This window comes from Hyla sarda, chromosome 1, assembly GCF_029499605.1.
Source record: "Hyla sarda isolate aHylSar1 chromosome 1, aHylSar1.hap1, whole genome shotgun sequence".
NCBI lineage: Eukaryota > Metazoa > Chordata > Amphibia > Anura > Hylidae > Hyla > Hyla sarda.
Genome location: NC_079189.1, coordinates 239,120,730 through 239,264,908, shown reverse-complemented (window position 1 = coordinate 239,264,908; position 144,179 = coordinate 239,120,730). Strand labels below are relative to the sequence as shown.

The 144,179-nt window shown below is 41.1% G+C and overlaps 1 protein-coding gene across 1 annotated transcript; it reads left to right on the top strand.

Moving 5' to 3' along the window:
• Nucleotides 1–34,723: 34,723 nt before the first annotated feature.
• LOC130366969 (pro-neuregulin-2, membrane-bound isoform-like) lies at nucleotides 34,724–118,009 on the top strand. The gene is made up of 2 exons (XM_056569359.1): nucleotides 34,724–37,310; nucleotides 117,612–118,009. Exons 1-2 carry the CDS (start codon nucleotides 36,290–36,292, stop codon nucleotides 117,668–117,670), a joined length of 1,080 nt encoding a protein of 359 aa, XP_056425334.1. The 5' UTR covers nucleotides 34,724–36,289; the 3' UTR covers nucleotides 117,671–118,009.
• The last annotated feature ends 26,170 nt before the right edge of the window (nucleotides 118,010–144,179 follow it).

The following is a 144,179-nucleotide window of genomic DNA, read 5'->3' as shown; positions in this document are numbered from 1 at the left end:
TTCACATATACAATATGTCTACTTTATGTTGGCATCATAAAGTTGACATGTTTTTAATTTTGAAAGATATCAGAGGGCTTCAAAGCTCAGCAGCAAACTGCTGTGTGGGCATGCTAGAAGTTGTAGTTTTGCTAGATCTAGAGGGCCACAGTTTAGAGACCACTGCACAGTGATTTCCAAACTGTAGCCCTCCAGATGTTGCAAAACTGCAAATCCCAGCATGCCCAAACAGCAAACAGCTGTCTGGGCATGCTGGGAGTTGTAGTTTTGCAACATCTGGAGGGCTACAGTTCAGAGACCACTGTGTAGTGGTCTCAAACTGTAGCCCTCCAGATGTTGCTAGGCAACTCACCGGTTTCCATAGGATCCGGGGAGCCGCATCGCCGTCCTCTTCTGCTGTCGATCACCGCCGCCGATCGCCGCCTGCTTCCACCACCGATGGGTAAGTGGGCTTTGGCGCCGGTCCTCGTTGGTTTCCCTGTTCTGCCCAGCCTACTGTGGGTGGGCAGAATGGGGGAACCGAACGTTAACCCCCCGCCCCCAATCTGCTGTTGGTCGTCGCTTGTGAACGACCAAAAGCAGGGATAGGAGGGGTGGCACCCCTGCCACCTCACTCCAATCCCTTCAGGGGGATCATGGGTGTCTTGGACAACCCCGATCCTCCTTATTTTTCTGGGTCACCGGAGACCCGTATGACCCGAAATCACCGCAAAGATTTGCAATGATCGCCGACATGGGGGGGTCTCAGGACCCCTCTGGGCATTTGCACGGGGTGCCTGCTGATAGATATCAGCAGTCAACCCAGTCCGGTCCCCACCCGATGCGCGGCGGGGACCAAAATTCCCACGGACGTCCTTGGTCCTTAAGGGGTTAATAAGGCACTGTCATAGAGACATATTAAAGGTTTTGATTGGTCGGGGTCTGAGTGTCCAGACCCCGACCAATCACGAGAACCAGCCAGCAGAAGTATGCTCTTAGTGTGATCCCTTTCTTCTCTGTGTCTCTTGCCTGAGACAGACTTATGTAAATATAGACACAAAGCGGAGAGAGGAATGTGTGGCCTCGTGCCTCTCTATCTCTCTCTCTCTGCTTGTTCTTGTCATCTGTAAACAGGACATGTCAAAAGTTTTTTTAGAGACAACAATACTTTGAAAAAACTTTGTACTGCCCAGTGCCCCCACACCCTAACATGTGAATACAGTATATACTGCATAGTGTCCCATGCCCTATCAATAACACCCTTAACCTCTGAATAAAGTTTGTACTGCCAATTGCCCCAACATTCTAATAATAGTGTCATGACCAGGGGGGTGGACAGGGATAGTGAGACCTAAGCTGTCCCTAGAAATAATCTCCCTGCCTACTTGCACATCCGCCCTAAACAGCAGATCGACAACCACGGTGCTGGTCCCTTCCTGTGCTAAAGTGCATTGGGTGTAAAGGTACACAATTATACTGAACATAGTTTGGAACAGGTCAGAAACATAACGGGAAAACAACCAGATAAACCAGACATGATATGAATACACAAACAGGGCAGGATATAGCATAACAACATACAGTTCAGGAACCGGAATCAAGATAAATGGTAGACATGAATAAATGAACAAGAGTACATATGGAATATGCAGAAAGAAATGGAATATGGAATAAGTTTACAGCAGAAACCAGGAGATGCATGGAATGAACAGATGAACTGAATGTAAAACACTAAACAGGCCAGGAAACATAGAACACTGTTCACACTGGACACAGAACACTAAAACAAGACACCCCACGCCAAACATGGAGGGACATCAAAACTAAAGCCAAATAAACTTCCAGCCAGTGGGCACACTCCTTCGTGTGATCAGTATACTGGCCTAGAAAGAAACAGAAATAAAATACATGGAACACTAGACTGAGAACGGGATGAGTCTGACTAGACTTCAGAGAAAACATCAAAAGCCAAACTCCAAACATGCAGGAATATAGGTCAGGATACCAAACAGGAAAAATACATTAAAAAAAACTCCATAACATGGAGGAATATGGGTCACTCTAAACAGGAATACTAAATACAGAGCACAGGTCCAAGCAAGACTCACAGTGTGAACACATACTAAGATAACAAGGTTAAAGCAGAACGGACATACATATCCTAAAAACCAATATGTACTAAAAAACAAACAAACTAGACTATGTCATAAACAGGACTATTAACCATGGTTAAAACTCACAAATATCACAAGATAAATACAAGGTGCAAGATAAATCAGAATAGCAATAATCACCAGCTCAAAGTTGCAACAGAGCTTGGTTTTTAAAACCAAACCAAAGCTGTCATAGGTTGATAGCATTAACTCTTCCAACCAAAGGAAGAATTAGCATAGAACACAGTTCATACACATCCTAGTGTCTGAACAGACACCAAACCAAAAAAACAGACATTACAAATAGCACCCATAAACTCTGAATAAAGTCTGTGTTTTCCCTTTTACTTCTGAATAAAGTATATGCTGCCCCTTAAAGAAACACTCCAGGCACCATAACAACTTCAACTAAATGAGCTTGTTGTGGTGCCAGGAAGCCCCTGTTACGCCGAGCGCTCCGGGTCCCTGCTCCTCCCGGCGTTCTCCTGTCTGCAGCGCCCCGGTCAGACCCGCTGACCGGGAGCGCTGCACTGTTACTGCCGGCGGGGATGCGATCCGCGTAGCGGGACGCGCCCGCCCGCGGGTCGCATCCCAATCGTCTCACCTGTCCCGTTCCCCGGCTGTCACGTTCCGGTGCGCGCGGCCCCGCTCTCTAGGGCGCGCGCGCGCCGGCTCTCTGAAATTTAAAGGGCCAGTGCACCACTAATTGGTGCCTGGCCCAATCAGTTGTATCACTTCCATTCCTTATAAAAACCCACTTCCCCTTCCTGTCCTTGCCGGATCTTGTTGCCCTAGTGCCCTGAGAAAGCGTTTTGTGTATCCCAAGCCTGTGTATCCAGACCCTTGCCGTTGCCCCTGACTACGAACCATTGCTGCCTGCCCTGACCTTCTGCTACGTCCGACCTTGCTATTGCCTTGTCCCTGTGTACCGCGCCTGTCTCAGCTGTCAGTGGGGTTGAGTCGCTATCGGATGGAATGACCTGGGGGTTACCTGCTGCTGCAAGTCCATCCCGCTTTGCGGCGGGCTCTGGTGAAAACCAGTAACCCCTTAGATTCCGTTCCCCTGGTACGGCCATCACCTCACTGACACAGAGGATCCACCTCCAGTGTCCTCTCTGCATACCAATCCGAATCCTGACAGCCCCTTTGCTATCTTACCTTAAAAGACATCTGCAGCCTAAATACATTTATCCCCTAACCACAGGATCCCCTGCGATCTCACGAACGGGGCCCCGGAATTGCCATGCTGTGCTGCAGCTAATGCGCATAGTATCGACCTCACTGAGATCGACGATATGCCCCCTCCACGCCCTCTCCCAGCTCTATGGGGAGGAGGGGATGCACGAATACTGCATCCCCACCTCTTCCATAGAAATACATGGAGGAGGTGATCAGACACTTATCCCCTATCCTGTGGATAGGGTATAAGTGTATTTAGGCTGCAGATGTCCTTTAACCCCTTAAGGACATGTGCCGTAAATGTACAGCGCTGCTAAGCGCATCTTAGCTCACAGCGCTGTACATTTACGGCGCAGTGTTCCAGGATCACCGCATCACCGGATGCGGTGATCGGGCCGGGATGGCTGCTGTTATCTAACAGCAGCTATCCCGGCATATCGCCCAGGGGGGTCCTGACCCCACATATCGGCGATCACTGTGATTCACTGGTCAATTCTGACTGGCGAATCACCAATCACCCGGGCCAATCGGGTCTCTTTATTGCCTCCGACTCCAAATCCCCCTCTCATCATCCAGTGATGATGAGTCCCCTAGAAGGTGGGGCAGCAGGGCAATGCCAGTAGAGGCCCCTCAAACTAGCAGCTCTCTTCCCAGTACCAGTTTCCCTGTCCCCATACTAATGATCCTGTCCCCCTTACAGATGACTCTGTCTGGACCCCAGTTCTGGACAATTATGAGCCACGGATTCCTGGGTTTGTGGGACACCCAGGAATCCAAATTCCAAATTTTTTTTCAGTGAGGACTTGGGCAAACAAATCTTTATGCTCAAAATTTTTTGACCCAGAACCCTGACTGTTTTTGGCTAGGCCCAACAGATAAGCCCCCACCAATGCAGCTGAGATGAGGACATTTTGGGGCCTTGTTCTGCATATAGACCTAGTCAAAAAGCCAAGCGTTCTACAATATTGGAGTGTGGATGTTCTTTACAACACCCCACTTTACCGTATGGCCATGAAAAGGGCTCGCTTTGAAGCTCTCTGAAAATGTTTGCATTTTGCAGATAATGCAACATGTCTGCCTAGAGATGTTTCCATCGATTACCGCCTGTTCAAAATGCAGCCGGTCATAGATCATTTTACCACTAAATTTGCAGAGGCCTATTTTCCCCAAAAATATATTGCCACTGACGAGTCCCTTATTAGTTTGAAAGGAAGTTTCCATTTCTGCCAGGACATTCCCAGTGAAAGGGCAAGGTATGGCATAAAAGTATACAAACTCTGTGAGAGTAACTCAGGGTACACTTACAGATTTAGGGTGTACGAAGGGAAGGATTCCAGCATTGAACCCCCAGAATGCCCCCCCCCCCCCATCCTGGGAGTTAGCGGAAAAATTGTGGGGAAATTATGTACCCACTGCTCGATAAAGGTTACCACTCGTGCATGGATAACTTTTATACAAACATCCCTCTCTTCAAGTCCCTTTCTGCCAGAGCCACTGCCACTTGTGGCACTGTGCGAAAAAATCAGAGAGGCCTTCCAAAACAATCTATCCAAATGCCAATCCCTAAGGGTGAAAGTAGGGCCCTTACTAGTGACAATTGTTAGGATCACAGAGATGGTGGATCCTCAGGGCCTGTGTGGATGATGACGTGAGCAGTGCCAGGAAGCGGAGTCTAAGGTGCCGCTGGTTTTCACCAGAGCCTGCCGCAAAGCGGATGGTCTTGCTGCGGCAGGCGGCACCCAGGTCGCTACCCCTGGCACGACCCGTCTACACAGGTTGCTGGGATGTGCTTGGCACAAAGTAAACAAGCAAGATGAGGTCAAGGTAGCAGTAGGTCAGGACAGGTGGCACAGGTGCAGGGTCAGGTAACGGAGCAAGGATCAGGAACACGGATATCAGGAACACAGGAACACAGTATGCTTTCACTAGGGCACAAGGCAACAAAGATCCACCAGGGAACAAAGAGAGGAGCTAATACTTAAAGACAGGGTGCAGGTGTAAATACTGAATTAAGTGAGTACTGGCCCTTTAAATGTAAGAGCTCCGGCGCGTGCCCTAGGAGGTAGGGGCACGCGCGTCGGGGCTGCGAGCACAGGAAGACAAGGGAGGTGAGTGACGGACTGGGATTCGCATGCGGGCATGTCCCGCGATGCGAATCCCAGCCCCGTCGGCAGCGGGGACATGAAAAGAGAGCGCTCATGGCCAGGAGTGCAGATGTTACAACAATGGCCCTGATTTACAAAGAATGGAGTGTAGGTTTCTTTGTGGGTTTTAATTTCCTTAAATTTTTTTTCCACGGTATTAACTAAGGTTTCCCCACATTTTCCACTTTCCCTACACTTTTCTTTTTTTGCATATGCTCTGATCTGTCTGGTTTTCCTCAGATCAAATCCATTAGATTTTCTGTGGAAACCTTAGTAAATATGTTGGGTTTTTGCAAAAATATCAGGAACACGCCCCTTTTCTGTGACCACGCCCCCTTTCCCCATGCCTCTTTTTCGGGTTATCTCAGTAAAATGGAAAGTTAGTCGGGTTTTTCTCAATTCTAGTGCAAATTCTGGCGCAGGCGGAATTTCTGGCACAATGCGCCAGAAACTGGTGCACAGCCTGACAAACCATGTTGGGTTTGCAATAGTAAATTAGGGCCAATATGTTGCTGGTCAGGTATAAGGACAATAGGGATGTACCCCTGTCACTCTACGAGGTACCACAACACTGGTCCTCAACCTGATTGTATCATGGACTACAATCAGTATATGGGAGGAGTTGATCTCTCTGATCAAGTCCTCAGACCATATAGCGCCATGCGCAAAACCAGAAGATGGTTCATAAAAGTAGCGGTGTACATGGTCCAGACGGCATTGTACAACGCTTTTGTACTATTCTGGAGCGCTGGCAACACGGGAACATTCCTTCATTTCCCAGAGGTAGTGATTAAGGCCCTGATATTTGGCTACCAGGAAGGAGCGGGCCCAAATACCTCTGGAACTGAAGGCCCCCATATTGTACCATATTTTCCAGGGGAGATCCCCCACACTGGAAAAAAGAGATGGTCCCAAAGAAGATGCCAAGTTTGATGTAAAAAAGGGATAAGAAGGGACACCATTTTCCAGTGTGACACCTGTCCTGAAAAACCAGGCCTCTGCATCAAAGAATGCTTGAAGGTGTATCATACGTCTATAGAGTATTACAATTTATGATTTACGCCATTTTTATCCTTTCCCAAATTAACTGCACTTTGTACATGAGCCATTCGGCATTGTACAACGTTTTTTTTCTTTTCCAATGCATTGGTGACGTTGTACATGACCTTGGACCAAGGCTATGTACAATGCTTTTCTGATGCTTTGTCAACACAGGGACATTCCAGTCCCTAGTTGTAATAATCCCCCAAAAGTCCCAAGAACGTTGATCCAGGGATATATTCTGATTGCTATATTTGGTCGAGAAGGAATTTTTTCCCTGGCATGGGGCAAATTGGCATCCGCCTCATAAGGTTTTTTTTGGGATCTATACAGTAGGGCAGTGTTTCTCAACCAGTTTACCCCCAGATATTGCAAAACTACAACTCCCAACATGCTGGGAGTCACAGTTTTGCAAAGCTTGAGGCACCCAGGTTGGGAAACACTGCAATAGGTGGAGATTTACTAACTGGGGTGTTTTGGTACACCGCATGTAAGTAAAGCTCTGCGACTATCAGCCGCCCCTGTGCAAATCACTAATTTAGGCCTCAAATGTGCATGGAGCTCTCTCACTCCTGAGCCCTGTTGCATTTGCCTGGCAACAGTTTAGGGACACATATGGGGTATTTCTGATCTAGGGAGAAATTTTGGGGGGCTTTTTCTACTTTTACCTTTTGTGAAAAAGAAAAGTTGGGGGCTATACCAGCATGTTAGTGTAAAAAAATTACATTTTCTACACTAACATGCTGGTGTAGCCCCATACTTTTAACTTTCACAAGAGGTAAAAGAAGAAAAACATCCCCAAATTTGTAACACATTTTCTTGTGAGTACAGAAATACCCTATATGTGTATGCACAACATGGCTCTTGAGTGAGAGTGCACCATGTACATATTAGGCCCAAATAGGTATGTGCACTAGGGTGGCTAAAAATTGTAGCGTTTCTGACCTAAACCCCCCCAAAAAAACACCCACATGTGACCCCCGTATGGAAACCACACACCTCAAGGAATGTAATAAGGGGTGCAGTGAGCTTTTACACCCCACAGGTGTCTGACGAATTTTTGGAACAGTGGTCCGTGTAAATGAAAAATGAGATTTTTCATATGCACAGCCCACTGCTCCACAAATCTGTCAAACTCCAGTGCAAAGTAAATGCTTACTGCACACCTTGTTACATTCGTTGAGGGGTTTCTTTTCCAAAATGGGGTCACATGTGGGGGGTGTCCACTGTTCTGGCACCATGGGGGCTTTGTAAATGCACATGGCCCCTGACTTTAATTCCAGCCAAATCCTCGATCCAAAAACATAATGGCATGCCTTCTATTATGAGCCCTATTGTGCACCTGCAGAGCACTTTACGTCCACGTATGTGGTGTTTCCATAATCAGGAGAAAAAGCCCTCCAAAATTTGTAACCCAATTTCTCCCATTACCCCTTGTGAAAATTAAACATTTGGGGGTAAAACCTGCATTTTAGTGTAAAAAATTTAATTTTTCATTTTTACGGCCCACTGTTCCAAACACAGTAAATACTGGGTGTACCCCTTTTTAAGTTCCTTGAGGGGTGTAGTTTCCAAAATGGTGTCATATTTAGGGGGTTTATGCTGTTTTGACACCATGGGGGCTTTATAAACGCACATGGCCCCTGACTTCAATTGCAGCCAAATTCTCTCTCCAAAAGCCCCATGACACTCCTTCTTTCTAAGCCATGTTGTGTGCTCGCAGAGCACTTTACATCCATATATGGGGTATTTCCTTACTCGGGAGAAATTGGGCTACAAGTTTTGAGGGGCTTTTTCTCCTATTTGCCCTTGTGAAAATGAAAAAAAAAATGGGGTAACACCAGCTTTTTAGTGAAAAAAATCTAATTTTTCATTTTCACATCCAACTTTAACGAATATTCATCAAACATCTGTGGGTTGTTAAGGCTCACTGTACCCTTTGTTACGTTCCTTGAGGGGTGTAGTTTCCCAAATAGTGTGCCATGTGGGGGGGGGGGGCTTATGCTGTTCTGGCACCATGGGAGCTTCCTAAATGCAACAAGGCCCCCAAAATCCTGTCAGCAAAATTCTCTCTCCAAAAGCCCAATGTCGCTCCTTGCCTTCTGAGCCCTCTAGTGCGCTCGCAAAACACTTTACATCCACGTATGAGGTATTTGTATACTCGAAAGAAACTGGGTTACAAATTTTGGGTGGATTTTCCTCCTTTCCTTGTTGTAAAAATGAAAATAAAAAATGGCGCTACAATAGCATGTTAGTGTAAAAGATTGTGATTTTGAGTTTTCTCCTGCACTTTGCTGCTATTCCTGTGAAACACCTAAAGGGTTAACAAACTTTCTGAATGTGATTTTAAATACTGTGAGGGGTGTAATTTCTATAATGGGGTCATTTTGGGGGTATTTATTACAGAAAGGCCTCTCAAATCTTCTTCAAACTGAACTGGTCCCTGAAAAATTCTGATTTTGAATTTTTCCTTAAAATTTGAAAAATTGCTGCTATACTTTGAAGCCCTCTGATGTCTTCAAAAAGTGAAAACATGTCAACTTTATGATGCAAACATAAAGTAGACATATTGTATATGTGAATCAATATATAATTTATTTGATATGTCCAATTTCCTTACAAGCAAAGAGTTTAAATTTCGAAAAATGCTATATTTTCAAAATTTTGATGACATTTTGGAATTTTTCACTAAGAAATTATGCAAGTATTGAAGTAAATTTATCACCATCTTAAAGTAGAATATGTCACGAAAAAACAATCTTGGAATCAGAATGAAAGGTAAAAGCATCCCAGAGTTATTAATGCTTAAAGTGACACAGGTCAGATTTGCAATTAAACAGTTCTCTTAGGGCAGCACTGGGGGCCTCCTGACTCTATAACAACTACATTTAGCCAAACTTATTATTGTGACTGCCCTTAAGTGTTCCTTTAACCACTGAATAAAATGGGTACTGTTCTTCTATTCCTAACTCTAAATAATGTGTATGGTGCTCCCTATCAAATTTTAACTTATTGAGGAGTTTAGTTCCAATTAAGGGTCCCCTCCTTTTATAAGTTTCTTCATACATAACATTTGGGTTCCAGCTAGTTCCAGCTGGGTTCCAGCTAGAGGTAATTGTATAACCATGACCACCAGACGGGCACCCAAAACAAACCTGCACCCAGGAATCCATGGCCCAAGGCTTGGCCCTGGTTTTCAAACATGCCATTATTAAAGAGTACCTGTCACTAAATAAACTTTTCTAAACTAACTCAGGCTATGTTCCCTAACTACTCCTAACACTCCTCTCACCCTTAGCTTTAAACAGCTCTGTATCATACCTTTCTTCTTTCTCACATGGGGAAATCTCCCAGCAGGAGAAAGTGGGTGTTTCCCAGCAGGCATGACATCACTGAAGCCTGCTGGGGGACCACTTCCGCCCTCACATTGTTGCAGTGCTGTGATGAATAGAAGACCTCAGGCTATGTGCAGCAGCTTTCAGTCTGTGCTTCTTTCAGTGTGGCTCTGCTAAGCTTTCAGACTGTGCAGCTTTTAGTCTGTGCAGCTGCTTTCAGTGAAGCACTTTGCAGCTGTCAATCAAGCTCAGTGCAGAGAAACACTTCCTGGGTTTGGTCTCCAGCCAAAATCTGAGATTTTGACCAGACAGAATGGGAAAGATTGATCAAAGTTGTCTTTTTCCTGCATCAATGTAGACCAACCTAGAGCGTTAGGCTGGTCTATTGTGTGCTTAATTTATCAAAAGTCGCAAGGCTCTTGGTAAATTCTGTGCACAGACTTCGGGATATATGATTTAGACTGTATTTAAACCTGCTTCAGCATGGTCTGACATTTCAGTGTACTTTCGGCCAATGTGACTTTTTGATGAAAAGTCGCTATTGATAAATTCAGCACCAATGCATTTTTCCATCTAAAATAGATTAGAATGCATCATGTTCTAAAAATCCTCTAAAGCAAAAGTCACAAAAAAGGCGCACATATTTAGACTGCGACTTTCTGTGCGACAAATTTAGACAGGAAAAAATTGTCTAAATCCTTTGATAAATCTCCCCCAATGTGTTCTGGCCAAGAAGGGAGACCCCTGGTGGCCAGAAATATACAGAATAAAAACTAACATAAAAATTTTTTTTTTTATGGAAGCCATTTTCAAAAGTTATTTATTTGGCATAAAGAATTAAATATTAAATAATGTTTAATGACAGTACCCATTTAATGCTTTTCCTATTTACCTTATGTACAAAAATGGTACTAACCCCTTAACGACAATGGACGTAAATGTACGTCATGGTGACGTGGTACTTATCGCACCATGACATATATTTACGCGCCACCATGATCGCGAGCACCGGGGTGTTCCCGGCATGTCCCGGCTGCTATCAGCAGCCAGGGACCTGTCTATAATGGCGGACATCCGTGATCATGAGGATGTCCGCCATTAACCCCTCAGATGCCGTGATCAATACAGATCACGGCATCTGCGGCAGATCCAATCATCCAGAATGGCAGCCGGAGGTCTCCTCACCTGGCTCCGGCTGTCTCCTGGGGTCTTCTGCTCTGGTCTGAGATCGGGCAGACAAGAGCAGAAGATCACCGATAATACTGATCAGTGCTATGTCCTATACATAGCACTGAACAGTATTAGCAATCAACTAAATGCTCTGAATGGGGACATCAAAAGTGTAGTAAAAAAAAAAGTTCAAAAAATTTTAAATAAAAAAGTAAAAAAATTTGAAAAATCCCCTCCCCCAATAAAAAAGTAAAACTTAAGTTTTTCCCATGTTATCCCCAAAAAAGCATAAAAAAATTATGAATACACATATTTGGTATCGGTGCATGTGTAAAAGTCTGAACTATTAAAATATATTGTTAATTATCCCGTACGGTGAACGGCGTAAACGTAAACATTTTTTTTTAAAGTCCAAAATTGCTGCTTTTTTGTCACATTTTATGAAAGGTAAAACCTAAGGAAAAGTGGTACTGATAAAAACTACAGATCATGGTGCAAAAACGGAGCCCTCATATCGCCCCATATACGGAAAAATGAGAAAGATATAGGTGGTCAAAATAGGGCAATTTCAAATATACTAATTTTGTTAAAATAGTTTGAGATTTTTTTTAAGCGGTACAATTATAGAAAAGCATATAACATGGGTATCATTTTAATCGTATTGACCCACAGAATAAAGAAAACATGTCATTTTTACCGGAAAGTGTACAACGTGAAAACAAAACCTTCCAAAATTTGCTAAATTGCGGTTTTCTTTTCAATTTTCCCACATAAATAATATTTGTTTGGTTGCGCCGTATATTTTATGGTAAAATAAGTGATGTCATTACAAAGTACAATCGGTGGCGAAAAAGCACAATCGGTGATGCAACAAGCCCTCATATGGGTCTGTGGATGGAAATATAAGAGAGTTATGATTTTTAGAAGGCGAGTGTCACGATGCCGGCTGGCAGGTAGTGGATCCTCTGTGCCAGAGAGGGATTAGCGTGGACCGTGCTAGTGGATCGGTTCTAAGTCACTACTGGTTTTCACCAGAGCCCGCCGCAAAGCGGGATGGTCTTGCTGCGGCGGTAGTGACCAGGTCGTATCCACTAGCAACGGCTCACCTCTCTGGCTGCTGAAGACAGGCGCGGCACAAGGGAGTAGACAGAAGCAAGGTCGGACGCAGCAGAAGGTCGGGGCAGGCAGCAAGGATCGTAGTCAGGGGCAACGGCAGGAGGTCTGGAACACAGGCTAGGAACACACAAGGAAACGCTTTCACTGGCACGATGGCAACAAGATCCGGCAAGGGAGTGCAGGGGAAGTGAGGTGATATAGGGAAGTGCACAGGTGAACACACTAATTGGAATCACTGCGCCAATCAGCGGCGCAGTGGCCCTTTAAATCGCAAAGACCCGGCGCGCGCGCACCCTAGGGAGCGGGGCCGCGCGCCGGGACAGGACCGAGGGAGAGCGAGTCAGGTACGGGAGCCGGGGTGCGCATCGCGAGCGGGCGCTACCCGCATCGCGAATCGCATCCCGGCTGGAAGCGGAATCGCAGCGCCCCGGGTCAGTGGATCTGACCGGAGCGCTGCAGCGGGGAGAGTGTAGCGAGCGCTCCGGGGAGGAGCGGGGACCCGGAGCGCTCGGCGTAACAGTACCCCCCCCCTTGGGTCTCCCCCTCTTCTTAGAGCCTGAGAACCTGAGGAGCAGACTTTTGTCTAGGATGTTGTCCTCAGGTTCCCAGGATCTCTCTTCAGGACCACAACCCTCCCAATCCACTAAAAAAAAGTTTTCCCTCTGACCTTTTTAGAAGCTAAGATCTCTTTGACAGAGAAGATGTCCGAGGAGCCGGAAACAGGAGTGGGAGGAACAGATTTGGGAGAAAAACGGTTGAGGATGAGTGGTTTAAGAAGAGAAACGTGAAAGGCATTAGGGATACGAAGAGAAGGAGGAAGAAGAAGTTTGTAAGAGACAGGATTAATCTGACACAAAATTTTGAAAGGACCAAGATAGCGTGGTCCCAACTTGTAGCTAGGGACACGGAAGCGGACATATTTAGCGGAGAGCCATACCTTGTCTCCAGGGGAAAAAATGGGAGGGGCTCTTCTTTTCTTATCCGCGAACTTCTTCATGCGTGATGAAGCCTGTAAGAGAGAATTTTGGGTCTCTCTCCATATGATGGAAAGGTCACGAGAAATTTCATCCACAGCGAGCAGACCAGAGGGCAAGGGGGTAGGGAGGGGGGGAAGAGGGTGACGGCCGTACACCACGAAAAATGGGGATTTGGAGGAAGATTCAGAGACTCTGAAGTTATACGAGAATTCGGCCCATGGAAGGAGATCTGCCCAGTCATCCTGGCGGGAGGAAACAAAATGTCGCAAATAATCACCCAAGACCTGGTTAATTCTTTCTACTTGTCCATTGGACTGGGGATGATATGCAGAAGAAAAATTTAGTTTAATCTTGAGTTGTTTACAGAGAGCCCTCCAGAATTTAGACACGAATTGGACGCCTCTATCCGAGACGATCTGCGTAGGCAACCCGTGAAGACGAAAAATGTGTACAAAAAATTGTTTAGCCAACTGAGGCGCTGAAGGAAGACCAGGAAGAGGGATGAAATGTGCCATTTTGGAGAATCGATCAACGACCACCCAAATAACAGTGTTGCCACGGGAAGGGGGTAAATCAGTAATAAAATCCATACCAATCAGAGACCAAGGCTGTTCGGGGACAGGCAGGGGATGAAGAAGACCAGCGGGCTTCTGGCGAGGAGTCTTATCCCGGGCACAGATAGTGCAGGCTCGCACAAAGTCCACAACATCCGTCTCCAGAGTCGGCCACCAATAGAAGCGGGAGATGAGTTGCACAGATTTCTTGATGCCCACATGACCTGCGAGATGGGAGGAGTGACCCCATTTGAGGATTCCGAGGCGTTGGCGTTGAGAAACAAAGGTCTTTCCTGGAGGAGTTTGCCTGATGGAGGCTGGAGAAGTGGAGATCAGGCAGTCAGGTGGAATGATGTGTTGCGGAGAGAAGGTCCTAGAAAAAAAACCACAAGTGACAGCATGCCCGGAAGAATTTTTTTGTAGAAGAACAGCTCCAGCTCCCACTGAGGAGGCATCAACCTCCAATAGGAAGGGTTTGGAAGGGTCAGGTCTGGAGAGCACGGGAGCCGAAGAAAAGGCAGACTTGAGTCGTTTAAAGGCGTCTTCCGCTTGAGGAGGCCAAGACTTGGGATCGGCATTTTTTTTGGTTAAAGCCACGATAGGGGCCACAACGGTAGAAAAATGTGGAATAAATTGCCTGTAATAATTGGCGAACCCCAAAAAGCGTTGGATAGCACGGAGTCCGGAGGGGCGTGGCCAATCTAAGACGGCAGAGAGTTTGTCTGGATCCATTTGTAGTCCCTGGCCAGAGACCAAATATCCTAGAAAAGGAAGAGATTGGCATTCAAACAGACATTTCTCAATTTTGGCATAGAGTTGATTGTCACGAAGTCTCTGAAGAACCATACGGACATGCTGGCGGTGTTCTTCTAGATTGGCAGAAAAAATTAGGATATCGTCCAGATATACAACAACACAGGAGTATAACAGATCACGAAAAATTTCATTAACAAAGTCTTGGAAGACAGCAGGGGCGTTGCACAGGCCAAAGGGCATGACCAGATACTCAAAGTGTCCATCTCTGGTGTTAAATGCCGTTTTCCACTCATCCCCCTCTCTGATGCGGATGAGGTTATAGGCACCTCTTAAGTCCAGTTTAGTAAAGATGTGGGCACCTTGGAGGCGATCAAAGAGTTCAGAGATGAGGGGTAGGGGGTAGCGGTTCTTAACCGTGATTTTATTAAGACCGCGGTAGTCAATGCAAGGACGTAGGGAGCCATCTTTTTTGGACACAAAGAAAAATCCGGCTCCGGCAGGAGAGGAGGATTTACGGATAAAGCCCTTTTTTAAATTTTCCTGGACGTATTCAGACATGGCAAGAGTCTCTGGGGCAGAGAGAGGATAAATTCTGCCCCGGGGTGGAGTAGTGCCCGGGAGGAGGTCGATAGGACAATCATAAGGCCTGTGAGGAGGTAGAGTCTCAGCTTGTTTTTTGCAGAAAACATCCGCGAAGTCCATATAGGCCTTAGGGAGACCGGTTACTGGAGGAACCACAGAGTCACGGCAAGGGTTACTGGGAACCGGTTTTAGACAGTCCTTGGAACAAGAGGGCCCCCAACTCTTGATCTCCCCAGTGGACCAATCCAGGGTTGGGGAATGAAGTTGAAGCCAGGGAAGTCCAAGGAGAATTTCCGAGGTGCAATTGGGGAGGACCAAAAGTTCAATCCTCTCGTGATGAGATCCGATGCTCATTAGAAGGGGCTCCGTGCGGAAACGTATGGTACAGTCCAATCTTTCATTGTTTACACAATTGATGTAAAGGGGTCTGGCGAGACTGGTCACTGGGATGTTGAACCTGTTGACGAGAGAGGCCAAAATAAAATTTCCTGCAGATCCAGAGTCCAAGAAGGCCACAGTAGAGAAGGAGAAGGCAGAGGCAGACATCCGCACAGGCACAGTAAGACGTGGAGAAGCAGAGTAGACATCAAGGACTGTCTCACTTTTGTGCGGAGTCAGCGTACGTCTTTCCAGGCGGGGAGGACGGATAGGACAATCCCTCAGGAAGTGTTCGGTACTAGCACAGTACAGGCAGAGGTTCTCCATGCGGCGTCGTGTCCTCTCTTGAGGTGTCAGGCGAGACCGGTCGACCTGCATAGCCTCCACGGCGGGAGGCACAGGAACGGATTGCAGGGGACCAGAGGAGAGAGGAGCCGAGGAGAAGAAACGCCTCGTGCGAACAGAGTCCATATCTTGGCGGAGCTCCTGACGCCTTTCGGAAAAACGCATGTCAATGCGAGTGGCTAGGTGAATGAGTTCATGTAGATTAGCAGGAATTTCTCGTGCGGCCAGAACATCTTTAATGTTGCTGGATAGGCCTTTTTTAAAGGTCGCGCAGAGGGCCTCATTATTCCAGGATAATTCTGAAGCAAGAGTACGGAATTGTACGGCATACTCGCCAACGGAAGAATTACCCTGGACCAGGTTCAACAGGGCAGTCTCAGCAGAAGAGGCTCGGGCAGGTTCCTCAAAGACACTTCGGATTTCCGAGAAGAAGGAGTGTACAGAGGCAGTGACGGGGTCATTGCGGTCCCAGAGCGGTGTGGCCCAAGACAGGGCTTTTCCAGACAGAAGGCTGACTACGAAAGCCACCTTAGACCTTTCAGTGGGAAACTGGTCCGACATCATCTCCAGATGCAGGGAACATTGGGAAAGAAAGCCACGGCAAAACTTAGAGTCCCCATCAAATTTATCCGGCAAGGATAGGCGTAGACCAGGAGCGGCCACTCGCTGCGGAGGAGGTGCAGGAGCTGGCGGAGGAGATGACTGCTGAAGCTGTGGTAGTAACTGCTGTAGCATAACGGTCAGTTGAGACAGCTGTTGGCCTTGTTGCGCTATCTGTTGTGACTGCTGGGCGACCACCGTGGTAAGGTCAGCGACAACTGGCAGAGGAACTTCAGCGGGATCCATGGCCGGATCTACTGTCACGATGCCGGCTGGCAGGTAGTGGATCCTCTGTGCCAGAGAGGGATTGGCGTGGACCGTGCTAGTGGATCGGTTCTAAGTCACTACTGGTTTTCACCAGAGCCCGCCGCAAAGCGGGATGGTCTTGCTGCGGCGGTAGTGACCAGGTCGTATCCACTAGCAACGGCTCACCTCTCTGGCTGCTGAAGACAGGCGCGGCACAAGGGAGTAGACAGAAGCAAGGTCGGACGCAGCAGAAGGTCGGGGCAGGCAGCAAGGATCGTAGTCAGGGGCAACGGCAGGAGGTCTGGAACACAGGCTAGGAACACACAAGGAAACGCTTTCACTGGCACGATGGCAACAAGATCCGGCAAGGGAGTGCAGGGGAAGTGAGGTGATATAGGGAAGTGCACAGGTGAACACACTAATTGGAATCACTGCGCCAATCAGCGGCGCAGTGGCCCTTTAAATCGCAAAGACCCGGCGCGCGCGCGCCCTAGGGAGCGGGGCCGCGCGCGCCGGGACAGGACCGAGGGAGAGCGAGTCAGGTACGGGAGCCGGGGTGCGCATCGCGAGCGGGCGCTACCCGCATCGCGAATCGCATCCCGGCTGGAAGCAGAATCGCAGCGCCCCGGGTCAGTGGATCTGACCGGAGCGCTGCAGCGGGGAGAGTGTAGCGAGCGCTCCGGGGAGGAGCGGGGACCCGGAGCGCTCGGCGTAACAGCGAGGAGGAAAAAACTAAAATGCAAAAATTAAATTGGTCTGGTCCTTAAGGCCAAAATGGGCCTAGTCCTTAAAGGGTTAATAGAAATCATTTTACTACTGACCAATAAGGTATTTTTTGCAGCTTATGCCTTTTATGTCTTTTTGCATGATATGATATGAAAATGCACAACAATAAATGAGGATGTTTTTCCTTAACATAACGTATATTAATGTGCGATGATGGAATTCTTTGAGTTTCTCTCCTGTGAATTTTGTTTCTTTTCAGTTTTGTAATATTCAGCACAGGCCTTCGCTTTAACAAGACAATACAGCAATTTAGATGCTCCTTTTGGATATTTTTTGGCTCCTTGGTCCCTTGGTGTCATTTCTGCTCACTGGCCCGCTTCATTTGAAAATAATGGCTCTCAGTGTTGTTCCATAGCATCTCAGTGTCTTAGAAATGGCTTTGGAAGACTTTCCAGGCTGTTATATTAATAATTTTCTCTCTCCAGAGACTTCTTTCTATCTTGGCACAGCGTACTTGTAGAAAAGTTGCTGTGACTACTCCACTGCTGTGGGTAGGCTCAAGATGGCAATTTTTTGTCAAATTAGATTTGAAAGAATGTTGAATGTCATTTAGCAAATCTCAGCCAAGGACTTGTACTTTTACTCTTTAACACCCTTCTAGTGAAATATGCCTACATTTAATATTAATGGTTACAGGAATGTGTCTACTGTGTGTGTGTAGGTATATGTGCACTGTATAAGTGTGTATTTATTGTCCTAGTACCTATACTTCAGCTCCTACCCCTAAAGATGATGATTGGTTGTGGAGAACTTTTTGCAAACTTCAGAAATGTTTTTGGGGTATTATGCGCTTACTTGCAAAACTGGTTTTGTGCATTGCCCTGCACTTATAGAACACCCTTAGGGGAAACAAGAGTTAAAGGGTTAAAGGGGTACTCCCCCCCTGGCATCTTATCCCCTATCCAAAGGATAGGGGATAAGATGTTAGATCGCCGCGGTCCCGCTGCTGGGGAACCCGGGGATCGCCGCTGCGGCACCCCTCCATCATTACTCCACAGAGCGAGTTCGCTCTGTGCGTAATGACGGGCGATACAGGGGCCGGAGCAGCGTGATGTCATGGCTCCGCCCCTCATGACATCACGGCCCGTCTCTTTAATGCAAGTCTATGGCAGGGGGCGTGACGACTGCGATGCCCCCTTCCCATAGACTTGTATTGACGGGGACGGGCCGTGACGTCACGAGGGGCGGAGCCATTACATAACGATGCTCCGGCCCCTGTATTGCCCGTCATTACGTGCAGAGCGATCTCGCTCTGCGCAGTAATGATAGCGGGGTGCTGCATCAGCGATCCCCGGGGACCCAGCAGTGGGACCCCGGCGATCTGACATCTTATCCCCTATCCTTTGGATAGGGGATAAGATGTCTAGGGGCGGAGTACCCCTTTAAAATGTGCATTACTGTTGTATCAGATGAAAAATGCCTTGGTCACATTATGTTCCATAGCCTATGGTTTTGCATGGAAACCTCTAGAAGGGAGAAGTTGCTAGTCCAACCTCTTCTCAAACCTCAAAGTGTGAACACCTCCTAGCTTTGCTTTTGCTGGACATACAGTGGGTCGCAAAAGTATTTAGTCAGCCACCAATTGTGCAAGTTCTCCCACTTAAAAATATGAGAAGCCTGTAATTTTCCTCATAGGTGTACCTCAACTATGAGAGACATAATGAGAAAAAAAAAATCCATAAAATCACATTGTCTGATTTTTACAGAATTTATTTGCAAATTATGGTGGAACCTAAGTATTTGGTCAATAACAAAAGTTCATCCCAGTACTTTGTTATATACCCTTTATTGGCAATGACAGAGGTCAAATGATTTCTGTAAGTCTTCACAAGGTTTTCACACACTGTTTCTGGTATTTTGGCCCATCCCTCCATGCAGATCTCCTCTGCTGGGCAACTCAGACTTTTTACTCTCTCCAAAGGTTTTCTATGGGGTTGACATCTAGAGACTGGCTATGCCACTCCAGGGCCTTGAAATGCTTCTTATAAAGCCACTTTGTGGCCCGGGCACTGTGTTTGGGATCATGTCATGCTGAAAGACCCAGCCAAGTTTCATCTTCAATGCCCTTGCTGATGAAAGGAGGTTTTCCCTCAAAATCTCACAATACATGGTCCCATTCATTCTTTTCTTTACACAGATCAGTTGCCCTGGTCCCTTAGCAGAAAAACAGCCCCAAAGCATGATACAGTAGGTATGATGTCCTTTGGATGCAACCCAGCATTCTTTCTCCTCCAAACATGACTAGTTGAGTTTTTATCAAAAAGTTCTACTTTGGTTTCATCTGACCATATGACATTCTCCCAATCCTCTTCTGGATCATCCAAATGCTCTTTAGCAAACTTCAGACGGGCCCGGACGTACTGGCTTAAGCAGGTGGACACTTCTGGCACTGCATGATTTGAGTCCCTGGCGGCATAGTGTGTTACTGAAGGTAGCCTTTGTTACTTTGGTCCCAGCTCTCTGCAGGTCATTCACTAGGTCCCCTCCGTGTGGTTCTGGGATTTTTGCTCACCGTTGTTGTGAAAATTTTGACACCACGGGGTGAGATCTTGCGTAGAGCCCCAGATCGAGAGAGATTATCAGTGGTCTTGTATGTCTTCCATTTTCTAATAATTGCTCCCACAGTTGATTTCTTCACACCAAGCTGCTTGCCTATTGAAGATTCAGTCTTCCCAGCCTGGTGCAGGTCTACAATTTTGTTTCTGGTGTCCTTCGACAGCTCTTTGGTCTTGGCCATAGTGGAGTTTGGAGTGTGACTGTTTGAGGTTGTGGACAGGTATCTTTTTACTGATAACAAGTTCAAACAGGTGCCATTAATACAGGTAACGAGTGGAGGACAGAGAAGACTCTTAAAGAAGTTACAGGTCTGTGAGAGCCAGAAATCTTGCTTGTTTGTAGGCGACAAAATCCTTATTTTCCACCATAATTTGCAAATAAATTATTTTAAAATCAGAAAATGTGATTTTTTGGCTTTTGTTTTCTTATTATGTCTCTCATAGTTGAGGTATACTTATGATGAAAATTACAGGCCTCTCTCATCTTTTTAAGTGGGAGAAATTGCACAATTGGTGGCTGACTATATTTGAATACTGACTATATATGAATACTTTTTTTGTCCCAATGTATCCACACTTAGGCCAAAGTGATTCTTCTAGGTGAAATTCAGTTTAATATAAAACTTGCTACAAGCAGGTTACTCTCCTATTCTAATAAGAAAAAGAAATGGTACAGCTCACAATTTCTACACTGACCGAGGTCTAATGGGCATACACCTATACCCAAGGTGTAAACAATATAAATACAAATAAATCTATTTTGCCCGACCTCAAGGAAAGTGTACAGGAGTTTTTGAAAAATATGAAGAATAATTGAATTATTGAAAACCGTGCTTCAATTGTAATATATATTCTTTACTTTATAAAAGCGGTACTCTGCCCCTGGCATCTTATCCCCTATCCAAAGGATAGGGGATAAGATGTTAGATCGCCCCGCCATCATTACTGCACAGAGCGACTTCGCTCTGTGCGTAATGACGGGCGATACAGGGGCCGGAGCAGCGTGACGTCATGGCTCCGCCCCTCATGACCTCACAGCCCGTCCCCTTAATGCAAGTCTATGGCAGGGGGCGTGATGACCGCCACGCCCCCTCCCATAGACTTGTATTGACGGGGGCGGGCCGTGACGTCACGAGGGGCGGATCCGTGATGTAACGATGCTCCAGCCCCTGTATTGCCCGTCATTACGTGCAGAGCGATCTCGCTCTACGCAGTAATGATAGCAGGGTGCCGTAGCGGCGATCCCAGGGGTCCCCAGCAGCGGGACCCTGGCGATCTGACATCTTATCCCCTATCCTTTGGATAGGGGATAAGATGTCTAGGGGCGGAGTACCCCTTTAAATTTAACAGTATCTAATAAACTATCTTCACACAGGGCCCTTGTGTGAAAAATAGAATAGACAGTTCACAATTATTAATAAAACATTAAACATAAAATAGACATAAAAATTGTTGCCACTAGTGAATAATTATTCATTTGAGAATATTCAAATAATGTTATAACAACCAGCGTCCATAAATGTCACTAAATGGTTAACACAGGTTGTAGCCTGGTTATTTGATCTTAAATGTTCAGATGTTTCAAAATGTTTCTGAATGTTCAGATGTTTCAGAAATGTTTCAAAGTTATGACAAATGTAGCACTGTAGCCTAAGTGTAGAGCACTAAAGCACAGGTGGCAGAATGTTTTACCAGTCTCTGGATAGCCGTCCGCTGTAGGTGGAATTAGGATGCCAGCGGGAGTTGAGCGCTGGCTTGCGCTGGCGATGGCAGGTCTGCGCCGGACCGATGGAGAGCCGCTCGCTGATGGTGGTACTCACTGCTGTTGGTAGTTGGCAAAACCTTGTGGGATCAGCGTGTGACGTCACTGGTAACCGGCTGGAGGCAAACACTGGAGACAGAGGTTGGGACCAGAAGCTGTGCGTGCTCACTTGATGGAATAGGCTGGGCTACCAGGTAGCGATAGCTGTTATGATGGCACAAATCCAAATTAATGTATTGGCGCTGTGTTCAGGATCGCTAGTGGCAGGTAAAATCAGAACTAGACGCATTTCAGGGCACTGGGGTCACGGCCCTTTCCTCAGTAGTCAGGAACTGACTACTGAGGAAAGGGCCATGACCCCAGTGCCCTGAAACACGTCTAGTTCTGATTTTATATGCCACTACCGATCCTGAACACAGCGCCAATACATTAATTTGACCCCCACAAGGTTTTGCCAACTACCAACAGCAGTGAGTACCACAATCAGCGAGCGGCTCTCCATCGGTCTGGCACAGACCAGACCTGCCATTGCCAGCGCAAGCCAGCGCTCAACTTCTACAACCCTGGGAAGATCGCTGACATCCTAATTCCACCTACAGCGGATGGCTATCCAGAGACTGATAAAACATTCTGCCACCTGTGCTATAGTGCTATACACTTAGGCTACAGTGCTACATTTGTCATAACTTTGAAACATTTCTGAAACATCTGAACATTCAGAAACATTTTGAAACATCTGAACATTTAAGATCAAATAACCAGGCTACAACCTGTGTTAACCATTTAGTGACATTTATGGACGCTGGTTGTTATAACATTATTTGAATATTCTCAACAGGATCAAATGAATAATTATACACTAGTGGCAACAATTTTTATGTCTATTTTATGTTTAATGTTTTATTAATAATTGTGAACTGTCTATTCTATTTTTCACACAAGGGCCCTGTGTGAAGATAGTTTATTAGATACTGTTAATTTTAATAAAGTAAATAATACATATTACAATTGAAGCACGGTTTTCAATAATTCAATTATTCTTCATATTTTTCAAAAAATCCTGTACACTTTCCTTGAGGTCGGGCAAAATAGATTTACTCTCCTATTCTGTTCTATGCTGTGAGGAAAAAGTATTTTATGTGTTCAGCTCCAAGAAAACGTTTTATTAGAGTTAGTGCTGGGTGACTATCATGTTATCGACGGTTTCTGCGCATGTCTTTCTGGGTATTGAGCCCCAACAAGAGTTCAGTAAAGTATTACAGTTGTTATACTGAAAACTAATGTCCAAAAGTCTCATTCCTGTACTTGGAACTATGCAACCTGCACTATGGAAACAAATCAGTTGAAAAAAAATTGTTGGGTTCACAGGGAACATCAGGTTAGCTACACCACCTTGCCATGTGACAACACCTAAAGTACCACTGCTCCTAGCTGACCTGCATTGCAATTGTGCCCATGCACTGTGGGGGAGATTTATCAAAACCTGTGTGGAAGAAAAGTGGTGCAGTTGCCCATGGCGACCAATCGGGTTTCTTCTTTCATTTTTAACCCCTTAAGGACACAGTCCATTTTGGCCTTAAAGGGGTTCTCCGGTGCTTAGACATCTTATCCCCTATCCAAAGGATAGGGGATAAGATGCCTGATCGCGGGAGTCCCGTCGCTGGGGACCCCCGTAATCTTGCACGAGGCACCCTGTTTGTAATCAGTCCCCGGAGCGTGTTCGCTCTGGGTCTGATTTCCAGCGACCACAGGGCCTGCAGCATGTGACGTCACGTCTCCGCCCCCGTGTGACGTCACTCTCCGCCCCTCAATGCAAGCCCACGGGGGCGGAGGGGTGACGTCACACACCATCGGCCCTGTGGTAGCCGGTAATCAGACTGATTATAAACGGGGTGCCAAGTGCAATATCACGGGGGTCCCCAGCGACGGGACTCCCGCGATCAGGCATCTTATCCCCTATCCTTTGGATAGGGGATAAGATGTCTAAGCACTGGAGTACCCCTTTTAGGACGCAGCCAATTTAATTTTAGCATTTTCGTTTTTTCCTCCTCACCTACTAAAAATCATAACTCTTTTATATTTTCATCCACAGACTAGTATGATGGCTTGTTTTTTGTGCGACCAGTTGTCCTTTGTAATGACATCACTCACTTTACCATAAAAATGTATGGCTAAATAAAAAAAAATGCTATTTGTGTGGGGAAATTGAAAAGAAAACCGCAATTATGAAAATTTTGGAAGGTTTAGTTTTCACGCTGTACAATTTACGGTAAAAGGACATGTTTTGTTTATTCTGTGGGTCAAATATGATTAAAATTATACCCATGATTACAAACTACATTTATTTTTGTACCGCTTTAATAAAAATCTCAAACTTTTTAATCAAATTAGTGCATTTAAAACCCCTCTATTTTGACAACCTATAACTTTTTAATTTTTCCATATAAGCGGCAGTATGAGGGCAAATTTTTTTGCACCATGATCTGTAATTTTCCCTAATTTTCCCTTTCTTTCCCTACACAGATTTTGATAAATCTCTCCCTATATGTATATGCATGTGTGTTTATTTTCTAATGGGTGTGTGCATATGCATGTCTGCATTGGTGTACATAAAAGAAAAGAGGTCCCAAAGCAAAAAATAAAATGGGATTCCTACAGTGGGGATCAAAAGTTTGGGGACCCCAGGTAAAAATTTGTATTTATGTGCATAAAGAAGCCAAGGATGGAAAAATCTCCAAAAGGCATCAAATTACAGATTAGACATTCTTATAATATGTCAACAAAAGTTAGATTTTGACAGTCAATGTAGTAGAAGCAAAGAAGCCTGGCACTAGTAGTATAGAGCTGGAAAGGTATGTACATGTTCCTGTAAAATGTGGAATAGGCGTAGGAAGCAATGTGCCTGCTGCGGGTGGTGCTCACACTGTGCGGTTCAGTCCATATGAAAATGACACAAGAAGAAAGATGAATAGGAGCAACTCACCCAAGACCCGAGAGGCGGTAGCAAAATCTTTACTTTATTGCATATCGTGCAGACATAGATGCAAGCCACGGGGGGCAGATGTCACGGTGGGGGAGTAGCAGACAACGGCGGGCCACGGTCCGTATCGTGCTATCAAAGCACTTCGTCAGGCCCCACCGTGAGGGGCCTGACGAAGTGCTTTGATAGCGCGATACGGACCCCACTCCCCCACCGTGACATCTGCCCCCCGTGGCTTGCATCTATGTCTGCACGATATGCAATAAAGTAAAGATTTTGCTACCGCCTCTCGGGTCTTGGGTGAGTTGCTCCTATTCATCTTTCTTCTTGTGTCATTTTCAAAAGTTAGATTTTATTTCCATCATTTACACTTTCAAAATAACAGAAAACAAAAAAATGGCGTCTGCAAAAGTTTGGGCACCCTGCAGAATTTATAGCATGCACTGCCCCCTTTGCAAAGCTGAGACCTGCCAGTGTCATGGATTGTTCTCAATCATCATATGGAAAGACCAGGTGATGTCAATCTCAAAGGTTTTAAATGCCCAGACTCATCTGACCTTGCCCCAACAATCAGCACCATGGGTTCTTCTAAGCAGTTGTCTAGAAATCTGAAACTGAAAATTGTTGATGCTCACAAAGCTGGAGAAGGCTATAAGAAGATAGCAAAACGTTTTCAGATGTCAATATCCTCTGTTTGGAATGTAATTAAGAAATGGCAGTCATCAGGAACAGTGGAAGTTAAAACAAGATCTGGAAGACCAAGAAAAATCTCAGACAGAACAGCTTGCAGGATTGTGAAGAAAAACTATTCAAACCCCACGTTTGACTGCACAATCCCTCCAGAAAGATCTGGTAGACAATGGAGTTGTGGTACACTATTCCACTATAAAGAGATACTTGTACAAATATGGTCTTCATGGAAGAGTCATCAGAAGAAAACCTCTTCTACGTCCTCACCACAAAAATCAGCATTTGAACTTTGCAAATGAACATGTAGACAAGCCTGATGCATTTTGGAAACAAGTTCTGTGAACCGATGAGGTTAAAATTTTACTTTTTGGCGGAATGAGCAAAGGTACGTTTGGAGAAGAATGGGAACAGAATTTAATGAAAAGAAACTCTGTCCGACTGTTAAGCATGGGGGTGGATCAATCATGCTTCGGGGTTGTATTGCAGCCAGTGGAACAGGGAACATCTCACGAGTAGAAGGAAAAATACAATAAAATTTCAGCAAATTTTGGAGGCTAACTTCATGCCATCTGTGAAAAAGCTGAAGTTAAAGAGAGGATGGCTTCTATAAATGGATAATGATCCTAAACACACCTCGAAATCCACAGGGGATTACATCAAGAGGTGTAAACTGAAGGTTTTGCCATGGGCTTCACAATCTCCTGACCTCAACATAATTGAAAATCTATGGATAGACCTTAAAAGAGCAGTGCGTGACAGACAGCCAAGAAATCTCAAAGAACTGGAAGACTTTTGTAAGGAAGAATGGGCAAAGATACCTCAAACAAGAATTGAAAGACTCTTGGCTGGCTATAAAAAGTGTTTACAAGCTGTGATACTTGCCAAAGGGGGCAGTACAAGATATTAACTCTGCAGGGTGCCCAAACTTTTGCAGACGCTATTTTTTTGTTTTCTGTTATTTTGATAAATAAGTGTAAATAATGGAAATAAAATCTAACTTTTGTTGACATATTATAAGAATGTCTAATCTGTAATTTGATGCCTTTTGGAGATGTTTCCCTCTTTCCTTAGCTTCTTTATGCACATTAATACAAATTTTTACCTGGCGTGCCCAAACTTTTGATCCCCACTGTATAATGGTATCTAATTTTGTAGGACAGAAAGATCAGCTGTTTATTTTCCCTTGCTTTTATTGGGCAATTAATAATATACTCCCTCCATTTATATTATAATGTCCATTTTTGTGTTATGGTGTTTTTCTGGTTTGGTTTCTGTTCAGACACTAGGATGTGTGTGAACAGTTTTCTGTGCTAATTCTTCCCAGGGTTTGGAAGGGTTAATGTTCTCACCCTATTGCAGCTCGGGTATGGTTTTAAAATCTGAGCTCTGCTGGAACTTTGGGCTGGTGATTATTTCTTACTCTGACTGTTATTAGTTTTACCTTTGCTATGTTTGTTTGTCTGAGTTTTAACCATGGTTGATTCCTGTTATGATATATTTCATTCTGATTGGTTTTTTGTACAGTATCTGTCAGTTTTTAGGATTATGTATGTCTGTTCTACTTTAAACTTGATATCTTAGTCTGTGTTCACAATGTGAGTCTTGCTTGTACCCGTGCTCTGTATTTAGCATCCTGACCTGTATTACTCCATGTTATGGAGTTTGGTTTTGCAATATTCATGACCAGTATACCTCCATGTTATGGAGTTTGGTTTTGTATTATTCCTGTTTGTGATCTTGCACGCAGCACCCCGGTTACAATAAGTCCCCGGAGCATGTTTGCTCCGGGTCTGATTACTGGCGATCACGGGGCCGGAGCATTGTGACATCACGGCTCCGCCCCGTGTGATGTCACGCTCTGCCCCCTCAATGCAAGCCTATTGGAGGGGGCGTGACATCACACGGGGGCGGGGCCGTGATTTCACAATGCTCCTGCCCCCTTGATTGCCAGTAATTAGACCAGGAGCAAACATGCTTCAAGGACTGATTGTAACCGGGGTGCTGCGTGCAAGATTAGGCATATTAATCTCTATCCTTTGGATAGGGGATAAGATGTCTTAGCGCCGGAGTACCCCTTTAATACTTTGGACAATTACATATGTGGTGATACCAAATACGTTTATTTATTTTTCTTTTACAGTGCTTCATTTCAAAAGTGGGAAAAGAGGGATGATTAAAATTTTTATTAGGAGGTGGGGGTTATATATTTAAAATCATGTTTTAACATTTTTTTTACAGATTTTTTTGTTTTGCCTCCCTAGGGGCCTATTGTTAGCCATTAGTAGATGGCTAACATAGATAAATGTAATTCTATTTCATTACTTTGATCCATGTAATCTGTGCTCGATTATAAGGGCTACATAAGGCAGGTTTTAACAGTCGCTGGGCAATTGAAGACACTGAGGACCAGGTAAGGTCCTCGACTTCCCCAACAACCCATTCACACCCCATGATTACATCAATAACAAGTGGACTTGCATTGAGGGGGCGGGTGTGACGTCACACAGGGGGCGGAGTCATGATGTCATGATCTTCTGTCCTCATGGTCGGGATGGCATTAGCCTGAGGGCCTCCAGCGGTTCCGGAAGCCGTTACAGGTGGGTGCCGCATGGTAGAATGTGGGGGTCCCCAGTGGCGGGACCCCCACTATCAGACATCTTATCCCCTATCCTTTGGATAGGGGTTAAGATGTCTAGGAGTGGAGTAGCCCTTTAAGTACAACATTTTGATTCCAGCATTTTTTGCCTCAAATTGAGGATATTCTAGCATATTTGGAATATAACATCTGCCACCATGTGAAATTCAAGTCTAATTTTTAAAGGGGTACTCCGCCCCTAGACATCTTATCCCCTTTCCAAAGGATAGGGGATAAGATGTCAGATCGCCGCAGTCCCGCTGCTGGGGACCCCCAGGATCGCTGCTGCTGCATCGCTCTGTGCGTAATGACGGGCAATACAGGGGACGGAGCAGCGTGACATCATGGTCTGTCCCCTTAATGCAAGTCTATGGCAGGGGCGTGATGACTGCCACGTCCCCTCCCATAGACTCGTATTTAGGGGGCGGGTAATGACGTCACATAACGATGCTCCGGCCCCTGTATTGCCCGTCATTACATGCAGCGCAAACTCGCTCTGGGCAGTAATGACAGCGGGTTGCTGCAGCAACGCTCCCGGGGGTCCCCAGCAGCGGGACCGCGGCAATCTGACATCTTATCCACTATCCTTTGGATAAGGGATAAGTTGTCTAGGGGCGGAGTACCCCTTTAATATTATTTTACTTTAAGTTTTTTCTGAGGCATTTTACATTTTTTGAAATCTTTTGCAGGTATTTCTACAGTTTTTAATGGTTTACAACTCTAGAATATGGAAGAAATGCTACAAAAACTAAGCACTGTGAATACAAATTTTTCCTTTTTTACTGTTGACTATATAGGTGAGGGAATGTCACCTATATTTTTTCGAAATTAAATTCAGATACTGATAAATAGTCCTTTTTCTAATCTGTTCTTATTTTCTGATTGTAAATCTTTTATTCTATTTTCTGCACATGAATTTGGTGTCAACCATTGATAAACCTTCCCCTATGTTTGTGAAAGATGCCTAAACACAATCGACTCATCCTTATAGTGTAGTTGGAAATTTGAAAACCCTGATATTTTTATTTTTTGCTGTAAAACTGTGACATTTGGAACCTGTGTTCTTAAGGTCGGCAGTTACTTCTCCTATTTTAGGGCAATGGTGTAGATTTATCAAAACCAGTGCAGAGGAAAAATGGAGTAGCTTCAGAACAACCAATCAGATGCAATCTTAAATTTTTTAGAGGCCTCTTTAAAGTATTATTATTATTAGTATCGTACAAACGTTTTCAGTAAACAGTAGAATGATGAGCTTTACCAAAAAGCTCTATCTTTGTCTCATCTGTCCACAAAACATTTTCACAGAAGGATTTTGACTTATTCAAGTTCATTTTGGCAAAATGTAGTCTTGCTTTTTTATGTCTCTGTGTCAGCAGTGGGGTCCTCCTGGGTCTCCTGCCATAGCGTTTCATTTCATTTAAATGTTGACGGATAGTTCGCGCTGACACTGATGCTCACTGAGCCTGCAGGACAGCTTGAAAATCTTTGGAACTTGTTTGGGGCTGCTTATCCACCACCCGGACTAACCTGCAATTACACCTTTCGTCAATTTTTTTTCTTCCGTCCAAGCCCAGGGAGATTAGCTACAGTGCCATGGGTTGCAAACTTCTTGATAATGTTGCGCTCTGTGGACAATGGCAAATAGATATCTGGAGATGGACTTGTAACCTTGAGATTATTGATATTTTTTTTACAATTTTGGTTCTCAAGTCCTCAAGACAGTTCTCTTCTCTTCTTTCTGTTGTCCATGCCTAGTGTGGCACACACAGACACACAATGCTTTCAGGTGTGATTTTTATATTGACCACACCTGTTTCTTGCCCCAGGTAAGTTTAAAGGAGCATCACAGGCTTGAAACAATCTTATTTTTCCACAGTTTTGAAAGGGTGCCAATAATTTTGTCCAGACCATATTTAGAGTTTGATGTGACATCATGTCCAAGTAGATTTTTTCCTCCCTTTTTTGGTTTAGTTCCAATACACACAAAGGGAATAACCATGTGTATAGCAAAACACGTGTTACTGTAATCTTTTTCTGTGAGAAATACTTCATTTTCTAGAAAAATTTCAGGGGTGTCAACATTTATGGCCACGATTGTATATATATATATATATATATATATATATATATATATATAAAATCCTAATTTGTACAAGTGTTTTGTCTCTTTTGTTTTGTTGTTAGCTCTTTATACATGTCTATTACCAAGATTCCATATTATAAATTCATATTTATACTTCAGAAAAACAGGAAATAATATTGAAGCAATAAAAAGATTTCTTTTAGCACAAGATGCAGATTTATTTAGAATACAGGGTACAAAAAGTCATGACACTTAACAAATGACCATACAATGTACCAAATACAACAGATGATGTGGTAGATACTTGCAAGATTAATGCAGGAAACAACCCTTTCATGTGCATAACCTGTAATAAGGCACAATGATTGGCACTGTTGCCTTGCAGTGCTGGGGTCCTGGGTTCATATCCCACCAAGATCATCTGCAAACACTTTAAAACATACTTATAGGTATAGATTGTGAGCCCAATGGGGACAGTGCTGCGGAATCTGTGTGCGCTATATAAATAAAGAATTATTATTATTAAAATGAGCAACTTTTGTAGTAGCTGTTGTCAAATAAATAGATGAGTTCACACAGCGTTTTTCCTATAGTCCTAATTTGTGAGCACTTTCCCAAGGAAAAAAAAAATAACTTATTTTTAAAACAATGCATTTGCAAATATGTAGCATGATCAGGTTGTGTTGTAGTTGTGTTGCCATTTTTAATACTTCCATTACTTACCATGTAAACTGCCATGATACAGTAACAAACCCCAATGTAACTGCTACACTTGATCGTGAGCTTTAACCCTAACATTTGGCGATTAAAATGTTATTGCCCATGCAGATTCGGCTTATGTACATTTGCTGGGCCAAGTTCAGAGTGAATGTGCTAGTGAGTGTATACAGAAATCCATACAGCATCGCTGCTTATCTCTGGGCAGCTGAGCCTTGCACATTTTTTTTTTGATCAACTCTTCATCTACTGAATAACATTTACTATACAATTCACCATTTCAGTGACATTTAACCATTAAAATAAGTGGTTAGGCTCAAAGTGGTAAGGCTTACAGCATATGCCTAACTAGTGAATGTAAAGGACCAGGGACTCTTGTCTTTGACAGAGGTCCCTGCACCTTTACATAGTTTGCTTAAAATGAATCCTAAATAATTCAAATTCAGGAAAATCATAATATTTTGAGGTAAATATCAATATGTTCATCTTTAGTCATATTATTGATTTTTGGGTTATCCGCCTCTAACTACAATATGTGGATTATTGCACAAATGAATGTTAATTTGCTGTGTAGGATAAAACATTTTAATAATAAAACAGCGTCATTTTATAATGTATTCACTCATTACAGCCCAGTCAGAAGCTTCACAAATTGCATGTCCCTCAGGTATGATAAGATTTCGCTCTACTTAACATACTAATTTGGAACTTGTCCAGAAAAGCACCATAAAACCAGGTGGAGCATTTGACACTGGTGTTAAACATATCTGCTGAATAATCCCAACTGCTTACTTGTATTAATGTGACAAAGCATGCCTCACATTTCAGTAGGGTTAAAGTCAGGCATTTCATCAAGTTTGCACAGAAAATTCTGTAGAAAGCAGTACTTGCATCATCCCCATAGTATCACATTTAGGAAATTGGGAATAGTGAAAAGGAATACAGTGTTCTCATTGTGTAGAAATGATCATTTTCTATACCTGTTAAATTATCATTTCAATATGTCACTAAAATGGCGAATTGTATAACAAATTTTGTGCAGTAGACGAAGAGTTGATAAAAAATAAAATAAAAACCAAAGCTCTTATAGGGCAGTAGGCCAACAAAGAGCAAATAGAGGTATATAGGGTTTCCGGTAGGGATTGCGCTCACCTTATGTTGTGCTGAAGACTCAACAACCTATAACAGCATGTAGTAGATTCAGGAGGATGTAGCAATCCCAAGAGAAGTCATCAGTGAGAGACTCATCGGTGGGTATGTGAAATACGAAGGAGCTGGCCGGCGAGGAATAACCCTGTATTTGATGTGCAAACCTCAGCAGAAATTTAGAAGCTGAAACTGTATGAGCAGTGAATAAAGCAGACTGCTTTAGAGAGTGTGATAGGATGTCTCAGTACAAGCCAGACAGCTCAGCTGAGAATGGAAGATCTGTGCAGCTGGGCAACCCCTTTAATGTAAAACAAGAAAACAAGTGCATAAAGTAATAAATTATAGACAGACATATACTGTTGATGGTAATTACATAAAGGATCCCATGTACTTAAACATAGGGGGAGATTTATTAAAACCTGTCTAGAGGAAAAGTTGAGTTGCCCATAGCAACCAATCAGATTGCTTCTTTCATTTTTGAAAAGGCCTCTGAAAAATGAAGGATGCGCACTATGGGTAACTCATCAACTTTTCTCTGGACACGTTTTGATAAATCTCCCACTATTGTGTTATGAGTCCATCTGCCAGTCCAGACAGTGATGGAGGTAACTGAATGGACTTCCAAATCTATATATGGAAGACTCTCATTATCATTTAGTAGTACAATCCACTGGGTTATAATACTACTTGGCCTTGTTGAGTTAACACTTGAAAGCAGCTCAGTTGTGCACCTTTTCCATGGGGTGGCATTCTAGGGGAAACCAAGCAGGGACAAGCCTCCACTGCTGCAGCTGCTTCAAAAAGGAGAAAGGAAGAGCACCACATACCTTTGGTCCTATCAGGTGGACTCAGTCCCAGTCCCCTGGCCTCCACACTCCTCAGGGCTCTCATCATTCCTTCTGGGATATAAAAAGTGAATGTATTATTTTCATGTTAATGTGCCTTTAAGTGTTGTTACTAAGCCTGTGTAACCAAGGAAGATGCCAGTGACCAGGTGACTTGTAGGTGACCTATGGGAGTCCTAAAAATTGCTTCCTTATAAAGCAAGGAGGAGCTAGCCTAGTCAGAGAAGATTCTAAGCTGAGCTACAGTACAGTCAAGACCTGAGAGTGTCTGGTGTCCTGAGGGAGACCTAGGCCTAACCACGCAGACATGCTTCCACTCAGTTAACCCCCTTCAGGTGAAAGTCAAAGCCTGGTAAGCAAATACAAGGGAGAAGTCTAGTCAGCATAGTCAAGTCTGTCAAATCTAAAGTCAGCGTGGGACTGCATAATTGTGTCCAAGTCCACTACAAGCCCCAGCGAGCCCGCAAGTCTCCTAAAGTCACTGGTCATCTCCTAGGGCCTAACTGAACTGTAAAGACTTTAACATCTGTATGCCTCAGTAAAGCTGCCGCTGTTTGGTAACCTTGCATCGGAATGATTATTTGCTCCACACCTGGCCCAGGAAACGGCCGCCATACCTCGGGTGGTGTAGAGGATAACCACGCTCGCCCTGGCATCCCAAGTATCAAGGGTTAATAACATCTGCCCTGAGGGTAATAACATCTGCCTTCATCACACCCCTCACCACATTTGCAGTCCACCAGGCCAAAACATTTGTTAGCTTTCATAATGGTTTAGACCATCTGTTATCCCTGGCCCTGACACAATGTTTTGCCAGAGAGATCCCAGAGAGCAGTATTTTGACTGCCACACTGCCAAAGGACTATGTGTAATGGTAGAAGAAGGTAGGAAAGTGCTTCTGCCAACCACAAAATTCTGAAACTTACTGTTAAGGCCTTTCCTGCTAGGAGCGCTTTTAGTTACTACTCAAATGGAGGCAGTTTTAATACAGAGGTACCAAAGTAGTGGTCGTAACCGTCAGATTGTACTTCATCAATGGAAAAGAACTGAACTTATTTACCAATTTAAAATTAATTGATCTAACACAGGCGTATTCTCCTTTGGGAAGCTTCCTTTACTGGGTTCTACTAGTCTGAAGGCCATAACTTGGCCTCAACTCTTCCTCCATATCACAGTCTTTGGTCATGGCTCCAACTAACATACAGTGTCAGTGCAGATTGGACAAGTGCCCTGCACAGATAACAATGGTGCAGGGCTGGAATAAGCTGTATATGACAGGAAAGCGGAGTGGAAGTACATGAAGTAGTGGGAAGTAGGTAGAGATAGTGCAGGGTGTACTCAGAATGTTAAATGGCAAGAAAAGGAGGCAGGAGCAGTAGCCAAAATGATTGGCAGAGTTTTATTCTTTCTTTTACGTTGCCACCCTTTGAACATGTTGGAGATGGAATAAATTTCACTCTTGGTTTGCTAGATACTTTGTGTGCTGCGGTCTTTTCTACTATCTATTAGTGTTGAGCGGCATAGGCCATATTCGAATTCGCGAATATTCGCGAATATATGGGCGAATATTCGGCATATATTCGCGAATATTCGCATATTCGTTATATTCTCCTTGTATTTTCGTATATGCGAAAATTCGTGTATGCGAAAATTCGTATATGCTAATTTTCGCATGTGCGAAAATTAGCATATGCGAAAATTAGCATATGCGAATTTTCACACGCCAGTCTCACACAGTAGTATTAGAGCCTTCTTTACACCACACAAGCTGGAAGCAGAGAGGGATGATCACTGTGATGTGTACTGTGAAAAAAAATAAATAAAAAAAAAAGAATATTCGTAATTACGAATATATAGCGCTATATTCGCGAAATTCGCGAATTCGCGAATATGCGATATTCGCGAATAATATTCGAATTGCGAATATTCGTGAGCAACACTACTATCTATGTATCAAACTATTTTATGTAGCTTATTTCTATATTTTTATCGCATAGATAGATATCATTCATTTATCTATTGTATTCATTTACTCATTTAGTTTATGTACTGTGTGTTATGTATGCATCATAAGGGTTATTTCTTATTTCTTATCTATTTATTTGCATATGTACTCATGCTACCTATCTCCTCCTTTTATTCATCTACCCTTGTCTCCTTCAAATACCCTTGCATCCTCTTTTTGTTCTCTCCTTTACACTCATGTGTCAAATCTCTTGTTTTTTGTTTTTGTTTATTTTGCTTCTTGTTATTGTTCTCTATTGTTCTCTGTTATCAAGCAACTTTTTTTTTCTTTTTTCTTGATATTACTCTTTGGTGTTAACTAGAAATCCCTTTTCTTTTTTACATCGTTCTCTCACCAGAACTCGCTGATGTCAACCAATAACGATGATAATACTTAGGAATTATTTGATTGCCCTCAAGTCACTATTGTCTACACAGAATGGGTCTGATCTATTTCTTTTTATGAAAGGTAGAGAATAATCTCTCAGCCTGCGTTTATACCATGCACAAACTTTATGTTCGTTGTGTACAATGGGAAATGCTTACAATATATAGTTCTATGTAGGGGATTTCACAAAAATGTATACATAGCATTTCACTTTTTTTTACAATAGAGGTCATTGGCAATTGTATGTTCATAAAATATATATGCGTAAATTTGTATACATCTGAATTATATTATTCAAACGTTTTCCAAGTGTATTCTATCTACATGAATCGATCTTCATTCAGAACATTACCACCATACGGAAAACCTCTGCATGCCTGATCATCAGTTCCCATATTATGTTTGAACTATTGTGTACTTTACAACCATGCCGTGTGCAAACACAATGTTGCGTGAAATCCCAGCCAAATGATATCCTATCAAGTTAAAAGAAGTGTTTATTGTTAAATAAGATAAAACCACAGCAGTGAGTGTAATCGAAATGTGAAAAGCTGAATGTAAACAGCCCTGGAAGTACACATGGCTTAGGGAAGCAATGCTGAAGGCTGCTACTCCTCCTCCTCCCTGTCTTCTGCATGTGTAAGTGTGTGTATCTCTGTGTGTCTCTGCCTCTCAGTCTGTAGCAGCAGCCTCAGCCGCAGCATCGCTTCACTTCACACAGGAGGTTTGGTCTCTATAAACCATTCAGCAACAGACTCTTGCTCTCCTCCTCCATGCAGAAGCGTCAGGACTTGGCTACAGCATCATCTCCCCTGAAAATCCTACATCTGATTTCTCTCTGATTTTTTTTCTCGCCTGTATTTTTCACCTGAGCTTGTTGGAAACGTGCTAACCTAATTCATCCACCTCCTCTGCTCTTCTCATTTTCATCATCACCACCTCAAGTCTACTGGGTCCTGCAAAACCTCCGCCTCATCAACCTCTTGTTGCTGCACCAAGAAATAACCTCTGCTTCCCCCTCCCAAAAGCCATCCTTCATTCAATCAGGTCTACTGCCATCTCCCCAGGAGCCCCAGCACTGGGGTGAGGGGTGAGGTGTGTAATACACTGCTAGCAAAGACGGCTGGGAGACAGCTTACCATGAGATTGCAATACACATCCTCTTCTTCCTCCTCCACCAGCTCTCTGGCTGCTGGTCTTGCACCTTGCTTGTTGCCTGGTCCAGGGTCTGGTCTTGCAGGTGGTGGCTGCTCGTGTTGTTGGGGTTGTTGCTATGGTGCCCTGCTGTTTTTCCTCTGGACTTCGGCTGCAGTGACTGCCTCCTCCTCTTCTTCTTCGTCTTCTTCAGCTGGAGGTGCTGGAGCAGGTGGTGCTGCAGTGACCGGTGCTCCTGGTAGTGCTGGTAGCTCTGGTGCTGCAGCATCTACTCATTCCCCGGCTCCTCCTCTCCCTGCTGCAGTGGTAGCTGGAGGGGCGCTCCTGGCTGCTGTTGTAGCAGGTGCCGGTGGTGGTGGGGTGCTATCTTCAAGTACAGGTGGAGCCCTATGTTATTCTTCCCCAAGTGCGGGCTCTGTACAGGAACTGGCTCAACGCTCTCGGGTGGTGATTGAGGGCAAAGTGCAGCAACAGCAGGCACCAGAGGGGCGCAAGAGAAAGGTGCCAGAAGAAGGGGACTTTGTTACTTCTGGGAAAAGAAGAGGACAGGTGGTCAAAGGGCAGGTGAATGGAACCATAGACAAGCATCAGACAGTGTCAGTGGTGGTGAGTACTGCATCCCAAGAACAGGTAGCCACTGCCAACAGCTGGACTGCACCTTCTGCAGGCAGCTTTACCACCACTGCTACCATAGCACTCAGTGGCTTTTCTGACTTCACCACATTTGATGGTACATCTTCCTCCGTGGCTCCTGGAATCCCAGAGTCTTACCTGGTGAAGGTACACCAAGTCTGGGCGGTGAAATCTGCAGGCTTGGAGAAAGACTCTATTATAACAGTGCAAGGGGATTTCGGTTCCAGCTGTTTGAAGCTGAAGGAGGACAGCAGGTATATATTCTTCATGGATCCAACCAACAGTAGCTCAGTCTTCAGAGCATCCTTCCCTCCACTGGAGACTGGCAGGAATATGAAAAAGGATGTTGGCAGGGTGCTATGCAGAGGTTGTGGTAAGTTACTGAGTTGTGTTGCTCATGTTATGCTGCTACGGTTTCATACTGGAGATGTTTGGTTTGAAATGACCTTTTAACAGAGTTATATTTTTTATTGGAAAGTAATGAAAAGTTTACGCAGTAGGAAAGTTCGTTTTATTGTCATATATAGAAGGTGTTTATGTGTATAAAAACATTGCATTTAGTACAGTTTATGCATATTACTAGAGAGTCCCACTATAGTAAGGGCTCTCAGAATGTCCCACCAGATCACATTACCTTCAAGGCATGAGTAGAAATGATTTAAAACATAACTTTTGCTTCTGACTTTAAAGGTGCAAAAATATTATTAAAAAAACAATAACCTATATTGGCTGATGATAAGCGTTGGGTTTCTTTGGTTTTAATGCAGTGGTCTCAAACTGTGGCCTCCAGATGTTGCAAAACTTCAACTCCCAGCATGCCCGGGCAGCCGACGGCTGCCCGGGCATGCTGGGAGTTGAAGTTTTGCAACATCTGGAGGGCCACAGTTTGAGACCACTGCTTCAATGCAATATCAGTTATGAAAATAAATATTTGGCGGGTCTATGTATTTAAAAGCTGCATCAGCATTTCTACCTTCAAGATAAGATCGTTACAGACTTTATGTGGGGGAGAAAACAAGGAAAGTATGTTGAAAAACATGGAGCAGTTCCACAAATTCTAGTTCTGTCATATGGTGAGCTTGTTTATTATTATGCCCTAACATAGATGACATCTTATAGCCGACATCCCTAACACTTATGGTAGCAGAGGTAGAATTTAGAAGAGTCACTCCAACAACTAAGTATAAAACCTGATAATAAATATTGCCAAAATAAATGCAATCAATATATAGTCATCAAAGGGAGGGAGAACAGCAGCGCCCAGAGAGAGGTCTGAAAATTAAATGGTGCATCATGATGAGAATGTCATTTTGGGTTCACTAGAGTTAACAGTGCATAGAGACCATCACAGTGAATATTTATATACAGGTACCTTAAATGAACTAAACAAAACTCAAGAAGACAAACGTAGGCCAAACTGGTAAGAGTGCAATGTTTTCATTCAAATTTTGGGATCAGGAGTTCCTGTAAATATATAACTGTGTCCTATTGACATCTAACAGCAGAATTTGTGATCAAACAAAAAGAACCATTGCTCACTATATAAAATCCCCTGCTGCTTCAGGAACAATGTTCTGGTGGTCCCAGCTGGCAATTACTTTTCTGCAGGAGTGATGTTATGTGCATCCATGTGACCACTTCAGCCAATCGCTGGTCTCGATGGTCTTCTGCAGTAAGTAGAAGCAACACAGTTAAATCCAGTGATTAGCTATAGCAGTCATATGGATGTACATAATGTTATTAAAATAAACAAAGACTGGCAAGGACTCCTAGAGCATCAACATTTAAGTGTTGGGGGGAGGGGAGGGGTGGTTGTTATCGGTAAGTAATGCTTTTGGTATTTTTGTTTTACAGTCCACTAAAGGTGTCCACATAGAAAACTTCAATTTTATAAAACTTTTAACTTGTCATCACATATCTTCCAAATTTAAAAATGGATCATTTCCAGTTTCCATATACCGTATTTTTCGTCCTATAGGACGCACCGGCGTATAAGACGCACCCAATTTATAGGTGCAAAATCTAAAAAAATTAAGATTTTGAACCCAATAGTGGTCTTCAACCTGCGGCCCTCCAGATGTTGCAAAACTACAACTCCCAGCATGCCCGAACAGCCGTTGGCTGTCCGGGCATGCTGGGAGTTGTAGTTTTGCAACATCTGGAGGTCCGCAGATTGAAGACCACTGCATAGGAGGTAATACTCACGTGTCCCCGCCGCTCCGGACCCGTCACCGCTGCCCTGGATGTCGCTCCATCGCTGTCGCCGTGTCCCCGTCGCACCGGAACGTCTCTGCTGCCGGCCGGGTATCCTCGCTCTCCGTCGCCGTCATCACGTTGTTACGCACGCCGACGCACGTTCGCGAAGACGTGATGACGAGGAAAGAGAGCGCCGGCCATACAGGGTATCCCCGAATGGAGAAGACACTGAGGAGGCAGGTAAGGTCCCTCCCGGTGTCCTGTAAGCACTAACCCGGCTATTCAGTCGGGCTGTTCGGGACCGCTGCGGTGAAATCACGGCGGTCCCCAACAGGCCGACTGAGCAGCCGGGTTAGTGTCACTTTCCCTTCAGACGTGGCGGTCAGCTTTCGGTGATGTCCTGTATTAGCCACGGGTCCCGGCCGTTGATGGCCGCAGGGACCGCCGCGATAGGGGTGAATTCACCGTATAAGACGCACCGACTTTTCCCCCCCAGTTTTGGGGAAGAAATAGTGCGTCTTATATGGCGAAAAATATGGTAATAATTTATCCTACTTCATATAAGGTCTTAGATTGAAGACCATCACGTTCAACACTTAAATAGACCTTATTCAGGATTTGATCTTAAGGCACCACTGGTAACTTCTTACAAACATTTTTAGAACAATAAAATTTATCTAAATTTGTCTAAAATTGATTTGGTAAGTTTTCATACTTTTTCCACTGGATGAAATGTGTCACCTATAGCCATATAGTAGGCACCGCTTATCATTTATACATTTTACCATTCTGGTATTATGAGTTCAACTGAATTTATATAATTATGTACTATTAAAAGGTTAGGGTCATAGGGGGAGATTTATCAAAACCTGTCCAAAGGAAAAGCTGCAGAGTTGCCCATAGCAACCAATCAGATCGCTTCTTTCATTTTAGAAAAAGGAAAGAAATTATTTTATTGGTTGCTATGGGCAACTCTTCCTCTGGACAGGTTTTGATAAATCTCCCCCATAGACCTGACCATCACATGTTCCACATTATTTGAGATTTGAACTCGGTACCGGTGATCTCCTCTTATATTACACATTACTGTCTGCTGGTAAAAAACAATCACACAAGTTAAACAACAAATAAGTGGTAATGTATAAAAATAAACTGCTTCACCATAAGACAAAAATATGACATGCAATGTTCCAATTTATTCAGTGTACTTACCTTATTTTCATGTGGACTCCAGCCTTTTGAGTAATTCTTCTCCACTTACTCCGGCTCAATATCAATATAAATATTCATCCCAGTTTTACTTAGAGATAAGTTCTGTGCAAGCAAAATTCACACCCACTTTTTACACCGAAGATAAGCAAAAATAGCTTAAAGGGTTATTCCGCTCCACAGCATCCAGAACATTGAGTTCCTGAACGCTGTGTGCGGGCTTCCGTGTTCACGCCCCCCCCTTGTGACGTCACGCCCCGTCATGTGACGTCACATCCAGCCCCCTCAATGCAAGTCTATAGGAGGGGGCGTGACGGCCATCACTCCCCCTTCCCATAGACTTTCATTGATGGGGCAGGCCGTGACGTCATGAGGGGGCAGGTCTGAACACGGAAGCCCGCACACTGCGTCCAGGAACTCAATGTTCCGGTGTGAGATGGAATTTTGCGGATGCTGGGGAGCGGAGTAAGCCTTTAATAAATTTCCTGTATTGTTCTTGGATTGAATTAAAGATTCACAAAACAATATTAAATATTTGCAAATTATTTCATACCCTTTAATGCTATAGGAACTTAGTTTATAGTCTTTTTTTGTTTTGTTTTAAGTCCTTAACATAAAAGTTATGTTTTAAATGTTACCCACTCATACTGTGAAGGTCTAGCAGAAGGTGGCAGCCTTGCTGGTGATCCATATGGATATTTTAGAAGATGCGTGGAATGTTACATTGTGTGAGAAACAGCCTTGTCTGAGATGCTTCCACAATGCCAACAAGTGTAATCCTTAGAATGCTAATGGTATGTGAAGGAACACAATGAAGTACAGTATATTATGAATGTTGAAGGCCTTGCCTCTGGTAGATGTGTTTCTTAATATCTTTCTTATGAAATATCCTCTATAGTGAAGCCTTTAAATGACCTCCGATTGTGCTTGTTTATAGTGATATTAACTGTGTATTTAGTTTAATGTGCATTATTTTGGTGTAGTTTTATATTTGTGTTCACATAATGTATTAAAAATACCTATGGCTATGTATAGGTATGACTATAACTTTTGTTGACATTTCTCTGTGTTCCTGAACGTCTTCATAAAAAAAAATACTATAACTACATCAACCAGACAGGGTGAAACTGTAAAATGCACAATATGGATTGATTGATAATGTTGGTAGAGGTAGTATAATCCATCCTACTGCCTGTTATGTCCTGTGTATTGTGGTGAACTGCAACAGATGACACAAATTGGTGTAAACAATATGCAACTGTATCACGCGTCGACTTGCTGTTGATAAAATAATAGTATATCGCCTATTGTGCTGAGCTCCTTTCGGAATATGATTAGGCCAGTAGGCTGGAGGGAGCTGTTCAGCTAGTGTGGTGCTGAAGTGTCAAAGTGAACTGGGAATCCCCAGCTCTGGCTGATAGATGTCAGTGTAAAACATGGAAAATATCCTTCTGGGACTTTACTTAATAGCTGACATAAAAGCTGAACGTTGTTATGTAGCAAACAGTATTTTTTATATATATTGATGAATATACTTTTTTAATTTACACTTTTCAAGTACACAGTACAGAATGGACAGCATGGACACAGTTAAAGGTAATTTGATTAGCAACATGGCTTTTATATAGTGCATGTGTGTGTATCGCTTCACTGTGATGGTATTTGGTCAATTGATGGGAATTAACAGTTGTGTTATATATAATGCATAACAATTGGACATGTTTGTCATCTTGGCATTTGCCACCTACAGTATCAGAATATTTATGTGACTATGCTGTTTAGCTGCTGCTAAAAATGCTATCTCCATACAGTATTGGTAATCATCATTATGAGTAGTTTGCAACATTTACTGAATTAAAGGGGTATTCCAAGCAAAAACATCTTGTCCCCTATCGAAATGATAGGGGATAAGATGTCTGACCCCCCCGCGATCTCCTTGCAGCAGCTCGCATTCTATGCGTGGCTGCGTCTGCAGTTTCGGAAACCGCCGGGCATCCAAGACGTGAACGTGACATCACGCCACGCCCCCTCTATTCATGTCTATTTTGCCCCATTGAATGTTGCCACATGAATGAGATAGTATGACTACTACCTATGTTATTTAAGTATTTTGTTTGTCAGTAATTCATATAAACATACTTTCACCCTCACCACAAGAAAACCGGGAAACATTTATGGGGCATATTATAGGAGTGAAACAAATTATTATGATTTAGTATTTAGAAGATGTTTATATGACAGCTAATGAATGGGTTTAATGAACTAGAAGAATGTATTTGCTTTGTGTTTTACAAATAGTAGTTTTATACAATGACAGTTAAATGGGGTACTACACTGCTCAGCGTTTGTAACAAACTGTTCCGAACGCTGGAGCTGGCGCCGGGAGCTCGTGACGTCATAGACCTGCCCCTCATGATGTCACGCCCCACCCCCTGAATGCAAGTCTATGGGGGGGCGTGACAGCTGCCATGCCCCCTCCCATAGACTTGCATTGAGGGGGCGGGGTGTGATGGCATGAAAGGGTGGGGCTATGACGCTAGGAACTCCCGGTGCAGGCTCCAGCGTTCGGAACAGTTTGTTCCAAACCATGAGCAGTGGAGTACCCCTTTTAAGGTGTGTAGTATTATATTAAGCCAGATGCTTAAAACTTGGAATCATTTCTACAGTAGTTTCTGGTTACATAGATCAGTCAGTTATATAGCAATACATAGGTATATGTGTGAAGCTGTAATACGCCTTACTGCTGTGTGAAGCAAACATAATCCAGTTTTTATGGCTGTGTTTTTGGGTGTATTATGAATTAAAATATATTGTGATAATCTTTAACAATTAACTTTTGACAGTTTACAATTGAGAGCTATGTGATACAATTTAGTCTGAATTCAATTTTAGTTTGTTTTATTTCTTCCATAAATAATACTGATAAGTAGTTTTAGTTGACCTATTTAAGAATACAAATTCACCCATATTTTTTCAATAGAATTCAAGTTGAAATGCAGAATTGGACATTTTATTCACAGCCATATGGGATATCCTCAATGGTTTTTATGAATGTTCCCCATTATCCCAAAGCCTTGGAAGATAAGTGGACCTTCCAGGGAGAAACTAGCCTGTTAAATATATCTAAGGACGCAACAAAAATGTATCTAGGAAGGGACAAAACATCTCAGAGGTGCACTGAAAGAATTGCAGACCTCTGCAGCCTTATCAAAGATTAATGTTCATGTCTCCTCAATAAGAAAGAATTTGGGTAAATAGTAAAGCAGCAATAGTAACATAAATGGAACCAGTAGCAATCATAGTCACATGACATAAATGCTACATCAAGGAACTGTACAGCATACAGAGGACCTGTGAAATGGAACAACATTAATACTTGATTAAGAAATGTAATCTTTTTCTATTGTGGAAACAATTAGGAGTTTTTCAAAATTCCTGAGAATCTGAGTACACCTCTTTAACCCTTAATTTTACATGATATACGTACTGTCATGGTAAGCAGGCTACTCCTATGAACTGACACAATAGTATATCATGGTAATGGTTTGGGTGCAGCTTCTTCCCCCATACCACCCAGTGCCAGGTGTATATAATCATACTTAGTTTTAATGGCTGGGATATGGGATAACTTTGGTTCCATCTGTCTATCCTCCTAGGCACCATGATAAATGCAGACTGCATTATCTAAGTGGTTTGACAGAAGTCAAACCGTAACTTACCCCTCTCTCATAACATGATTGGGGGTGCTGATGAGCTGTCATAAAATCCAAAGGCCTAAAAGATATGCAATAAGAGAGAATATCTAAAATAAAATAAAATATTTATTTCATTGTCAAATTACTCTTTACATTTAGTATTGTTCCAATTTTGCACAGCGGTAAAAAAAATTATCTGGTTTAACCCCTTAAGGACTCAGCCCATTTTCACCTTTTTGTACTTTCATTTTTTCCTCCTCACCTACTTAAAATCATAATACGTTAAATTTTCCACCTACAGACCCATATAAGGGCTTGGTTTTTTTGTGTCACTAATTGTACTTTGTAATGACATTACTTATTTTATAACAAAATCTGCGGTGAAACAAAAAAAAAGTATTTGTGGGGTGAAATGAAAAAACAAACAAACACCTTTTTTAAAATTTTTAGGGCTTCCGTTTCTACACAGTAAACTTTTCAGTAAAAATGACAGATTATCTGTATTCTGAAGGTCCATATGGTTACAGGGATACCCAACTTATGTAGGTTTTATTTATTTTTCTATTTACTTTTTTTTTTTTTTTTTTATTGTATAACTACATGCACCAAAATTAATATGTTTAAAATTGTCATCTTCTGACCCCTATAACTTTTTTATTTTTCTGCGTACTGGGCTATATGGTCTGTAGTTTTTATTGGTACTATTTTTGTTCTGGTGGGACTTTTTGATAGATTTCTATTAATATTTTTCTGGTATATGAAGCGACCAAAAATGCACAATTTTGGACTTTGGTATATTTTTACGTTTACGTAATTGACCGTGTGGTTTAGCTAACCTTATAATTCAATAGTTCGAAAATTTACGGATGCAGCAGTATGACATATGATTATTTTTTTAAATTACATTATTTTATTTTAAAAAAATAGGAAAAGGGGGTGATTTAAACTTTTATTAGGGGAGGCTTATTCACATTTACTCTTTTTTTAAAACACTTTTCACTTCTTCTTTTTTAGCCCCCACAGGGTGCTATACTATGCAATCTGTTGATTGCATACACTGATCAATGCTAGAATTGATCAATGTTCTCGGCACTCTGCTGCTCTAGCCTTCTGAGCAGGCTTGGAGTAGTAGATCGCTGATTGGATGACAAGGAGGCAGGTGAGGACCCTCCCATTGTCCAGTAAGCTGATCAGGACATAGCGATTCTGTCACGATAGTCCGGATCAGCTCCGCTGAGCTGCAGGGATAGTTGTACTTTCACTTTAGACGCTGCGATCAACTGTGAAGGGTTAATGCCCGGCATCGGCCCGATCGGTGGTGCTCAGCATTAAACCTGGGTCCTGGCTGCTGATAGCAGTCGGGACCTACGGGGTTTGAAGCGTTCTCCGCTTGTGAGAACACTTTAAACCTCGGAAATGGGAGTCAGGACGTACAGGTCCTGATTCCTTAAGTACTCGGGAACAGGGGCGTACCTGCATCCTAAACTGGTTAAAAAGCCAAACAAACACAAGGAAACATAAAAACTCTGTGTAGATGTTGCCCTGTAATGTGAACTCATGGCGCATGACTTTTTATTTAATTTTTGTCTGTTGTTTATTACATGTACTGTAGCTTTCATAAATGGCCGTCTATGACACACACTGTTAATACACTTACAGTAAATGTATATCAGTTATATGTTAACTGATGTAGCATATTGGAAGCAAATATGACGAGCGAAGGTATTAAATATTTATTTTGCATTGATCTTTTTTAGTTTAGACCACTTTAGACCAAAAAGCTATCAAATGATAAACAAAAAATATACACCTTACATTACAACTCACCTAGCTTTATTAGCTTTCAGGCCTTATTCCCTGTTTAGGGTTGGCTTATCTTTTTCCATTAATCTTTTTATAGTGGCCTTCATTCCATTGTAAACCAGACCTGTGTGCACCAAAATGTGTTGTGTCTGTGCCAGAATTTGTGATGCAATGCGACAAAATAAACCTACAAATCCGACAAATCTGAAAATGGGGTGGGGCATGTCAGAAAGGGTGTGATCAACCAAAAAAGGGCGTGGCTTTACAACCCAACCTATTTACTATTGAATTCACAGAAAATTCGGGAATACATTTTCCCTATTTGTAAATCTGTGAATCCCCATAGTAAATAGAGGGGAATTCTGCAGGTCGGAAACAACATTTCACACTAGTAAAAACCCAACAATTGTCATCCTCTGCTTTCATTCACATTATTACAGTTGCATTTTTCCTTTCTTCTTTTCCTTTCTTTCTTCTAGATTTATTCTTTCTAAGTCCAATATGTTTGCAACACCTATTTCTATATTAATATTCTCATTGATTAACCATTGATGCTTTTTATGCCTAGTTGCCAAAACTCTCCTGATCCTTACCGGGTATTGTCTGTTACCCTTGTCCCTATTCTTCATTTTCCCTTCCCTTTTCTCCCAGCTGTCTACTCATTATAGTACACCACTATAAAAGACTGGGCATTCATTCGTATATATTATTCAATATCAAAATATTATTTTTATACATTTATTTTGAATATTCATATTGGACTACTCATTCTATCTACAATTTTTTCACCCTATAGTCTCACATCTCATATACCTTTGAGGCACTGGTTTGAATGACATATTTTTATATAATTTTATCTCTTAGTATATTGTAGACCTATTAGGGTTGTAGGCAACACCAGCTACCTTGGGTATATCACCCCAATGAGCTACATTATTCCTTTTTTGTTTCAAACTTCAGCCATGGCAATGTATTTACACTTTGTAACTAAATGCCGCTTAGAATATCTCATCTGTCACCTGGACTGATAGCTGGACTTGTAGTTTAAAGGCATTAAGGACATAGAAAATGAGAGTTCAGTGGATATGGAAAAGGAATGTCACTATAAAACTATAAAATCTTCATTCTAAATTAGAATATAAAGTTACGTAATGTCTTGTGAGAAATTACGACTTCCAAATAAAATACAAATCTGGGACAACATTTCTTTTTTTGCCAAATTCCAATTTTTTTTTTTTCTTGTTGCATCTTCATAATCATAAATTAGACATACAGATGTAGTGGTGCCCTGCCTGTCAATGTAACAGCGCCTAATGTTCTATTTGGCACAGCTCATCAAGATATCATAGTTCTGCTGTCCACAGGACTACAGATAAATCAACTGCATTGTTTTAAAACATAACTCTAGCCAAAGATTAATCTCTCACATTGCAGTAGAATACACAAAGCAATTGTGTAAATTCTTAAGTTTACTAAAGTTTACATGCTTTTCTTCCAGACCATGCTTTGTAACATTTAAAAAGGTTACCTGTTTGCTCTTTAGGTCAGCAAGGATGGACACAGGCACACACAGGGTCGTAGAATTGCTAACCATACTACCACTAGTGAGTTCTGTGCACAACTCTTATGAATCTTGTGCACAGAACTTGCTAGCTGTCAAATCATTTCCTTGACAATCTGAAGAATGGGAAAGGAAAGTATAGGAAAAAAAGGAGGAGGACAGCGCCTCGCGTAATTCCGTGGGGCAAATCTACCCGAATAAAGGTTAATATAATGTGCTCACCTTATGAAAGCCTTGATTTCATGCATGTCACCCTTACAGGGTATAAATCGCTCGGAGATCTTCTGGCTGCAGCCTGCAGACGTGACCGATCACCACATCGGGGTCGGTAGGAAATGCAAAACAGGAAGCTTGAAGCAAAAAAAGAGGTTCTGCGGTGGCGCTGCCTTAGCTCGTAAGCATGAAGTTGGATACATGGAGTTGAGTAAAGATGCATTTATTTGACATACATTACATGAACATATGAGGATATGCAATATCCTCATATGCAATATCCTCATAAGTTCATGTAATGTATGTCAAATAAATGCATCTTTACTGAACTCCATGTATCCAACTTCATGCTTACGAGCTAAGGCAGCGCCACCGCAGAACTTCTTTTTTTGCTTAAAGGTTCCTGTTTTGCAATCTGAAGAATGGGCAGAAGTTAACCCTTACAGGTACCTTATAATCTTAGAGGAAGGACGGTTTGGTCTCCCTGCCCCCTTGTCTGTGAACAAGCCTATTTTGATTCTATCATTCTATCCTCTCCTATGTCACTGTAATTCAGAGTGAGCACACTCCATTGTCACATCTGGACTTGGCAGCGCTGCCATGTAGATTTGCCCACCAAGTATATCATACAAATTAGGTCAACAGTTTTGACACAGTAACCAGGGTAATATTAAATATAAAGCAGAACAATTTGAGGGTTATCCCCTTTACAAACCCTACAGGTGTCTTTCTGTTGTCACACAATTAGTAGTGTATTCACCAATCCTGCCTGATGTCATATTCTATCACTTCTCACGTCAGCAGGAGATATATATGAAAACTAGAAATACTCTAAAGACATTGAGAAATCTATTTGGCCTATGGCAGTATGTGTGGTGTTGAAGCTTTGAATAATTTCCCAGCATGCCGTGCTGTGTAATCAATAAAGCTGCCTGCCAGCCTCTCTAAGTGCAGTGGATTGGAAAGCAACTAGTTTCAGTTAGTTAGAAGAGGGGAAGCCGATTGATTTCTGGCTGTAAACCGAAATAGGCAGCGCAGCTTTGGATATTAAACTGCTGAACCTGGCTGGAGTTGTACCAATTCCACAGAGATAATCCACCTATTTTAGGGATTTTCTTGAGGTGCAGCTTACTCTATGAAGCCAAATGCTAAATAAATCCTTAAAGCACCTAAATGTTATTTAACATTTTTATAAAGTGCAGTATTGGCAGTTAAGATTGTAATATTGTTGACAATGTAATAGACACATTTCATAGTACACAGCTACCATATGATACAAACATCTAGTCTAAAATATAATTTATTACAAGTCTTACATTAAAAGAAAATGTTCCCCCAATATGGTGTCAAGCTTTGTCACCCAGAACAAGAGGGTCTGATTTCTGTTTCCTTATTCACTCCTTCTCTATGTCTTTTGAGACTAGTCGCAGTATTTACCTACTAATACTGCAAACAAAATGGCCATGCTTTATTATTGTGAACCCAACATGCTTTTGTTGGGTTGTGTGCCACAGTTTTATTAACATTTGACCGCTAAGCGGTCACTGAGACCCTAAATTTCCCACCCAATATAAAACTTAACGTTTAATGAGCCAAGATTAAAATAACCTCACACATATTGATCCATAGTGCATTGATTGGCATGACACTGCATGCTATAGAAGTGAATTGAAAAGATAGACTGTGGCTGCAGTCCGCAGTCTATGGTGTGAGACAATTAAAATCTAACACATTGCCCGCCCGCCCGACGTTTCGCCACAGACTGTGGCTTTATCAAGGGCTAAGAGGCAAATGGCGTGCAAACAAGCCTTGCAGGGGTTTAAATAACCTCCTGTCTCTAACGTCATTAGAACATGTCACTTCCTGTATTAACATGACATCTCATTGGTTACAATCACATGCAGACTAATGATTGACCGCTTCCTGGCCAATAAAATTTAGACCAGGATGCATCTTGCTATATTCGTTTGATTGACAGCATCCTTGACCAACCAGCTGAGACCAATCAAGCTTCTGAACTCCTCATTGGTGCCGGAAGCTGTACACGTATGTGCGCCAACGGTCCTGCGCTAACTGATAGCTTCCCGAACCTCCGATATAAACGCATGCGCAGTACGGATGCGCAGAAGAACGTGCGCGAGTACACTACTCGCGCACGTTCTTCTGCGCATCCGTACTGCGCATGCGTTTATATCGGAGGTTCGGGAAGCTATCAATTAGCGCAGGACCGTTGGCGCACATACGTGTACAGCTTCCGGCACCAATGAGGAGTTCAGAAGCTTGATTGGTCTCAGCTGGTTGGTCAAGGATGCTGTCAATCAAACGAATATAGCAAGATGCATCCTGGTCTAAATTTTATTGGCCAGGAAGCGGTCAATCATTAGTCTGCATGTGATTGTAACCAATGAGATGTCATGTTAATACAGGAAGTGACATGTTCTAATGACGTTAGAGACAGGAGGTTATTTAAACCCCTGCAAGGCTTGTTTGCACGCCATTTGCCTCTTAGCCCTTGATAAAGCCACAGTCTGTGGCGAAACGTCGGGCGGGCGGGCAATGTGTTAGATTTTAATTGTCTCACACCATAGACTGCGGACTGCAGCCACAGTCTATCTTTTCAATTCACTTCTATAGCATGCAGTGTCATGCCAATCAATGCACTATGGATCAATATGTGTGAGGTTATTTTAATCTTGGCTCATTAAACGTTAAGTTTTATATTGGGTGGGAAATTTAGGGTCTCAGTGACCGCTTAGCGGTCAAATGTTAATAATATTGGATTTACCCTCCACTCATAGGTCCCTCTTGTTGCGTGTGCCACAGTTTGGCGCACTGTGCTACGAATTGTGTCTGCAGCAGAATGTGCGGCTGATTGCACCAAAATAAACCTACAAACCCGAAAAAGGGCTGTGGTTGAGTGTGGATGATCAAAAAGGGGTTTGTTTTCAAAATCCAAACTACTTACTATGACGTTCACACAAAATCCTGTGAATTACGGGCTGGAAATTCCCATCAAGACAAGGCTAATCAGAAGAAAGTCTTAAACAACATTCCAAACTAATAAAAATGCAACACTTTTAGGAAACTAGGGCCAATATGGTCTTACCACCAAAAGCAAAAGGAACACCACAGGCTATTTTTCCTTCCCTCACCTGCATGGGCTACCTCTATAGTACATATAAGCATTGTATTTAGTAAATGCACAAAAATCCTTTAAAAACCCATAATAAATGTGTTTCTAATTGTGTTTTTCTATTGCTCATTTGTGTAGGTCTAGTATGAGAGATGCAGGCTGGAATATTGCTCTGAATTTTATATATGAAATCCATTTTTGTATGAAATTATTTTTTCTACTCCCGTGGGAATAAGTGATATTAAAATACATGTCTGGTAACTGCAAAAAGGGTGACAGAATCACAATTCATCATCATTTGTTGAGACTGTCAGGTCATTTGCTGAAGTACCAATTTTTGTTTTTGCTGCATTTTCACATAGAGGGGGATAATCCTGTTTTCTTGTATTAATATAAGGTTATTGGTAAACACACATGAATTATAAGACAACAAAAGGGAGCAATACCAATATTTACACATTGTCACATTAGGTTTTCTTGCAGCAAAATGTATATATACATAGGTCATTGAATCATCATCTAGCCAAGATGCACACAGGGCCTTATGTATATAAAATGTATTAGAGAAAGGAGGCCTTGTCCACAGTAACCAACCCTGTAATTTCAGTGGTATATTACAGAAAGGAGTGCACTAGTGTTTCTGTATAGAGTTCGTATAGAGTTCTAGAGTTGTATATAGAGTTCTTTAGGGTGTATATCTGTATATGTTCTTATCTTTTCTACCACATTCTAAAACATACTGATAGGTGAGTATATATATATATATATATATATATATATATATATATATATATACATACATGTATCTTCCATAAGTGAGTCCATCCCTCACATTTTTGTAAATATTTCATTATTTCTTTTCATATGACAACACTGAAGAAATGACACTCACTCTGCCACTATGTAATGTGGTGAGTGCACAGCCTGTATAACAGTGTTTAATGTATCCCTTCAAAATACCTTTATACACAGACATTGATGTCTAAATGATGTCTAAACTTTGGCAACAAAAGTCAGTACACCTCTAAGGTGAAATGTCTAAATTGGGCCCAAAATGTGTCCACCATTGTTCTAGCACTTTCTTAAAGGGTAACTCTAATTAAAACAATTTTTTGCTATTGCACTCCTTATGGTAAATAGAAAAATATTTCTAATATACTTTGATTTAAAAAAAATGACATTTTCTAAGTTTTATTTGTGCTTAAAAAAAGCTCAAGAGCACATTTCCCCCCATCTTATACACAGACTTTGGACTGAAGTCCAAACACAGAAAGTGCAGCCTGGAGTGCTGATGGGGGTGTGTCCAGCCTCATCCAATCATAGCTCCTCTCACACTTAACTGCCATATGCTGTTGGTTGGACACACCCCCTCAGCACTTCAGGCTGCACTTCCTGTGTTTGGGCTTCAGTCCAAAGTCTGTGTATGAGTGGGGGACAATGTGCTCTTGAGCTTTTTTAAGCACAAATGAGACATAATATTTTTTTTTTTAAACAAAGTATATTAGCAATATTTTTTATTTGCCATAAGGAGTGCAATAGCAAAAATTTGTTTTAATGAGAGTTACAATTTAAGCCTCTTGGACATGGAGGCTACCAGAGCTTCACAGGTTACCACTGCAGTCCTCTGTCTCTCATCCATGACGATGGAGCTTGGGGATGTTAGAGACCTAGGAGGAGATTTATCAAACCTGTCCAGAGGAAAAGTTGCTGAGTTACCCATAGCAACCAATCAGATCACTTCTTTCATTTTTGAAAAGGCCTCTGAAAAATGAAAGAAGCAATCTGGTTGCTATGGGCAACTCAGCAACTTTTCTTCTGGACAGGTTTTGATAAATCTCCCCCCCCCCCCTTGTGCTTTCCAACCTTCCATTTAATGATGCCCCACAGATGTTCAATAGGGTTTAGGTCTGGAGACATGCTTAGCCAGTCCACCTTCACCTTTACCTTCAGTTTTTTGGCAAAGCAGTGTCTTGAAATGTGTTTCGGTCATTATCATTTTGGAATACTGCCATGTGGTCCAGTCTCTGAATGGAGGGGATCATGCTCTGCTTCAGTATGTCACAGTCCATGTTGTCATTCATGGTTCCCTCAATGAACTGTAGCTTCCCAGTGCCAGCAACATTCATGCAGGCCCAGACCATGACTCTCTCACCACTATGCTTGACTGTAGACAAGACACACTTGTCTTTGTACTTTTTTCCTGGTTGCCGCTACACATGCTTGACACTGAAGCAAATAGGTTTATCTTGATCTAATCCAGCCACAGGACAGGGTTCTACTACCGCATGTCCTTAGTCTGCTTGTCTTTGGCAAACTATTTCCAGGCTTTCTTGTGCTTAATGTTTAGAAAAGGCTTCTTTCTGGGAAGACAGCCATGCAGGTCAGTGTAATGCAGTATGTGGGGTATGGTATGAGCACTGACAGGCTGACCCCCCACCCCCACCCCTTCAACCTCTGCAGCAATGCTGTGAGCACTCATATGTCTATTTTCCAAAGACAGCCATTGGATATAACACTGAGCACATGCACTCAACTTTTTTGGTCGACCATGGTGAGGCTAGTTCTGAGTGGGACCTGTCGTGTGAAATCGTTGTATGGTCTTGCCCACCATGCTGCTCCTCGGTTTCAGGGTCTTAGCAATCTTCTTATAGCCATCTTTATGTAGAACAACAATTCTTTATTTCAGATCCTCAGAGAGTTCATTGCATTAATTGCCATGCTGAACTCCCAGTGACCAGTATCAGAGAGTTTGAGATTAATGACACCAGATTTAAGAGACCTGCTCCGCCATTACTCCTAAAACCTTATAACACTAGGGAGTCACAATAAATAATGGCTAATTGGGCCTAATTTGGACATTTCCACTTAGGAGTGTGCTCACTTTTGTCACCAAGGTTTAGACATTAATGGCTGTGTGTTGTGTTATTTTAAGGGGACACAATATAAAACACTGATATATAGGGTGTGCACTCACTACTTTACATTGTAAGAGTGTCATTTCTTTAGTGCTGTTCCATGAAAATATATAAAAAATATTTACAAAAATATGAGGGGTGTAGGCACTAATGTTAAATAGTGGATATATACTGTATATAGGTATGTGTGTGTGTGTGTGTTAGGTGCCATAAAATTAGATTGTGAGCCCCACTGACAACACTGAATTGTTTTGGACAATTCTATTAGTTCTAGCATACAAAAGCATTTACTTTATATCTAGATATTATAGTTCAAGCAAATGATAACTCCATTCTTCTCCAAAATGGAAAGCATACGACACTCAATAAACTGATAGAGAATAGGAAAATACATACAAAAATAGGTGTCCTGTAGAACTAGCTGTATCTATATATGCATGTGAGCAAGATACAGATACAGATTTCAATATTTAGATACAGATGCATGTTTGTATACACTAAATATAAGCAGGAATGCATACATATCTGCTCCAGTACTAGCATGCCCCTATACAGTACATTTAAAGGGGTTCTCCGGTGCTTAAACATCTTATCAACTATCCAAAGGATAGGGGATAAGATGCCTGATCGCGGGAGTCCCTCACCTGGGGACCCCCGGGATCATGCACGCGGCACCCTTTTTGTAATCAGTCCCCGGAGCGTGTTCGCTCCGGGACTGATTACCGGTGACCGCAGGGCCGGCGGCGTGTGACGTCACGCCTCCGCCCCCGTGTGATGTCGCGCTTCGCCCCTCAATGCAAGCCGACGGGAGGGGGTGTGATATTTAAGTACCGGAGTACCCCTTTAAATGAGAACTGTAGTGACATTTTTTTCATTCTCTTTGTGCCGGGGCTGCAACAACTAAAAAAAAAAAGCTTTAGCTCACTTTCCAATGTTCCCTTGTTGTGCCGATATCGGCGTCTCGGTCCCCCGGTGCTGGTCTTCTTGCTGCTTCCTGGGGACGCTGAGCCATACTGTGCTCAGCGTATCCCCAGCCGCAGCAATGTCCCACCTCAGCTGAGCCCACTGTCATGTAGGGAGCCCGGCCAGCAGGGAGAAGGTGGGGCTCAGGCTCCTACATAAAAACCCTAGAAGTAAAAAGGAGTCACTTGAAGATAATAAATATAAAAATGTAATTGATACACAAAAGTACTTAAAACATGGATTAAAAACTAAGCGATGCATCCAAATTCTGGGACAAAAAAAAACCTGACATACCAGGAACTCCACATATACGTGCATACAATATGGATGAACAAATACTAGTAAATATGGGGGTGCATAAAAAAACACAGCACCAGATAAAAATGCCATCAATGAGGTTTTATATATATATATATATATATATATATATATATATATATATATATATATATATTATTTTTTTTTTTATTGGTTGAAGCGTGATGTATATAAACACAATGCAGACATAGTATATCAGTTTATGCAAACACTTATATGCTACTGTACAGGAAATTACTGAACAATAGATATACACACATTTACTGCTGACATGTTTATGCATATCAACACTACATGCTTTCTTATTTGTGTGCTTGCTCAGACCCAAGGTGCAGTCTTTGCCTTCATAGTTAACAGCCTGTGACAAGTTAGGCCCCCTTCCAGCCTGCACTGCCCGCTGCAATCATGACTCCACATCTTCGTCTTGGCAATATATTTAACAGCAGTCAGGGTTACATTTCGCTCCTGACTGCTGTCATTGTCACAGCACTGAGTAGAGGAGCACTGAGGTGGATACAGTATTAGATGTCAGTCGTAGCAGTTTATTGACTTGAGGAAAATGCAGAGGGATGCCTTGCTCCTCTTCATCCTGGCCCATGACTCAGAGACTATTTAATTTGGAAATAAAAAGAGGTGAAAGCCCAAAAGCTCAAGTTTTCTCATAGCATTGTCTTTTAAAATGTAACTTATTTTCCCCCTTCACCTTGGTTTAGAAGACGCCGTGTCCCTGTCGCTCCGGAACGTCCCTGCTGCCCGGTATCCTCGCTCTCCATCGCCACCACGACATCGCTACGCACGCCTCTACACGGCGTGCGCGATGACGTGATGTTGACGAAGGAGAGCGCCGGCCATGCAGGGGATCCCGGCATGGAGCAGACACAGAGGAGGCAGGTAAGGTCCCTCCCGGTGTCCTGTAAGCTGTTCGGGACGCCACGATTTCACCGCGACGGTCCCGAACAGCCCGAGTGAACAGCCGGGTTAGTGTTATTTTCGCTTCAGACGCGGCGGTCAGCTTTGATCGCCGCGTCTGAAGGGTTAATACAGGGCATCACCGCGATCGGTGATGTCCTGTATTAGCCGCGGGTCCCGGCCGTTGATGGCCACAGGGACCGCCACGATAGATGTGTGTATTCGCCTTATAAGACGGACCAACTTCCCCTCCGTTTTGGGGAAGAAAAAATGCGTCTTATACGGTGAAAAATACGGTATTTCCAGACCTGCAGATTCTCATTTCTGTGTGTGCAGCGAATAACGTATAGCAAAGAATGAAGCATGTATGTTTTACACAAGACTTTAATATTCCCTAACACAATGTCTTGGGAGGACCAATATCTAATCTCATTTTCAGCAGATCAATTCTATCAGCCTGAGTGATATAGATTCATGCTCACCGCACTAAATAGAAGCAATTTAAATAGGACAGGTTCCACGAAAAATATCAGCACTTCCTAGCTCCAGCTATATTTATTATGGGGAATTATGATTAACAGGGCACACAAATGATGCAACAATATAAGGCAATTGGTGTAATGTCTTTGTTTTGTTATTTCTCATTGATTTTCAGTCTTCGACATTGTGCACAAGGCAGAACTGAGTGCAGAAGGCCGTACGGAGGTACAAAACATGGAGTCCTTGTGGCTCCGTACTTATAGGCATTAGATCTTTCCATAATGTGCTCTGGGTGATGTCGTATTATATCGCTGTTCACCCCTAGAATAAAATACCACAGTAACATGGAACTTAAAGTAACATGCCTTAGATTTTGTACAGAACAGTTTATACAGCAACTGGTTCATAGCAACTATAAAGTAACAAATGCCTGTCAGTCTGCATATAAGGAACAATGCACAAGAGCACTAAAAATAAGCACTTAAAGGGGTACTCCACTGCTCAGCATTTGGAACAAACTGTCCAGGTGCTCGTGGCATCATAGCCCGTCCCCTCATGATGTCACATTACACCCCCTCAATGCAAGTCTATGGGAGGGGCGTGTCAGCCCTTCCCATAGACTTGCATTGAGCGGGCGGGGCATAATGTCATGAGGGGGCAGGGCTATGAAGTCACAAGCTCCCGGCGCCGGCTCCAGCGTTTGGAACAGTTTGCTCCAAACGCTGAGCAACGGAGTACCACTTGAAAGGCAGTCACTTGGAATGCGCTCTAGAATACCCTCCATACACCTAGTCTAACAACAGCGTATTTTCAGGACATTGCGGGGTATTTATCAATTTTGCCTGTTGAAAGTTTCTTTTTACCCTTTTTTCACTTTGGTTTTCGTGGACATGCACCAAATTTATGATTTGGTGCAAGTTGTTAGTAATTTTGGCTCAAATGTTGAAATCAGCTGTTCACAGCGCCTTTTATACAGAACTTACCACCACAGAGGACGCATATTTTACCCTGTAGAGCAGCCATTTCGGAGTCCCTCCTGCAGCAAGCGACGTGAGTTATTTTCTTGTGTGGGGTTTATAGCCACCATGTGAAATGGATTTGATTTTATTTTTAACTTGAGTAGTTTTTTTTTTTGGTTACTTTAGTGCTTAACTTTCCTGAACCTGTGTGGCCATGTCCAATGCTGGCTACATGGAAGGTGAAGGTCCCTCAGAGACAAAGCATCACTGCTTTCACAAAAAATTTTTTTAAAGGGTACCTCTCATCAAATAAACTTTTGATATATTTTAGATTAATGAATGTTGAATAACTTTCCAATAGCATGTTAATGAAATATATGCTTCTTTCTATTGTATTTTTCCTGATCAGTCCTGTCAGCAAGCATTTCTGACTCATGCTGGAGTCCTAAACACTCAGAGCTGCCAGCCTGCTTTGTTCACAGCCAAACAGGCTGTGAACAAAGCAGGCTAGCAGCTCTGAGTGTTCTCCTTTGTGAACAAAGCAGACTGGCAGCTCGTAGTGTTTAGGACTCCAGCATGAGTCTGAAATGCTTGCTGCCATGACTGGTAGGGAGACCCCTAGTGGTCATTTCTTCAAAGTGGAAAATTAAATAGAAAGAAGCATATTTTTTAATAACATGCAATTGTAAAGTTATTCTGCATACATTAATCTATAATATATCAAAAGTTTTTTTGATGAGAGGTACCCTTTATTGTATTTTGATGCCTTTACATTTTCTGACATTGCTATGTGTGCTTTCCATGTGCAAAATTTCTTGGCGGTGAAAAAAAAACCCTAAAGGCGCAAAATTGCGCCAAAGATCGATTGGCGCAAATTATGAATTACTGACTTAAGTTAAAATCACACACAGGACCGTGTGATTTTGAGAAAGTTGTAAAAATGACAGTGGAGAAAATGCGCCAAACTGTGGGGCAAAAAGACACTGCGCCAAAGTATTGCGCCAAAGTTACGTGAAAAAAACACATCGTAGTTTACATCCTGGCACATTATTTTCTACCTTTTTTTTTTTTAGAGCCATAACTCTTTTATCTTCCCATCTGTGGGGCCATATTAAGATGTTTAATGTTTTTCTGTTGCTCAACACAATTACAGCAATACCTAAATTATATATTTTTTTGTTATGTAGTACTACTTTTTTTTTTAAAGTACAACATTTTGTTATTCTTTTTTTTTTTACTTTTTTTTTATAAAGACCCTTTGCACTGCCATATTCTAATGCCTATAGCTTTTTTTTCAACTACATTTCCGCTTGAGGGCTAATTTTTGGAGTGGTAAGCCATAGTTTTTAATGGTACCATTTTTGGGTAGATGGGATTCTTCAATTGTTTTTGATTACATATGTATTGTAATGTGAAGTAACCAAAAATGCTTGTGTTTGTTTGTTTTTGGCCCAACCATTTCCTGTGTTCACATACAGGATTATAATTGTCATATTTTAGTAGTTTGAACATTTGCGCACACAACAATATCATATTTAATCAAATTAAAATATCATATATATATATATATATATATATATATTATATTTTTTTTTTTTTTTTTTCCTTTTAACTTACATGTTTAGTCCCCCAGGTAACTTCACTATAGGATGTTCCATCACTATTGACAGTGTCATCTACAGTGTTTAGTCTTTAGAGCTGGCTCCGATGCTGGTGGGTGACTGCGGTTGTTAGCTGCAGATAGCAGCCAACAGCCACACACTATAAAGCACACTTAGCTTCTGAGTCCACACCATACTTACCATTTCTTAATGTACTCTGTTAAGTGGCTAAAGGAGTATTCCACCAATCAGCACTTATCATCTATCTTCGTCAAAAGTATAGAGATGGAATTGAGTGGCAGTATGCATTCTTTTCAACCTCATCATTTAAGATCGATCAAACAATTGGATTAGACACTTATCCTATGGATAGGTAAAAAGTGTCTATCTTTAGCTTTTACTTGCTTATACTTAGACTGTCCATCCATCAATTAATCCCAGAGGATCTTTATGAAGGGTCAAAACCATATACCGATAAGTAAACAACTGTAAATAAACAATACATCCTATGCTTACAGCAATGATATACTGTTAAATTACAATATTTTTATAGAATATTTTTCCTGTGACATATTTATACAGAACAATGTTTATTGTGCTTGGCACTGCCATCTGTTAGTGATTATATATACATAGAACTAGTCACGACCAGCCATTAAGATTCCTGAATAAATGTTTAATATACAAAACTTTTAACCTTTTGTTTCTTATTTTGTTTTAAATAAATTGTAAATAAAATATTTTTTCCCCAAGCACTGCACCACTCATGTCTACAGGCTGTGTCCAGTATTGCAGCTCATCTGCATTTAAAGCTATCCCTCCCTACTCCTCAGCCGAGCACACATATGTTTTTAAATAGGAAGCTGCTGCCACCTCAGCCTGAAACTTATCTTCAGGGATAAGAAATCTGGTGACAGTATACCTGAAATTTATTTCCTTCGACATCATTTGGTTCAGGAGAATATGAAGGGCACCATACACATTTTCTCATCTTCAGACGACTTCTCTATAATATGTATGGGGTCATTAGTTGCAATACCTGACCATAGACAAGAGTGGTGTTGTTTCTAAAAAAAACAATCAGATCTACGTTCTTATAATCCCAGATAACCCCTTTAACCCCTTAAGGACAAAGCCCATTTTGGCCTTAAAGGGGTACTCCAGTGGAACGCAATTTTTTTTTTAAATCAACTGGTGGCAGAAAGATAAAGAGATTTGTAAATTACTTATATTAAAAATCTTAATCCTTCCAGTACTTATCAGCTGCTGTATACTACAAAGGTATAGTATGAGTTGTTCTTTTCTGTCTGATCACAGTGCTCTCTGCTGACACCTCTGTCCATGTCAGGAACTGTCAAGAGAGATTTGCTACGGGGATTTGCTCCTACTCTGGACAGTTCCTGACATGGTGTCAGCAGAGAGCACTGTGCTCAGACAGAAAAGAACAACTCAACTTCCATTGTAGTATACAGCAGCTGATAAGTACTAGAAGGGTTAAGATTTTTTAATAGTAAGTAATGCATAATTTACTAATTTGTTTAACTTTCTGAAGCCAGATGATATGAAAAAATAAAATAAATAAAAAAAATAAAATCTCAAACGTTTTAAGCAAAATTATTATGTTTAAAATCACCCTATTTTGACCACTAATAACTATCTCATTTTTCCATATAGGGGGCTTTATGAGGAATAATTTTTTGCACCATGATCTGTATTTTTTTATGATACCACTTTTGCTTATATGTAACTTTATAAAAAAAAAAAAATAATAATAATAAAATGTGATGTCACAAAACACAGAAATGTTGGACTTTATTATTTTTTTTTAACGTTTACGCCGCTCACTGTACGGGATCATTGACAATATGTTTTGATAGTTCGGACATTTACATATGCAGAAATACCAAACATGTTTACTAATGAATTTTTTTAAGCTTTTTGGGTTAAAATGGGAAAACAGGGCCATTAATATTTTTATTGGGGTAGGGGCTTTTTCACATTTTTAAAACTTTTTTTAAAACTTTTTTTTTTACACTTTTTATGTCCTCATAGGGGACTGGTTATAGCAGATACTGAACAGTGCTATGCATAGGAATAGAACTGATCAGTATTATCGTCGATCTTCTTCTCTGGTCTGCTCGATGTCAGACTATAGGAGAAAACCCCGGGATGAGGGCCGGATGAGGTACGGGGACCTCCGGCCACCATGTCACCATGTTGGATGATCGGATCCCCGTGGCAGCGCCGTGGGCGATCCAATCACCCATTCAAATGACTACATTGCCGCAGGTGCTGTGATCTGTATTGACAGCAGCCGGGACCTGCCTTGCATAATGCGAGCACCGGTCCAGTGCTCGTGTCATGTATAGGATGTAAATGTACGTCCTGGTGGTTTAAGTACCAGGGCATCAGGTCGTACATTTACATCCTATGTCGTTAAGGGGTTAAAGGACTTCAAAGCATAAGTTGTATATAAATGCAATATTTAAAAGTACAGACTTTCTGAATATTTAACACAGTGTTGACAATGCTCTCCTATATTTGTTGGTGACAGTAGAGATTGTGTCATACATCATTTTATAGATCTTTGCACATTCGCCTCCTTACATAGCCGGGCTCCCCTCCCATCCTTTTCATGCTGTTTTTCCCTGAAGTACTGTCTGGCTTCAGCTTTTGTAAAGCAATTAGACAGAAGTATAGCTGGATTACAATTGCTTCTTGCTACCCATGCCAGACAAAATCCTGAAGGACAAAGGCTACCTTTTTCCTATAGGTAAAAAAATAGCACCATCAGGCCTCTTGACCTCTATTATAACTCATTGATGTAAATCAAGATGTATTGTTGTGCTATAAACATATGGGCAGGGGAAATCAATATATTACTACTGTGAAAGCAAAAAAATATAATAAATATATTTAACTTACTTTCCTACATCGACAAGATTGTGTTAGTGAGGGCTCTCCTTATTGATATATTCATTTTTAGATTTGTTCACAGTTATGGCTTCTCACCACATTCCATCTCAAATGTTCTCTAGAGCCAACTCGTGGCTTCTATAAAACAATTTAGAGATCGCTCTTCGTAAAGCATTTCTCTATTGTATGAAGATAGGAAACGTCCATTAAAGGACAACTGTAGTGGTTTTCATCAAATTTGGGGATTTTTCACCAAGAAAGGATGCAAGTTACCACAAGAATTTACCACTATTTTAAAGTAGAATATGTCACGAAAAAACAATCTCCGAATCAGAATGATAACTAAAAGCATTCCAGAGTTATTAATGTTTAAAGTGACAGTGGTCAGATTTGCAAAAAAGGGCTTCGTCCTAGAGGTGAAAATGGGCTGCGTCCTTAAGGGGTTAAAGGGGTATTCCAGGAAAAAACTTTAATTTTTTTTTAATTTTTTTATATCAACTGGCTCCAGAAAGTTAAACAGATTTGTAAATTATTTCTATTAAAAAATCTTAATCTTCCAATAATTATCAGCTGCTGAAGTTGAGTTGTTCTTTTCTGTCTGGCAGCAGTGCTCTCTGCTGACATCTCTGCTTGTCTCAGGAACTGCACAATGTAGAAGAGGTTTGCTATGGGGATTTACGTCTACTCTGGACAGTTCCCGAGACAGGTGTCATCAGAGAGCACATAGACAGAAAAAAACAACTCAACTTCAGCAGCTCTGAAAGGTTTAAGATTTTAAATAGAAGTAATTTACAAATCTGTTTAACTTTCTGGAGCCAGTTGATATTTAAAAAAAAAAGTTTTTTCCTGCACAACCCCTTTATGGACCAGGCCAATTTTCATTTTTGCACCTTTGTTTTACCCTCTTCTCCTTCTAAAAATCATATGTGGCAGTACCACATATGATTATTTGTTATTTTTTATTACATTATTTTATTTAAAAATTGGGAAAAGGGGGATTCAAACTTTTATTAGGACAGGTTAATTTACTAATTCACTATTTTTTTTTACACTCTATAGTTTTTTGTCCCCATAGGGGGCTATACCATGCAGTCTTTTGATTGCACACACTGTTCAATGCTATAGCATAGCATAACATAGCATTGATCAGTGTTATCGGTGCTCTTCTGCTTCAGCCTGCTGAAGCTTCCTGGAGCAGCAGAGGACCGATCGGACAGCGAGGAGGCAGGTAAGGGCCCTTCCGCCATCCACTCAGCTGATCAAGCAATTTTACCGCAATGTTCCCAATCAGCTCTGCTGAGCTGCAGGGATCATTTCAATTTCATTTTAGACACCGTGATCAATTTTGATCACGGCATCTTAAGGGCTAATGCCTGGCATCAGCCCGATCGGTGAGGCCAAGCATTAACCGTGGGTCCTGGCTGCTGATAGCAGTCGAGACTCACTAGGTTTGAAGCATGCTCAGCTCGTGAGCATGCTTCAAACACTGGTCATGGGACCAGTGTGTACTGGGACGCCCTTGGTCCTTAAGCACCAAAGACCAAGGTCCTAACGGTACGCCCTTGGTCCTTAATGTGTTAAATAGAGGCTGAATGCACATTGTTTTTTGCATGTGCTCAGAAATCTCTTCATGTTTTATTATAATGGAATGATGGTTGGCTATACTGTTCAATGTCTTGGTAAGTGTATGTTTGTCAAATCTATGGCTTTAAAGGGGTACTCCAGTTGAAAACTATTTTTTTTAAGTCAATTGTTGCCAGAAAGTTAAACAGATTTGTAAATGACTTTAAAAAAATTTAAATTAAAAATCTTAATCCTTCCAGTACTTATCAGCTGCTGTATGCTCCACATGAAGTTATTTTATTTTTCAATTTCTTTTTTGTCTGCCCACAGTGCTCTCTGCTTACACCTCTGTCCATGTCAGGAACTGACCAAAGCAGGAGTGGTTTGCTATGAGGATTTGCTGCTGTTCTGGTCAGAGAAATGGACAGAGGTGTCAGCAGAGAGCACTGTGGTCAGACAAAAAAGACATTCAAAAAGAAAATAATTTCCTCTGTAGCATATAGCAGCTGATAAGTATTGGAAGGATTAAGATTTTTAAATGGAGGTAATGTAAAAATCTGTTTAACCTTCTTGCACCAGTTGATTTAAAGAAAATAGTTTTTCACCGGAGTACCCCTTTAAGCTAAAGACTATGTTGAATGTAGATTGTTATGCGATCATGTGCAATGGATTATAAGGAGGGCCATAATCACAAAGTCAGCATCTTATTCCCAGCCTGAAAAGAAGCCTCAAATCAATAGGAATTCTCACTATTCTAATTTTTTTTTTAATCCTTTCAGATCACTTTTGATGTACTTGGATGGACTTTTACTTCAATATATTGGTGGAAAAATAACATCTTTGTTATTATAACTTAACCTACACATTTCCTACACATGTTGCAGTGACATGCTCATATGTTCTTTGCAGTAAGACTATTGCTCAAATTTCCTGGAATATGTTCCAAAAAATACAGTCAGTCATAATTAAAGGGTTCTTATGATCTGCAGATTTTTTCAATCCAAACATGTATTAAATTTATGCCACTTATTATTATGTACATTTATACTGATCAAACACCAATGAAATATAGCCAGAGATGAAAGCAATTGTGTCGTTTAGAATTTTCTATTTAGAAACAGATATATTAACACCTTAAGGACCCAGCCATTTTACACCTTAGGACCCGGCCATTTTTTGCACATCTGACCACTGTCACTTTAAACATTAATAACTCTGGAATGCTTTTAATTATCATTCTGATTCCGAGATTGTTTTTTCGTGACATATTCTACTTTAACATAGTGGTAACATTTTGTGGTAACTTGCATCCTTTCTTGGTGAAAAATCCCAAAATTTGATTAAAAATTTGAAAATTTAGCATTTTTCTAACTTTGAAGCTCTCTGCTTGAAAGGAAAATGGATATTCCAAAAAAATTTTTTTTTATTCACATATACAATTTGTCTACTTTATATTTTCATCATAAAATTGACATGTTTTTACTTTTGGAAGACACCAGAGGGCTTCAAAGTTCAGCAGCAATTTTCCAATTTTTCACAAAATTTCCAAAATCACAATTTTTCAGGGACCAGTTCAGGTTTGAAGTGGATTTGAAGGGTCTTCATCTTAGAAATACCCCACAAATGACCCCATTATAAAAACTGCACCCCCCAAAGTATTCAAAATTACATTCAGTCAGCATTTTAACCCTTTAGGTGTTTCACAGGAATAGCAGCAAAGTGAAGGAGAAAATTCAGAATCTTCATTTTTTACACTCGCATGTTCTTGTAGACCAAATTTTACATTTTTACAAGGGGTAAAAGGAGAAAATGGATTGTTATTTTTGTAGCCCAATTTCTCTCGAGTAAGCGCATACCTCATTTGTCTATGTAAAGTGTTCGGCGGGCGCAGTAGAGGGCTCAGAAGCGAAGAAGCGACAAGGGGATTTTGTAGAGTACGTTTTTCTGAAATGGTTTTTGGGGGGCATGTTGCATTTAGGAAGCCCCTATTGTGCCAGAACAGCAAACCCCCCCACATGGCATACCATTTTGGAAACTAGACCCCTTGAGGAACGTAACAAGGAATAAAGTGAGCCTTAATACCCCACAGGTGTTTCATGACTTTTGCATATGTAAAAAAATATATAATTTTTTTCACTAAAATGTGTGTTTCCCCCCAAATTTCACATTTTTGCAAGGGTTAATAGCAGAAAATACCCCCCAAAATTTGTAACCCCATCTCTTCTGAGTATGGAGGTACCCCATAAGTTGACCTGAAGTGCACTACGGGCGAACTACAATGCTCAGAAGAGAAGGAGTCATATTTGGCTTTTTGAGAGCAAATTTTGCTCGGGGGCATGTCGCATTTAGGAAGCCCCTATGGTGCCAGGACAGCAAAATAACCCCCACATGGCATACCATTTTGGAAACTAGACCCCTTGAGGAACGTAACAAGGGGTACAGTGAGCATTTACAACCCACTGGTGTCTGTCAGATCTTTGAAACAGTGGGCTGTACAAAATGTTTTATTTGCACAGCCCACTGTTCCAAAGCTCTGTCAGACACCAGTGGGGGGTAAATTCTCACTGCACCCCTCATTACATTCCGTGAGGGGTGTAGTTTCCGAAATGGGGTCACATGTGTTTTTTTATTTTTTTTGCGTTTGTCAAAACCGCTGTAACAATCAGCCACCCCTTTGCAAATCACCTCAAATGTACATGGCGCACTCTCCCTTCTGGGCCTTGTTGTGCGCCCTCAGAGGACTTTACGCCCACTTATGGGGTATCTCCGTAGTCGGGAGAAATTGCATTACAAATTTTGGGGGGCTTTTTTCCCTTTTACCTCTTGTCAAAATGAAAAGTATAGGGCAACACCAGAATGTTAGTGTAAAAAATTTATTTTTTTACACTAACATGCTGGTGTAGGCCCCAACTTCACCTTTTCATAAGGGGTGAAAGGAGAAAAAGCCCCCCCAAATTTGTTAGGCAATTTCTCCTGAGTACGGAGATACCCCATATGTGGCCCTAAACTGTTGCCTTGAAATACGACAGGGCTCAGAAGTGAGAGCGCCATGTGCATTTGAGGCCTGAATTAGGGATTTGCATAGGGGTATTCTACGCCAGTGATTCCCAAACAGGGTGCCTCCAGCTGTTGCAAAACTCCCAGCATGCTTGGAGAGTCAACGGCTGTCCGGCAATACTGGGAGTTGTTGTTTTGCAACAGCTGGAGGCTCCATTTTGGAAACAGTGGCGTACCAGACGTTTTTCATTTTTATTGGGAGGGGAGGGGGGCTGTGTAGGGGTATGTGTATATGTAGTGTTTTTTACTTTTTATTTTGGGTTAGTGTAGTATAGTGTAGTGTTTTTAGGGTACAGTCACACGGGGGCGGGGGGTTACAGCGAGTTTCCCGCTGCGAGTTTGAGCTGCCGTGCAAAATTTGCTGCATCGCAAACTTGCAGCCTGATACTCACTGTAAGCCCCCTGTCCATGTGAATGTACCCTGTACATTCACAGGGGGAACCTCCAGCTGTTGCAAAACTACAACTTCCAGCATGCACAGTCTATCAGTGCATGCTGGTAGTTATAGTTTTGCAACAGCTGGAGGCACACGGGTTGGGAAACACTGAGTTAGGAAACAGACAATGTATCCCAACCAGTGTGCCTCCAGTTGTTGCAAAACCACAACTCCCAAACATTCTCAGGCATGCTGGGAGTAGTAGTTCGGCAACATCTTTAGAGCCAGATGTTGCCGAACTACAACTCCCAGCATGCTTGGAGTTGTAGTTTTGCAACATCTGGAGGACTACAGTTTGCAGACCACTAATACAGTGGTTCCCAATCTGTGCCCTTCCAGATGTTGCTAAACTACAACTCCCAGTATGCCAAAACTGTCCAGGCATGCTGGGAGTTGTAGTTCTGCAACATCTGAAGGGTCAGATGTCACAGAACTACAAATCCCAGCATGCCTGGACAGTAAGGGCATGCTGAGGATGTGTAGTTTTGCAACATCTGGAAGGGCACAGTGGTCTCCAAACTGTGGACTTCCAGATGTTGCAAAACTGCAACTCCCAGCATGCCCAGACGCCAAGGGCTGTCTGGGCATGCTGGGAGTTGTAGTTTACAGGGTCCCATTACAGCAATGCATGTCACTTTACGGCGACGTGCATTGCTGTAAAGGGCCCGACCGCGGCTGAAGATCTACTCACCTGTCGCCGCCGCCGCCATCTTCCTCGCCGGGATCCGGGTCTTCATGGACGAGGTAAGTACCGGGGCCGGTCCCCAGCACTCCCCCGTCCCCCGCAGCGTCCTCCGGTCTTCCTCCCGTCCTCTCCGGACTTCAAGGGGCCGGGCAGGATGGGAGAAAGTAACCTCCCCCCCCCTGCGATTGGTCGGTTAACTAACCAACGGATCGCAGGGGATCGGAGGAGGTGGCATGCTTGCCACCTCGCTCCTAGTCTTCAGCATGGTCCTGGCTGTCTGTGACAGCCGGGATCATGCAAAATTACCGGGCGGTCGGGTCCCAGAGACCCGATCAGCCCGGTATCGCCGCAGATCGCAAGGACGATTCCCTACATGGCCCCCCTCGGCGTTTGCCCTGGATGCCTGCTGAAGCATTTCAGCAGGCATCCGCTTCTGATCTCTGCCCGGCGCGCGGCAGGGACCGGAAACCGCCAGGGCGTAAGTTTACGCCCTGGGTCCTTAACTACCAGGGCGCCGGGGCGTAAAATTACGCCCTGGGTCCTGAACAGGTTAAAAGAGGGGGACATAGTATGAGCTGTGTATTTGCAAGGCTTGCAGAGGTTACAGTAGCACAAGACAGCTGTCACGGCCCCTCCCAAAGACTTGCATTGAGGTGGTGATGTGTGACGTCACACAGGGGGCAAAGTCATGATGTCACGATCTTCAGCCCCTGTGGTCAGGATGGAAATAGCTTGAGAGCCTCCAGCGCTTCCGGAAGCCGTTACAGGTGGGTGCGGCATGGTAGATTGCGGGGGTCCCCAGCGGCGGGACCCCCGCGATCAGACATTTTATCCCCTATCCAAAGGATAGGGGATAAGATGTCTAGGGGCGGAGTACCCCTTTAAGGGAAGGTAGACAAGTGGAGTTCTCAGAGAGAAAGGAGGAGAGCAGCCAGGATATAGAGGAAATCATGCTGATGTGTGTGCAGGAAAGAAAGAGCAAAGCTGTATGTATTTCTCCTTCAGATACTAAAAGATATCTTACTCTTAGCAATGAAGAGTACATATGTATTTATACACTATGCAGCAAAAATGACACTGTGGAACAGGCCAAAAGATCAGCACCAAAATCTGCAATTTAATCTGTCGTGAATAAAACTGTGAGCTTTAGTTTTTGCATAGCGCAGAATCAAAGTTGTGATGAAAATGTGCGGAATTCCCTCAACAAACTCCTCAGGCTAAGTTTCGACTTTTTGTGGCCCAAAAAAAAAACACCAGAAAAAAACGCCTCAGCATTTTCCTGTGTTTGGTGTTTTTTCCAGCGTTTTTTTCTGGCATTTTTTGCCTTTGAGCGGTAATTGCATTTTGGCCCCTTTGACTTATTTCAAATTTGTTGGGTACAAAAAAAAAAAAATTTAAAAAATAAAAAAAGGATGTAGTAGTGATGGAAAAAAAGGTATTTAACAAAATTTATGTTTTTAATCACAACATATTTATTGATTTTTAAACAGGGATCAATTAATGTGGGCGGGCAGGGCACTAAAAATATAGCCGACAATAATGAAAATGTAGTGTGTGGGGGGGGGTTTCAAATTTTATCAACATTTTTTATATTTTTTAGGTAGTACTACTACTTCCAGCATGGAACATACTGTTCCATGATGGGAGAAGTAGTTCCTGTACTAATAGACAGATCGCCCCGGGTATCACTCCTGACACCCGATGCAATCATCCATTATATAGCTTAGATGAAGAGCAGCTCTATAAAGCACTCGCATCTCTGCACTATATGCTGGCCGGCCAGTGAAGTGACTAGAAATTCACCTCACTCATTCATATTTTCCGCTCAGAGTGGGTATTGGCTGGATGGTGGCTGCCAACCCCCGCTCTCAGCGGGAAATATGAATGAGTGAGTGGCTGGCCCGAGTACAAAGCAGAGATGCGAGCGCAGGAGAAAGCCTCTCCGCATCTCAGGGATGAAGGATGAAGGGCGATCGCAGTGGGTGTCAGGAGTGACACCCGCTGTGATCTGTCCCTGCAGGCACTACTGCTCCCAACATGGAGCATACTCTGCTCCATGCTTGGACCTGTAGTACCTGCATTAATAGACAGATCTCAGTGAGTGTCACTTTTGACACCTGTTGCGATCTGTCTATTAATGCAGGTACTATAGCTCCCAGCATGGAGCAGAGTTTGCTCCATGTTGGAAGCAGTAGTACCTGCAGTTAAGGGCAGATCACAGCGGATGTCACTCCTGACACCCGTTGCAATCCTCCTGTTAATGTACAGAAGCGGGCGGCCGCTCTTCTATGGTCCCCTGCACTGATGTATATATACACCTATTCATATTTCTCACATAGAGTTGTGATTGGCTGGAACCATCTGGTCAATCACAGCCCCCTTGCGGAAAATATGAATAGGTGTATATATATATGGCAGTGCAGGGGACCATAGAAGAGCAGCCGGCTGCATCTATACATTATACAGAAGGATCTGTCAATTAGTACAGGTAACTACTACTCCCATCATGGAGCAGTGTGTTCCATGCTGGAAGTAGTAGTACTACCTAAAAAATGTAGAAAAAAAAGTGAAAAACACACACAAACTACGTTTTTATTATTGTCAGCTACATTTTTAGGGCCCTGCCCGCTCACATAAATTGATTCCTGTTTTAAAAATTTATTTAAAAAAATTTCGGTATAAAAAAGACTAATTTCATTAGATACAATTTTTTCCATCACTACTGTATCTTTTTTATTTATTTTTCTAATGGTACCCTACGAAATTTTATTTAAAAAAAGGTATCTTTGTGGTCCAAAAAAGAGTTAAAACCCACATGTCATTTTTCTTTCTTTTTCTTGTTTTTTTACTCCCATAGACTTCTATGGGAGAAAAACGTCATGATTTCAAGGGGAAAAAAAAGGCCATAGGCTCAACATGCTGCGACTTTGCAAAACCGCCAAGGAGCTGAAAACGCCAAAAGAAAGTGAAAAAAATGCCAAAAGGATTTAAGAAATGGCAAACTGAAAAATGCAAAGTGGAAAAAAGTGGAAACTTAGCCTCAGGCTCCACAGCCCAGAATCTGCTTTGCATTTTTTTTAACACTGTGAGTGAATGATGTTTATTAAAAACCCTATTCACTTAGGGCTTCTTCTTTTACACTGCCGTTCTGATACGGCAGTCTGACGTTCGTCAGGGAAGCCGGGGAGAATAGCGGGAGGAAAAATAAATCATGCAACGTTTTTTCTTCCTGCTACTCCCATCAAAAATTGTACTGTACTTTGCTATGGAAGTTTGATGCAGATTCTGCAACCAAAAGCTTGTAGTACCAAAGGGAGCTTCAGTGGCTTACTTTAGTTACAACAATGGAGAAGTGTAGAATTATTTCAATAAATTGTTTGCAAAGACCTTTATATCAACTATAGTTGAATGAATATAAATTTTAGGCCAGTGTCACAAATCTTTAAAACTTGAACAATCATAGGGTACTCTTATACTTTCTACTGTACTTATTCAGCTACTGCAATTTCAGTGTAGATCTTGATATGGCAAAGGACTTTGTGCATATGCCTGCACTGTATGAATTATAATAACAAATGCCTTTTATTGAAATAATATGTTCCATATACACTTAAACCACTGTAAGTGCTCAGTTGTATAATATCACGTTTTTACGGTAAGTACAGTATTTGGTCACAGAGAATGTATTGCTTGTCAGCTGTATGCCAGTTATATTTTTTTCCTTCAGAAATCTTTCATTTCTTCGTTAATGCAAAGCTTGATAAAACAGTGAAATAAACACAATGTTTATTCATCATGTCACAATGGCTGACAGCAGGCAGTAAGACTACATGATACACAGAATAAATATGAGGTGTGTGCACGTCTAGAAGAAACCCAGCTGGATTCCTAATAGTAAGTATAAATATATAATATAGATCTGATTATTTTTGCTTAAAAATCAAGCAAGTTCAGTTATTTCAAAAGATTTTCTGAAAGGGCAGGGCAGTAACTATAGGGCATATGTAACTGAATGCAATCTCCTGGGGGTAAGGGGGTGTCTAGGCGCAGAATAATGCAGGAGAGCAACAGTACTTCAGTACATGCTGGTGTTGTGGAGACATCATAAATTATCAGTTACAGTAAACCACTGAATATTGTAACTATCCTATACATAGACACCACACACTATAATAGAATACAATTTTATTGTGTTACAGTACCATCTGCAACTAGATTTTAACTTTGTAGGTGGATTATGGGCTGATTAAGAGTGGTCTAGGCCCTCCCTTAATAAGAGCTGTGTGATTCCCAACATCTTGATAGGAAAGTGCTAACAACTGTATAAATAAAAGGTTGGCACCTCCAAATTGTGTCATCAATACACTATAGTAATCAAGTATCAAGAACAACGTTTTTAAGGAGTACTTCCTTCCCGGATTGAACATTTTTTTGTTTTTTTAAAGGAAAACTGTCAGCTTGCTCTCCCCGCACTAACCAGTGGTACTGGCTGGTAGTGCGGGGGGCGCTGATCAGTTTGATGCTTACCATGCCCGGATCTGCCCTGCCGTTCGGCTGTAATCTTCTATTTTCTGTATATGATAATTAGGTGCTAACTTGCACCGGCCGGGCTAATTGGCACTCTGATGTCAGCGTTTTTGCCCTGCTGATCAATAGTCCTCCCCATCCTCCACCTCTTCCTTTTCTCCCCGCGGAGGGAGGGGAGGAATATTGATGAGCCAAAAACGCTGACAACAAAGTGCCAGTTAGCCTGGCCGTTGCAAGTTAGCACCTCATTAGCAAATACGGAAAATAGAAGATTTACGGCCGAAGGGCAGGGCGGATCCGGGTAGGGTAAGCATCAAACTGATCAGCGTCCCCCGCACTACCAGTCAGTACTGCTGGTTAGTGCGGGGGAGCAAGCTGACAGTTTTCCTTTAACATCCTGTCCAGAATGTCGACATCAAAAAAACAAACCTAGATCTAGTTCTTATCACTTTCCCGGTGCCTCCAGTATCCTTCTTTCAGCCTCCACTGTGATCCTCTTGCTATTATTTTTTTTTAAATGACAGCATACTGGGCAGGATGTTAAAATAAAGTTTTATTCCAGAGTACCCCCTTAAGGCTGCACCAAATACTTGTGGTTTACAGATGATGCATCATTAGGATGGCTCATACAATTTCATGTTGAAAAACATGGAGACTAGAAATGTTGTGGTTGCAAAATACAATGCAACCTGATTGTGTGATTTCACCCTTTTGCATAAGAAGAAGCACCTTCAATTGGAATCCACTTGTACAAAATCAGCATGTTTTGTCGGGTTGTGCACCAGATTCTGGCCAGAATGTGCACCAGAATGTGTGCCAGAATAAAAAAAATACCCGACTAACTCTCTATTTTACTGTGAGTATCCATCGGGAAAAGTGGGTGTGTCCACCGACAAGTGGGCGTATTTCCAACATTTTCACAAAATCCCAACATATTTACTAAGGTTTCCATGGAAAATGTGGTGGATTTGAGCTGAGGAAAACCAGACAGATCAGAGTATGTGTAAAAAAAGCTAAATGTAGGGAAAAGTGGAAAACGTAGGGAAACCTTTGTAAATACTGTGGAAAAAAATAGCAGGGAATTAAAACCCACAACGGAAACTACACTCCATTCTTAGTAAATCAGGGCATATGTGTGATGGATTTCAACAACATTGCAGCTTACATTCTTTGGATTGTGCCTGATATTAAAAGACGCGATCTGTGGACAGGTGTAATGCATTTTGGGTAGAAAACACAAGCTCCAAGCCTCACATATGTCCAAAAATCAAATAGCACTTATATTACAATGGAGGTAAATATAAAACATGGAGTGATTTGTCCATGTCACTGTGTTGTTACAAGCTGCAGATGGTATCAGGAGTGCACAGCATTAACACCTGTATTTTGTCTAATAATGTTGTGTATCCTACTAAAATGTTACTATTTCCAATCTGTCTGGTGGAGTTCAGAGCCACCAATACGTATGACATGATCCACATGTGATCCTGGACATACATACGGTGTCCATATTAGGACATCCTCAGACATCATCCTGAACTTTGTCCTCCCTCAGGCAAAACTCTGTCCTCCTTCCTCCCTCAGGAAAAACTTTTTCCTCCCTCAGGCAAAACTCTATCCTGCCTCAGGCAAAACTCCATCCTCCTTCCTCCCTCAGGCAAAACTTGTCCTCCCTCAGGCAAAACTTCTTCCTCTCTCAGGCAAAACTCTGTCCTTCCTCAGGCAAAACTCCATGCTCCTTCCTCCCTCAGGCAAAACTTCTTCCTCCCTCAGGCAAAACTCCCTCCTCCATCAGGCAAAACTCCCTCCTCTCTCAAGCAAAACTCCCTCCTCCCTCAGGCATAACTGTGTCCTCCCTTGGGCAAATCTTCCTCCTCTATCATGGAAAACTCCATCCTCCTGTCTCAGGCATAACTCCATCCTTCCTCAGGCAGAACTCCTTCCTCACTCAGGCAGAACTCCTTCCTCCCTCGGGCAGAACTCCTTCCTCCCTCGGGCAAAACTTTGTCCTTCCTCAGGCCAAACTCCCTTCTCCTTCCTCCCTTAGAAAAATCTCTGTCCTGCCTCAGGCCGAGAGGTCTTCAGAGTGAGAGAAAGGCAAAACACTGGAGCATAAATGCATAGTGCAGTGTTTCCCTACTCCGTTGTGAGGCAGAATGGAATTTTGTCTGAGGGAGGAGGCAGTTTGGTCTGAGAGATGAGGAAGGAAGGAGTTTGGGCTGAGGGAGGACAGAATTTTGCCTGAGGGAGTTTAGAATGAGGGAGGACAGAGTTTTGCCTGAGGGAGGAGGGAGTTTTGAATGAGGGAGGAGGAAGGACTGAGTTTTTCTTGAGGGAGGACAGAGTTTAGGATGAGGCCTGAGGATGTCCTAATATGATAAGCTAAAATTATGGAGTGTGTACTTTTTTTTCTTGATCATGTATTACATGGTTATTTTTATTTTTATTTTTGATGTTTCCTGGCTGTCTGCATTTGGTTCAGGTACTGTCCTTATTGGATTACCTGTTTAACAGTATTCAACAGTATAGCGACACTAAATATTATAAAGCCTTATGACATATTGAACCAAACATAAATGATTTCATGTTATGTAAACAAAGCAGAATTCTTCAGCTATTTCATAGTATAAGGGCTTTTTTGCTACAATAAATTTGCAGCATCTAGAAATAGCAATCTACAGATAAAGGCAAAAGGAAGTTATTGAAGCCTTTCTTGTTATTTTTCACAGTCCAGAAGAAATATTTATATTGCCTATATGATATAGTAATTGAAATAGAATTTGAATAGCTGTGAAAGTGATCTATGAATGTGCTTACTAGGGAGGTGTCGATAAATTAGTTACTGTTATAAATAACCTTTACATTGATGCTGCATAACACATATTGATTTTTCAACTGTGTACCTTAATGATGAAGGCGAACGTACAAACCCAAATACAATAGATATGACACGTCAGTAGGTATATCATATGGCTTATTTTACTATACCAAAGAAAGCAATACATTATTTGGATTATGACATTAGATTTAGATTATTTATTTACATACAATATCATCAAATAAAAACACATCGATAAATATATGTGGTGGCGGGAGAGTAACAGTGACTGGGGTGTTGCAGTAGTAGTGTAGGGTCTGGTGGTATTAACCCTTGAATGTCATGATGCCAGGGTGCTGTTTGCTTAATAGTAATGTTCCTACCGCCAACCATCCCACAAACGGCAGGGAAAAATGACGGAATGTCCACAGCAGATTTCAGGAATAAACTGAAGAAACTTTACTTGCGTAATTTATGAAACAGTCTTTAACATAACAGTCTCTTTAGAGTGAACCGGGATACAGGTTCCTCACAAGTTTGCTGGGACTTGGAAGCAAAAAGCTTTTATGCAGGCCACTGTGCTACTAATTTAGAAGATTTGAGCTGGTAGTAGTCACACAGGATTTGATAGAGGGAGCTTTCAGTAACTCACATTTAGTGGCTGCAGGTTCTTAGGCCTTGGGCCTAGTTGAATTGAATTGATGCTGATGAGATGCTTGTGCTTGCTTGATAGTCTGGCAGGAAGAGAGTCAAGAAAGTGAATTGATTGACTACAGCCCTTTATATAATAAGGGGCTGGACAAAGCTCATTGGTCAGCAAACCTGTAAGTTATGAACCCAGTGAACTCTGGGTACATCACATGACCTCTAAGGTCCATTTTATACATCAAAACCATTCATCAAGTGACCACTAAGGTCCTGTACATATACTTTCTATACATTAAATAAATATGAACACACTTTACATGAGGCGACCAAAGGCAAGCCATGCAGGAGAGCCCTATATGAATGGAGGGACTCTAGCTGAGGGGACTTTAGACAAGGGGCAGGACAATGTCCTGTACCGGGACACCGCATATAAATATTTAAAGGTTGAAGCTGCTTTGCACTGAATAGGTTGTACAATAATTATAATATTTATTTACATAGTGCTAATAGATTCTGTAGCACTTATAATAACAAGATCTTAAGGGTATGTTCATGCAGCACAAAGTACAGGAAAAAACATCAGTTGCAGATCTGTGGATTTGAGCTGTGCATAGGACAGGAACTATATAAAATATTTGCACCAGGGGGATTGGCAACAGTTGCAGATTGGTATTTATATGTATAAAGCAGTCCTGTCCTATGTAACTGATCTGGTGCTCATGAACTACTTGAGGTCTGCGCTCTTAATATAGCTAGCTAGAGTGTCTATACTCTCGTCCATTTATATTTAAAACTCCTATAGATTTATAAATATTTTCTAAGTAGAAATTTAGTAAGCTCACCAAACAAGACTGTTAGTGATGATACCGGTATTTCCAGTGGAGCATTTGCTCATGGTTGAATAACGCCATCTGTTCCTATACGTTCCAGGTATATATCTTCCTGTCTACAAGAACAGGTGTCCACTTCAATTTATATTCATACTGCCTAAATGCATTACAATTTATCTCCAAAATACAACCTGTGCCCTTTTCATTGGGGGACGGTTTTATGTAATTGGACCTATTAGTTTACTATAGGCCACTTACACTTGGCAGTATTTGGTCAAACAACTATAATGCAAATAGGTGTACATCCTTTGTGTTTGGACAAACATGCTGATTTTGATCCAATTAAAAATGTCTAAATATGGATTATATACAGAGGCTACAATGGCTCTCAGAGGCCCAAGCTGCTGTCCAGTTCTTCCTTTTGCTTTACATATTATCACTGCTCGCTTGGATACCAAAGGGTGGCACTCATCTCTATGCACATTTGGACCCTTGGGGTACGTTCACACGCGCTGATTTTTTTGCGAGTTTTCCGCTGCGTATTTGAAAGTGGGCAGGCTCTTCTCAACTGTCCGCAGCAGATTTTCCATGGCTACTGACTACTGACTACTGACTTCAATGGGGGATTTTCCACAATGTACATTCCGCCGCGGAAAATCGGCTGCAGACAGCCGAGCAGAGCCCCCCACTTTCAAATATGCAGTGGAAAACCCGCAAAAAAATCAGTGCATGTGAACGTACCCTTACGCCTTTTTCCAAGGGTCACAGGCCTCTGTTAGAGATGCAGTGTAAATCCCAAGATTTTCCAGTGCACATGGTCATTTTATTAGGGTAGACTGATACACATATAGTAAAGGTAAATGAGTCAGTTAGGCAGGAAAATCTTTATTCCAGTGAATAAAGGAAACCATCATATTGCATTTAAGATTCAGGGATAGTGTTTATCTAGCAATGACATAGGTTGCTGCTCTGTCTAAAAAACAAAGCATACAAAGAAGGTATTGCTATTGAGGTGAATGGAAGATGGAAAGAGTTTAGTGCCGGGTAAAAAAAATCCATGGCTAAGTGTTATGTTTTTAAAGGGAAATAAACTATGGCAGGAGCTTATCTTCAGCAGGCATTAAGGATGGGGCATGTTGAAATACAATGTGCCTAAACCTTTTTCCCAAAAATTGCCAACATTGGAGAATCTGGAGGCTCCCATAAAACAGACCGGTAGGTACTCCCAAGTGAACTCAAGGACGATGTTTATGCTATAAACTTTTACTCATACCATAGGAAGAAAATTGCTCAGCTAACACCCCTTTAAGTACCCCTTTAAGGACCAGGCCAGTTTTCGTTTTTGCACTTTCATTTTTTCCCCTCTAAAACCATAAAACCTCAAGAGGGGGGCCATATAAGTTTTTAATACAGACGCCTTATCCTGAATGCGCATTTGTGCAGGTGTTACTGCAGGCACCGTGCACTGTTTGATATATTCACAAAAATAGACGGGCTGGTCTAAATATCTTTCACATCAGGACAATGAGGCGGATGATAATTTTAAACTCTTAATAATGTGTGAAAGTTTGATATTAAAGATTTCACTTTTAACATATTAGGGTGTATGGGAAAATTTGGGGTGTTTTTTTTTGAGTTGCCTAAGGGTGACCTATAAGTTTATGGATTAACTCTCCACCCTTCATACATATGTCTCTAATAAAGTATAATGGTAGGAAGACAATGTAATAGAGCAGCAGGAAATGCTAGCAGAATGCTTGGGTGTATAGGGAGAGGAAGGAAGAGAGAAGTGCTCACGCCAATGTACAGAGCACTGGAGAGACCTCACTTGGAGTATTCTGCACAGTATGGTACTGGAAATAGGTTCTCCAGAAGGATATAGATACATTGGAGAGAGTTCAGACAATAGCTACTAAGCTAGTACATGGATTACAGGATAACACTTACCAGGAAAGGTTTAAAGGGCTATTCAGGGATATTCCAGGAAAAAACATTTTTTTTTATATATCAACTGGCTCTAGAAAGTTGAACAGATTTGTAAATAGTGGATGCATGGAATAACCTTCCTGTATAAGTGGTAGCTGAAAATATGGTAAACGAGTTTAAGAATGCATGGGATAGACATAAGGCTATCCTTCATATAAGATAGGGATAGGCATAAGGCCATCCTTCATATAAGACAGGGCCAGGGACTATTGATAGTATTCTGAATATTGGGCAGACTAGATAGGTGTAATTGTTCTTATCTGTCTAACAAACCATGCCTATAGCTCATTCTGTGGTGACCCAGTACAGAATCATGCGTTCTTCTGTACTCCTGCCCATCCTGTGTGGCAGATGCTGCTTCAATGTTCATCTTGGGCCCACACCCCTTAGAACTCTCCATATTGCATGAAATATTGTAATGTTACATAAGGGTTAATGTATTGTATTTTCTATGCACTTGTTACCTTAAGAAACCTGTTGTCAAGGACCTTGTTGTTAAGGGGGGTATGCAGAGGTGAACATGTGACTTATCTTCCCAATGGGAAGTCTATAAATTGTCCCCTTACATACTGTAGCAAGAGTTCAGAGTTCAGTACTGTGCATACTGAGGTACAGTTTGGTGAGGAGTGAAGTCTGTCTGTGAGGTGGATCTGAAAGGAGGCATGAGTCCTTATCCAGCAACCATGCATCTACTACAAGTTAACCCCACTACCCAGGTGAAAGTCAAAGCCTTGCGGTAAGCCTACAGTTTTGGGGATATCATACAAGTTAAGTCCAACAAGTTAGTCAAGTCCAAGTCCCTAAAGTATAGGGTGGACTGCATTCCAGTCAAGTCAGTCATATACAGCACAACTAACTATAAGTCCCAACAAGCTGATAAGCTTCCCAAAGTTCACACTGAAACTCCTTCACGCTAATATGAGCTGTAACCGATTGTACCATCTTTCCAACCTCAGTAAAGCAAGCTAGTTAACCATAACCTTGTGTAGGAGTGATTATTTGCCCTGTGCCTGGCACAGGTGAAGCTGGTATACCTCGGGTGGTGTATAGGTCAATCACGCCCTGGTATCACGAAACAGTTAATTACACATTACTCCGTCCGACACCACAATTCTACTACAGCAGATTCTGATTGACCATGCATTTTATGGTCAGCTATTGATCTAAGCAACTGACTAATACTTAATTTCCCATGATGCAGCCAGAAAGATTATTTTAGGTAAGAAGCTACCTGTAGGGACAATTTTATATATATTTTTTAAACAGATTGGACATTAAAGGGGTTATCCACCATAAGGTGATTTTCGTACGTAATTGGCAGACAGTAATGGACATGCTTAGGAAGGATCTGCTCTTGTCTTGGGGCTAAATGGCTATGTCATGAGATTACCATAACACTGTGGCTAGCTTTTTGTGAACTTGAATTTCCTGTTTGATTTTTCTTTTGTTGACTACAAATCTCACACTTCAATGTTCCTCCTTCCCACACATCAGCCACCCCACCCATTGAAACATAAATGAGCTGCAGACCTGTGGTTTTCCATCAGGGTGCCTCCAGCTGTTGCATTAGTTGCAGATTGATCCCTCCACCCATTGAAACAGACAGGCTCCCTGTCATCAGCTGACTAGTGAGTCAGGTCTCGGCCGCATTGCAACATGGGAAAAATCTGAGACAACAGTCATTTTATATGCTGGAAAAAATAAATAGGTGAAAATCACTGAAGAATTGTGAGAAAACTGTTACACACAGGTACAGACACAATATTATGAACTACACTAACTTCACAGCCCCTGTAGCATAGTCAAATAAAAAAAAATCACCAAGATATAAAGGTTGACTGTATATGTGTGAGTACTGGTTCTGCCAGAACCCATAGGATTAATGATTTCTAGCCCTGTTGTTGTTTTGGTTGCTGATTCAACGCCTCTGTGCTCCTGGGTGTGGTTTTGCTTGCTGAGCCAATTAGTGTCCTCCTGGTTGTAGCTCAGGCATATATCAGTGATTATCTGCTTGTGATCGTTCTTAGTAACTTACCTAGCTTACTCTGTACTCATTCTGTTTATTTAGGTTTTGTGACTTTTGGCTTTTGACTTCCCTTTGTTATTCTGCAACTGTACTTTGTGTTTTCCAGGTTTTGACTCGGCCCTCTGACTATGTGTATTTGTGTGTGTTTGTTTAGGTTTGTTTTCTGTTAGTGGTGTGCCTCCAGCCTTTCCCGACCTCTTGTCAGTTTTGTAATTTGTTGTTTTGACCTTTTGACTGTCCCTCACTTATTTCGGAAGGGACGGTCCCCGTGGTTACGGACCTGTCGATTAGGGCAGGTACGTAAGTAGGCAGGGATAGCGGAGCGGACGAGATTAGTGTGCACTCCTTCCCTGCCCATACGTGACAATATGGTATTATGATAAATGACTCCTTGACTCCCATCAATCAAATCCACAATCAATCCCCTTCATAGTGTCCTTCATAGTGTATAGTGCCCAGAGTTGTTAAGTGCTGGAAATGTCACTACTTATTCTTGGATTTCTTACTGGGAAAGAGCCATATTAATCTGCCATAGTTTAGATACAAAAATATTCACATGGTGATCAAAAAATTACCAGATGACTTTGTATGGGACTTCACATAATTTCCTTGTATTGGATATTCTGTTTTGTATTGGGTATTCTGCATTTTTTTTCCTATTAGACTTTATACAGATGTAATCTTAAAGCTGCATGTTATTATTTCATTTATGTGCATGCAACTATTGTACAGATTGTGACAGTAAAGGGGTGGAAATGGAGTTAAAGCGGTAATCCCGTGGAAAACGTTTTTTTTATTTTTTATCAATTGGTGCCAGAAAGTTAAACAGATTTGTAAATCACTTCTATAAAAAAAAAATCTTAATCCTTCTATTACTTTTTAGGGGCTGTATACTAAAGAGAAATCCAAAAAAGAAATGCATTTCCTCTGATGTCATGACCACAGTGCTCTCTGCCGACCTCTGCTGTCCATTTTAGGAACTGTCCAGAGCAGGAGAAAATCCCCATAGCAAACATATGCTGCTCTGGACAGTTCCTAAAATGGACAGCAGAGGTCAGCAGAGAGCACTGTGGTCATGACATCAAAGGAAATGCATTTCTTTTTTGGATTTTTCTTTAGTATACAGCCCCTAAAAAGTACTGGAAGGATTAAACATTTTTTTTAATAGAAGTGATTTACAAATCTGTTTAACTTCCTGGCACCAGTTGATTTAAAGTTTTCCATGGGAGTACCCCTTTAAGGCCAGTAGCATTAGAACATAGAAATAGGACAATACTTAAAACTATAACAAGTCATGGTCCCATGCCTCTAAATGACACTGATGGAATACACATATTCAATAGACTGCATATCACATGCATTTTAGTGCTGTGTATACAGATTTAAAGTAAGTCATCCATTAAATGAATCCCATAATTACTGATTTCAATGGTTCGCTATGAAAGATTACTATATTCTCGCTTCATTTTTCATTACTATAACAAGAGAGAATAGATAATGTTGTGGTAAGCGTTTCGTTTTATTGGCAAGAGAAAACGGAGTCTGGAATTTAACGGGGCTACAATGTTTGTTTAAGACAGATATACAAAGTCTGATAGGCTGCAAAGTGGCACTAAGGAAAACAACAGCTAAAGAAATGGAATACAGAATATCCAATAATAACCACTTTTTCCTAGACTCAAAGTCTCATTTTAATGCTACTGTTTCTTATTTATTGTCTCTTTAATTACCAAAAATAAAAATTAGAAAAGTATTTTAAACCTATTATTTGAAAATCTACAGTGAAACTTTTTTAAAAGTCTGCCTCTTTTGAGAAGACCACCCCTTACTCAGACTGGATTTCCTGTGATGAAATTTGTATTCTTTAACCCTTAGAGGACACACAATGTACATGTGCATCGCTGTGCACTGCTACCGTGTTTCTCCGAAAATAAGCCCAGGTCTTAAATTAATTTTAGTCCCAAAAAACACACTAGGGCTTATTTTCAGGGTAGGGCTTATTTATTTATGGGGGGGCTGCAGGAGTGTGGAAGATGGGAGGCTGTGGGAGGATGGGGGGCTGTAGCAGTGTGGAGGAAGGGGGCTGTAGCAGTGTGGAGAATGGGGGCTGTAGCAGTGTGTCGGGTCGGGTCTCCGGGTATTACTGTCAGCCACGGTCCGGATCTGGACCGTGGTCCGCCAGTTGATTACCCCTGCCCCAGGTCTTGTTTTCGGGGTAGGGCTTATATTGCAGCCCACCCTGAAAATACTGCTAGGGCTTACTTTCGGGGTAGGGTTTATTTTCGGGGAAACACGGTACTTAGCGCATAGCGGCATACATGTATGTTGCACGATCATTGTGTCACCCTAGCCCAGTGGTATTCAACCTGTGGACCTCCAGATGTTGCAAAACTACAACTCCCAGCATGCCCGGACAGCCAACTGCTGTCCGGGCATGCTGGGAGTTGTAGTTTTGCAACGTCTGGAGGTCCGCAGGTTGAAGATCACTGCCCTAGCCAGTTGGTGTTATCAGCAGCCAGGACCTTATGAATAATTGTGGACATCAGTGGTATCGCTGATACCATTAACTATTCAGATGCCGTGATGCATGCTGAGTACGGCATCTGAGGCATCTGTGGGGCTCGTGGGTAGTCATTGGACCATCCGCAGCGCAATTGTGGTGGTCTGATTACTTAAGATGGCCGCTGGAACTCCACTTACAAACTGCAGCCTTTTTCTTTGATCTGCATTCTGGCAGACCAGAGAAGTAGATCGCAGATAATAATGATCAATATTGACAATTCATAGCACTGTTCAGGAATAGCAATCAATAGAGTGCTATAAATAGTCTCCTATGGAAACAAATAAAAAGTAAATGAATAGTAAAAAAAAAATGTTAAAGGGGTACTCCGGTAGAAAACGATTTTTTTGCATTCTTTCTTTTCTAATCAGCGGTTCCAGAAAGTTAAGCAGATTTGTAATTGACTTCTATTAAAAAAAAAATCTTAATCCTTCCAGTACTTATCGGCTACTGACTTCTCCAGAGGAAGTTGAGTTATTCTTTTCAGTATGAGCACAGTACTCTCTGCTGACACCTTAGAGGTGTCACAGAGAGCACTGTGGTCAGAACTACTCAACTTCCTCTAGAGCATACAGCAGCTGATAAGTACTGGAAGGATTAAGACTTTTAAATAAGTAAAAAAAACAAGCCCTCATATGGGTCTTTGGATGGAAATATAGAAGTGTTATGGCTCTTAAAAGGTGAAGAAAAAGGCGAAGAAAAAAAAACAAAAAATTTAAAAGGACATTGCTTCCTAAAGTGGTTAAGATGATCACTTTTTGTGCATTTTTGAGTGGACCATTTAAAGAGATTTTTTTTGTAGTTTTTTTTTCTCACATATGATACAATGATAACTAATATAATAAACATGCTGTAAGAAGAAAAAGGAGTCCAGCGTCCGATAACTCAGAGGATGATATTCATTTCACCAGATGGTCACAAACAGGAACACAAGGTACAATGTCGCGTTTCGGCCTTAAAACAAGGCCTTAAATACTACTAATATACATGCTGTGTATGCATACATACATATCTGCACTGGTATATATAGCCCCGATCTTAACTGGATAGTTTTGAGCATGTCTATGATCTGAAATTTCACCTGTTGTAAAAGAGACATTCTTTATGTAAACTGGCATCTATATTAATGCCACAGCAAAAAAACAAATAACTATATAATAGATTTTTATATCAGCAAGAGCAGAATAGCATAAAGACCTATTGTGTACTCCTACACAAAACTGCATAATAAAGAGCGAGATTGGAGACACTTGTTACAAAAGTAAAATAATATTTTATTCATATACATTAAAATCTTATAAAAAATAGATATGTATATAGGGGGATGACAACAAATTCCACTAAGTGGAGAATGAATAGACGTCACTCCTGTACAGACCAACATCAATAGAAATGAACGTAAAGGGGGAGATTTATCAAAACCTGTGCAGAGGAAGAGTGGTGCAGTTGCCCATATCAACCAATCAGATTGCTTCTTTCATTTTCCACAGGCCTCTAAAGAGGCCTGTGGAAAATGAAAGATGCAATCTGATTGGTTGCTATGGGCAACTGCACCACTCTTCCTCTGCACAGGTTTTGATAAATATCCCTCATAGTGCCTGGATATCCATATGTGTACATGCTCTATGCACCCTGGGGACCATGGATTCCTCTAGTGTACAGATAGGCTCACATATGAATAAATACATACCCAGTATAGAAACAAATAATAAACATGGAGGTCCGCTGGAGTGACACCACCCCAACGCACATTTCGGGACGTCCTTCGTCCTGGGGATGGAGTCACTCCAGCGGACCTCCATGTTTATTATTTGTTTCAATACTGGGTATGTATTTATTCATATGTGAGCCTATCTGTACACTATTGATGAGAGGAATCCATGGTCCCCAGGGTGCATAGAGCATGTACACATATGGATATCCAGGCACTATATGTTCGTTTCTATTTATGTAGACTGGAATCTATAGTAGATATGTAGTGGCGGCTTTTTGAATCTAAATATTGTACTATGTACTCGAGTGTTTCTAGTACATTGTTTTTATGCTGCCCTGAGCTCTGGGAATGTTTTCTTCTTCTACAACAGATCACTGAAAACATTAGAGGATTTCTTCACTTAAATAGTTTATGAACTGTAAACTACTGACGTGATGAAAATATGTGTATTGTTGTGTTATTCTAAGTAGACATAACAAAAATGTTCTACTGAGCTGAATAGCAGAAGAAGAAAGTCCTCCCACATTTTACTGCATTTATCATATATTTCTTTGACAATGACAAGAATAGATGATCCCTGATTTAGATTGCATTAGAAAATACAGTGATATTGTAGAGACATCTGTAAAGATATAAGGCAATTCAGATATCTTTAAAGTGTTACTGTCAAACATCAAGAGTTTAGATAGTGTTGCTCGCGAATATTCGCAATTCAAATTTTATTCGCGAATATCGCATATTCGCGAATTCGCGTATATTCGCGAATTTAGCGCTATATATTCGTAATTACGAATATTTTTTTTTTTTTTTCACAGTACACATCACAGTGATCATCCCTCTCTGCTTCCAGCTTATGTGGTGTAAGAAGGCTCTAATACTACTGTGTGAGACTGGTGTGCGAATTTTCGCATATGCGAAAATGTGTCTATGCTAATTTTCGCATATGCGAATTTTCACTTATGTTATTTTGAATATGCGAATTTTCATATATGCAAATTTTCGCACACGCGAATATACGCATATGCGAAAATAAAACGAGAATATTACGAATATGCGAATATTCGCGAATATGACGAATATTCGTCCATATATTTGCGAATATTTGCGAATTCGAATATGGCCTATGCCGCTCAACACTAATCACGATGGGTCTCAGTCCTGAGACCCACTGCGATCACAAGTTATAACCCAGGCTCCCTTATCCGACTCAGCCACTCTGTCATTGTCTCTTGGGTTTCACTGACAGCCAGGGAGTAAAGCACACTGCCACGCAATTCACCGGGTTTTAACTCGCTAAAACAGCGGGTCTCAGAACTTGTCAAAGTTTTTACAAATGACACTTTAAAGGCTATGCACACCTGATGATTTTTACATATGTTATATATCACTCTGAGTTAAAGAAGTACTGCAGCGATAGACAACTTATCCGCTATTCAAAGGATAGGGCATAAGTGTCTGATCACGGGGGTCTGTCCGCTGTGACCTCCTACGATCTCCCGACTAATGCTCGTGTTGTCGACCTCACTGAAGTCGATAGCACGCCCCCTCCATTCAGCTCTATGGGAAAGGTGGGGATGCACAAACGTTGCATCTCCGCCTCCTCTATAGAGATACATGGAGGGGCGTGTTGGCCATGGCGTCATGCTGTGTCCGACACGCTTCCTGCACAGGAGAGCTGTGGAGGAGCCAGGACCCTGTACAGGAGATTGCGGGGAATCCCAGCGTTTGGAACCCCTGCGATCAGACACTTATGCCCTATCTGCACATTATGTCTATCGCTGCAGTACTCCTTTAATAAATGTTGCACTTAATATCAGGCTGCAATCTTCTTTTTTTTTTTATTCTTTTTTTTTTTTTTTTCAACCATCGGGTATGTAACCTGCTTATAGTTTCTATCTTAACGAAAAAGAAAAATGACACTAGTAAGTTGCTCAGGTTTATTCTACTACAATTTCATACAATTTGACAAATGGCAGCTAATACTCTTGGAATACTTTCTGTTAATTATGAAAACTAAACTACTTAAAGGGATACTGCAGAGGGGAAAAAATAATACAGATTTGTAAATGACTTCTATTTCAAACTATTAATGTACTTATCATTTTCTGTATGCTCCAAAGGAAAGTGTGTAGTTGTTTCCAGTCTGACCCCAGAGCAAGCTGCTGCCACCTCTGTCTGTGTCAGGAGCTGTCCAGTGCCAGAGCAAATCCTCAAAGCGAACTGCTACAAATGGTTCCTTACATGGACAGAGAAGGCAGCAGAGAGCACTGGGGTCAAACTAAGAAGAACTACACAACTTCCTGTGGAGCATACACAGTTAATAAGTACTGAAAGGCTTAAGATTTTTATTAGAAGTAATTTCCAAATCTGTTACTTTCTGCCACTAGTTGATTTGTAATTTTTCATGTACCTCTTAAAATGTACATGAACCTATGTGATCCAGCTCACAACACCCTCACCCAGGACACACAGAATGCAGTCAGCAAAAGCAGCAGCAGAAAAAGAAATCCTCACAGGCAGTGGCGTAGCGACCAGGGTGCGAGCCACATCGGGTGACACCAGCCCGATAGGGTGACAATGTGCCGCTCAGCACCCCCCGCCCCCGGTCTTCAGCTGCGCCCATCTGCACCACTGCGCTACAACAAACTCCCTCCCCCCAGTCTTCAGCTGGGGTGACACCATGCCACTCAGCACTCCGTCTCCACCCCCCCCCCCCCCCGTGCTCTTCTGCTTTGCCCGGTTGCGTCCACGCTACCAGTGGCGTAGCTACTGGGGTGTTCCTCTGTCTTCAGCTGCACTCACTCCCATCTTATAGCACCCCATTACCTCTGCCAATCCCCCCTTTGCAGTTGTGCTGGCGGCCGGCCCGGGTCTGATGAGGGATGTCGCGCAACTCACGTCCCTCTGCAGACCCGTGCAGGAGGACGTGACGTCACTCGTCAGGCCGCCTCCGGAGAGAAGTGCTGCTAGGTTAGTGTGTCTATATGTGTGTCTAAGTGTATGTTTTTGTCTCTTTTTGTGTGTGTCTGTGTGTGTCGGGGGGGGTAACTATGCTTCCTAATGTGGGGAAACTGCATTTCCTAATGTCGTGAAACTACTGCCTAATGTGGGGAATCTATTCTACCTAATATGGGGAAACGGCTACCTAATGTGGGGAATCTATGCTACCTAATGTGGGGAATCTATGCTTCCTAATTTGGGTAAACTGCTACCCAATGTGGGGAATCTCTGCTACCTAATGTGGGGAAACTGCTACCTATTGTGGGGAAACTATTCTACCTAATGTGGGGAAACTGCTACCTAATGTGGGGAATCTATGCTACCTAATGTGGGGAACCTGCTTCCTAATGTGGGGAAACTGCATCCTAATGCGGGGGAACTGCTGCCTACCTAATGCTCCCCCCCCCCCGGCAGTGGCACCCACCACCAGCATACTCATGTTTTCATGCAGAGGATCAGAATCAGCGGACAGAGTGAGGAGCCATCTGGGCCATGTCATGGCGGTATGTTCCATCTGAATTTGATAAGGAAAGACTATAAAGAAGATGTCACCTATAGTCACTGATATCATTGTGTATTCTATTCACTATATCCTATCAGAGCTGTAGTCATTTGTAAGTTCTACAGTTATGATGAGTGAAACTACAACTCCTAGCATAACCTTAACACTGCTTAAAGGGGTACTCCACTGGAAAAAAAAATTTAATCAACTGGTGCCAGAAATGTAAAGAGATTTGTAAATTACTTCTATTAATAAATCTTAATCCTTCCATTACTTATCAACTACTATATGCTCCACAGGAAGTTATTTTCTTTTTGAATTTCTTTTCTGTCTGACCACAGTGCTCTCTGCTTACACTTCAGTCCATTTTAGGAACCGTCCATAGTCGGAGCAAATCCTCATAGCAAACCTCTCCTTCTCTGGACAGTTCCTGACATGGACAGAGGTGGTCAGAGTAGAAAGGAAGTTCAAAAAGAAAAGAACTTCCTGTGGAGCATTTAGCAACTGATAAGTACTGGAAGGATTAAGATTTTTTAATAGAAGTAATTTACAAATCTGTTTTAACTTACTGGCACCAGTTGATTTAAAAGAAAATGTTTTCCAGTGGAGTACCCCTTTAAATCATTCTGGGAGCTGTAGTTTTAAATGGTGAAAACTTCTTTAGCGCTTTCCCATTCTGTGGCAATTGGTATATTTGATTATTATACTGGAATTTTTCACAATGCGTTACACCAGTGGCATCTGTCACAACAGGTTAAAAACTTACTTTGGGGGGGTAAGGTATGAGGTAACACCATATTCTACCGCAATGGGGGACACCAACCTAGCAACGCTACTGCTCACAGGTGTGAACTTGCTTTTAAGGCTTTATTCACCAGCATACAACTTCCATCAGTTCACACCTGTAAGGATGCTGGATTTTTTTCTCTGCTACTTACTGTCAGGGTCACACGAGGCACATGCACACACAGGACATACAGAGCTTCCCGGCTGCACCTGGGCGCTTGCTCTGCAGTCCCTCTTATGACTGCCGTCAGTGCATTTGCAGCGTGAAATATGCTTTGGATGTGCCCCATGTGACCCTGCGCTTAACTAGTATTCAAGTATATAAAAATATTATATGCTGCTGAGCCTGGGGTAAAAAAGAAAAAAAAGGAATACTTACCAACCCCAGTCCCTTGTAGATCCTATTGCACCTCCTTCAGGTTCGATGCTGGAGAACTTGTGCCTTTTTCATGCTGCTGGGGGTTCTGTCATCAGGAAAAATGTCACAGGTTCCCTTCAAATAGTTTATTTTACTGTAATTTTATTTCTCTTTTTCATAATCTTGTCATTTTTTTAAAATGATACCATTTTTATTTCTAATCCCATCTAATGACTCATAGTCTCAGGTATAGATCTGAGGGCACATCTAAAGTAGTTTTAGAACTGCAAACATCTATTCACATTCAGACTGTTGTGATTAACATGTATTGATTGTCCCCGTTGTTCAGTTAAACAGCAGCTCAGCACTATTTACAAAACAGGCTTGTTACAGAAGACCACCCTATTGCTGATGAGCATGATACCGCAGACCGCTCTGCTTCTCAACAGCAAGCACATAACAGCCCCATCCAGATCGGAATAGAAAGAATATGTTTTCATATTATAATATACTATAGTGATAAGAAGCTGCTGACATTCCAGACTTACATTCTGTTACTTGGTAAGCGGATATATCATGCAAAGAATGCTGGACTCTCAATCCTTCTTTTACAGAAAGTGACATTGCTTGTACATTACTTTAGCTTTTTTATCCCATTTCATCAATGTAATCAAAGATTATACATTCTTTATATGGCCGAAGTGATGGTAAAACCTGAACATATCAATGTGATTGTTCAACATCTAATGTGGGGTCTAAGAGCAAAGCTTGTGCATAGGTCCTGCTACTACCATAACTCCTAGGTAGCACACCGATTGGCCCTGATACTCTAAGAGAGTTTTCTTTGTGGGTTTTAATTCCCTACAATTTTTTCCACTGTATTTACTAAGGTTTCCCTACATTTAGCTTTTTTTTTTTTTTTTTTACACATTCTCTGACCTGTAGGCTTTTCCTCGGCTCAAATTTACTACATTTTCTGTGGAAACCTTAGTAAATATGTTGAGTTTTTGTGAAAATGTCGGGAACACGCCCCAATTTGGTAACCACGACCCCCATGGCCACGCCCCTTTATAGGTTTTCTCAGTAAAATGGAAAGTTAGTCATCTTTAACAAAGTGCATAGACATAGTAGAAATATTTTTTTATTTACCACAAGGAGTACAATAGAAAAAAAAAAACTGTAATGAGAGTGTAAATGAAACTTGCTTAGGCTGGATTCACACCGCACTTGTGTCTATGTTTAACAAATACATGTTATACTTTTGAAAAGGAAAAAGATATATGAGTTAGTGGATGCTAAACATTATACATTATGCTTTATGCCATCCAGCAGACTTTGTTTCCCATTGACCTACATTATAAAAAAAAATGGATTTAAACAAATGGATTTAAATATCTTAGGTTTAGCTTACTTCTTCCTTCACAGGAGCATCTTTCTAGTCAGTGTATGCCTGTAGGGACTTCCTTTCTTCTGGCAACTTCTTGCTGTTTTGGCACTCAAGGGAACAGACCAACTATGTCATTTCTCACCAAGTTACAGTTCAGTAGAATAACTTTCACCAGTGGCATCCAAAATTGGGGCTCCTCTACCACAGAAGCTATGGTATAGTTGTCTTCCAGATGCCAGAAAGAAGGCCATACTTAAAGGCCTTATTTTCCAGGTAACGTCACGGGCCTGCAGGGCAACCAATCCCCATGATAGATTTTAACCAGCCCACCAATACTAGGGACACCCCCTTTGTTCCCCAAACAAGACCTAGCTGAATTGCCTTAATCCTTATAACCTCAACACTTTTTAGAATAACACAGGTAAGAAGGCAAAGACCGAAACTGATGTGTCAAACAGTCTCTGGCTATCCGCCATATGACACAGCGCTACAAAGAAGCAGGTTCCTAGCTGTAACAAAACATGCATAATCCAAGCATGCATAAAGCATGCATAATCCAAAATACAGAAGGAAAAAGTGAGGAGGCACTCACGGTTAAGGATGCAGCAGGTTTCTTTATTTTCGGTGCAAACTGGAGCAGCATAGCATCAGCGGGACGCCATTGCAGCGGGACGCCATTGTATATCTGCAATGGCGTCCTGCTGATGCTATGCTGCTCCAGTTTGCATCGAAAATAAAGAAACCTGCTGCATCTTTAACCGTGAGTGCCTCCTCACTTTTTCCTTCTGTATTTTTTACTTTTTAGAATAACACCTCTGGTCCCATTCCTTAAATAATTTTTTTCATCATATTAGGAAATGTCTGGTTATTCAGATTTAGCAAAGAAAGGTGGAGGCACCTCTGGAAAAATGGGACATCAAACGGGCACAGAAAATGAAATGATGTCCCATTTTTCCAGAAGCACTCCTTGCCTCCACCTTGCTTTGCTATTATTGACCGGTCTTCACTCTTGGATCACCGGAGGGACCACGAGGCTGCCACTGTTTGATACATGCTCATCCAGACGTTATGCTCTCAGCATAACTCTGCCAGGTAAGGGACCATCTGTTTGGCCCCATTTTGATTCCACTTTTCGACCTGGTAATCTGCACGAGGTGCGCACCTTTTTCTTCCTTTCTTTTGTCTACGGTTATTCAGATTTAGGATTTGTAAATTTAGTCAATCTGTTTAGTCAATAGCATTAGCATACATAAAGATGCCTGCAATTGTTTTATGCCCTGGTGCTAGCATAGTGCTGCAGTTTTTAGATCAACAAGACAAACACACCAGTCTAAAATCCTCCTGCTCTTCCCTTCTTATTACCGAGGAAACTACTTGATATTCTAAAGCGGATTCTGTTTTCATGTGAAGAGATGAGATGCCATATAAATTCAGGAAAGCTTTCTGTAATCTTTTGCACTCAAGCAGATTATGGTGTGAGCCAGAGTCCACATTACAGTATTTATGAAATAAACTTGCTTTACATTCCTTACAGTAGATAGCTAGCCTTCTGAAATCGAATATCTAAAATAGTTTTTAGTATTTAGAACTTTCTTTGATTTTTCATTATTTTAAGTTGAGGCTAAAATGTAGAAACATAGATTATTTTAGAAGCTGCAATTCACTACTTCATACGCATATATTCAGAAAAATACACAGGAATAAAGGGTTTTGACTATATTAACTATGTATTAAATTCACTAGTGTCTGTAAAAGTGATTAAAAAAAAAACTCCCCTGGAGTACTTGTAACAATTCCACTATGTAAACAAGGCTGCCTGCCGCTTTGTTCGCATCTAGTAAGGCAAAGGGGCATATCTGTGATGCAGCACACACAGCCCATCTCTGCTTCTCTGTATCCCTGTACTTGTTACAGACTCTCTGAGCTGTTCTTTCCTGACTGTCAGCTCTGATCTCTCTCCCTGAACAACAGACTTCATCCTCATCATATACTGTAGAGTAAAAGAAAATCTTGGTCTGTGGTCATAAATTACAGAAGACACGCTGCATGCTGCACTGTTTATTTTTCCTCATATCCAATAGAGGTATTTTTCTCTTTATCCACAAATAAATAATTATTTGAATCAGGTTTCATTACAATTTTTAATTCTTGGTTGTTTTAGTTGTATTTTCAACAACTAAAACACAAGAAAAAAACAGCCAAAACAAAAACAATACAATTAAAAGAACAAGGCATATGTTGAGAAACAACAATGTACAAGGTTGTCCGCACAGACACTCGGGTGCAGAGTAAAACAGTGCAGAGTACGGAGAAACAAAGTATTGTAAGACACATAAGTCACCAAACCCACACAGTAAAATTAAAACATGACAGTATTCCCACTGGCCACTAGAGCATTAACAAATGCTTTTTGGCTTTGCTGTGTAGATTGAGACAAAATGAGCAGAGTATGGTGATTTCATGACAGGAGGCTTAGATGAGATGGGATAGCAAAGAAATATGCACATATACCACTCTATGGTCTGTAAGGGAGGGGGCTCTACTCACTTTCAAGGGTTGCAGAAATGTTGCAGAAATACCTGCAACTGTCCTGTTCATCTGAATGAGACTTGCAGGAAACTATGTGCTTTCTGCCAAAACAGCCCAATTCTGAAGAATACAATTGATTTTCATGTGCAACAAATCAGCTGCATGTGAATTGAAGCTAACAGTCTAGGACATTTTTCTGTCATTAAACTCCCATTCATTGCAGCTGCCATAAAAACCACATATACCCTGTACACTATATACACACAACACAGAAAGGAAGTGTGTGCCTCCAACATAGCTGCACACCAGGAAAGTTAGAAAAAATAAAGTAATAATAGATACAATATTTAAAAAAAGAATTAGACATTTTTTTGTCTTCTGCATTTTTAATTCTAAATATTGAATCTAGAATTAAATCGATGAGGCTTTCCTTTAAAAAGTATGGGTCTACTTGTGCTTTCAGAAATTTCTGTGACCGATCCATACATCTGAATAGGCTTTGTAAATATCTATACACATGCTATACAAACAACCCCGTTGACATATATGGAATAGATTGTTTAGGGATAGAAACATTTTATATTAATAAACAAACAAGCAATCCAGCTCACCCGATAAGGCCGAGCCACGGCACGGCCAGTGCAGGATCGTACCAGAGAATGCTGTAGAAAAGAAGACATTATTACATTTAAGTTACATTTTCTTCATGCCATCACATGGAATGACTTTGACATCCAGATTTTCAGTGCAGCTGGTTCATCTGCTGAATGTAAATCCATTATTCGTGCACAACAGTGGCTTCATGGAAGAGCTTTCACACATGAACATACTGTCTATGACAGCTCACAGGCAATGATACTAAATACTGCACAGTGAGGAAAGGCTGGACTGTATGCCTATTCATGGTTGAAAGCTAAATTATTTATATCTTATAATGTTGTAAATGTTGTTCTTTAGCATGAATTGGCTCGTAAAAGGTATTCAACTGAGCGGCTCCCAGAACCATATGTCCTCTGTCTTTATACATGTACTCTGGTATGCTAGATTCACACAAGCAGTAGACATGTACAAAGGCAGCCTTGGGGGAAGGGTTCTGGTGACCATTTACATTTCAATACACACTAAACAGCATGTACACAGATATAAACAATACACACTTATGTTAAGTAGGCACTCACCGTGCACAGTGAGAGGTGGGTGAAAAGGGAGGGACATCAAGATTTGAGAACAGGGCAGCAAAATGTTCTGCTTTTATTTAAAAGTAGAGAAACCTTTAAAGCCATATGTGACTGAAGGTATGACCCATTTGATGGGCGCAGCCTAAGCTCTTGGGATGCAAATATAGTATTATATCTAGCCAAGTGTAGGTAAAAGCTCATGGGCTCTGGTACAGCTTAGGTCCTCCCTATTTCCCTTCCCAGTCTCTGGCCAAAGCCCTTCCATAGCTTTTAGTTGCTGGCAATGTTCCCTCTGCTCTAAACCTTTGTAATTGGTGAGTGTAACAATAGGACCTGGACACTGAAAACCTATAAGCCAAGCAATAGAAAACTGCATCAAATGAATGTTAATATGCAACATCCTAATAATATGCTATCAAGGAGTCATATATACAGGGCCTGCATGGGCAGGCAAACAGTATTAAGCACCATCCAGATCTAGCATCGTCAAGGTTATTGCCCATATCTCCGGTGGTCTTAGCAGTGATGGGCTTACTGTCTATATTTGTTGTATAAAGGGGTATATGTATAGCTGGTGGTCTATGAGAGATCCCTAAAAGATCCCTAATGTTATGTAATGTAATGATATGTTATGTAATGTAAGGATCCCTAGCAGTCTAGGGCAGTAAATGGGTTTATGTCAGAATCCCTTTTGGGGATTATTTTGTCTAGAAACTAGTACATAATTTAGGGAACGTTAGAAAAAAACGTCTGGATTGGAGTTCTTCTGCCAGGCCTGGATGTCAACCACATGGACTGCCAATTCAGAAAAAATACAAATGTCAGTGACGGTCCCAGCATAGATGGAGGTCCTAAATACTTTTAACCTGTGTTCTTCATTGAATCCATGTGCAAAGTTTTGGCTATATTGCCTTTAAAGGCACATGAAACTAAGGATACAATTTTTGGCATGGAAACATATTTCTATATATTCCATTAGACTGATAATCTTTTACACATTGTAACCAAGTATTTTGATTGACAAACATAGTATTTTTTAAAACGAGAATACAAGGGGCGAAAACATATGACACTATTTTATTGAGCAAAAGATATTACAGACATACAAACTGAATATATCTAAGCTTTAGGAGGGGGCAATATAAACTCTAAGGTCAGAGCAATCAGCAATGCCACAAAGAACTATCTTAAAAGAGTAGTCTAGTGAAAAACAACTTATCCCCTATCCAAGGATAGAGGATAAGTTATAGAGCGCTGGACCCCCGCGATCTCCTGCATGGGGCCCTGGCAGTTTGCCGGAAGCTGACGTCCGACCCCGCAGGAAGCCGCGTCCGGCACACCCCCTCCATGTATCTCTATGGGGTACATGGAGGGGCGAGTAGGAGCCAGTTCAACTCATATAAGTGTAGTTTAAAGTTCTGAAACAACTCTCTTTATTTCTTATAAACACATTCGAGGACATTTAACAAAACTGGTGAAAAGGAAAATTGAGCAGTTTCCCATAGCAAGAAATCATGTTATAGCTTTTATTTTTAACGAACCATAAAGAATGAGAGGTGGAACCTGTTGGGTACTGTATTTTCTTTGCAAAAAAATTATGCATTTCTCTCCATTTTATTAATAGATTTCTCAAATTGCACTTAGTGACACTAGCTTAAAGGGGTAGTCTAGGGAGCTAAATCCCTTGCCCCCTATTCACTGCAATCTCCTGTACAAGGCCTGGCTTCTTACCTGTCTTTGTAGTGCTCTGGCCCCCATTTTACTGCATAAGCGCAAATGACAGGGTTCCGTCTCAGCCTGGTGATTGGCTGAGTGGGCAGTCACTCCTGCTCTTCTCAAAGGGGTGGGGCCAGAGCGATGAGTAACTTACACCACTTGGCATATTCATGTGCTCATAAACTATAATTAGCTTGATGTAGTCCAAAACTAAGGGGTGGGGAGGGGTCAACTCACACAGGCCATATATATAGATAGTAAAGCATATACAAGGCAGTCTGCGTGGGAGAATCATTTAGGCTGTGTGCAAGTATAAAGAGAAAATGAAGCTTACACACCAAGCTGCAGATACAAACATAAACAACATTTTTTATAAAGACTTATGAAGTAAATGTCTTTAGCTACATAATCTATATATACATATATATATATATATATATATATATATATATATATATAAAACTCAATGGGGGACATTTACTAATCTAGTCTATTCTGGGTATGCTTATATACCAGCGTACGTGGTAGTCTCCTGTCTATTGTGCTCCTAATTTATTAAAGGTCTCACAGCCCTTGATAAATTCTGTGCTCAGACTTCAGGGTCTACAGCTTAAACTGCATTTAGACCTGCTCCAACATGGTCTGACATTTCAGCGTATTTTGGGCAGATGCACTTGATAAATTCAGCACCAATGCATTTTCCAATGCATTTCCGTCTAAAATAGACTTGCATGCGTCATGTTCTAAAAATCCTCTACAGCAAAAGTCGCAGAAAAGTCGCTCATATTTAGACTGCGACTTTCTGTGCCACAAATTTAGACAGGAAAAAACAGTCTAAATCCTTTGATAAATCTCCCCCAATGTGTGTGTATATGTGTGTGTGTATCATTTCCAAACAGCTAAAGATATTTACATGACACTTGGTACACATGTCATAGGATAGGTAATTTAATAGTCAGGGTTTTTATTTAAAGTCCCATACAAGTCTATGGGAAATATATGTTAACTTATATGCATAACTTCCAAACACCTGGAGATATTTCGACAATACTCGTTCACATGTTACTTATATGTCCACTAAAAATATATGATAGTTAATTTAACCCTAACCTACCCCTCATTTGCGAGGGTCAGGGTTTTTGTTTAAAGTCCAATGCAAACATATGGGAAACGTATGTTCCAGCATAACTTCCATACGGCTGGAGATATTTCATGGCAACAGGATATGGGGACGGGATATGTGGATGGGAAATGGGGATGGGATATGAGGTTGGGATATGAGGATGGGATATGTGGTCTGGATATGGGGGCGGGATATAGGGACGGTGAGGATGGGATATGAGGACAAGACATGAGGTCGGGATATGAGATGGGATATGAGGTCGGGATATGAGGTCGGGATATGGGGATGGGATATGGGGACGGGATATGAGGACGGGATATGAGGACAGGATATGAGGACGGGATATGATGACGGGATATGAGGTCAGGATATGAGGTCGGGATATGGGGACGGGATATGAAGTGGAGATATGAGGACAAAATATGAGGACAGGACATGAGGTCAGAATATGAGGAGGGGATTTGGGGGTCAGGATATAAGGAGGGGATATGGGTTCAGGATTTAAGGATGGGATATGAGGACAAATGCTTTCTCCTTTGTTGCTTTTCCTCCCCCACAAGGATAAGGTAGGAAAAACCGGGCAACACCAGGTACTCAGCTAGTAAGTATATAATAAGCAAGAGTATAACAAAGCCTTTCAAATAAGTCCATAGTCTTTTAAAATGTGATCAATTGCTACTGTGAATATCTTCAAACTTGCAACCTAGGTAGGAATCCGCAATGCCATCAATTAATTCCTACGGTTTCCCCTAAATGTTGTTATGCCATTTTGCCTTTCAATCTAAACAAGAACACTGAATCTGGTCCAGCTCATTTATCATCAAAACATTATTTAGAGCTGTCTGCAATGGGCATTTGTGGTTTAGTTCTTTGAGGCTAACACAGTTCTGTCTTTATTTATTAGGTGGCCATTTGCTCTAAGCAACCTCATCAGATAATTTGTTCCTTCTTTTATAACAGCTTAATATTTTTCCCGAGCTTGGAAAGTGTCATAAATATGTAGATTTTTTTTTAGTTATTGGCTGACATTGTAAGACTTTGGCTGTTTATTTTCAGCCATTCTTGATAGGCCATATATTTCCTGATGGGGCTATTAACTGTACATTTCTAAATATTCAAGATTATCACAGTCTTCACTACTGACTATAAAATTCTAGTGATGGTGTGGATGTTGGAAAAGATGTGTTTGAGTTATGAAGGTCATGAACAATGTTATTAAAATAAATAAATACATAAAACTACTGACAAAAAATCTGGTGCTTGATGTACCACATTCTCATTGTGTTTTAGAAATTTTTTAGAGACATTATAGCGGCTTGCTCTCCACATGGGCGTGGCTTATAGGTGGGTATACATGATGTCACAAATGCACCAAAACGTGCATCATAAAACTAAGCCAGCTTATAGACAGACAGTCTTAAAGTGGTTATCCATCATAAGGTGATTTTAGTACATACCTGCCAGGCTATCTTTTTGTGAACTGGGTATTTCCTGTTGGAGTTTGGTCTCTTAAACTACATATCCCATAGTTCCATGCTTGTAAGTTCCATGTAAGTTCCATGCTCCCTCCCACACAGCAGCTACCCCACTCATTGCACAAATGAGCAGCATCCATTTAAAAGACCAGTGTTTTCTAACCAGGGGGCCTACAGCTGTAGCAAAATGATCTCTCTCCCTCCCAGCGGTTGCTCCACCCATTGAAGCAGGACTGGCTCCCTTTGCACAACTGACTAGTGAGGTCATGTCTCAACGCACTGCAACCTGGGAAAACCCGAGACCTGAGAAATTTTGTATGCTGTTAAAAATAAATATTGGGGTGAAAATCACAAAAGAAATGTGAGACCACCATCACATACAGGTACAGACACCATATTATGAACTACACTAACTTTATGAAAAAAAAAATCCTGGAATATCCCTTTAAGATATTCCACATTTTTAAACAACCATGAGTCACTGTGATAAATCTGGCAGATTGTTGTCTATTGCGCCATTATAGTCTGCAATGAGTCAGAGTGAACACCAAACCTGAAGTGCTTTACCCAGCTATATCTAGGACTGAAACCACATCCTGTCGCAGCCACATGACAGCTTCTTATACAGAGCTGCAAAAACCTATGAAGAGGAGCCGTAAAGAGAGGATGTGGGAGAATTCATTTTACATATGAATCTGGGTGAGGGTGTGACAAAATAATAGCTCGTAGGTGACATCATTTAGGTAATTTATTCAAATGGCTACAAAAAGGGCATCTCCAGCAAACCTAGGAAAGAAAAACAAGGATAAAATGTGAATTTTTTTCCGGACGGTTACGTTTTGATATTGGAGCAAGGAATTGCTTTAATATATTCAGTATTTTGTGCAAGTACATGACCATGAAACTTAACCCACTTTTAGAGTTTTATTCAGTTATGTTCAAGTTTATAAATATTTTAACATTTTGACCCAATCGTGGTTAAAAATATTCCTATGAAGTAACCTTTTAAAATTCAGTGTTCTTATCCTGTGGCCTATTTTGGATTAGTTTGAAACACTGGTCGGAATAATCTCATAATAATCTTATTATAAGCCTTAGCTAGGTTTTTTTCTTCTTTTCATTTTATTCTTGTAGACAGATTTGATCCCATCAATAATACCCTGGATTACTTATACTCAGGGTTGCAGTTTTTCCCCAGTTTGTAGAAGATTACATTGGATTTTGTATAAAAATATAAAATTGCTTAATCTTCTGTATTTTGTTTTTTCTGCGATTTTTGGGTTAGAGGAAAATCCAGGATATTGACAGATTTGAACAACAAAATTTAGACTTAATTGAGTGTAATCGCTAAGATTTTAATTTATTTAAACAAATTAGGTTATCAGAAAAATTTACTTTATTGAATGTCTAATATAGGCATCCTCAACCTTTTATACATTTTGAGTCACTTTCCAATATGCCTGGGGTTGTGAAAGGGTACAAACCTATTATAGATATGACTAAGATGGCTTTTACCCTACTGTCATATAGAACCTGTAATCACTTTCATGCTGCCAGAATCACGAGTCATTGAAGCAGTCCTCATTGTCTTCTGCTTGCCCTACCGGCTTTGATTGATGGATCCCTCTCTACCGTATATCCAAACAGGGAGAGATCTATCAATCAAGGCTGGTCAGGTGGGGAAATGCCACCAGGATCACCCGGATGACTTGTGCTTCGGACAGCATAAAAAGTAATGACAGGTGCCCTTCAACTGGCTGTAATATGTGGCTTTTAAGTCACTGGGTGTGAAGTACTAGTTCAAAATATACTTTGAGGTAAGTTTAAAATCTTGGAATACGAATTTGCATTTCTACCTTTGATGTCATATGTACATCCAATATGGCTAGATAATAGAAAATTAGCAAGATATTATCGAGGCAAATTTTCAAAAATTCACTCATCTCTAGTTCTAAATTAAACATGAAAAGGATATATTCAAAGTTATAATGCTCTTAAAGCAAGTACGGTAACCTAAGAGGTGTACAGTCAATTTTTTTCACTTAAAATTTGGTTACTCCCTTGAGTCACCACAGAAGTTATCCAGGCATGAGTCCGACACGAAATTATTTTGTGACATTACTTTTATGCGTTTTAAGGGCTCATGCACAAAGACATTTTAGGGCTTAGTGCAGTGTCTGCATATAGATAGACAGGATGAGATCAGACCAAGTTGGATGGAAGTGATCAACATTTTTCTAACTCTGTACCCATAGGCTAGTAAGTATATTAGAATTTTTTTTTTACATAAGAATAAAGACACTTAAAAGCAAGGGAACCTATGGCTTTGGGACACGGAACCATTGGGAGTTTTGTGTACTGATGTGTGCATGGACACTAAGGGCCCTTTTACATTAAATGGACCGTTCACAGGTGGTGTAAACAGGTGATGTGCGACTGACGGTAATGAATTTATTAGGCCACATGAACTTTTGATGAGAATTTGTGCGGCCCGGTTGCCTTAAAGGGGATTTTTTTTAATAAACTGTTGCCAGAAAGTTAAACAGATTTGTAAATTACTTCCAGTACTGCTGTATAATACAGAGGGAGTTCTTTTCTATTTGAATTTCTTTTCTGTCTGTCCACAGTGCTCTCTGATGACACCTCTGTACATGGCAGGAACAATTCCCTGTAGCAAACCCTTCCTGCTCTGGAAAGTTCCTGACATGAACAGAGGTGTCAGCAGAGAGCACTGTGGTCAGACAGAAAAGAACAACTCAACTTTCTCTGTAGTATACAGCAACTGATAAGTACTGGAAGTATTAAGATTTTTTTAATAGAAGTAATTTATAAATCTGTTTAACTTTCTGGCATCAGTTGATTTAAAAAAAATATATGTTTTCCACCAGAGTACCCCTTTAAGTTGCCTCAGCAAATAATCATCTACAGTCCCCTGATCTATATAATGATGTACAGTATCTGTCAAAATTTCAAGTTATCATAAATAAAATTTTTAAGTTGCTTTAATAAATTACCAGATATGAATGATATTCTTATAGATTTGATTTTACGGACACTTTTTTTGTTTGATTCTGGTTATCCTGATTATTCTTTACCATGTGTGAACAACAAAGACATCTTATATATTTCTGAGATCTGCTTTATACACCAAATTAGTCAGCACCTCCTATTAGGGAAAAAAAATGTGGAGGCGCAAATCTGCTGTGTCTGCAGTAATATGCAAGGACAAAAATTCTGCAGCCTTTTGTAGTTGATAAGCTATAGGCAAAGAAAAAATAAAATCAATGACTGAGTATACTATATCTTCACACATGCATTGTGCGGCTGCATTCTTCTGTGTGCTCGTGATCTCATTTGTTGTTATGAAATAGATATCTAAACAGAAGCCATTAACGGGAGCTGCCGAAAATTTCACTTCATTACCTATTGTATATTGTGACATCTTGCAATGAAACAGTCATTTTCTATTAAACAAGATGTTTTCTAATGCAGTCTCCTACAATCCACTCATGTTATAAAATGAACCTGTTTAGAAACATAGCAGACAGATGAAAATAATATTTTAGCTATTTTTTCAGAAAATAATTCTTGCCTTTATGGCACACAGCAGATCTGTTAAATGGAAACTGTTATTTTTAATTATATTGTTCTTTTATTACATCTTTTTATACTGTATAGCAGAATAGGACAACTTAGAACAGTAAAAACATTTTACATTGTTGGGATGTATAAACGGGAATTGTGTGATGTGTAGAACAGCTAGGACTGAGTGGATTACCATATGGGAGAGCCAAGGGAAAAGTTTAGTTTGGGAAATTTTGGGAAATTGTAAAAGAGGGTTTACTGAGAGGGTGCAAGACAACGTGATCTTGAATATTAGAGAATAGGGCAACAACAGTAGTAGACAGGGCTCAAGTCCTGCAGGAATGCATGGGAATGGAGTTTCTGCACTTTTTTTTAACAGCAGGAACACTGTTTCCATTAGGAGGAGTCCTGCAGGACCAGCTGTTGAGTGGAAATACGGGGTGAGTTCTCATACTTTTTTCCCAGGACATGACCCCTGGTAGTATAGCACATAATAAAGTCTGTCAAAATATGAAAAATGGGCCAGGGTCAGAGGATCTGAGCGGTCCTGCATATAGGAGTACTTGGTAAGAAGTAGACTGACAGACATGGTTGCTGTGGAAGTATTATCTTGTACTTTCTCATCGGTAGCATTAGTATGGAACAAGACAAGAAGGTAGGTGATGGATCTGTTTCTACATACGCATTTGCTTTCAAGTAACCTACCAATAGAAATTAGTTTATTTCTGTTTTCATTAAAAGTGGTGTGCTGTCAGATAAAGGAAATAGCTGAAATCACTTGGAACTAATTGGACTATCAATGAACCTCAATCTTCTTAAATGTGTTATCACCATAAGGTAGGAATTTCTTCCTATTCTTATCTACAGCATGGGATGCAGCTTAATTATACTCACCATGAATTGTTGTTCATTCAAGCTTGCAAATGGAGAATAATCAAGATTTTTCTTTTCTGAGGTTTGATAAAATATTTACTACATTTTCTGTGATGATGGATACATCAGTAGACAGTGGTAAATAGACATTGACATCTTATCACAGTAGAGACTCACATGCAAAAATATCAGAGAAAGGTGAACTTGCACTCACCAACCATGTAGTAGACTTTGATCCACGGGACCTCCGTGCGGCAGGGAGACTTTAGGATGGGAGCGCTCAGAGGCTAACAGCCGTTTTCGCACACAGGTGTGTGCAAAAACGGCTGTTAGCCTCTGAGCACTCCCATCCTAAAGTCTCCCTGCCGCACGGAGGTCCCATGGATCAAAGTCTACTACATGGTTGGTGAGTGCAAGTTCACCTTTCTCTGATATTTTTGGATTGCTTGCTATTTTTTCTAAGAATTTAGCACCCGACCAGTATATACATTATCAGCTACGGCCACTGAACACTTATCAGACTGTGCGAATATATTATTACTACAGGCAGAATATAGTAAGACTGTGCCTTCTGTCCCCTTTCGGATGTTATATATGATACCTACCGAGACTCACCTGCGTTGGAAACCCTGATTAACCAATAATAAAAACCAAAACATTAAACAAAGTACTATGTCATAGAGACAAAGGGGTAGAAGTCTCATAGACTTTCAGTGAATTTGTATACCACATAATCAGCTTTTGAAGGAGAGCCAAGAAAAATAAAGAGAGTTCCCTGCTGACCGCTTCTGCCCCCTTGTTTTTGTCATTGCCAGTAGTTACAGCACCTAGACCTCCACCAGTCACAACTTCTTACATGTCTCTATGACATGTCCGAACTTTGTTGAAAGTTTAGGTGCCCTTTAACTAATATTAGTTCACGACTAAAAGACAGTAAATGGTGTGATCTTCCATGATCATCTGTCTTAGTTTCTATTATGTCAGGAATATGAGGCAGGTATCAAGGCTAACCACGTAGAAGAGTTCCTGCAATAAAGTACAACTTGGTGGGATATAGAAAATAGCAGAAAACATGAACAGATGTTTCCACTTTCACTTTATTTCTAAGGCTGGGTTCACACTATGTTTTCTCCCATACGGGAGCGCATACGGCAGGGGGGAGCTAAAACCTCGCGCTCCCGTATGCCTTCGTATGCGCTCCGGTATATTATTCATTTCAATGAGCCGGCCAGAGTGAAACTTTCGGTCCGGTCGGCTCATTTTTGCGCCGTATGCGCTTTTACAACCGGACCTAAAACTGTGGTCAACCACGGTTTGAGGTCTGGTCGTAAAAGCGCATACGGCGCAAAAATGAGCCGACCGGACCGAACGTTTCACTCCGGCCGGCTCATTGAAATTAATGACATACGGGAGCGCATACGAAGGCATACGGGAGCGCGAAGTTTTAGCTCCCCCCTGCCGTATGCGCTCCCGTATGGGAGAAAACGTAGTGTGAACCCAGCCTTACTTGGTTAATGATATCAATTTTCCATAAAAGTAGTTCAACACAACATGGAGGCCTGCTATCGGTACACTCAAAATGATTCACTTGCATAACAATCACTTGGTATCCACACATAGAGAAAAGCAGTGTAGTCAAAAGCTAATAATCGCACACTGTACATTTTGAGATATATTGCGTTTAAAGACTCCAGCAGCCCACAGCCTCAACTACTTAGACTATTGGGTTGGTGTCAGTTCCCACCTTATGCAGTTTGAAAGTGTTTTCCTAGAGTGTCTTTACCGAGATATATTTCTATGATGAGCACTTTGGCTGGGATTCTTATTTTCCAAACTGCTGTAAAAATGATATGTTTTTACTATGATTTCCACAATTGGGGAAATCACAGCAAAATAGAAATAATACTGCAAAATTTCAAAAGTTTGAGATTTTAATACTTGATTCCCTACATCAGACCAATGGAAATGCAGTTATGAGGTGCATGCGGCGCTTGTATAGCTGTGGTTGTGTGTGGGAAGGCCATCAATGTCATTAGCTGTTGTCATATGTTGTGTTATTGGGTTTATTCTGTACTTAAAGGGGTACTACCATGCTGACAACTTATCCCCTATCTAAAGGATAGGGGATAAGTTGCCTGATCATGCAGGGTCCCGCCGCTGGGGACCTCCGCGATCTCGCATGCAGCACCTCGCTCTCATCAGGCCCCGGAGCGAACATCCACTCCGGGTCTGATGACGGGGCTGGTGATCGTGACATCACAGCTCCGCCCCTGTGTGACGTCACACTCCTCCCCTCAATGCAAGTCTATGGCGGGGGTGAGACAGCTGTCTCGCCCCCTGCCATAGACTTACATTGAGGGGCGGAGCGTGATGTAACATGGGGGCGGAGCCGTGACGTCAAGATACTCCGGCCCCATGATCGGCAGTCATCAGACCCGAAGCAGATGTTCGCTCCGGGGCCTGATGAGAGTGAGGTGCTGCATGCGAGATCCAGCGGCTGGACCCCATGCGATCAGGCAACTTATCCTCTATCCTTTAGATAGGGGATAAGTTGTCAGCACGGAAGTACCCCTTTAATTATGCATGGTTGTTACATTTTAATTTTACCTTTAAAACAAAGGGCCAGAGATGTGATTGGTTGTTATGGGCAAAGCCAGTAATTTTTTGTTCCCAGCACATTAGTAAACTTGGGCCAAAGCCTACAACTGCATCCAGTCTGTTTATTCATTGTTTAGATGAAAAATGAAGTAAGTAGCACTATGGCTTATAGAGGTGATGCTACTATGAACACACACCCTATCCACAGGTTGGACCTCCTGCAATCTTCATAATAAAACTCCCAAATGCAGTGTACATACCATGTATTGTTTATGGGTGTTCTGAAAATAGTTCGGTACAGTGCTCTGCAGACTTAGGCACAGACAATGGATGGAGCTGGCTTGAGCATGCACACTTTCCCTTCATTCAAATTGTATCTTCTGGAGGCCAGTTCTCAAGACTGTGGGGGGTCTCAGGAGTCAGACTCCTGAGATCAGACACTTATGCACAATCCTGTAAATAGGAGGTAAGTTTTGTAATAGGAGATATTGTTTTGTATCTTCGGCTCCTATACGGACCTATTTATTTTACAATACTAACAGGCAACAAACAAACTCAGATCTTGCAGTCATATTGCCTCCCATCTGTCCCCTGTTTATTGCAAATGTAAGTAAGGATTAAGGGAACCAATGAAACTGAATATTACTGTAGGATCAGACTACACAGGGTTTGTTTGTTGTCTGTTACCAGATAAAGATGTAGGTCTGTGTTTGATCTCTACAAACAGAAGCTACAGTATATATTTTCGTAAAAAGTTTGCAAAGTTGCTTCTGTCTTCTTTTTACATGCTTTAGAACCATCAAATATGCACGGCCTTTAAGCACTTAAAAAAATATTCAGTATGTCTTTTGTTACATGAGAAAATGATTCTCCTCGGTTTATTTATAGAGATAGCAGATTAATACCAGGGCTATGAACACATTACCAAAAGAGTTTGGAACTTAGCGGTTGTTATTTAAGCCAGATTTCAACGACTTACAGCATCGAGACTGACGGAGATTCTGTGTTAACACTGGAAAAGAGAAACTTACGATACCTAAGATGTAGGAAGACACAATCCTTATTACAATGACTTAGCTAAATGTTTAATTCTGTCATCAGATCTACTGTTATCTCCAGTATAAATATTATTGGGAAAATATTATTGGTAAATATTGTGTATTTGTTAATAAAGCGCTGTTTATACTTTAAAGGGAAACTCCAATGGAAAACAAATGTGTTCAAAATAACTGTTGGCAGAAAGTTTAATAGATTTGTAACTTACGTCTATTAAAAAATCGAAATCCTTCCAGGACTTATCAGCTGCTGTATACTGCAGAGGAAGTTGTGTAGGCCTTTGCAGTCTGAACACAGTGCTCTCTGCTGACACTTCTGTCCATGTCTGGAACTGTCCAGAGCAGAAGCAAATCCCCATAGCAGACTTATCCTGCTCCGGACGGACAGAGGTGTCAGCAGAGAGCACTGTGGTCAGACAGGAAAGAACTACACAGCTTCCTCTGTAGCATACAGCAGCTAAGTAGTGAAAGGATTAAGATTTTTATATAGAAGTAATTTACAAATCTGTTTAATATTCTGGTATCAGTTGAAAAAAACATTTTTTTCCCACCAAAGTACCCCTTTAAACAGCTATTAGCTAGACACTGTACACTGTGATAGAGGTGAGCTGATCAATATTTACAGATAGTCTTAGAATAAAGCGGATCCTGTACAATGTTAAAAAATAAGAAAATGTAGAGTGGGATGAAACCTACTATCTTGTCTTTTACCTTGTCTAAGTCTTGCTACTTGAGTCATAATCTCCTCGATATTTTTATGTTAGATCTCTACAAGTGTACAGAATAGTAATGTAAGAAGAACATACTGTATAAGATATAGGAAAGGATTGGTTACTTCTGTGTCAGCACCTTGCCTTTCATGTACAAGAAACATCCCTGCTTTATCCTCTAATATATAGCACCACACTGTGAAGGAAACAGTGATCTTGGGATATGAATTAAACAGTCTTCATAAATCATCTGGCTTGTGGTTATGAGTGGTGAAACACGTAGGTCTGCAATGCAGTTAGTTTCCAGTAACCTTACATAAAAGAAACTAACCTGCTGAATTATAGATTAAAGCGGTGGTACTAGATTAGTTATATATAAGCAGCACGCTCTCTCAGTTAGTGTATCTATGACCAAAGCCTTCATCATATAGGAAATAGGTATTTGTCTTCAAACTAATTTGGAATGCAAGAGCCATTTGTAATTGCTGTATAATAGGTAAAGAGCATAGGAAGTTGATGCATTAAGCAAACTCTAAGGACTTGGGCTAAGTTTTTTTTCAAGCTTTTCAATTTGTTGTATCTGAAGAACTGCTTCATCTTTGCCCCATGAGTTGATTTTTGTTCCATAGCACTATTTTGGGGTACATTTATTAATACATTTTTGCAGGGGGGAATGAAAAAATAAAAATAAGTTCACCATTGATTTTTTGTGGTTTTATATTCATACGTTCTGTAAAGGTCCTGCAAAAATGATCTAAAAATGTCCTACAGATTGATGCTTTGGAGATTGCAGGGGTCTCATATTTGAAGATCTGATGGTGCTGCAATTTCTTTTTTATTTGACTATGATAGGCGATCCATGACATACAGATGCATCATTGTATGTTAGTAAGTTAAAAGCTCTATGAATAAGACCATATTACCACTAGTTATACACACACACAAAAAAAAAAAAAAAAACTTTGGGATCTTGAATGAAGTGGGGCTTGCATGCCATAAAAGGGGTACTCTGCCCCTAGACATCTTATCCCCTATCCTTTTATCCAAAGGATAGGGGATAAGATGTCTGATCGCGGGGGGTCCTGCCGCTGAGACCCCCGAAATGTCCGGGCTGGCGCCTAAGGCATTCTGAACCTGGAGCCTTAAAGCTTCCCCCTCAGTTAATGTCTATGGGAGGGGGCGGTACGGCTAGTACATAGAGTTTACTACATGCACTGGATGACTGGGGTGCCATGCCGGAGATCAGGGCAGACATCTTAGGGGTTAGGTGCGGAGTACCCCTTTAATGGGTCTATTACCAGTTATAGGAGATTACACATTTGCTGCCTGAATATTAGACTGCACACAAATCTTTAGACCAATTAGATTTGGATTGAAAGTAAACTCTTTTTGCAACTTTATAAATATTTAATCATTAAGAAAATCTAACTGAGGAATCATTAATTTAGCTAAATAATTAGCTCTTTATTTAAATCTATTCCTTTGTTTTGTTAAAAAAAAAACCTGCATCAAAATAGGTGTCAAAGCACCCTTACAGTGATGCCGTGCCCTGCTTCTGGCTGAATTACAGGTGAAGTAGGTCAGTGGGTCACGTATTGACATTTGTGATATTAATTAGCACTTAGATTTAATCTTCTCAAATCCTTTATCATTCAGAGAGATTCGCGTGCTAATGTGTCTAACCTCTATACAAGGTGAACTTAACTCAGTTATCACTGTAAAGTTCATCATATATTGCAATAATGTCTTCTGTGTTTTTTTAAATCAATGAAATAAGATTTGGTACGCATGATATTTTTGCTTCAGGTGGAAATATCCAGCCCTGTATCTCAATTATGCAGGGCTAGGAGGAGTGGGGGAGGGAGGGGGCATGCATGCTTTAGCTCAGCCCGGCCTCTACAATGTAAAAAGCGTATAGAAAAACATTTCCTTATTTTAGTCAGTTAAGAGACATGTATAATTTGTTTTATGTTCCCATCAGCTATCCACCTATGCCTGCATCATATAGAGCTGATAGTTTTTATTTCAATGGTTAGTTAGAACTTTACAGGTTGACACTAATAGTGGAATTTGTCTACATCTCAGATATCCCTATTAAGTAGGATCTCTGTTTTACTCTTCTACGGTATTGACTTGTGGTATTGGACACACTGACATCATTTAAATAAGATTAGGTTTCCAATTATGTGAAATCCTCATATACAAAAGGCAGTTGTTGAGCATATAAATTATATTTTATTGTATTGTTTAAGCACTTTATCAATTCTTAGAGATTGTTTCACTTGAAAGAAATGTTTCACAAATAAACTGATATCTCTGAGACTACAAGTGAGAGTGTTTACATGTTACTGTAGGGAATATCTCAGAGGACCATAAGTGCTTGGAGATGCTGATGTTGCCATGGCAAGCCTTTTTTTTTTTAAACTGGATTTCAATTTAGCGTTAAACCCTGGGTGTGATGTGATGTTCACAATGGCTTTCAACTGCTTTTATTTTTGTTATTCTGATTTTATTATGGTCTTAACACATTTTACCAAACAAATTAAAATGTTAGTTACTAATATTTATTAATAGTGCCATACCACTATAAACTATAGAAGTATATAAGTCTTCACATTGCCTAGTCTAACTAATATAGGTGTTGACACTGATGTCTGCTTTAGGTTGTGTTTGCACATTCAGGTTTTTCATAGTAATTAATGAATACAAAGACAGGAATGGAAGAAGCCTCAGTCTTTCCTTTACACATGACCTCCAATCATAATCCATTCCTGGCATTGAATTCAATAATTGCAACTAAATTGCTAGACATGTGAACCTACTTTTAGTATAACTTAATATAACTATCCTACTTTTGGGTTGTGTGATAGCACACAGGCATTTGTCACAATAAAACTGTTCCAGCTAGAGTACAGTCTGTACTGTGTTATCTAGACTAGGATGAGTAACTGAGGGCCATAGCATACCTTAGAACTGTGTTTCTCAAGAGTGGTCCTCAAGACCCCCCAACAGCTCATGTTATCAGGATTTCCTTAGTCTTTTACAGGTGTTCTGTGTTGATGTCTGATTCACTGACCACAATTATATCACCTGTGAAAGACTAAGGAAGTCCAGAAAACATGACCTGTCTTGAGGACCACACTTGAGAAACACTGCCTGAGAGGATGGCATCTGGAGGTTACCGTGATTAAAGGACAAATAAATATTTTGTAGTCTTAACACAAGAAAATGTAACAAACACTAAGTAGGATCTCCGTACAGCAGTGTAGGACTTGAAAATTGAAACCCAAGCACAGCAGCATCTGCCTAAAAATGTTTCTTCATCAAGATTTATTGGAGATGCATGACAAATAGGACTCCTCTCTATAACCTAGAATGGAGAGTGCCCAATTTTCAAATAAGTTGTGTGTCCATTGCATTGGGTGCGACATATCCAGGAAGAGAATCAAAATATAATAATCATAATGCTTTCTTGCAGATTAAATCAATCTAAAATATTTATGGTAGGGTCACACAGGGCTCATCCACAGCGTATTTAACATTGCGGATGCACCAATGGCAGTCACAAAAGGACTGCAAAGCGAGCTCTGCAGAGTTAGCTCTGTGTGTCTGCTCATAGCGGCAGATTTCTACAGCGGGAATCCGCCACTATGAGCAGGCACAAAGAGCTACCCTTCCGTAGCTGGGAGCTTGCTCTGCAGTCAGCTTGGAAATACAATGTGGATGTGCCTTGTGTGACCCTGCCCTTAAGGGGTTTAAAAAGACAAACTAACAAGCAACATAAAATAAATAAAAAATTTTGGTCAATTTCTTCCAGAAAAAGCACCACCCTTGTCCTTAGTTGTATAATATGTGTTATTGTATCTCAGTAACATTGAAGCAAATAGAGCTGGGTTGTAATACTACACACAACTTGGTGGACAGACGTGGTGCTGTTTTTGGAAGAAAGCAGATGTGTTTTTTTTCTATAATTCTGAATAACCCCTTAAAGATGCAGGTGTGTATTTTTATGAAAAATGTCTAAACATAGGATATTTTATTATACTAGATGTGGTCAAGTGCTACACAGTAGGCTGTGACTATTTTGTAGGGCCCATATAAATGTTCTCAAACATGACCTAAATTCTTACTATTATCATTTTTCCTAGTTGTTTTCTTGCAATGGATCAGGAGTTCACACCCTGCAGCCCACTATTTACAGCCCCCATCTTGCAGGAAAGAAATACAGCTGTGACTTGTCATCAGGGCCATCTCTACCACAGGGCAAGAAGTGTCACTGTTAGGGGCATGGATTTGTTGAAAGGGCAAGAGGGTGCTGTATATGCTAATACTGTTTGTGCACATAATATGTAAAAGAAACGCACATATTTTTTTCTTGCTGCATAAATAAGTGAGATGTCTCTTATTTATGCAGCTGGAAAAAATATGTTGTTGTTTTTTTTTTACATATTGTGTACAGACAACCACTTTTTACTAGACTTATACTAGAGAACATTAATTTCCAAAATATAGATGCACATTTTCCACGGTTTTACAGAAACATATTTACAAATGAAACAACCTGAACTTACCCCAAATATTGTCTGTTTGTGACTGAATTCAGTTATGCACATCTCATTGCACACAACTTTGTGAATTTTTTGTGTTTTTGTGCTGCTCTTGCCTCTTTTTAGCAGATGGGTGGGGCTTAGCAGGGTGTTTCCTACTGCAGCTTGACACATGTAGGCGGTTTTAACAGGCCACAAGTCCCAGCTGAGCAGAGGTCTGATTAACCATCTTGACAAGCATCAGTTCAGGTCATCAGAAACATGGTCAGGCCAGCTCGTGGTGGTAATATGGACATAAGCATTCAACTGTACACCTATGTGAAACAGGCTTTATCATAGTTCACATCAGAAAATTGTAGAAGAAATATATACCAGCTGGTAGCTATAGTTGATACAAGAATGTGGTGTGTGACGCACACAGCTGATTTTAGAATGTGCATACCCCTAAGAAATTTGGGGCATCTTAATCCAGCACATCTTATTATGTAGACTTGTGTACAAAACACAATCCTCATAAATACCTCCTCTTGTGTTTATCCCTTTAATATCTCTACCAACATACAGAACTCCTAGACATTGTTATTTACAGCTATCCGTATTATTGAGCTTGACATTAATAGACTCCAGCCTTGAGATAATTTCATAAAAGCATGAAATAATTTCCATGCAACTCCACAGGAGAAAAAATTAACACACCTAAATACAGTAGCACACCTCTCTGTAGAAAATAACTTTATTGCACTTGGATAATTGCTAAAAAATATATAAGAGCAAACAGTCTAAAAACACTTAAAATATCCAACTATTTTGGGTAACCCAAAACACTAGGGGGGGGGGGGGGGGCATAACGGCACACCCACCTGAGGACACCCACTATGCATTAAAAGACAATAAATATATGTGTAAGGCACTCTGACTGTACATAGACAATAAACAATATGTATGAGAAGTGCAAGTCTGTGGAGAGATAGTAGCAATATGTGCAAAATTGCAGGGACAATAAACCCCCTCCGTTTCCACAGAATTTACACTCTACACAATATGAATCCTGTTCACTGAAAAGGGCTATCCAAGCTATCAATGTGAGTAGAGACTGGTAAAATACTAAATAATATAGAGAACAGGCCTAACACAGATGGAGGCACGGGTTCAAGCGTAAGTACTTATCATAAGTGGGTGTCCACACTAATGGCCCACGCATTACGTCACCCAACTGGTGACTTACTAAGGGTTAAAGAATAACAAACAGAGGTCCTCCTTATATATGCAATACTAACTCACACCAAACAGGTGTGAGCTCAGAAAGTCCCTCCCCAAACAGTACCTGCATGATGATGCCCGCTGTATTGGAACCGCCAGTTTTCTGTGTCCCACTGGCATATGTCCGGTTATGTGACTAGCCCAATCACATGATCCCCTTGGTCATATATTACACATATCATAATGTACATATATTTTCATAAAAACATATTCACAATAGTAGCAATAACGGGTGCATAGCTCGCCTAATAAGTATGAACTTAATTATATAAGCTACAGATGGCACAATGTCCGATCATGTGATTCAAATGGTTACATGACCCAGGATGACGGAAATAGCTCACGGTGTGTGCCCGTTTTAAGAAATGCACTGATAACAGACATCTTTGTACGCGTCTATGTTACCCATTCAATGTTACACTATCTTGTTCATTACAATTGGCGTAGTTACTCATCAAATCCCCAATCCAATCATGTGACTACCTGTCCGGTCATGTGGCTGTCTGTCACATGACCAGTGTCCCTGCATCCAACATTCATACACCCAGTCAAGTAGATATTCCACTCACATGACCGGTCACAGGGGTAGCGCGATCACGTGATCCACCATCCCCAAGCTGTGGGCCACCACAAACAAAGTTAACTGAGTCTTATAGATCATGTAAGTGGTGTAAGTGGTCCTTCATTGTGGATGGTTAAGTATACTAGAAGCTAGAGGCTAATACATTCTTAGAAAGTTTACCATATAACATCTTGTCCACATGCAATCTTGTGACCAATTATCACATGATGTACTATCCACAAACTAGCTGTGAATAGATTTCCGTGTTATATTCCTTCCAAAACGGCTCCTCCATTATCTCTGTTCCCTGCTATCCAGATCTTCTTCAATATGGTTAAGGAAAAGATCAAACAACTGCCCCCTAACACAATTACAGGGAAGAATCTAACAGTCCAGGAACAGAAAGCCCTTAGGGATTTAATGAGAAATAAAGAATTCCTAATCAAGGAGACAGACAAAGGTGGCAATGTTGTTTTGTTGCCAGTTGAAAAATATATGCGGGAGGCGGAGAGACAGCTTACAAACACCAACTACTATCACAGACCTCCCTCTGATCCCACTTCTGTCTTTCAGAGAAAATGATTGCATTTATTGGACTCAGCTGCAGAGCATGGGCGTATTACTAAGAAAGAGAAGAAATACATGCAGGTAAGTAACCCAAGGATTGCTACTTTCCACATGTTGCCTGAAGTGCACAGAAATGTATATAGTCCACATGGACCCCAGATTATAGGGAGTCTCTCAAAAGTCTTTGTGAAAAAGCGTGCACTTTTTTGGACTATTTCTTACAACCCTTGGTTACTTCTTTACCCTCTTATATCAGGGACTCCATCTATTTGATACAAAATCTAGACGACCTCATTGTGCCGGAAAACACCCTACTCATGACCTGTGATGTAGAATCTTTGTATTCTAATATTTCCCATGAAGATGGAATTATGGCCACCATGTATTTTTTGGATTCACATTCCACTGGAAATCCACTCAGGTTTGTGTTACACCACAATTATTGTTTTTGACCGACAGTTTTTTATTGCAGATCTCTGGTACCGCAATGGGTGCACAATGTGCGCCCTCCTATGCCAACCTCGTTCTGGGGCATTGGGAGAGGACACACGTGTACCCATCGAGGTTTTTCCATAAGGTTTTACGTTGGTATCGCTTCATTGACGACATTTTGTTTTTTTGGCAAGGTTCGACGGAGGAGTGTTTTGAGTTAATCTCCTCCCTCAACCAGAATGACCTGAATATTTACTTGACATGTTCTATTTAACATTCCTCCGTAGAGTTCTTGACTTGAAACTATCCTGTAATGGGAGTCGAGTGGATACAATCCATTACCATAAAAAAAAACTGATACAAACGGCCTTTTGCATTACACATCTTTTCATCCAGGACATGCGCTCCGGGATATTCCAGTAGGACAATTTTCAAGAGTACGGAGGAATTGCAGCAAGAAACAGGACTTCCGACCGCAATCAGCCTAACTATCGGACTGATTTAAAGAACGTGGGTATCCAAGAAGAGTAATATCCAGAGCCTATCAACGGGAAAGAGCCAAAGACAGAATTGAACTTCTGTCCAAACAGAAGAACTTCGATTTATATCAACCGTCAACAACCAATTGGAGCCACGTGGAGTATTCTCTCCACGGATAACTGCATCTGGGAATTAATACCCACGATACCTGCAATGGTACCCAGAAGGGCTCCCAATTTGAGAGACCTTCTATCACACAGTCATTTCCAAAGACCAGCCAACAGAATACAGAGGGGACAAAAGCACCAAGGATATTTTCCGTGTGGAGACTGCAATGTTTGCCAATACATGTGTCCAACACGCATTTTTGTGAATCTAGCCGATGGAAAGAAATATTCTGTCAGGAGATACATTAATTGCAAAACAGCAAATGTTATATATGCAATTGCAATAAGATCTACCACAAAGAAGTAAAGAGGCACTCACCACTTCTGATGCTGAATCTTCTTTATTCGTGCAAAAGGTAAAGGATTAAAACAGTCAGGTCGGGTTAGGACGCCAACAGAGAGCTTGCAGTGACAACGCTGTTTCACACCATCCAGTTATCATCAGACTACGCCCCCCGCCTGGTCCGGAGGAGGTGAAATCCTCTTCCTCCCCTGACGTCAGGATGGGAGCTGTATCAGCTCAGTTCACACACTTGTTACCTGTGTGTGAAACGGTACATACCAAAAATCATTAAAAACATATAAACATATATTAAAAGAATGCAACCTATCAGATAAACATGCTGAGATCCCGTCTGTCATTTAAACCAAGCTCACCTAGAGCGTTCGTTTCAGAGATCCACCTGGCTTCTCTTTGTAAGAGCCATTTTTGTCTGTCTAATCCTTCTTTTGCGCATACCTTTTCTATGCCGCAAAACTTAAGGCAGTTATGATCGCCTTGGTGTTTCTCTCGAACGTGCTCTATGAGTCTAGGAGCTCCTTTACCCAATTTAAGGGAATAGATATGTTCCCTAAATCGGGTATAGAGTGTTCTGATCGTGCAACCGATATAAAATTGGCCGTACAAACAAGATAAGATCTACGTTGGACAAACCAGCCAACAGCTACGAAAAAGAATACAGAAACACTTGTCCACGATCTCCTTGGCACAACAGGATATTGGATGTGATAGGACCCTGACCTCAGTTGCAGACCACTTTTTACGGAACCACCGGGGAAGACCCTTAGGCTTACGGATCTGTGGCTTGAAAAATTTTAGAACAGACATCCGTGGAGGCTCCGTCTCTAACCGGTTATTACAGATTGAGGCCAAATGGATCTTCAATCTGAAGTCTGTATCTCCAGATTGGTTGAATGAAGAACTTCTCTTCATTGGGTGCCTAGGTGAGTAATAGAATAGAGTAGACAAACTCTTTGGTAAGACTATGAATTGGGAGGAATATGTTGGCAACTGTTTTCTTATACTCAGCAGCAGGAAGATATCAGATGTCATGCATGATGCCCAGGAGTGAGTTATGGTGGATTACATTTGGAGGTCTCTTGGACAGGATAGAGGGATACTATATCCTTTGTTAGAATTATCCATCTGGGGCTTACTTTTCTTTTCTGAGTTCCATTCTTTTCTTCTCTCTTCGTTTGTATGTCTTTCTCTTCACTTTCACACTCAATTCACGACTACATGGATGACTTATTCCTGTCACACCATCTCACAATTTTGACAGGGGTGTATTCACCCCCTCAACACTAATATATATTCATTTTTTCACAGTCCACCTGCACAAATCTATTCACTTCTGTGTGTTATGTGAGTGTATATATCTATTGATCCACTTATTTATTTATTTAGTTATTCAATCATGTATTTATTTATTCCCTCTTACATACATCTATCTTCACTCTTTTTATTAGTCCACTCATTGTACTTAGTGTGTTTATTTACACTCAGCATGTCATGTTTCTTTTTTTAACCTCTATCTCAACTCCATTTTTCATTCTTTTTGAGTGTTTTTTCTTTCCCTCTTTTTTCGGATTTTTGTATCATAATTTTGTATTGTATGATATTTGTATTAAATATTAAATTCTTCTTTGTAATTATGGTATCTTTTTGACCAAACTTAATATACTTATATTCACCTGGGCGATCAACATACGATTTGTTGGACCTTTACCATAGTCAAAATGCATGCCAATGTATAACTTTTCTTTTCTTGATTTTGGTCTAGAGTGTGGATTGATACATCTTTGGACTTACCTTTGTGGACCGTTGGACTGGACAGACTGACTTCATGATGGTGCTCAATGAAGTGGAATATTCTATAGGATGAAGGTTAGACAATGGGGTCTGCGTTGTACCCCTGTGATTAGAGAAGATGCTGCTGTTGTCTACTGGACTCTTGATATGAAGAAATTGGACTCTTGACATAAGGAGATTGGATCCTCGATACAAGAGACTTTTGTACCCCATGTTGGTGGGGGACTTCTTTAGGGGAGCCCTCTTGGCAATATGGAGGCTGGACATTTTCAGGGGAGGCCTCTTGGCAATATGGAGGCTGGACATTTTTAACTGCTCTCTATTCTTTGAGTTTCCAAGGGAGATACTGACATTTCTTCAAGAGCCCTATAATAATAATATAATAATACATATTGTAAAAAACAAAACAAAAAAAAAACAATGGACTGTGTACTCTAACTTTGGAGTGGATTGAGTTGATTGGGAGATATGGAGTAAATATATATGGAAGCCTGATTATTTTGCCCTAGCCTCAATGTATATAACACTATTACTGGTCAGGATATGGGATGGGACTACTTTTTAGGGGGTGGTAAGGGGATGAGTTTGGGTAGGGATGGGAGTTTTCATGTTTAATACATAATTTTTCTTGTGCAAGCTTTATGAGTATATATATATGTGGGTTTTGTTCCACCATCATCTTGGTGACTGACAGGTGTGGCGCAGTGGGTTTCCCCTTTTTTTGTAATTTAGTACGTGAGTTTTGTTCTGCAAATCCTCTTTTGACTGACAGGTGTGGCGCAGTGGGGTCTCCCCTTTTTTTGCAATTTAGTATATGACATAGGATGATTTATTTAATATAGTCTCTAGGACTGTTCTATACACGTTTGGACAAGTACTGTATCTTCCCTTAAAGGGGTACTCTGGTGGTTATTATCTTTGCCTATGTTGCATCTTCTTTTTATGTTCTTGCTTTTTGCAATTGACATGTTTTATATGTTTGTACAGCATGTGTCTGTTTTTCTTACCTGTTTATGGGGCAGGAAGTTTTGTAGTTCTGCGTTGTATCTCTTACTGTCATACACCTTGTGGGCCATGTTCTGAGTAGGCTGTGAACAACGTGTCAGGGCTTTTTTCTTCTCTGTTGTTTGTCTCTGTGAGTGGACGGCTTCTTTCATGCCCAGCTTCTGAATATATATGCTGTTTATTTCTGCCTCTTGCATGATTGGTTATCCATGTTATTAGTTCCGTAACTCCTTCCACATAGCTGAACCAATCGCTGTTCTTTGCTAACACATGCGTGCTTCTCTATGTATGTATGTGGTGATTCGTTGGTATGTTTTTTCTGTATGACATGAATTTTTTCCTATACCGCAATACTGGTCGGGCCCCTCCCCCCCCTCGAATGAATGCATTATCAGCCGCAACACTGTCCTTCACTTAGGGGAACTAATCATATGTTATCGCAGGCTCTACTCTCCTCCTTTTTCTGTGAGCCGCCGGTGCTGGAAATTAAGGAGTTGTCAGTTGCTGGCGCTGGAAATGAATGATCAGAAGTGCTGCAGTGCCTGCGGCTCACTGGCTTTTAGCGCTTGCAGGGGGAGGTGACAGCTTCCGTTCTCAGAACAGAAGCCCTGCTCTGGTGGCTCGTAACTCATTCATTTCCAGCGCCGGCGGCTGACAACACTTTCATTTCCAGTGCCGGTGGCTGATAACTCCAGCGCCTGTGGTAAAATATGATTAGTTCCCCGATGTGGGGGACAGCGCAGCACTGCGGCTGATAATTCATTGGGAGAGGGGGGTGGGACAACACAATTAGCCATATGAGTTGGAGCAGACAAAACAGATGGGCGTCACCAGGCATAATCCAAGGAAAAAAAAGGGGGAGCAAAAACAGCAGGGCGGAACAAAAACAAAAAAAGAAAACCAGCAAGACATGTGGCATGCTGTGATTAGTAGATTTCAGCACGGCAAGAAAAAGGAAATAGAAGCAAAGATAGGAAAACAAAAGGGGGGATAAAAAGATGACAAAGAACAGAAAGAGAGTAGCCAAAACACCAAGAAGAAAAAGGAAACAAAACAAAAAGGGTAAGTCAAAAACAGAAAAACACATCGACCACCGGAGTACCCCTGTAAATACTCAAGGGATCGATGGTAACAGATCTAACGTAGTCTCGGGAATTCCCTTTCCATGCAAGGATCAGTGTTGGATTGTGATATGGGGATGTAGAGGTGTTGGTAATATGTGTTTTCTTTCACCACTATCTATTAGTTTTTTAATATTGACTATGGAGTGGTTTCATGGTGGAGAAGACACTATATATATGTGTCTCAAGTGTGTCTTCTGTATATGTGTGTGCGTATTTGCATCTACATGTGTACTGGTGACTCACGAAGTATATAATTCTTCATATATAATTTTGCACTTTATTAATATTTAAAAAAAAACTTTTTTTTGCATTCACATTATCCATATTCCATAATTAATATCTGCGCCGAGTTAAAATACATTTTTTCATGCCGGATTGACAACTTGCTTATAAACATTAGTTAATTTTGCCATACTATTGTTACTGCTTTTGCAACAACTAATTTGTGGATAGTTCATTATGTGATAAATGGTCACATGACTGCTTGTGGACATGATGTTATATGGTAAACATTAAGAATTTATTAACCTCTATTAGCTTCTATTATACTTAACAATCCACAATGAAGGACAACTTACATGTTCTGTAAGACTCAGTTTATTTTGTTTGTGGAGGCTCACGGCTTGGGGATGGTGGATCAAGTGATCGCGCTACCCATGTGACTGGTCATGTGAGTAGACTATCTACCTGGCTGGGTGTACGAATGATACAAATGGACACTGGTCATGTTACAGACAGCCACATGATCGGACAGGTAGTCACATGACTGGATAAGGGATTTGATGAGTAGCTACGCCAATTGTAATGAACAAAATAGTGTAATATTGAATGGGTAAGATACATGCGTACAGAGATGTCTATTATCAGTGCATTTCTTAAAATGGGCGTACACCGTGAGATATTTCCATCATCCTTGGTCATGTGAACATGTGGATCACATGATCGGACATTGCGCTGTCTGTAGCTTATAAAATCAAGTTCATACTTATTAGGCGAGCTATGCGCCTGTTATTGCTACTATTGTGAATATGTTTTTATGAAAATATATGTTCATTATGCAATGTGTACTATATGACCATGCGGATCATTTGAATGGGCTAGTCACGTGACCAGACATATGCCATCGGGACACAGGAAACTGGCGGTTCCAATACAGCAGGCATCATCATGCAGGTACTGTTTGGGGAGGGACTTTCTGAGCTCACGCCTGTCAGCCATTTGCACAGTTAGTATTGCATATATAAGTATTGCACAGTTAGTATTGCATATATCTCTTTGTAACCCTTTACCCCTGAGGAAGTCACCAGTTGGGTGACGTAATGCATGGGGCTTCAGTGTGGACACCCACTTAGGATAAGTATTTACGCTTGAACCAGTCTATGTACAGTTGGAGTGCCATACTTATTGGGGGAGATTAATCAAAACCTGTGCAAAGGAAAAGTTGCCCAGTTGCCCATAGAAATCAGATCGCTTCTTTCATTTTGCAGAGGCCTTGTTGAAAATGAAAGAAGCGAACTGATTGGTTGCTATGGGCAATTCAGCAACTTTTCCTCTGGACAGGTTTTGATAAATCTCCCCCATTGTTCTTACTGCATAGTGGTGTCCTCAGGTGTTGTGCCGTTATGCACCCCCCCCCCCCTTGTGTTTAGGGTTGCCCAACATGGTTGGGTATTTTAAGTGTTATTAAACAGTTTGTTCTTGTATATTTTTTTTTGCTATTATCCAAGTGCAATAAAGTTATTCTCTACAGATAATTTACATTTATTGTCAATACAATTCTTTATGAGATGTGTGCTACTGTATTTAGGTGTGTTCCTTTTTCTCCTGTGGTGTCGCATGTGTTTTCTCATGCCCTTAGTAGCACCCCGATGTATCTGATATAGGTACTTACAGCTGAGCCCCCTCATATCTTTGTAAAATAATTTCCATGGACGTGCGCCTATCTCCTGCAAACAATAGCACGCACTGGTATACACAATGTATGCTTTATCGCTTGCAGATGGTGTATGTGTATGTGTATAATATACTAGAAGTTTGTTGATCATCAATTATACATGGAGAGGTGCTGTAGCATGCTGATAAAATGAGACTGTTAGTGTATTTGCTGATGTAGGCAACAGAGCTGATGCATGTCACAATATGAAGTGACAAACTGGCTGCACTTGACTACATCAATAGGTCACCATTAAGCTTCAAAGAGCTAAGGTCAGGACAAAATGAAATAGCCATGAGGAGAACGCATTCTTTTTCATGCTTTGCTAGGTCTGATAATACCCAGTAGCAGCCATCTATGATTGTATCTCCAGATGACTTCTTTTAAAAGAAACTTTTTCAAGATTTGTTCTTGAATCATCTAAGAGAAAGGAGGTTAAGGATGTCACAAGGAATCCCTAGTCAATGCATTTGCCTCTTATTTCCCAGTTTGTTGAGGGCTAGTGCTACATCAAATATAAAAATTACAAAGTGTATTTATACATGGCTTCAGAATGCTGCAGAGGTTTTCCTTTGCGGTGTGGTGGATTTGACCATGGTGTAAAATTTGACCTTGCTTAAAGAAAAACTTGAGAGGTATATAACTTATCCCCTATCCGAAGGATAGGGAATAAGTTATAAATCCCGGGGGGTCCGTCCGCTTGGACCCCCCGCGATCTCCTGTACTGGGCCCCGGCAGTCCGCATGAAGGGATGGCGCGGCGGCATCCTACGCATAGGGGATAAGTTGTATACCACTACACCTTTAAATCCACTATTTTGGCAACAGTTTTGGCATACCGTATGTGAGGCTTTATCAGCTTACAGTCAATGGCTATATAAAACCTTTACTCATCTGAAAGACAACTGTATGATCAATAGATTTCTGCTCTATTCAATATTATAAGACTTGTAAGAAACAATTACCTTACATTAAAGAATATGGACTATAACAATGTTTGTACTTCTCTGTAATTGTTAAAAAAGGGACTGTTTCATTTATAACAGCAAACTAAAAGAATAGACAAGAAACAAAACTGTATACATGTGTAAAATGTTTTATGCAATCTAAACCTCTAAGAGAATTATACTGCAAATGCCAATACAGTGGTCCCTCAAGTTACAATATAAATTTGTTCTGGGATTAATATTGTATCTTAAGACCAAAACTCTTGAAATTGACCTTGAGTCCCAAAATGTCAACATAATAACAACAAAAAGAAAAATTAAGATCAAGGTTTTTAGTTTGGCATCAAAAACTGATACGGTCCAAAAATGAGCCAACCAGGGTCACTAGCTGACACTGTGGGTCTGACAGGGATACGATAGCAGACAGTTTTTAAATTCTCCCGGCTGACATTTTCCCAAATTGTGGTGTGAATGCACCCTTATTGAGAAAAAAATGCACTTTAGTAAGGCTGGGTTCAAGTGATATGTCAGATCTTAGGTTGAATTCAATAAAAGCTTAAGAAAACACCCAAAATGCTGCATAAAAACCTCCTCAGAGTTAGCACCAAAATCCTCATGGCAATTTTTTTAATTTTATTTATGCTTTTTTAATAAATAAAAAAAAGCTTTTTATTTATGCTTTTTTTTTATTTTATTGATGATCTATCCTTAGAACACCTCATAAATAACAAATTGGTGGTGTTCTGACATCTGGCACCCCACTTAGGAAAATGGAGCTGGAATCCTTCACTTTAATGGGAGATAAACTGTAGTAATCCAGCGGGATATTGTACAAAGTTGTCTACTTCTGGCTACTTTCTATATATATATATATATAATATTAGATGCCAAGGCTCTGGCAAACAGCTGATTTGCAGTCATTGATGACCTATCTTCTTAAAAGAAATGTCCCATCATAGCCCTTTAAATGGATTGTCCAGTATTTCAAAAACACTGCTCTTTTATTTATTAATTTTTTAAAGCAAAAAACAGCACCACTCACTGTCACTTTGTCTCATTCACTTCAATTGAGCTAAGCTGCAATACCATACACAACCTGCAGCCAGGAGTGGCACTGTGTTTGAAAAAAGCAAAGAAGCAGCATTTTCCTAATACTGGACAAGCCTTTTAAATCAACAGAGGCTTTATTTTTTGTTTAGGTGCTTTAGAGATAAAGGAACGAACGAAAAAAGCTGCTTGTAGCCTGAAGTGTCTACACGACAAGCGCCAATTCATGAATTTTAATATTGATTGGCATTTGTGGTGATAAAACTGACACATGACAAGTAAATCTCAAGGTTTGCCACAGAAAACAATGTCTTTGCAAACATACATTGCCAATGGAGGGTTAAGAGGGTCTGGTCATGCAGAAGTGTGCTTCACTATAATCATCACTGTCAGTAAGTTAGTTGAGTAAAATACTTGAGGGAATCTGATAACTGAGATGTAAATGGCTTGGAAAGATTTTTGTGCCTACAATGTGAAAGAAAACATCTAATGATAGTCTGCTCCCTTTTGTCTTAGTTCAATGAGCATTTTAAATCAGTTCACTTGCAGTTTGGGCCACTGGCACATGTCACAATGTTCTGCAAGTTAAGGAGTGTCTGGGAAATGACCTGTATCCAGATGAAATGCTGAGGGAAATCATCAAGCCTTTCATTGACTTTTATTGGAGTTATGCACTGAACTTCTGAACTCGTGCACATTGTGCGTGCATCTTCTCTAACCATAGGATGAGCACACTCCCTGAATACTTCTGTTTTGCCCAGAGAATGAATTTTCCCTAAAAAGACAACCATTATGCAATGTAAAAAAAAATAGACAAATTTACGTAGCGTTATTATAATATGAATGATATCATAACTTCACTCACTGTTATTGCTCTTTCACTTCACTGTTATTGCTCTTTCACTTCACTGTTATTGCTCTTTCTACAAATGTATCCTCACACTTGCCTCATCCTTTGTCTCCTTTTAATGTACGCTGTACACCAGTGTCTGGCAGGCACATGGGAGTCCTTGTGAGGCCTGAATGGCTAATATTATTGCTCAGTTTGGCCAAGATGATTGAGATCCAAGGGATTGGCTTCTTGAAATGCTTCAGATTGTCCGGAGATGACTGAAAGCACATGCGGATCACAGTCCATTCTAATCGCATTTTCTACTTCATAGTGATTCTTTGCAGCCATATACCAAACATTATCAAGAAAATTGTCAACAGATGGAACTTTTATATGATGCAACAATCCAAACTATTTTAGAATCATGAAAATCAATCATTTCAAGCTATGGAAATCTTCACTATCAATGGGATTCTTAGGGCCCATTCACTCTATGTATTTTCCGTGCGGATTTCCACTCCCATATTCAGCCGCAGAAAATTCAGTGCTGCCTCCTATTGTTTTCTGGCAAGAGAGAGATGATGAATGAAAGGATGCACTCACCCAGGAAACTTGATAGCAGAGTACTTTATTCAGAAGCCGGTACAACACATAGGTAGGTAGACGCAGAGGAGCGACCTCGCAGTAACGCTGCAAGGTTGCTCCTCTGCGTCTACCCGCCTATGTGTTGTACCAGCTTCTAAATAATGTGACGCTGCGAGGTCGCTCCTCTGTGTCTGCCTATGTGATGTGGCTTCTGAGTAAAGTACTCTGCTATCAAGTTCTCTGGGTGAGTCCATCCTTTCATTCATCATCTCTCTCTTGCCATAGATGTACTTGTTATCCATTGGATTGCACCCCCGGGCACCATACGGACTGTGTGACTGACACGGATTATCCTGTGCTAAGATTGGTCTGCTTGGACAGCGGTGCCGGATTGTATCCTTTGCATATTCTCCTATTTTTTCAATGGTATTCTGGTGCACTATTCAGACAATGGAATTCCTGCGGCTGACACTCTGCCGTTAAAATCCCAGACTCCACTGAAAGAATGAACATGTTCATTATTTCAGTGGAATCCACATTAAAATGCATGCCTGTTTTTGGGGACGGTGTATTTCCAAGTGGTTCTAGCAGGTGGAGATTCTGTAGTGTAGATGGGCCCTTTGGGGTATGTTTTTAAACTTTAGTACAGCGATACTTTAAATATAACAAATGGTCTTCATCCACAGTGAAGAGTGACAGTGAAGCATCCTATTAAATAAATTATACAGTGACCCCTCGACCTACGATGGCCCCGACATACGATAATTTCAACATGCGATGGCCTCTCAGAGGCCATCGCATGTTGAAGGCAGCATCAACATACAATGCTTTTGTATGTCGGGGCCACCGCATAAACGGCTAGCCGTTTACGGTGCCCCGTGTGCTGCGGTGACGATCACTCACCTGTCCTCGGGGCTCCGGAGCGTCTTCTTTGGGATCCCCTGCATCGCCGGCGCTCTCCTTGTCGTCATCGGAGAGCGAGGATCCCGGGGAAGCAGAGACTTCCGGAGCGTCGGGGACACCCCGGGGACGCGGCAACAGCGATGGAGGGCGACATCCAGGGCAGCCGTGATGAGCAGTGACGGTCCGGAGCGGCGGGGACAATGTGATTATAACTTCCTATTCTTTAGATTGCATGGATCCCTCGACATACGATGGTTTTAACAAACGATGGTTCATTTGGAACGGATTACCATCGTATGTTGAGGGACCACTGTACTGATTTTACCTTTACTTTAGTTGCCAATGATATGCTTTTAAACCTAATACAAGTTCCACTAATGCACTATAGTCTCTAGTGCATAGTAGTTCCTAAAGCTGTTAACAGCATGAGAGCTATAGAAAGAGAATCCTAGAGCCATATGTGTAAAATGCTGGAATACACTGATCAAAATTATTTTCACTTGTGGCCTCTAAAAAAAATGACAGAATTTTTATTGAATTGTCATTTCACCGTATAAAAAACTGTAAAATGTAAAAAATCTGCATTGTAGGACTTTACCCCTATTATTCAAGTGTATATTAGTCTACTGATAATGGATTATTACCATCTATAAAAAAAAATATTTAGGACAACGCAACAACAGAATATTCAACAGCATTATATAAATATATTTCTCTGTCTATATATTAGGAAATGTCTTAAAATGCACTTTCCTAAAGAATTTTTTGAAAGTAAAAAATATGAGAATGCTCACTAAATTGGGGAAGCTGCTTTGTCTTAGGTCCAGTTTTTAAGCAACACATTATACACACACACACACACACACACACACACAGTGGGCCTCATTTACTAAGCTGGTTATTTTGGTGCAGAGTGTCTGAAACATGTCTGTGCCAGTTTGCGACAGCGTGCGCCTGAAAAATCCAACAAACGCGACATTGCACTGTGAAAAGCCGAAAAGGGGGCATGGTCTGTCCGAAAAGGGGCATGGTTTCACAACCCGACCGATTTACTATTGAATTCACAGAAAATCCTGTGGGTAAATGGCTGGAAATATCGACCTAGAAAAAGCTGGTCAGAAAATGTTCCTGACTTTTCCCAATAGTAAATAGAGAGTTTTAACACTAGTAAAAACCCAACACTCTTAGTAAGGCTGGGTCCACACTACGTTTTGTCCCATACGGGAGCGCATACGGCAGGAGGGAGCTAAAAACTCGCGCTTCCGTATGTGACCGTATGCGCTCCCGTATGCCATTCACTTCAATGAGCCGACCGGAGTGAAACGTTCGGTCCGGTCGGCTCATTTTTGCGCCGTATGCGCTTTTACAACCGGACCTAAAATCGTGGTTGACCACGGTTTTAGGTCCGGTTGTAAAAGCGCATACGGCGCAAAAATGAGCCGACCGGACCGAACGTTTCACTCCGGTCGGCTCATTGAAGTGAATGGCATACGGGAGCGCATACGGTCACATACGGGAGCGCGAGGTTTTAGCTCCCTCCTGCCGTATGCGCTCCCGTATGGGACAAAACGTAGTGTGGACCCAGCCTTAATGAGGCCCAATATCTTGGACAATTTGAGCTGCAAAAAACCCTGATGTAGGATAAAAAGGGCCCAAAAAAGTGCTGCAAAATGGACCAAAAAATTGTCCAAAAGCAAAAATGGCTGAAAAAATGGACCAAATGGTTAGTTTGTTTTGTTTTTTAAAGGCCCAAAAATTGTCTGTTAAAACTTTTGATCAACATAGCCTCAGACCAATGTGCATCTTAATACATTAAAAGCTTGGTACAGCATCTGTATACTTTCACCCCCATAATCATAAGTTTTTCTTCAAATTTTTTTTTTTAATTGTTCAATTTTGAATTTATAGTTTTCTATACATATTGGGTGTGATGTTTACTTATATTGTAAGTCATCTTTGTGGTCCTGCAAGTCATTCTGCTATTTACTTCCAGTCAATGTTCCAACAGTGTTTTTGACACCTCAAGCCATGTTGTCCTTATGAATTATCCAAGGATTTCCCATGTAAAAACCTTTTCACACCTCTAACAACACAGACAAGCTTTTCCAGACTGTCCCACATGGAATCACTTTATATTGCACTTTATATTTGCAAGAAAAAACCTTGTTGCTCCACTGATTCAGATTCACCTGATTTACCAGTAATTTGATATATTCTGTTACTTTTATTAGTACATTATCTAAGCTAGTTAAACCAGTGTTTGACATGTATTGGTTATGCCTGTAAGATGGATTTTGCATAGTAAAGTGATAAAGCGATATAAAGATGTCAGGGAAATGACACATTAGAAACTAGTCTGACATTTGTAGAAGAAAGGGCTAAATGCAGTCATTTAAATCCCTAATGGATGTATGTTTGGCAGAATTGAAAAGCGGCAAATTCAATGCAAACTTGATGTTTGAAAGAGTCTGTGCCGAAAATTTTACTATTTGTTTTAGTTTCTTGGTGTAAAAAAAAAGTTACACATTATGCTACATGCCATATTTGGGAGTTTGTAGACCCTTGCCACTTTCCAGTCAGGTTTAGCAGAGGAGCCATGGTCACAGTTGTAGGTCAAATGCTACCAAAATCTATGCAAATCTTCACCTGCTCATAGCTAACCTAGACTTCATATTATGCTGTGGACACAACTCAAGATGTGCAAAATTTACTAGGATGCAGCTTGCACTTCAATAAATGTAGGGCATTTTATTTCAGTTTACTTTAGTTTAATACTAGCGCATACAAAACTTGTCTTTATAAATCTGGCCCTGTGTGTCCTGAATGCTTCTGAGTAAATTATTGAGTTTTTTGTGATTTTTACCAGATACCTGAAAAGCCACATAAGGCTTCCAAGTGCCAAATTAAAGGTGTTATCCACCATAAGGTGATTTTAGTACGTACCTGGCAGACAGTAATGGACATGCTTAGGAAGGATCTGCGCTTGTCTTGAGGCTAAATGGCTGTATCATGAGATTACAATAACACTGTGGCTACTTTTTTGTGAACTGGTATTTCCTGTTTTAGTTTTTCTTTTTTGACTACAAATCCCACAATTCCATTTTCCTCCCTCGCACACATCAGCCACCCCACTCATTGAAGCATAAATGAGCTGCATCCATTCAAAAGACCTGTGGTTTTCAATCAGGGTGCCTACAGCTGTTGCATTAGTTGCAGATTGATCTCTCTCCCAGCAAGCAGACTGCTCCACCCATTGAAGCAGACAGGCTCCCTGTCATCAGCTGACTAGTGAGTCAGGTCTCAGCCGCATTGCAAGCTGGAAAAATCTGAGACAACAGTCATTTTGTATGTTGTTAAAAATAAAAAATGGGGTGAAAATGAAGAATTGTGAGAAAACTGTTACACACAGGTACAGACACTATATTATGAACTACAATAACTTTACAGCCCTTGTAGCATAGTCAAATATAAAAAATCCCTGGAATACCCCTTTAAATATAATTTACAAGAAGGAAAAGAATAAGGGGTGACAAGAGAACTAAGCATCTAAACAGGTCACAGTACCCCTACTGTATAATATCACTATATAGCCCTTAGTGTTTTAAAGAGTAGCTCCCACCATCCTTTTTTTTTCTTTTCTGTCCCTGCCAATTGCCCATCTATCCCTAACCCCCTCCCTGCCTTTAAATGGGGGGAGACCCCTAGTGACCGGTTTTTAAATGTAAAAGAAACTATTTTAATGAAAACAAATTAATGAATCTATATTAGAGATATGTTGTAGAACACAAGTACTACAACATATAAAAAAAAAAGTTTGGTGACAGTGCCCATTTACATACACCATAGTATTTTATTACCTGAACACTCAGGAAGTGGTGTATCCCAGGCAAACACTGAGCTTGCCCTCACTCACCATGCATTCACTTCTTCCCTGAGTCTGCTGTGCAGTGCTGAGTTTATTTATCTAGTCACTGCAGGCCGCCCTGTAACCCCATCCTCTCTGTGTTCAGACAGGAATCTGATAGGACAGGAGAGAGCACAGATGAGGGCTAGTTCTGCCCTCACTTAGTGGACTATGTCCCAGTATGTGCTTCATCTTGGCAAAAAATGATGCTTGAGCTTGACAAGATTATGTTTAGGTGGTAATGGGACCTCTAATGAAATTTTTTTTTATAAGCCATGATTTTTATGAAAATAAGATAAAACATTTTTATGGAGTATATTACAAAAGTTAGTTTTTGCCAAGATGTACAACATATAAAAAGTTTTATATTCTGAAAGTGCCCATTTAAATCAACACGGTATTCAACTAACAGTACTAAAAAGTGCGTAAAGGACACCGGCATATAAATGGCAATGAGTTTATTGCTGGCGATACATCATTATACGTCATCATAAGGAGTTTGATGAAGTGTTAGAGTTGTTTAATAAAGAAGAAATTGGCACTCAATATTGCAGATTTTGGCCCAGATTTATCAAACTGTGTGAGAGAAAAAGTGGAGAGATTTTCCCGCAGTTACCAATCACAGCTCAGCCAACGAGCTCTGGTAAAGTGAAAGCTGAGCTGTGATTGGTTGCTGTGGGAAAATCTCTCCACTTTTTCTCTCACACAGTTTGATAAATCTGGGCCTTTGTGTATTGTATTAATCCGATCCAGAATTACAGAAACAATCTGATGTTTCAGTCCAATTACTGTCCTTCTTCAGAGGTTTGCAGCAAGTAACAATAATATACTGATAAGAAGAAAGGACGACATAACCAGGAGAGCCAGAGAACAAATCATAACAATACAGTCAATAATGCCAGAATAGCATATTGTGGTTAATAGAAGATCACAGCAATCATAGGAAACATCAGTAATGATAAATACATTCAGTTAATCATGCTAGGTAAGACCATAGTGGAAAATTGAAATACTAATAGTAAGGCAATAAATTGAAAGAACATAATCATGTAGGACTTATTAAAGGGGTACTCCACTGAAAAACATTTTTTTTTAAATCAACTGGTGCCAGAAAGGCACAGATTTGTAAATTACTTCTATATAAAAATCTTAATCCTTCCAGTACTTATGAGCAGCTGTTACGATCCACAGCAAGTTATTTTCTTTTTGAATTTCATTTATGCCTGACCACAGTGCTCTCTGCTGACACCTCTATCCATTTTAGGAACTGTCCAGAGTAGGAGTAAATCTTCATAGATAACCTATCCTGCTCTGGACAGTTCCTAAAATGAACAGAGGTGTCAGGAGAGAGCACTGTGGTCAGGCAGAAAGTAAATTCAAAAAGAAAATAACTTCCTGTGGATAATAACAGCAACTGATAAGTACTGGAAGGATTAAGATTTTTTTGTAGATGTAATTTACAAATCTGTTTAACTTTCTGGCACCAATGTTTTCCAGTGGAGTACCCTTTTAATGCCTGTGATGGTGTATCATGATTCATATAAGTGGTCACCTCTATAATCCAGCCTTTACGAATCTAATACATAGTCAAGGAAACATCATTAAATATACTTCAAGGTTTTTCAAAATCAAAATCAAGGTTAGAATGCATAAAGTAGACAGAATATGGTCCCACTTCAACAGAGAGCATATAGTCATATAAGTCACCTGGGTTAACCAAGGGGCATAACATATGGTCATACATATAGTATTGTATATATATATATATATATATATATATATATATATATATATATATAAAGACATACAGATCACATGTATGCAATACTCACCAGATCACAGTGAAACCAGCCAGGTGCCATGCATAGGGTAAGTCGTAGAGTGACCTATAGTCACGGCAAGGTATTGTGCAGAGAGATTGACATCCATTATGAGCGCTCTGGCCGCAAAGAAATGACAGGGGGGAAAAAAGGGGGAAAAGAAATACCAAAAAGGATACATGAAGATGATCAGTAACCTCCACAACAGATCATGTTAAGTTGCTTAGTTAACCATTTGCTCTTCCTGTAGGTCATATACATTATTTTAACTTCTTCAAATGTACTCATGTCATTAATCACTTCCCAATATATGAGTAAGTCATATTTCGGGTGGGGAAGTATAGAGTCTACTTAACCTATAGAGATTCAACGACCTCCAGAGGTTTATGTTTATTATTTTGACTTGTTACCCCTGCAATTTAGTTCAGCGGAGGGACTGGTGCCCAGTTGTGGATCAGTTCTTTAGGTCAGAAATGTAAGTAGGCAGGGAAAGGGGTTCTGGGTAAGATGTAGAGATGACATATAGATCCTGGCCTTTTAACCCCCCTAGATGCTCTGGCTAGCACTTACCTTAGTATATAAGATTGTTATAGAGAAGGAGGAGGCTCCAAGGCCTGGCATTTAGTTCTTTTTCCATTATAAAGTAATTTATTATTGCTGCAACGATAAAAACATAAAAACATATACAGAAATTGAACACAACAAGAAAAATCATAAAAAAAATAAAAAAAAACTGAAAACCTGAAACACACAGCGGAAATTATTAAATTGCAAACATTGGAATAAAAATAATTAAAACATTATACAAAAAATAGTACTACTGAAACTTCTTAGTCATCCTGCAAAAAGCAAGTCATAGTACAGTTCCAGTGACACAATATTAACCCCTGATGCCAGACGTAAATGTACATCCTGGTGAGCTGGTACTTAACGCACCAGGACGTACATTAACGTCCTATACATAACCGCGAGCATTGGAGCGATGCTCGGGTCATGTGCGGCAGGTCCCGGTTGCTGATAGCAGCCAGGGACCTGCCGATAATGGCCGACATCCACGATCACGAGGATGTCCACCATTAACCCCTCAGATGCCGTGATCAATACAGATCACAGCATCTACAGCATTGCGGTCACTAAAATGGATGATCGGATCGCCCGCAGCGCTGCCGCAGTAATCCGATCATCCAGAACGGCAGTCGGAGGTCTCTTCACCTTCCTCCGCTGCCTTCCACGGGTCTTCTGCTCTGGTCTGAGATCGAGCAGACCAGAGCAGAAGATGACAGATAACACTGATCAGTGCTATGACCTATGCACAGTATTAGCAATCTTTAGTAATATTAGTAATCGATTGCTATAAATAGTCCCCTATTGAGACTATTAAAATGTAAAAATAAAAGTAAAAGTGAAAAAAAAACTCCCCCAATAAAAAGTAAATTGTCCCGTTTCCCTATTTCACTCCCCAAAAAGTGTAAAAAATTTTTTTATATACATATTTGGTAACGCCGCATTCGTAAATATCCGAACTATTAAAATAAAATGTTAATGATACTGTACGGTGAACGGCGTGAACGTAAAAAAAAAGTCTAAAATAGCTGCTTTTTTTTTTTTATAACATTTTATTCCCCAAAAAATTATAAAAAAATGTATTAAAAGTTTTAATAAGGGCCAAAGCAGTGGAATAGAAAAAAGAGGCAAACTTATCTAGCCCCACTGGTCCTCTGCAGCTCTTGCTTGCCTCCGTCCAGTCCACCATTTTTTTCTCTTTCAGAGGAGTGCTCAGAGTAGGACCTTCCCGCTCAGCCAATCACTGGCCAAGATGGAACACTGCTGTCACCGGTGATTGGCTGATCAGTCAGCTTATAATTAGGCTTAGTGGCTGGAATAACAATGAAAATAAATGTTTTATATTATTAATATAATTTTTTGACATGATTAGTAAAATAAAGAACTATAAAAAGGCATCACCTTCAAAAAACATGTTTGACATAGAAACATCTAATCGATTTGAGATAACAACCTGAGATGGGAACATCCTTTGTACTGTTTTGAAGCAAAAAAAAAAAAAAAAAAGTATATAAAATATTTTTTTTCTAAACGTTGTACACTTGCTTGAGAATCAATAATGAAAACAAACCCAATTGGTCTTATTTGCATATATTAATCTCTTACATGTTATTATATCTCACTGGCATTGATAACATTTAACCCCTTAATGGCATAGCATTTTTCTGTTTTTGCACTTTTGTTTTTTCCTCCTCACCTTTTAAAAATCATAACCCTTTTAATTTTGCACCAAAAAATCCATATGAGGGCTTGTTTTTTGTGCCACCAATTCAACTTTGTAATGACATCAGTCATTTTACCCAAAATTCGACGGCAAAACGGGAAAAAAAAAACATTGTGCGACAAAATTAAAGAAAAAACACAATTTTGTAAATTTTGGGGGCTTCCGTTTCTACGCAGTAAATTTTTCAGTAAAAATTTAACTTTATCTTTATTCTGTAGGTCCATACGATTAAAATGATACCCTACTTATATAGGTTTGATTTTGTCGTACTTTTTGAAAATTATAAGAAAAATTATAACTACATGCCCGAAAATTTATACATTTAAAATTGTCCTCCTCTGACCCTATAAATTTTGTATTTTTCCGCTTATAGGTTAGTATGAGGGCTAATTTTTTGCGCCCTGATCTGAAGTTTTAATCTGTACCATTTTTGTTTTGATCAAACTTTTTGATCGCTTTTTAGTCCTTTTTTATGGTATAAAAAGTGACCAAAAATATGCTATTTTGGACTTTGGAATTTTTTTGCGTGTACGCCATTGACTGTGCGGTTTAATTAACAAAATATTTTTTTCGTTCCGACATTTACACACACGGCAATACCACATATGTTTATATTTATTATGTTTATATATTTTTTATATGGAATTTGGGAAAAGGGGGGTGATTTAAACTTTTAATAAGGAAGGGGTTAATGTGTGTGTTTTAAAAAAAATTCAAATTTTTTTTCTTTTTTTTTTTTTCACTTTTAGCCCCCTTAGGGGACTTTTAGGAGGAATCATTTGATTCCTCATACAGATCAATCTGGTTCTATAAAATAACATTGATCTGTGTGCTCTGTGCTTGATTGATAAAGCCTGGCCCTGCCAGTCTTTATCATTCAGAGTGCCGAAGCTGGCACAGGATATGAGATAAGCCCTCAGGCTACCTCAGAAGTGGATCACCCCGCGATCGTGCTGGTGGGGGGGGGGGGCAATCCACACCACTGGACCACCAGGGATGGAATAAAGGCACCTTTAGATGCGGCTGTCAGCTTTGACAGCGGCGATCTGAAGGCCTAATAGGTGGCCGCATGTCAGCTATTAACTCCGGCCCCCAGCTACAAGAAACAGCTGGGGGCCGGCCAGCATGACACAGGCTTGAGTTGGGAGCCCGCATCATACCCTGTTAGTATACACGTCCATGGTCGTTAAGGGGTTAAAATACTTTAGCTGTCTAATAGCTTAGATAGAGCAGAAGGTATCCAAGGCATCCAGCCTGTATGAATATCCAGAATTAGAATTCAAACTATTGATTTACTATTGGAACCACTCAGTCATTCATGACATATATTAAATCCATTACACAATCCTGCTTTTTTCCCTGACAGAAGTGTTAATATGGACAAATCCAATATATAGTTGCTTAAAAGCCTGAGTTCCACTTGATCACAAACGACCTTTCCCATTAACATTGATGGTGCGGGTTATGCATCTGTTTGTAAACAGTACAATGGGTAGACATTGTCAATCCATTTCACTAATGATCCTCAGAAAATAGACTCTCAGAGTAAAGCCAAGAGATTGATCACATTTCCCTTATAGTAGCGTTAGGCTGATGCACTACTTCAGCTCATAGTCTTTCTTTCAGATTAATTTTTTTTATTGAAATATGCAAAAACATTTTCTTGACCTCCAATGTAATAATAAGCAGACTGTATTCCATTTAAATATGAATAATTTATTTTTATTTTTAGCAACTGTTTAAATTAACTTTTTTCTTTTAATTAATCATGCTAATTAGTATAACCAGCAGTTTAACTTTGTAATTAATACACAGATTAAAAATTATAAAAATTATAAAATTAAAAAAAGTAATTCACAAATCTGTTTAACTTTCTGGCCCCAGTTTATTTAAAAAAAAATTCCACCAGTGTACTCTTTTAACCCCTTAAAGGAAATCTGTCACCAGTGTCACCTGCACTAACCTGTCGGTACTGACAGACAGTGCAGGTGACACTGATAACAACGGTACTTCCTAGAGATGAGCGAACTTACAGTAAATTCGATTTGTCACGAACTTCTCGGCTCGGCAGTTGATGACTTTTCCTGCATAAATTAGTTCAGCTTTCCGGTGCTCCGGTGGGCTGGAAAAAGTGGATACAGTCCTAGGAGACTCTTTCCTAGGACTGTATCCACCTTTTCCAGCCCACCGGAGCACCTGAAGGCTGAACTAATTTACGCAGGATAAGTCATCAACTGCCGAGCCGAGAAGTTCGTGACGAATCGAATTTACTGTAAGCTCGCTCATCTCTAGTACTTACCTTGTCCCATTCCATGCAGGGGATCTCCGGTAATCTTCTCCGTTAGCTTAAGCTCCGGGCACGGCTTGGGGCATGGACGGAGCTTAGTGACATCACCACTGCTTTTCTCTAGCAGCGGGACCCAGCAGACCCACTCTGCTGGGTGTCCCAATCCAGGACCGGAGCTTAAAGGGGTACTCCACCCGTGCCCCAAGCCAGGACCGGAGCTTAAAGGGGTACTCCGGTGAAAAACATTTTATTTTTAAATCAACTGGTGCTAAAAAGTTAAACAATTTGTAAATGACTTCTATTAAAAAATCTTAATCCTTCCAGTACTTATCAGCTGCTGTATACTACAGAGGAAATTCTTTTCTTTTTGGATTTATTTTCTGTCTGTCCACAGTGCTTTCTGCTAACACCTCTGTCCATGTCAGGAACTGTCCAGAGCAGCATATGTTTGCTATGGGGATTTTCTCCTGCTCTGGACAGTTCCTGACACGGACAGAGGTACCTGCAGAGAGCACTGTGGACAGACAGAAAATAAATCCTCTGTAGTATACAGCAGCTAAAAAGTACTGGAAGGATTAAGATTTTTTAATAGAAGTAATTTACAAATCTGTTAAACTTTCTGTTTAACTTACCGTTGCCCCTTTAAGCCAATGTAGAAGATTATCGGAGATCCCCTGCACGGAACGGGACAAGGTAAGTACCGTTGTCATCAGTGTCACCTGCACTACCTGTCGGTACTGACAGGTTAGTGCAGGTGACAATAGTGACAGATTTCCTTTAAAGGGGTTCTCCGGTGCTTAGACATCTTATCCCCTATCCAATGGATAGGGGATAAGATGCCTGATCATGGGAGTCCCGCCGCTGGGGACCCCCGTGATCTTGCACGCGGCACCCCGTTTGTAATCAGTCCTCGGAGCGTGTTCGCTCCGGGACTCATTACCGGCGACTACAGGGCGGGCGGCGTGTGACGTCACGCCCCCGCCCCCCGTGTGATGTCACCCTCCGCTCCTCAATGCAAGCCTACAGGAGGGGGCGTGACAGCTATCACGCCCCCTCTCATAGGCTTGCATTGAGGGGCAAAGTGTGACATCACACGGGGGAGGGGGGGGTGCGTGACGTCACACGCCGCCCACCCTGTAGTTGCTGGTAATATGTCTATTAAATTTATTTTTTACGCTTTTTGGGGGTAAAATAGGAAAAAACGGACGTTTTACTTTTTTATTGGGGGAGGGGATTTTTAACTTTTTTTAACTTTTACTTTAACATTTTTTTTACACTTGAATAGTCCCCATAGGGGACTATTCATAGTAATATCATGATTGCTAATACTGATCTGTTCTATGTTTAGGACATAGAACAGATCAGTGTTATCGGTCATCTTCTGCTCTGGTCTGCTCGATCTCAGACCAGAGCAGAAGATGCCGGGAGCCAGACAGAGGCAGGTGAGGGGACCTCCGTGCGGAGTTCTGAATGATCGGATCCCTGCAGCAGCGCTGCGGGCGATCCGATCATTCATTGAAATCGCGTACTTCCGCAGATGCCGCGATCTGTATTGATCCCGGCATCTGAGGGGTTAATGGCGGACGCCCGTGAGATCGCGGGCGTCGGCCATTGCCGGCGGGTCCCTGGCTGCGATCAGCAGCCGGGATCAGCCTTGCATGACACAGCCATCGCTCCGATGCCCGCGGTTATGCACAGGACGTAAATGTACGTCCTGGTGCGTTAAGTACCACCGCACCAGGACGTACATTTACGTCCTACGTCCTTAAGGGGTTAAAGTAAATCTGTCACTATTGTCACCTGCACTAACCTGTCAGTACCGACACGCTCCGGGGACTGATTAGAAACGGGGTGCCACGTGCAACATCACGGGGGTCCCCATCGGCTGGACTCCCACGATCAGGCATATTATCCCCTATCCTTTGGACAGGGGATAAGATGTCTAAGCACTGGAATACCCCATTAAGGACCACAGATTTTTTCATTTTTGCACTTTCGTATTTTCCACCTCACCTTCTAAAAATCAGAACGCTTTATATTTTGCACCTACAGACCCATATGAGGGCTTGTTTTTTGCGCCACCAATTTTACTTTGTAATGACTCAATCATTTCACCACCAAATTTACGGTGAAACCAGAAAAAAATATTTCTTGGGCAATGTTGAAAAAAATTAAAAACCCTATTTTGTGGGCTTCTGATTCTACACAGTGCACTTTTCAGTAAAAATGACACCATATCTTTTTTCTGTAGGTCCATACGGTTACAAGGATACCCAAATTATGTAGGTTTTATTTTATTTTACTATCTAAAAAAATTATAACTACATGCAACTAAATTAGTATATTTAAAATTGTAATCTTCTGACTCCTATAACTTTTCTTTTTTTCCGCATACGGGGTGATATGAGGGCTCATTTTTTTATCTGGAATTTTTATCGGTACCATTTTTGTTTTGATGGGACTTTTTGATCACTTTTTATAATTTTTTTTAGGGTATACAAAATGACCAAAAATACGCAATTTTGGACTTTGGATTTCTTTTATGTGTACACCATTGACCATGCGGTTTAATTAACATATTATTTTTTAGTTTGGACATTTATGCACGTGGCGATACCACATATGTTTATTTTTATTTACACATATATATTTTTTTAAATGGAAAAACTGGGGTGATTCAAACTTTTATTACTGAAGGGATTAAATCAAATTTTTTTTTTTACTTACATTTTTTTTTTTTTAGAACCACAGGGGACTATCACATGCAATACTTAGATTGCATACACTGAACAATTCTATGCAATAGCATAGCATTGATCGGTGTTATCTGTGCTCGATTGCTTAAGCCTGGATATCAGGCTTGTAGCAATGGAGTTGGTTATCGGATGGCGGGAAAGAAGGTAAGCAGCCTCCCTATAGAATATATATATATATATATATATATATATATATATATATATATATATATATAAAAGATGGATACAAGACACACGATTTCACGACAGCGGTCCGAAACAGCTCCGCTGAGCTAACCGGCAGTGTTTTCTCTCGTTTTAGATGCTGCAATCAACTTTGATTGCGGCGACTAAAGGGTTAATACTAAAGATCAGCCCAATCGTCGATGTCCGGAATTAGCCGCAGGTCCTGGTTGCTGATAACCGGGTATGAAGCGTGCTCAGCTCCTGAGCGCTCTTTACATAATAGGAGCCGGCCACAGGCGTAAATATACGTCCATGGTCGTTAAGGGGTTAAGGTACTGGGGATGCATGCAGGTGATGGCGGCATATCTAGGCACATACAAATCTATATAGAAGTTTCTATGGTTCCGTCTCCCTTCCTGTGAAATGACATAACTGTACATTGAGTTTTTAGGTGACTAGCTGCAACTTGATGTATTATAATTTGATAAAATATTATGTAAAATTATTATTCTATGTGACCGATGTGGGCTTAGGAGCATCTCAGCATCTGTACTGGGAGCAGCATCTGAGCATCTGTACTGGGATCTGGCCATAATACAGGTAATTAATAAGTTATCTCAAGGCTCCCAGTGCCAGATTCAAAACCTAGCCGAGTTTTGACATGGCAAAAAGCTCCAGTTTTGTCTCATCTGTCTAAAGTACATTCTCCCAGAAGCTTTGTGTCTTGTCTTTTGGACAGATGAAACAAAATTGGAGCTTTTTTGCCAAGTCACATCAGCTTTATATTCACAGACACAAACATGATGCATACAAAGAAAAGAACATTGTACAGCATGGAGGAGGCTCAGTTATGTTTTGGGGCTGTTTTGCTGCATCTGCCACAAATAATAATTGATTCTGTTGAACCACAATTGAAAAGCAATGTCTGATTTTTATCAGTTACCGTAAGGGGGTACTCCGGTGGAAACAAATGTTTTCAGATTTGTAAATTACTTCAATTTAAAAATCTTAATCCTTCCAGTACTAATCAGCTGCTGTATGCTCCAGAGGAAGATTTTTTAGTTATTTCTAGTCTGATCACAGTGCTCTCTGCTGACACCTCTGTCCATGTCAGGAGCTGTCCAGAGTAGGAGCAATTGCTTGACTCAGAAGTAGTAAGAAGGCACAAGATCGGAGGACCAGACTGAGACAAACAGAGACTGTGTGAAAACTTGGGCTAGGTAAGTATAGTTTTCTTTGTAGCTTTTCCAATCCCCAGCAGATATAAATTCTTGCAAAATTCCGGATAACCCCATTAATATGTACTCCACATTTAGAAATCATAGGCATTCATAGGTTTTTGTGTGAAGTTTTTTTCATATATTTTCTTAAGCCAAAAGCATATGAGGATTATAAAGTGATGAGAATTATAATTAAAAGCTTCAGGCATCTTCTCTTTAACCCCTTATTCTTGGCTTATTCTTAATTTTCTTTCTCGCTTGTTGCAGAAATTATGTGCATTTTAAAGGAGTATTCCGGGAAAAACCAAAGGATAGGGTATAAGATGTCTGATTGCGGGGGGCCCGCTGCTGGTACCCCCCTGCGATCTCCCTGCAGTCTATGGGAGGGGGCGTGATGGCCATCACGCCCCCTCCCATAGACATGAATGGAGGGGGCAGGGCGTGATATCACGTCTCCAGTCTCGGAGGTTTCCGAAACTGGAGATGCAGCTCCCGTATAGAATGCAGGTGATGCAAGGAGATTTTGGGGGGTCCCAGTGGCAGGCCCCCTACAATCAGACATCTTATCCCCTATCCTTTGGCTAGGGGATAAAATGTTTTTGCCCAGAATATCCCTTTAAGCAGCAAAAAATAAAAAAAAATGTCTCACAATGTATCTTTCTTATTTCTCTTACAAAAGATGACAGCTAATAGGCCCAACCAAATCTAGGTTACCGCTAACACAGCGCATGGCATCAGTCTACCTTGGGTTCAATCTTTCAGGACTATCACCATCAGTATTGGAAAGGCTAAAGCTTCCAGCTTCCCCAGACCTGCTCTCTTCACCAGCCCATTATACTGCTCAGGCATTTTGGGCTAGTGAACTCTGCTCTGTCTCTCCCGCACTACCACACATCTGCTGACTTTCCCCTCACAATCTAATCGGTTCCATAACAAGGCTTTTTATCAGCCTTCCCAGTCCCTCTAGTGGTCAGTGTGGCACACAATTATATTATGTCAAATGTAATAGAGCTTCCAAGCAGCCACAAGGAACTGATCCTCCCTGCTAGGAGACTGATGCACGTGATGTATTGGTTTACAAAAAATCTATAGGCTTTCTATGAAATCTGCACACTGCACATGCTCTGCTAATAGGTAATGATCAGATACATAGGTGTAGAAAGTTGTGCATTGTGGGATATGGGGTAGAGTGCTACTTTACTTGATGTCCTGGGCCCCATTTTTAAAATTGAAACAGCCATTCATAGGACAGTTTTCTTTTTTAACTGTGGCCAGGTATTCACAAATGTAAACGCCTTAAAAGCAATGTGTCGCCTAGATTTTGATTTCCTGATCAGAGACAGATACTGAAACCTGTTTTTTCTTATATATTTATATTTCCTGATTGTAAATTTTTTTTTCATGGAATTTTTATACATTTTTTATGGGGGCTGCCATCTTGCCTGTGCTTTTTTAACAGCATGTAGTGATATTCTTTACTGTAGGACCAATGGACCATAAACAGCAATGTACATGACCTGTTCCATTCACATAATTGGGAGACTTTTACAGAGGTCATTCTACAGAGTGGGGGATGGGGGGGGGGGTCAGATGCTAATCTCTGTTGTGAATGGTGGTGTAGCCAATGCTATCTATATACTGGTGTCACTTTTCACTGGGAAATAATTTGTACAGAAGAGGGAGGTCTCAGCTTAGTTTTAAACATAGTGGCCAGAATAACAAAACTAAAATTAATAAGTAATAGATTATAGATAGTAAATGGAAAATGTTAAAAACATCAAAAAATTCTTTAAAAATATGTTTAACATAAAGCCTGATTTAAACAATAGGTGCATTTCTAATGACACATGTCCTGTAAGCATATTGTTTGTGTGCACCTGAATTTCACTCCATCTTCTCAGTTTCTTTTGATATAGTTCTCTCAGGAGAAATAGCTTACAGTATAAGCTGGCTATGTCATGCAGCTTTTGCAATGCATCCCTCATGCCCTTTGCTGTAATCTCATTCCTTATATGGATTAACTGAACATCTCCAACTAATTAACTTATGGTTTCCTGCTCGCTCTTCTTATCTGCTCCTCAGGGTAATTTATTGCTCTGTCTGTGGAAGCAACATGTCACAAATTGTCTCTGGATAGTAATATGTCAGCTATAAGCCTCTATCGCTGATAGTTGTCGTTATGAAGGCTTTGCCCATGCTAGTTTGGTTGTTGTTTTTTCATATTACATATCCCATTCTAAAACCTAGAACCATTAATGTTTTTCTTTTGGTACATTCTATAAATTTAATATCAACAGTCTGGGAAATAGGGGACCATAAATGCAAATAACCTTCCTCAATATTTTTGACTGCCCTCTTATGGTGTAGTTTTCGACTGTGCTACCTATTCAGCTGGGAACACTCTCAAAACCTCCCATTGGGAACACATTTGTATGAGACCTTCTTGTTTTTGATGACTCCATTCATGATTCTGCTGATCTCAAAGATGAAATCCCCCCCCCCAGTCCTAGCCTCTCCGTTTCTGCACAAGCCTTATCCTAGTAAGTGGGGGACATACATTTGGGAAAGTGTGCATCTGGTAATAATCGAATGTAGGGGAAGCTCTCTTGTTGCATTAAAAGAGCTCATCCGAGCTTTATTTGGCTTCATATTTGTTAAATAAACAATAATACTATATAATTTTTTAAGTGTTCTTCATTTGAGGTTGTATAAATTATGAGCTATTTTAACCCATTCCCACCCTATGACGTATAGTTATGTATTGGAGGGGAATACTCTATCGCAAAATGACGTACACATACACAATTTTGTGTTGCCAGTCTGAGAAGATTCAATCACTTCAGAGATGGTAAGCAACCAGGTCTCAACTCACCAGTGATCCCCAGTGACCATAAACACTTAAGATCCTGAAAATAAGTTGATAAGATGATAAAGTGTAATGTGTCGGTGGGTTGAGAAGGAGGGCGTCTGACTTAGAAGACTGCAGGTAAATCGATGAGGATCAGCACTATAAATATTGATTATTTGCATTAACTTGGTGTATTTGTCAATCAAAACTTTTGTCAATAAAAATGTGTTCTTCATTCACCATAGAAACATGTGACTAACAGATCTAAAACCACTAAAGCAGCAAACTTTAAAATCAAAATTTGTTTCAGTCTTAAAAATTGTGGCCATGACTGTAGACACCGTATTTTTTGCACTATAAGACGCTCCTGGCCATAAGATACACCTAGTTTTTAGATGAGGAGAACAAGAAAAAAAATATTCTGAACCAAACGGGTACTAAAATATTTAATAAACTATAACAGAATAATTATTCAACCATGTTATTCAACCCCCCTTGTGGCCAACAGGACCCCCCTTGTAAACAGCATGACCCTCCTTGCGGCCAGCAGGACCCCCCTTGTGGCCAGCAGGACCCCCCTTGTAAACAGCAGGACCCCCCTTGTAAACAGCAAGACCCCACTTGTAGATGCTTACTTATCACCGCTCCGCAGCCCCGTACGTATCACTACTGCTGTCCTGTTCTGACGTCCGCATAATGGTGTCTATGTCCCGCTGTCCCGTACTCCCGTCCGCATTATGGAGTCTTATGGAGGAGCATGTGACACGCACGTCACTCTGCTTCCTCTGTAGCATTACGCTGGGCGCAAGGGCAGGAGGTGGATTGACGTGTGTGTCACATGCTCTTCCATAAGACTCCACTATGCGGACGGGAGAAC

Excerpts from the sequence above, each read along its gene's own strand:
- LOC130366969 (XM_056569359.1), top strand. The coding sequence starts at position 36,290 with ATGAGATTGCAATACACATCCTCTTCTTCCTCCTCCACCAGCTCTCTG. Across the intron at positions 37,311-117,611 it reads GGTGCTATGCAGAGGTTGTG|AGTGTGGATTGATACATCTT; the intron begins GTAAGTTACTGA and ends ATTTTGGTCTAG.